General features: G+C 36.3%; 2 protein-coding genes across 5 annotated transcripts; both read left to right on the forward strand.

The window, feature by feature from the left end:
- Window positions 1–12,597: 12,597 nt before the first annotated feature.
- On the forward strand, window positions 12,598–72,161 carry LOC131051857 (RAP domain-containing protein, chloroplastic). 2 transcript variants are annotated; one of them, XR_009107212.2, is made up of 4 exons: window positions 12,598–15,360; window positions 15,523–15,605; window positions 36,154–36,228; window positions 71,793–72,161. XR_009107212.2 is itself a non-coding variant. In XM_057986460.2 (3 exons), exons 1-3 carry the CDS (start codon window positions 13,392–13,394, stop codon window positions 71,859–71,861), a joined length of 2,121 nt encoding a protein of 706 aa, XP_057842443.2. In that variant the 5' UTR covers window positions 12,599–13,391; the 3' UTR covers window positions 71,862–72,161. The 2 variants fall into 2 exon arrangements, 1 of the variants encoding a protein (XP_057842443.2); XM_057986460.2 differs by lacking the exon at window positions 36,154–36,228 and having other exon boundaries at window positions 12,599–15,360.
- A 25,798-nt stretch (window positions 72,162–97,959) lies between these two features.
- On the forward strand, window positions 97,960–105,597 carry LOC131051860 (uncharacterized). 3 transcript variants are annotated; one of them, XM_057986467.2, is made up of 12 exons: window positions 97,960–98,468; window positions 100,440–100,489; window positions 100,601–100,662; window positions 100,761–103,210; window positions 103,292–103,502; window positions 103,607–103,691; window positions 103,788–103,907; window positions 104,001–104,102; window positions 104,388–104,444; window positions 104,555–104,611; window positions 104,702–104,805; window positions 105,303–105,597. In XM_057986467.2, the coding sequence occupies exons 1-12, from the start codon at window positions 98,306–98,308 to the stop codon at window positions 105,364–105,366; spliced, it is 3,525 nt and encodes a 1,174-aa protein (XP_057842450.2). In that variant the 5' UTR covers window positions 97,960–98,305; the 3' UTR covers window positions 105,367–105,597. The 3 variants fall into 3 exon arrangements, with proteins under 3 accessions (XP_057842450.2, XP_057842448.2, XP_057842449.2); XM_057986465.2 differs by having other exon boundaries at window positions 100,761–103,502; XM_057986466.2 differs by having other exon boundaries at window positions 97,962–98,468; window positions 100,761–103,502; window positions 103,619–103,691.
- The last annotated feature ends 38,582 nt before the right edge of the window (window positions 105,598–144,179 follow it).

A 144,179-nucleotide genomic window follows, 5' to 3' on the forward strand; every position in this document is an offset into this window, starting at 1 on the left:
GATTTTCCAATTATAAATTGTAAGAGAATATGTCAAAAATAAAATTGTAACTCCCTTGACATAACAATACCATGAATAGAGACATTCTCATGTTATAAAATTACCATTAATAGAGATAGAATAAATTTGTAACTCCCATGTCATAGCATTTGCTAAAATAATATTTTTTCCTTATAAATAAATAAATATTGTAACTTCCACTTGTCATACAATATGCTTACAATAACTTTCCTCTTTTATTGTGTAAGTGTCTTGGTCTTTTCCTTTTCTCCTACACCAAGTGCTTAAATAAAAAATATATGCATTAAAATAAATATAAATAAGTATTTATCTATTGTTCAAATTTTGAAATTAATTACTTGCATCTATTTAATATTACAATGTAAAGAATATATATATATATTATTCTACTATTAAATTCAATCAGGTTTATTATTTAATTTAATGCATTTACTAATTTCGAGTTTGTTTGGTTTATTAGTTAATTTTTAATTTATTACAAATAAATAATTAATCAATTCCAACCTTACGTAAAATTAATTAATTTTTTTTTTTGAATATTCTAAGTTAGAGGGTTGTGACACTATGTATATATGTGTGTCTATGTATATATAAATAAACATTATTTCGATATTTATCCAAGATTTGCTAAATGTACATAGCTAAAAGGAAAAGCCTTTTTAACCATCTCAATCCTCAATCTATGAATGCAACCATCATCTCAAATCCACAAATAAACCATATACATTGAAAATTTTATAGTAACAAAAGGATTCCAACTGCATATTCAGTATAAAAAGTCGCCAATATCTATATTATACTAGCCAAATTCTTTCCAATTTTTAGCTATGAATTCTCACAATAGATCCAAACAAAATGCCACCAAACTCTCCAAAAATAATGATGCCTTGAGAGGTGATTTCTATACAAATCCCTTTTAAAGAATGCAAAATAAACTCCACATTTTTTGCACTTGTCACACCCTCATGGGCTTCATGACATAAAAGCTCATGATTTTCAAGTAGAATACTCACACTACTACGTTCTATTCTAATAAACACATAATGACATGAAAAAAATTGTGGTTCCTATAATGGGGTCAAACTTACTAGCCACCATAATCCCTTGAAAACTCCAACACCCATCCACAATTTTCTCAATATTCATTCCAAAATGTAAGAAGCCTACAAATTTTGAAATGAGATTTTATATATTTAAAATATCCTAAGGTTGGACCATATAGCTATAACTAAATCCTAAGGTTCTTTTATTACTAATAAGGAAATATCATATTTAAACTAAATTGCATATAGGATATATCATATTTCATATTAGAAAAACCTAATAAACACAATTTATAGATTGTTGGAGTAAGTAAAAACTATGACTCATTAATTCTCTTTCTTGAAAGATAATCCATATACCAAATATTTCACAAAAAATCATGTTAAAAAAATTACAATAACCTCATAATATATAATAAATTGCATGCACAACCATATGATGAAAATCAAATACTTCAGTACACAAATGTATAATGACACTCAAATAGACTCTTGCATGCCTACAATGCATTAATGTACAATCAATCTATGAATTCATGATTGTGTATGGGTTTTGGGAGTGTATAGTACAACTATTCCACTATCACAATCTACTTCCTTGTCCTTCATGATGCTCTCCCTCAACAAGTATGAGGGGAAAATCTAACTTGCATCCACCTCATGCCAATAGATAGTAGTTAGTTTGTGTCAATATCAAAATATCATAATCATGAACTAGTAATAAATTAAAATATCAATTGTATATGAATAAATCTCATCATATTATTCAATAATTATTCAAAAATATCAATATATGTGAAATATGTAGATCAAAAAGATATTAGTTCAAATCATGAATATTCTAGTAAACAAAAAATAATAACTATCATAAATGTAATGTGGGAAAGGCGATCCTAAAATAACATGTGCATTTTAACCTAGGTCAATCCTTCTCCCATCCGACATTTGGGATGCGAGTGAGCTTGGCTTCGAGTGAGCTTGGCTTCTTGTCCACAAGGAAGAGATAAGTTGTCCTAAACTCGCACTTCTACCAATTACATGTAATAGGGATTTGGTTGACCTAGGCTAAAGAAGACTAAATTAGACAAGTTTAACAAAATGCAAAAAATACATAACATAAGTACACAAGAGAGTAACATATTTGAAAAGGATGTGCAGGGAAGAATCCAATGTTTAAATTTAGATCTAAATGGGTAGGACTAAAATGTTAGGTGCTTATGTCTTGATGGTTGCTTTGGTAGAAGTTGATGTCGAGAATGGAGTAAAAAGGGATTTGGCTGGCTATCCTAAAAAATTGGGGAAAAAGTCTAAACATTAGTGCTCACCACTAGTGTCTTAGGGTTTTTTGCCATTTTAAGTTTGAGCATTCTAGCATAGTCTTCTATATTTTCCAGTGCCACTACATTGATTGAAAAACTTTAGATATGCACCTACACACATGAAAGAGAGAAAAAGGTTGTGTTATACATAGGGGCTTGCCTTAGTCAAACCTCATGTTGATGTTCCCACCACAACAATAACAATGGTGATAACAATAATGTGCTTGAATAGAAGGTATCAATTTTTTATAGTCCATTGAATATCAGATGAAATTTTTTGGGATTAAACTATGTAAATATTTTTTAATCAACATTTTGGATCACACATAGTGATCCATTTTTCTAGGTAGTGGATCACTATGCGTGATCTAAAAGATTGATTAAAAAAAGTTTACGTATTTTAATCCCCAAAATTTGCATTTGATAATCATGTGCTGCCTTAAGAGCATATGAAAGAAATAACATAAATAATAATGAATACCTTAGGCATTGACTTGCTCTCATGAAGTCCTCCAAAATGTTAGTGCAACATGAAAACAATGAATGATTCTTGATAAAAAGATATTAGTATGCTTAATAAATGATCTTGATATGATTGATGATAATCTTTAGATTTATCTACTTGACAGGTCTTAATTACTTGTAGATAGATTTGAATTGCTATATTAATCATTCAAATTCTTAGAGAGAATAGATAGCCTTTCACATGAAAAAGGGGGTCACATTTATATGTGTCTTGTAACTTTTCACAAAAACTATTGTGGAGAGGTCAACAATAAGATTACAATCATCAAGGGCTCAAATTTGACATCTAAACATTCAGATTTGGGGCTAAATTAGGGGATCACTATTGCTAGGCACTAGTGTCACGACCTATTTAGAAATTCAAAGGTCCAAATTGAGAGGATATTAACATTTGTTACTAGTGTCTTGCACAATTTGATTGTTGAAAGGACTAGGAATTATACGATGTTACCGAGTTTTCTAATCAGGTCTATAGAAAAACACACTTTCTCATGATCAATCACAAGCACCAAAATGAGTCATAAAAACCATGCGAAATTGTGAGGGGTAACTATTCATACTGCTATATTTAACCCCCACTTTAGTGTGGGTATTAGCTTATGCATATACACATGGTAAAGTATAGAGAAGCCAAGGTCAAGGCACTTATCAATCCATAATATCATTCACAATATGAAGCATACATATAATAAAATGCATACAAGAAGCATAAGTATAGAACAAGTACACATCGAACATACATGAAATAAACATAAAGTGAATATGTTGAAAAACACACATGAAGCAAACATGAAAGACATGTAGTAAACATGCTAGACATGAAGAAAACATGCAAGACACATAGTAGACATACTAGACATGAAGCAAACATATAAGACATGAAAGACACAAAGCATACATGAAAGGCACAAAGAAAACACATAAGACACACAAGGTAATTATGAAGCTTAAAATGACAATATAAGAAAACAAAGATTCCAAGTTGGTGAGGTAAGAGACCTTGGTTTAAAAGGGTTATCTCAATACCAAGTGTCATCCCTAAGATATAAAAACACGAAGAGAAAATCAATCAATACATATAACAAACATAAACAAGAACATAAACCTATGTAGGAACTTGATAAAATACACATGCGAGAACTCAGTTAGTGCAAATACACAAGGATACAACTTTGTCTCTAGCTTGTTTTGATGCAAGGTTTCACGCATGTTATAAAAGCCCACATGGGTCTAGAAAGTTTCATTATGATATATTACCATGGATGACCAATTCCATAAGGAGCATAATTAAAGGAAAATAAACTAGCAAGGTGTGTTATGCTAGGTGATCATAAGTTACATGGATTCACAAACTAGCATTTTGCGTTATGCTCGGTTAATGTGTATTACGAAGTCATATGAATTTCACTAACCAATAAGTTGTGCTATGCTAGGTGATTCATAGACCACCAACATTTCATGGAGTGTAAACAACATATCACAAAATAGCAAGTTGGGTTATCCTGGGTGATCAAAGTGAATCATGTAAATACAACTAACCAACAAGTTGCATTATGCTAGGTGATTCATAGACCACCAACATTCCAAGAGATAAGATTGATAACCATACCTTAGGGGACATTATGAAAGCAACACCACCACAAATGGGGTACATTAATAAGGTCAAGCTAAAGTGGCCATATGCCTCCATAAAATGTTAGCATATTGCTATGTTGATATTTTAAGGAATATTCAAGAGAGAAGAGAAGGGGACCCTCAAGAAAGATACAAGCCTCCAAAAACTAGTTATCCTTTTCCCCCATTGTATAGGTGAAGATAACGACACTAGAGGCTATCATGAAAATGATACCATCATTAATAAGTTGTTTCACTTTCCTCTTGAAGGCATTTAAATTTAATGGTGGCATGTCCAAGCATGTGATTATATGCACAAAAGATAAATTTGATTGATTAGGTTTGTGATATTTTTTAAGTTTTGGAGGAGGAAAAGTAATGAAGAGGGATTTAAGAAGCCTCACAAATATTTTAACTTCTCTATAGGATGAATATCTAGAGATAGTGGACAATGGAGGAGGGTATGTAGACGAAGGAGAAGGTTGGAAACCTAAACCTCTTTTATAAAGGTATGATGTAGGTTTCACAAGAGCCTTAATTTCTTGTTCCATACACCCAAAAATATTTACATTGTATCTAAGTTTAGAAATAATTTTGAATCGAGGTCCCTAATATGTCTTTGAAACTTGCATGGGAGAGGAGAGGCCACATTATTAACCTTGTCTAGATGAGAAGAAAAATAGCACCAGTATTAACACGAGAAGAGGGATCGATGCTTTTAGGATAATGTAGATCTTTATTGAGTGTTGAATGTCAGGATGAGAAGGATTAATCTTAGATTTAACTGGTCCAAAAGGGGTAAAATATAAAGAGCCCTAATCATCATCAACACATGCACTAGTAGAAGAAGGCACATCATTGTGGGATAATGGCATTTTTGGCATGACAAACTTAAGTTGTTTAAAATAAACAAAATCCAGCTTCAGGGTCTTTGGTTTGATTGCAAGACTTTATATTCTTCAATAAAGGAAGGTGTAAATTCTAATGAACCCTAATCATTGCCAAGGAGCACACTTGTAGCTGATTTACATTTTATATCTAGTATATTGTTATTAACAATAGGTAGTGGATCCACTTTGTTGAAGATATAATCAAATTGCTAAGATGTGTGGATATAAGAGGTTGACAACTAAGACCTACCTGTAAACAACTGCTTATACTATGATCAATCTCAATCGTATGAATCTTGTTATTATATATGGACTTTATCTTTCAATGAAGAGTAGATAGGGTTGCACTCATGACATGAATCCACAAACTACCAAGAAGAATATTGCATGAGAGAACATTGGGCATGACATGAAAGAGCATAAGAAATTTTTTGGGTCCTACCTCAATTGGTAGTGTGAATGTACCAAATTATTATCCACCCACAAATAGAAAGAGATTTAGGTTTAACGAGAGACATATCTACACTAGAATCTTAGGTAACATGGCTATGCTATGAGAATTAAGACCCAAGCCACCATCTATTATGGTATGCTTTATTCTAGTTCGATTAATGACAATTGTAATCATAAGAGGATAATATTATTCTTGAACTTATGGGGAAGGTAACTCACATTGTGAGAAGACAATACGTCCAAAATTTTCACATACATACAATCTAACAAAGCTACTACATTATTCGAGGTCTAGTAGAAGGTGGAACAACTACCCTTTTGTAAGGCCTCTTGGAGAATTTTGTGGTATCCATGTGAAGTTTGTATTAAGTCCCAAAGTGACATCTTAGCTATAGTAGCACAAAGCTTGTCAATAAGATCATACTCTTTACCCACACATTGAGAAGAGATGAGGGGGGAGATGAAGAAAAAGTTGAGAAGGAGGAAGAGCAATGGGTTCTTGTTTATTATTCCTTTTGTTACAAGTGTTGTATATGTGAGTTACTACAAGGTAATGAGGTGATTGCGACACATTTTGATCGAAGTTATTTCTTTGGGGACGTTATTTCACAAAGCTTAAAATGTAATCCCAAGGTCGAGGTGGATTTTTAACACCTCAAATAGTAATAAAACATTTAGCTTGTGGTTGGGAAAAGTTAGGACAAATGCGCACAACTATTGGAGGTTTTATAGGCTCTTTGTGAGAATAAAAAACACAAATTGTATTGAATAGACTTTAATTGGTCTCTTTATTCACTAATGCTTCACCTCTAAAGGGATTGAAAGAAAGTTAAGGTAGCAGACCGACTTTATACAATAACCTTGAGATGAGGGTTACACAAAACTTTACCAATCTTTACAATAGTTATAGAAACTTAACAAAAATAAATATAAATAACATGCATACCACAACACAATGATTTACATGGGGAAAACACTTTCAGCAGAAAAAACCCACTCTCTAAAAGTCACCCAATATATTATTTAGAAATCGACAATAAATTATAATATACTTGTAGAGAAATATTCTCACAAGAGTATCACCAATTGAGATCCAAAGACAACTCAATAGCTATGAGACTCTCAAATCACAAAACATAGTTGTAATACAATGCCATCATAAAATAGGGTTACCTTCTAGTGCCTTACACAAAATATCCACAATTAGATATGTGACCTCATGATAAACAATCAAGATTTGCAATGCTAATTATATATAAAATGTGGCTTTCAAGGGTATTTCTCTTGAACCCTCACCAAGGAATGCGGCTCCTAGATCTCTTGTTGGGTAGGGCATCTCCCTAGACCCCATAAGAGAGGTGCCCTCTCTTGCAACCCACCACACTCATTTATCAACAATAACCTTTTATTATTACAAGGTTGAGACACCATTTTCTTAATATGGAGAGCATTGAGAAGAGTGCCAATGATATCATCCTCTTGTGCCAAGATATCCTCATGAGTGGGAATTTTTTTGGGAGAGGGACAAGCACAAGTCATATCAAAGAAGAATACAGGTGATGACAAGACATATAGGACAATTAAGATTTTTTTATTTTAATATTTTAGTTTTCTAATCTAAAAGAAAATAATTTTTTTAAGATCTTTATGTTTTCTAAACTAATCGTACAACATATGCAATGGAAGTGTCTACTCAATAAATCAATACAAATATCTAATCAAATTATCAACTAATTAGACCTATGCAAAAAAAATTGAATGCAAATGCAAATGAATCAAATAATTACGAGTGTAAGCTATGTTGGGTTCAACAAAATGTAATGTGAGAAAATTGATTCTTGACTAACATGTGCATTAAAATAGGTCAATCCTTCTTCTATACAACATTAGAGATGTTAGTGATCTTGGCTTGTTGTCCATAAGGAAGAGCCAAGCTATCCCAAGCTCACACTTCTACTAATTGCATGTGATAGGGATTTGGTTGAGTGTGTGAAATGAACTAGGATAAAGAGGGAAAAATTAGATAAGTTTAACATAATGTAGAAAATAAAAAATAAAAGTACATAAGAAAGTAACAGATCTAGAAGGGAAATACAATGAGGAACTTGATGCTAAAATCTAGAGTTTGTTGGGCATGACTAAAATGCTAGGTTCTTGTGTCTTGAAGTTTCTTTGACAAAAGCTGATGCCGAAAATTGAGTCAACAAAGATTTGGGTTTTTGTCCTTAAAAATTGAGGAAAAAAGTGTCCAAACACTAGTTCCCAACACTTGTGTGCAAGGGTTTTTCATTGTTTCAAAGTCCAAGAATGTTTGTCATAGTTTTTTTTGTTCATCTGCATCATTATCACGATTGAAATCCTTCATATTTGTGCTTGACTACATGAAAGAGGGGAAAAAATTGTGTTGTATAGGAACATTATTTAGTCAAACCTCATGTTAGTGTTCCCACCTCTACAATAGAAATGATGATGATAATAATGACATTCTCCCTCAGGAGCAAAGGTAAAATAAATAACAAAAATGATAATAATTACCTTAGGCATGAAACCCTTGCTTGAATCTCATGTAAGTTGATGTAGAATTACTCTCATGAAATCCCCCAAGATGTTAGTGCAACATGATTACAACAAATGACGCTTGATAAAATATCTCAATATGCTAGATGATAATATTCAAATTTCTCTACTTGATAGGCCTTGATTGCTTGATAGACATTGGATTTCTAGATTGATCATTAAAATTCATTAAAGGGAATAGATAGGCTTTCAAATAAAAAGGGAGTCACCTTTATATATCCCTTGCACCTTTTCACAAAATCTATTTGGTGGAGGCTACCAATAAGATTACAATTGTTAAGGGCTCGAACCTAACATTTGAACATTTGAATTTGGGGACAAATTGGAAAGATACTAGTGTTGGGCACTAGTGTACTGTCCTATTTGGTAGTTCAAATATCCAAATTTAGAGGGCACTAGTGCTAGGTTCTAGTGTCATGCTCAGTTTGATAGTTCAAATGGCTAGGCATTGTAGATTGTTGCCAAATTTACTAATTGGGCCTTGGGATAAGTACATTTTTTCATGATCAGTCACAAGTGCCAAAATGAGTGCTAAACATCACATGAAATTATGAGGGGTTTAAAAATTTATGAAACTACAATAAGAACATACCGAGTAAAGTGCCATTAAATTTAATATATCATATCAAAAAATTGAATATAAACAATTAACTATTTATTTAAACATAATGTTTTTTGTTCATAATGAGTAAATAAAAATGGGATGCGACATAAATATTTGATTAAAGTATTAACCAACTTCTCAAAAGAAGTGATTGAAGCATCTCAAGGCAATGAATAAAACCATGCAAATGCATGACTACTGAATCTTATTGAAAACAATTTAGAAGATAATTTGTCCTTAAGAAAATAATTGAAGCATGTAGCTTTGAAAGTCTTTAGATAAAGTAATGGATCACACCTACCATCATACTTTAAAAGGTGCAATAAATCCATAGAGTGAAAGATATGTCAAAATGTTACGTATCAAAAGAATAATACAATGTCTCACTAATATTATTTTCTTGCTTAAATATTTTATCATAAGCATCGATATACTTTTCAGCTAGATAGGTAATCTTAATGACAAGGGAGCTCAAACAAGGTTAACTATAATTCTCAACATGTCCCATATCCATATGTGCATGCATTTCATGTTTAATAGTGTCCAAAAGAGGATGAGAAATATATATCATCAAATGAGTGGCACATTATCCTCACATATACCAAGTCAAAATTTTAAATAACTTTATGTTTTTCTTCATCCTTATGTATGTTTAAGAAATATGATTGTTCAATAGAAGGTATATGTGAATATACTCTATAAACACTCAAGAATAAATCATAAGAAATTTAAAAAGGATCCAAAGAAGGGTCTACATGGATAACATTGGTATATTCTCATGACACATAAAAAAATCTATAGGATACACTACATGTCACTAGAAGGGGAAGAATTAGGCCCATAAATAAACAATATGATCTAGCGAAAATTGTAAATTAATTTATAAATCACATGACAAATTATATAAGGATGATGATAAGTATGATACAAATTAAAGTATTGTGTATGTCTATCAACAAAGGTATCATCAAGTGTACATATCAAAGTAATCATCATGTATATAGTCATAGTATGGAGATAAGAATGATTCAATGTATAAATTTTCATCTTCACTACCATTACATCTTTATTGCATGTGCATTAAAATAATATACACCATAAATTAAATCATCAAAAAATAAAGAACCATCAACCTCATCATGAGAAGATAAAATCTATTAGTATTCTCGTCATTAAACATACCATCAAAATCCCATAGTCACATGGTAGAGAAGAAGGATTATAATGAGCTACTTGGGGTGCCAACCTCATGTGAGGGTGAACAAAAACATGTATCATACATATTTATATCACTAATGATAGAAGTATAATCATTATAAAACTCATCATTGGGATGATGATCATAGATAGGTAATCCCACATCAATAAGTACATCATTAGGCATGAGAAAAGGTGCATAACCATCATATGTAGCTAAAAATGAAATATGTATATCTATCAAGTGCGCAATATGAGACTTCAAAAGGAAGGATCATGAGAGGCATATAGAGGGGATCTATCATGAGGTGTATAAAGGATGTGCGTAGGAGGTGTAACAAAATCACATGAATCAATATCTTTATATGCATAAAATGAATGTAGGGATGAAACAATAGAGGAGAGCTATCATGAGATGTATAGAGGATGTGCTCAATAGGTATAACAAAACCGCATGATTCAATATCTTTATATGCATTAAATGAATATAGGGATGTAATGGTAGCTTTAAAGTCACTATCATAGGCCACAAAAGAGGCGTCACTATAAATATTGGTGATTCAAGAAGTGTGCTTGGTAAGAAAGGGGAAGAAAACATCCATAGTAAAGATCTAACAATGAAAATGCATAAAAGAGGGTGGGTGAAGTTATATTCAATGAGATAACAAGCAATACTATCCTAAATCCTAATCAAGATAAATCTATGAATCATAACTAAGGGGGAATCCAAATCCTAGTCAAGTATGAAATAAAAGGTATAGAATCAAATTAATCAAGTATGCAACCCTTATGTAGAAGAATAAATCGTAATGCCAAAACTGTAGGTTGTGCGAGAGAATAAATCACAAACTGTAGGTTGTGCGAGAGAATAAATCACACTTCCAAAAAATACAAATTGATGAAACAATTAAAGCATAATTAATATATAACCAACCTAGATATATAAGATGAGATTGATATTGAAATTAAATTTAGAGTTGTAATAAAGTACTACTTGGATTTTGAAGGGGAAATGATCTTGAAAATGTCAAGAATCAATTCATCACTATATTAAAAATTTTCAGGGTTTAATTAGGTATTTTCCTTGAATCTATAAATTGACTATGCTCGATGTTGGAATTCTAAGGCTTAATAGATCTATGGATGTACAACTAAACTAGTGCACAAACTTGAACTTATATTCATAAGAATAAACTAGTAGAAATCTGGTTGCTAGAAGTTGGTAATGTCACTTTGATATCTAAAATGCAATAAGGAGTTCTAGTGGCATTTACAAACATCTTTGGAGAATCTTTTAATTTGTAAGAGTCACTTCTACATAGTTAAACCCCTAGGTAAATTGAATCAATGACTATGAACCAAGATCAAAGGCAACAAGTGAGCATGTTGGGATGCCTATGATGACACATGCTTTGATAAATGTTGCTACTACGCTCTCATATGAATTTTGTTTGATTATTTGTCTATCTCTTGTACATCCCTAACAAAATTTCTAAATGAATGAATGAATGCCTTTAAATCCAACACTACAATACACAAATCAACATAAAGACATACTTGGTCAACTCATAATGACTACTAGGAGGGATTAAGCAATATTTGATTTGATTTTAAATTTTAAAACTTTAGGGTTTAGATATATGACTACATAAATAACTTAGATAGTTATGTTCCCTCAAATCTAATCCAAGATGGGGAATACTATATCTAGGGATTAAGATAAATTCATGAGGATGATTGATAATGATACCAATATATGATAATGCCATTAGCCAAATTCATGCAAGAATATACAACTTGTGAACTTTATAATGTATCAAAGATGAAGTGAGCCTAGATCTTTAAAAAAATGTATAGGTGGCCAAATTACACTGTTAAATATAAATGTTTCAAATTATCTTATTATAAATTGAAAAATTTACTTTATATGCTTCTCTATATATTAGTTTGGACTCTATGATTTTCCTTATTAATGCAAGCGACATTCTACGAGTGAAGTGTAATGGCATGTTAAAATAACTCTCATCTTTTATCTTGAAGTTGACACTCTTTACTATCAAAAGATTTAATTTATAATAAACGTAATATTTCCAAAACAAGCACATAAAATTTATCTCTCTATATAACAAGTAAAACATTTTGAAAGTAGAATAAAAACACTTTTAAGTAAATAAATGATTCCATTTTTTTATATAAATATTATTAAGATATCTATACCAGTTTTAATAATATATTACCAATATGATCTAAATTATTATTGAAAATTCTCTATATAATTATAAGAAAAACTCATATCCAATTATCACTGAAATTCTCAAATTTATTTACATAATTTTTTCGCAAAAGGCACGGGTTTGAATTTTCAAGACGAGGAATTTTTTGTGAATTTAACGGTGGATAGCTCACTGTGAGATGATTATGTTCTTCGAAATACATTAGAACTGATGTAAATATTTAATCTCCTTATCCGTTTTAAGAATCACATTCGTGTACAGGCTAAGCGCAAATAATGTCTGGTAATCGATATTCCATCGTATGGAGATATTTGGCAGATGTGCCACGAGAAGCTCTGAGTGTAGAAATTTACCCAGCATACTTTAAAGCAAATATTAGTTGGCTGAGGAAATTAAAGCTTATCATCTCCCAAACCGTTTTGCAGCAAGGAATTCAGGTCTCCTAATTTTTTAATTATTTCATTCAGTATCTCAGTTTAAACGTTATTTGAAATAATCTGTGCTACAATCTGTAAATTCAATTTACAGTAGGAGGAAAAACAAGGATTACAACACTACCCTTTTGTAGCAGTCGAAACAAGTATTCTAATTTTAGAATACTTGCCTTTGGTTCAAGGGTCCAAGAACTTATTTCAATGAGAGCGGGAGTGTTTGGTGATGTTAGTGTTTTTGTGTTGGTTGGGCTGTGGTCTAGCAGTAAACTGGTGGGAATTTATGTGGTCTAGGGGGTAAATTGGTGATATTTTATGTGGTCTAGCAGTGATTTGGCGGAAGTTTAGCACTTCTATTCCAATTTTAGTTTTGAAGGCTACCTGTGGTTTGGGAACCTTAGAGTGACTCCATTCTAGGAGTTCGATCCTCACAGCCGGGGAAAAAGGGCTTACCAACCAAATAGAAATAATTGTAGTTTTTTGATGGAGGCATTGGCAGTGCGGTGTGCATTCAAGTTTCATTCGCAAGGTAAGGGAAACGATGCATTTTATGTGAGAGCAAAGCCTTCTGATTTTGGTGGTAAAACACTGCCATTGAGATGGAAGGATAATGACAATGGCATTAGAATGAGAATGTCGGCAATTCATATTGGGAAGGAAAAGGAAAGGGAAAAGGAAGACGAAGTGGATTTTGATTGGCACATCGATCTTGAAACTGAGAAGGAAATGGAAGGGGAAGTGGATTCTGATTGGGAACGAGAAATTTTGAATGAGATTGACCCCTTAGGCTTTAAATCTCCATGGCAGAGATCAAAGTACAAGTCATCAGTAAGAGAAGAAGAAGAAGATATAGAAATTAGGGATTGGGTTACAAGAGCTAGGAATAAGGCTTTTAAAGCCATTGAGGCCAGAGGATTTAGCTCATCCTCTGTAGAAAAGTTGTTGCCTTCTAAGAAGAAGAAACGAAAAAGTCAAAAGAATAAGAAGAAGACGGTCAATAGAAAGAAAGATAAGTTTGAAGTAGATGACGACGATGATGATTTTGATTTTGATTCTGATTCTTATACTCAATTAGAAAGTGCTGCTATAGAAAAGATAAGTGAAAAACATGATAAAATGCAATTTGATTTCAGAGAAAAACTTGTAGCCATTTCAGGACCAACCAACAGGAAGAAAGAGGTTGCCTTGAATAATGCTTTGGTAGAGGCAGCGACTGCACAGGATGTTCTTATAGAAGTGACAGATGTGATTGAAGCTGTTAGCAAAGGTTTAAGTCCTTCTCCCTTGAATCCATTGAATATGGCAACTGCTCTTCACAGGATAGCCAAAAACATGGAAAAGGTTTGTATGAGCAAGAGTGATAGATTGGGGTTCGTAAGGCAGAGGGATATGGCTGTGCTTGTGAGTCTTGCAATGGGCTCCTTGCCTCATTGCTCTGCTCAAGGCATATCCAATATTGCTTGGGCATTGTCCAAAATTGGTGGAGAAACTATTTACTGGTCTGAGATGGATAGAATAGCAGAAGTGGCCATGACAAAAATGTCGGAGTTCAATACACAAAATGTTGCCAATCTAGCAGGTGCATTTGCATCCATGCAACATTCTGCTCCAGACCTGTTCACTGAATTGTCAAATAGGGCATCCTGCATGGCAAGTTCCTTTAGACCACAGGAACTTGCACAATTTCTATGGTCATTTTCTGTTCTGTACCATCCTGCAGATCCCTTTTTGGATTCACTTGACTCCATTTATGTTAGTGGGAAAACTAAAAATGCCAATTGCATGGACTCCAAAGTAAATGCTATGGACGTTACAAAAAGTGGTGAATCTGATCAAGATCATTTTGAACTAAATTGTGAGGCCAATATCCCACAGATGGATTTGAATGATCCGTTGCATAGTAAAGATGAAAATGATTTTCCAGAGACTATTGAAGACTTGGAACTTGATGATTGTTCTGAAACACTTGAGAGTAATTTGGATCTCCATGTTTCGATGGGCCCTCTGTTCGATGACTTCACAAGGGACCAGCTAGCAGTTGTTGCATGGTCATACATGGTTCTGAACCAAATGGGACGTTCTTTCTTTTCTTTTATCTGGAGCTCAATGATTGAGTTTGAATCCCAAAGAATTTCACCGCTTTACCATCAGGATGTGAAGTTTGCACAACAGCTGCACCAGATAAATCAATGTTTGAAGCTAGAATATCCTTATCTTGCACTATCAATTGGGACCGAGCTTGAGAAAAGAGTTGCAGAAGCTTGTAAATCAAAAAGGTTTAATAAGAAAGTAACTTCCTTGTTTCAGAAGGAAGTAGCACATCTCCTTGTGAGCACAGGTTTTGATTGGGTTCAAGAATACTGTGTAGATGGTTATATTCTGGATGCAGTAATAAGTAACAAAAAGGTTTGTTTGGAGATTGATGGTCCATCCCACTTTTCACGAAATACAGGTGTGTCCTTTATATGAGATAGACTGTTAAATATTAGCACAAGACTTTTTCTTTGAGATCAATTTTAGCATTACAAAATAAATTCATTTTTCAAAGCCTTGATTACGTCTTGGAATCTTTAAGATTGACATAATTGTATCATATTTGTTACATTTATATCAGTAACTCCTCTTGGTCATACCATGCTGAAGCGGCGCTACTTGGCTTCTGCTGGTTGGCATGTTGTGTCATTGCCCTGGCAAGATGTGAGTTTTATACTTTCTTCTCCTCTTGTGACAGAATTATATGCAAAAGCACATCTTTAGGGAATACAACTATTAATATTTTGAATACAACTGTACAAGAAACTCCTAACTAAAGAAGCTTCTGGTCCTCTGTATCAATCATGGCCATATCCAATCTGTATTGTGTTTTTTCTTTTTACATGTACAGTTTATGTGTCTGGATTTATGGTCTAGAAGCCTGCTACTAAACTTTTTCCTGTTTCTCTCTCCATATACAAGTCACTTAATATGCACAGATTTTATATTTTTATTTGGATAAATGTCACTGTTTATGTCATGGAAGGAAAATTTGCATGGTCAGCTATTGAAAAAGCTGAATTCACTGTCGTGATAACATCACAGTGTTACAGAAACATATCATACTATAGCTATTGAACTTGGCTCTTAAGGAAGCTATCTATACTTGAACAAAACTGCATAACTATAACTTTGTACACACCAAAGACCCATAATCATAAGATCATAATTCAACTGCTTTACATGTGCCATTCGTTATCTTCTCATTGTAAGGAGGGGAGGCTGCAGGTTCTAACTTGATGTCTACAGGCTAAACATGGATGCTATTGGATAAAATTCTAGAAATTGATACAGGTACTGTGATGTTGAGGGGAAGAAATACCAGGATTCCATCTCTGATCATTTGAAGCTGGAGATGATGTTGCATTACCGAATCTGATTCCATATTACAGAAGAAACTTAGAAAAACAAATTCTAATTACAAGCTTTGAAACGCAAGGGAACTGTTGAGCAAAATGAATTTATCTGATTTGTATTCCCCAAGAGTTGTAGAGACTTCAAGTACAGCTGGGAGGGTTCCAACTCTAATTAATTGTAATTTATTGACTTTTAGACACCATAAATGGATATTCCAGCCTGAAGTCTGTGCTCAATGAAAATATCCAGACTACCTTAAAATTGGAAATATATTGCCCATATGCCATATGAGTGTGAGGCTAACAATTTCCTTGCTTCAAAGTCTCTTACAATGATTGATAACTCACTCATGTCTGAATCATTCGATCTTTCAAAACCAAACCGAATGAGTGCATGCAGTCATTCACAAGCTATCAGGCTTGTTTTATTATAGTCAAATAAAATGAACAAAATAGTAAACATTGTGATATATCTCACGATCATGGCCTTCATATGGTATCACAAGCCATTATGAAACAATATATAATCAAAACATATCAGTCAGCTGTGTTTTGCTACATCTCATAATAGTGTGACTTCTCAAGTCACCTCAGAAATTCCTGAGGCTAAGCTGCGACTGGGTCTATAAGAGTCCAAATATATCCACTCACCAAAAGTCACTGCAACTCCTAGAGACTTGCCAAGATTTAGGAGTCTCATTGAGACTTGGGAATCTTGGTGCTGGGACTTAATGGTCTAAAAAGCAGCCAAACAACTCATCACTGTGAAAAATGACACTGTACAAAATCCTCTCTTTTACTGAAGGGCAGGGCTAATAAGAGATTTAAAGCAATGTTTGTTTTATTTTATGCATTATTAGTGGATTTCATATCATGTCCCCACTACAGGCAAGTGAGAACTGCAGTTGCGTGATGTCCATTTTTTGTGTGAAATGAATTTGCCAAGTCCAAGCCAGCCTTGGGAGTGGGCCTTAGGAGTCCAAGCCTTGCAACTGCAGCTTAATGGAAAGCAATTTTTCCTGCCCTTCAAAAAGCCATGGCTCGGGGATTTCATTCAGAGAGATGGGAATGTGTATGCATCATAATTCTACATGCTCATATGTGGCTGAATTAGTTCTATATTTGTCCCACCAGATTGATCTGATCTGTAGCTCTGTTCTGCATCTGCAAGGCTGGCACTCTAATATCTGCTAGCCTTTCCCTGAAAATTCTACTTGGAGACTCTTAAAAGAAGACTGATCACAAGAAATATAACAGTTTTTGTATCTGTTTTTCTCTAAACAGAAATGGATAAAGCATTATGTATATAAGATGAAAAATATATTTCTTTAGGCTACTGTTAAAATTTCCACCTTAACCTAACTGCAATAAGTCCAGGGGTCAATTCAGTTTCTTTACAAAGTATTTTTAAGAGTCTTTGTATGTTACACTCTTATAAAGCCCCTATCTGTCACCTGTAATTCTCTTTGGTTTTATGGACAGTGCACGTGCATAACTCTTTTAAAGATTCTGCACTTAAGGCAACTTGCTTTTCTATTTCTTCTTGACCAAAGCCAAGTCTATCCTCCAAGCTGTTCAATATCAAAGTAATCATATACTATTGTATAAGGCCTTAAATGATACCATTCCCAAGAATGAAGGTTTAACAAATGAGATAGCAAGCTAAGCAGGTCTAATTGTAGGTAAAACTCCATGGTTAAGTACACTTGAGCCTGAATCACACCGAGATGGGCAGCCTCCTAGAAAGTGTTGAATTTTTGCCATTGTGGGCATCTCACTTAGATGCAATGACTGCCAACTAGAATATTCAGAGGAATCCTAATGAATCAGTACTCATGAAACACAGTCATGAAGATTGATATGATATTAAGATGCTACTGATTCTCAAAATGCATAAGATTGAAAAGAACTAGAGAGCTCTTGATCGATTAGTTTATAAGGCACAATAACTGTTCAAGGTTTTTGCTAGTGGGGTAGCAAAAGCTAAAGAAGATTTATTGTGAGGGGAATCCATGCCTGAGTACACTTACGCATGAATTCATAGGGATGGCCCGGATGGGTGACCTCTTGGGAGGTCTTGGTGCTTCACCTTGGTGAGCAATGATGTGGATGTATTGAGTGTCAAGTGGGTTATTCAAGTTCATGATAGATGGGTTCTTGTAAACCGCTGCTTATGAAAAATTGATCATGAAGATTATTTTCCGAAAAAATGATATTACATGAAGGGAATTTTTATATGCCAACTCAACCAACGAAGGAAAATCTCCTTGTTTTCTTTATTGTTCCATCACTTCATCCTTAGCATGTCTTTAAAATTTTATTTACGCTATGTCATTGGTCATTTATCTTTAGATGATATGCCACATTACTTTTAGCTTTGTATCCATTGCTTCTTGGAAAACACCATATTATCATCTCAGCTACTTTGTGCAACTTAACTAAATCATTAATAAACAATTTATTAGTGCATATTCACATATCTTATAAGCCTTCCTTGTCTAGCTCTTAGCTCACCTGTTGTGGTTGTTTCTAGAAAGTTCTGCTACTGTATCTTGGGTGTGTTTTCGTGGACACAAAAATATTAAAGTTTTGTGTAGCTTGGGATTCATAATTTAATAGTGTTATTTTAAACCCTAGGTATGTTAACCAGATTTATATAATTGATTATGCCCTAGGTTGTATTCAGATTTGCAGTATTTTAGTAAACCAACATAGATTAAATTGTGCCCTAGATTGTAATCAGATTTGCAGTATTTTAGGAAACCAACATAGATTAAAATTGTGCCCTAGATTGTAATCAGATTTGCAGTATTTAGTAAGCCAACATAAATCAGAAATAGAACAGAAGACAAACAAGCATACCCTGGGAAAACCTCCAAGGAGGAAAAACCCAGCATGAAAGACCCACAGGTCAGATTATATATTCTCCTCTAAATATAAGTACAATACTTAGCTCAAATCTGATCTTCACATATCAGATCTGTCCTTGTATGCTTCAATGATTTGCATCAAGATCTACTATGTCCCCTTGGACAATTTTGCACCAAGCTGAATAAGTTCGCACTCTTCCTTAAGTTCGCACAGCAGAGCTAAATCGCCTTTTGATGTAATTGAACTTGATTGTGATTGACTTGCAAATTGTCATTTACTTATATGCATCTTTTATTCTTTGTAAGTCAGCCTCCTTGTTATTTTTGGCACTAATGTTTAGATGGTGTGTATTTAGCGTGGCATTGAATTAGGATAGGGTCACGTTATTTTAGTGTAGGACCCGGTCCTAAAGGGGGTTCGGATGTTGCCTTAAGGCAATCCAAACCCCTATACCCCTAGTTACAATCAACAAATAGTGCCTACATTATGGCATGAATGTAGGTCTACCTTTGTAATATTGTATTATAGAAGGATGACATTGAATGATCACCCAATGTTTGTGGCAATACACTTCCTAAAAATGGGAATATTGATCCTCTCTATCATTGACCATTCAAGTGGTAATGGATAATTTGGTGCACAGTGTGGACCATCCATACTAGCTCTCTATCTCTCTCAACAAAGTTACATGTTGCTTGCGATGTTAAGTAAATATTGATGATAGCATAATCTGTTCCAAAACTATCTTGCAATTTTAAGAGTACCATTTTAAAATATTTTATCTTTATTGGTAAACACGTTGCTTCTTTCTCTAAGGTAAACCACCAAGTCATCATTATTACCTAGCACATTTGCCTGGGATGTTGATACAACTTAGTGCCCAAATGCTTGTCCTTTGCTTTCTCTCTTAATTTTGTGCACAATGTGGACCATCGATACTTAGTTTTCTCTCTCTTTCTCTCAACAAAGTTACATGTTGCTTGTGATGTTAGTAAATCTTGATGATAGCATAATCTGTTCCACGTCTTGCAATTTTAAGGGCACCATTTGCTAATATATATATTTATTGTTTAAAACATTGCTTCTCTTTCTCTTAGGTAAACCACCAAGTGATCAATATAACGTAGCACATCTGCCTGGTATATATATATATATCTTACAACTTAGTGCCCAAATTCTTATGCTTTGCTTTGGCTCTTAGACATTCCAAGTACCTTTCCACAAATTTAGCTATATCATTCTTCATACCCGACCAAAAGAACTTCTTTTCTTCTGAATAAATTTGCTCAATATCTGGATGTGCCGCATATGTACCTAGGCATTTAAATGCAATTCCGAAATTCTAACAGTTTGTTTGCATCAGGATTATAACAATCACAATTAGCTCCGGGTTCTTTGAAAATCTTTATTTATGCTAATCATCTCTCTCCATCTTGTTCAACATGTGCTTCTTAGTTTTACTTGAAGGAAACATGTATTGTGTATGAATTAAAATATCAGCAGCCTTGTTATTATCTATTACAGGTAAAACCTCTATACCATATCTGGTGAAGAATTTTGTCCCTCTATTGTAAAGCATTCAACTTAGGATGAGAAAATTCGAACCTCAAAAACTGATGACCTAGTTTTAAAAACTTGCACCCAAGTAAGTATTGTGAGTGATATACATAATATATTATTACATCAACAAACTTCCACATTTTAAGTAGGAAGTTGGGATGGTTGTTAGTTGCACCAATACTTCTAAGTTTCTAACTAATGCATATGTGTCTACTCATCATTTTTGAAGCAAAAAATCATGAAATCGTCATGGAGCATGTTTCCTGCTCTACTATCTCTTGTGTGTCTATGTTGGAAACAAAAACATTCGTAATCCAAGCTCCATTTTGACCATACAGAGAGGAGAAAAAGATTGGTAGTTCAAGAAGGATACAATTTGAGAATGAGCTTTCAAAGGTTTGGGAGATGATTCAAAGTGTAATTCATGTCATAGAGACTTGGAAAAACACAAATTAAAGGTGTAATGAGATATTAATGATGTGAAGAAGACTATGACATAAGAGACATCTAAAAGGTGACAAGAATGATGATGTGTGCCCATGAATTTCTCATTGAAGAAACTTGTAGATAAACACTCATTGGGATAATTTGTGGACATCGATGGTAATCAATGCAAATTTTTTGAAGGATATCAACTTATTGCCCGTTGTTGATGTGAACATGGTATATTACCTAACGAGTTTCATAATAGGTCCTATTCACACTTGCATACTGTTGTGACCTTTTCACACATCGCCCCATTAAAATGGGGACCCTCTCTTTTTGCTCAGTTTTGCCTTGTTCTTCTCTCTACTTTTTAGGGTTTTGGATAAGTAAGTCAGTTGTCTGGACTAGGGTTAAGCCTTAGGGTTTTTTCTTCTGATGTTTTCAAGCCAGAATCCAGTCCAATTTTGAGTGATTGTTGAGCTTCCTCCCGTAGGATGCAATTTTGAAATAGGGTAAATCTGTCAGGGGGTCAAGTAAGTCTGTCTAGGTTCAGTCGGAATTTTGAAAGCAAGTCCAAATTTTGCCTAAGTGTTGATGATGGAATTTTGAAATTTTGTTTGAGTGATTTTGACCAAATTTTGGAAATTTTGATAATTGATCCCAGGCATTGGAAATAGCCTAATTATGCCTTGTGAAGTGACTGAGAGCCTAAATTCTTGATATTTTGGCCTATAGAGGTAAAATCGCTCCTGTCCCTCTGTCAGGGACCAGGGCGAAAATGATATTTTATACATCTTGGTCATTGACTTCTTTCATTTGTCTTGTGCAGGGTCGCCAGGAGATGCAGTTGAACACGAATTGGAGGTTTTGAAGATTTTGAGATTCAAAAATGGCAAGTTTTTTAGGGTTTAAGGTCAAATCGCTCCTGTCCCTCAGTCAGGGACCAGGGCGAAATGGCTTACTTAGACCATTTTGGACCTCATTTTGATCAAACTGAAGCATCAAGGATGCGATGGAAGGTGAAATCAACATGATAGAGCGCCAGGGTTTAGTCGTTTGCAATAAAAGGTTGAACATTTGCCCTCAAGGACAAAAATCGCTCCTGTCCCTCACTGAAGGACCGGAGCTTGTTTCTTAAAATTCAACTGTCCTTGCAGGACCAAGACGATTTTTGGATTGGAAGATATCAAGGAGGGCATCTTTTGTCCATTGAATATAATTTGAAGAAATTTGCAAACAAGGAAATGTGCCAGAAGGACAAAATCGCTCCTGTCCCTCATTGAAGGACCGGAGCTTGAAATCCAAGATTGCTTTATCCTTGCAAGATTTTAATGATTTCACGATTTGAGGAGAACAAAGAAAGTGTGTTTTATCAGTTGAATATAACTTGAAAGTGCCATCATGGAGAAAATCTACCCAAAAAGTCAGAATCGCTCCTGTCCCTCTGTCAGGGACCAGGGCGAATTTCAATGATAGCTCCTGTCCCTCTCTCAGGGACCAGAGCGATTTCCTTAAAAGACAAGTTTGTGGCGAAGGTGAAGAAAGTTTTAAGTTTGAGGCAAGCAAAGGAAAGCATAACGAATCTATTGAAGATAATTTTGAAGATTGCAAGACGCCAAGTAAGCCCATATTTGCCTAGGCGCTCCTGTCCCTCTCCCAGGGACCAGAGCGATTTCCTCCTAAGACAAATTTCCCACCAAGTTGAAGCGAGTTTCATGTCAAAGATGAGTGAAGGGGAGCATAATAAATCCATTGAAGACAAATTTGAAGGTTGGCAAAACACGAATGAGCTTACAAATGAAAGTTCGCTCCTGTCCTTCAGTCAAGGACCAGGGCGAAATATAGAATATCAAGTCTTTTCCTTCAAGATTGGTCGGGTCCAAGCCAAGACGCATGATGGAGATGATGTTTGGAACGCTTCGAAGAAGAGCAAAGTTGTAAAGACCATGAGAATTTGATGGAAATGGCCAAGTCGCTCCTGTCCCTCTCCCAGGGACCAGAGCGAAATGTCCAAGTATGCTCAATTTTGAGACGCCACTTCCGTTTCAAACGTTCAATAAGGAGTAAGAGACACTATTTTACGCTTTGAAGACAATTGGAGGTCGATATGATCAAGGATTAGCACAAGGAGCAAAAGTTCGCTCCTGTCCTTCAGACAAGGACCAGGGCGATATTCATTAAAACAATCATTTCCTTCAAAAAACTATATCAAGGCGAAGTCACGCAAGGTCCGAAATGTCACTAGAAAGGTGATGAACAAGGAGTTAATGTTAAAAGTTGACAAATTTGAGCTAAAATACAAAGTTCGCTCCTGTCCCTCAGTCAAGGACCAGGGCGAAAATCTCCAAAAATCAAGTTCGCTTTGCGAAGGACAAAATTGGCATGCTTAGAACAAACAAGGCGATCATTGCCTACCTCGCAAGTTGATTTGGCAATTTAAAGAGACAAGGATGAAGAAGAAAAGCAATGTTCGCTCCTGTCCCTCACCGAGGGACCAGGGCGAAAATGGTCTAGGAGGCATTCATTTCAAAAAATTGAATCGATCAAGCTCCAAGTTACGAATGAAGATCCCAGTTTGGACGTAAGCGAAGTAACTTTGAACGTGAAAATTAATCCAAAGTGGCTAAGGCGCTCCTGTCCCTCTCCCAGGGACCAGAGCGATGTGGTTTGTATCCCTTACATCTCCCATGTTTTGGCGCCAATAAATTTTGAAATACATTAAATGTTAAAATTCGATAAAAAACTTTGAATTATTTGATTAAAATGGCATTTGAAAATAGCGCACAAGGCATTTAATAATTAATTTTGCCTTTTAAACAATCGAAAACAATTAATCACAAAGGTATTTTAATTAATTAATTAAAATTAAAAGGTGGAGCGCTTAGGGATACTATTTTAATGTTTTTGCAAGGTCGGCCCCCCTCTTTTATTAAATTTTACTTGTTTTTTTTGGGGCCTATTTTCAAAGTCGGCCTATGGGCAATTATAAAGAGGTAAGCGCCTATATAGTGGAGGTGTGTTGAGCGATTCTAATCCATCATTCATCCACTCACACAAGTGCGATTTGGAGAAGAACAACAAGGTGCGAAATCTGGTCTAAGGAGGAGCGAATTTAGTTGAAGACTAAAGAAGGAGCGAATTTTCCTCAAAGCGTTGAAGGCTAGAGGTGGTGAAGTTGATAGAAGAAGCACATTTTGAAGACTTCGATCCACATTTTGCCTAGCACACTTGCTTAATTTTGCATCTTTTCTTAGATTTAGTTCTCAAGTGGAGGTATGGCGAGATTCTCCTAGTCTCAATTTTGAATTTTGAATTTTGAATTTCAAGTGGCTTAGTTAAATTTAGGAAATGATAATTCAAAGATTTATCATGAGGTTTCCTAATTTAAAACTTAAATCCTCTTTCTAGTCTATATTTCCACGTTGCAAAACATGTTACTAATTTTGAAATGTTGTGTAGGTATCAAGATGGCGACTCCCGAGCTCGAAGGATCTACAAGTCGGAAGGCTCTCATCAAGGACAATCAAGCCAGATCAAGGACGGTCAAGCAAGGACAAGGACGACCTTCTTCGATCCAGCCTAGCAAGGACAAGGGCGACCTCCTCCAGCCAATCATCGACAAGGACGGCCTTCTTTGGACTAACGTTATCAAGGGCGACCTCTTCCAATCCAGCATTCCAAGGCGAGGTACATCAATCATCCTGCACATCAAGGACACAAGAAGTTAGAACAAGGGTTCGTTGAAGAAGCAAATAGTACCGGATGAATTAATTAAAGCTAGCTTCTCAACAACATCAAGTTGAATATTTACCAAGATACAAGTGTCAGACGAGGTGGCATCCTAGTCATCACTTCTCCAATCAGTGTGGTCCACCTCAGCATTTCCAGATTCAATGTACCTAACTCATGGAAGGTGGCACAAACTCCGATGTACCTACCCCAGCTATCCATTGGTCGATTTTTCCAGAGAGGACATGTGTCCAAGCAATACAATTATTTCATTGGTCAAGCATTAAATGTTATGTAATGGTTGTAACAAACCCTAATTAGGGTTTTCATTGTAAAATCTTGGCCATTGATCTCGAATTGATCTAAGCCATCGAATTGTATTGAGGGCACTATATAAGCCCTGACATTTCATTTTGTAAAGGCAATTAGATAGTAAGAAAATAGTTGGAAGCAGTTAGAAGACAGATAGAGAGTAGTTAGAAGGTGATTAGCTAGTAGATAGAATAGCAATTAGAGTAGAGTAGAGAGAGAAGGCAAAGATTGTTGCCAAGATGTTGTTGTAAGATACTTGTAAAACTTCATTGAAGAAATGGTGAAATTTATGGGTCGATTCGACAATTTGCATGGTCTTTATACTTCTCATATTTGATTTCATGTTATTAGATGAGTGGAAGAAATGTGCTTGATTGATGGTGAAATTCGTATATCCATACTACTAGCAGTTTGTTGATTGCAGACTTGCCTTGCGTAGTCAACTGGAATCATTCAGCTTAAGCTTAACTTCAATTGTCGCTTCTTCATTGATATGCATCAACCTGATGGTGTCTATGACTGCAGTGATGATTTGAACATCATAAAGCTTTCCTTCGAAGATCGCACTAACCTTGTGGAGATGTTCCTGTGATGTCAAAACAAGACTTAGTTAGAATTCCATCAAAGATCATTCATTGCTCTTACATTCTTAGTGTTAGGATTAGATCCTTTCCTCGCCCTCATCTTTTTTTCTTTTTTTCAAGTCAAAGTTAGTAAGAGCCTGTGTTCCAGCAATATTCAAAGCAGATCAGACGTTCAATCATCGAATGTAAGTCCCCTTGTGATTCCAGCAAATCACATCGTACCACAGAGAGCTTATCCACACGTAGAGACCCTACATACAAGAACATTGGAGTCACCCTGATTGATCCTTTCTTGCGATATCTTCAGCAATCAGAGACTTTATTCAAGAGAGGATAAGGTACCCTTAGGTATTTTATTCTGTGTTTGATAGTGTACAAAATACACGTCAACACATACTTAGGTCATTTACTTTTGTCATCATATCATAGGATTAGGACACTTGTCATGAGCTCAGTATGTTCCAAGATTTCATTGTTGCCTTAATAACAAGTGTTTATTCATTGTATATTGTACTGATTTCATTTTGTATCTAATGAATTCGTTGGCTTCATAGCATTTCCATTGTTTCTCTCATGTGGAAGGTTGCTTTGGTTGCAAGTGATCCTTGGACTACTGTGGGGTTGTTCAATAGCTTTTACACCATGTTACCTTGAGTTTCTAGGACAGGGATGATAGGGGATGTGAGGACGTGTTTCCGAGACCCCAAGTTTTTGGGCCATTTTCGGGGATGGCCATGTGATGGCAAAGGGGATGACTATATAACAATTAGGGAAAATTTAAAATATATAGGGAAATTTTAAATATTCATATGATACCATTGATCAAGAATTCATATATACATTATAATACCTTAATACATAACATTTGTGTCAAATTGAGAATTCACATGAGAGTCAAAGTCAAACAAATTAGCAAATGTGACAATGTCAAAACATAATTCAAATTGCTGTTATAGTTCATTGTCAATATGCATATGATATTAAAAAATGGTATACAAGTTACAAACTATCATACTTGCTACAAGATTGTTAATGGAACATAATAGATCACTCTAAGTTTTCTTATGTACCTAGAACTGATCCTTTAACAAATGAAGCAAAAACTCTTCCTTTAGTTGAAACTTGCTGCCTATTACTTCCTAAAACTTTGACATCATAAGATGAACTACCATGATAGGGTACATTAAATAAGCTTTTCAATGATATATAAAGCACCCAAGCTTAGTGGCAAATACCTTGCAAACCCAATAAGTGAGGATATTATCACACAGCCAAAATTCAAACTCTCAAATAGAATTATACATTTTTTATAAACACAAAATATAACCAACAGATGAGAATTTTACCCAGAATTTACATTGCAAGAACTTCCCAATGATACGGGATACGGCTAAAATAGTAAACTTAGAAAAATAAGCAGAGAAAGCACACTGCATGCAAAAAGATGAGTAGAAATACTAGAATGGACATGTCCAAGAGGGTGAGTAAAAATTCACTAAATGAATATAGACCATTTTCATAATTTTTCAACAATAGCTCCCTTGACATATTTTACCACATTCCTAGAAAATGAGGAACTGCAGTTCATGGTTTCACAGAATAAAAAAATAGCCATAATTCTGCCATCTATATGCATGTCTGTCATGCCCCTGATCCTGTCACAATGAATTTAGTCAAATAAAATATAATAATAATATTCCTTAACGTATCAATGAAATCATAAATAAATAAAGTAATAAATAATTTTGGTGGAGGGGGAAACTACTGCTGAGTCTTGGCACAGTGTTTTCTGTGGCAATTCTTGATCAGATCTTCTGTGGTGTGAAGAATTTGTAAGAGAGGTCGGGATTTCCACTTCATCACACAGCTTTCGCATGAACAGACTGGAATTTATTTGCAGGCATAGCAGTCATTTCTCCTGGCGTGAGTGGATTCTTCAGTCTGGTGCGTAGTGGGAGTCTTCTTTCCAAGGCTATCCCAAATAAGAGACTGCAGTCCCTGAATCAAGTTGTGTTTGATTAATTTCCTGCAAGGTCGATTTGGTCTGAGATAGGGTCTTTAATGCCTAGCGACTCTAAACGCAAGCATTATAATCTCTAATCAATCCATTACTGTTGTTGCTGTGCAAATACAATAGTTTGTATTTTGGTCCATGCATTGGAGAGAGCTGCTGAGTCTGGAGAGCATAAGGTGCAACCTACCGTTTCTTGTTGAGCAAAATTCTCCTATTATGTATTGCTGTAATTGATTGGGGAACTATATTGCTAGCTTCGGCCTGTCTTTTTCAGAAAGAAAGGTCAATAAATTATTTACTTCTGCTGTTAATTTCATTGGCATGAAAATTACAATTTGAGCCTTGTTTCTGTCAACTTTTTAATTACTGCATTCTTCATATGAAATCATTCAATTAGAAAATATGGCAAAAGAGCATATCTAAAACTGTTCACTTAACACCACAAAGGATATAATTAAGCAGTTGAGTTATAGTTTTGGATGGAAATATAAGGTCAGATTGAGCAGGTTTATTACAGGCGAATTTTTGAATGTTAAAAAATTGTTCAAGTCTAGATCAGAATGCACCAAATAGAGGAAGAATAGAAATTTTCAAGTTCAAAGTTTGCAATCATAGAGTTGGGTGTGCATCACAAAGAAAGGAGGGGGGTAGTTTTTGTTGAAAGTTTGCCCTTCCACATATTAGCATGTTTGGAAGTTTTCAAGGGTGATTGTTTCACATTGTGTAGGTATGCACAATATAATATGAAGACACAAAGTTTCAAACACTTAAGATATGCACATGCATTGGATAGCGCATGTGAATGAAGGGGAAGACAAAATTTGCTAGATGTTTTGCACTTGTTTTAGTGTTTTGCTTTCACGTGTGTTTTAATCGGTTTATTAATCCCTTGTTCAACCTTGGTCCATTCTTTTCCCTTTCTAATGTGTGTTGTCTCTTCCCATTGTAGAACACAAACTACTACTGAGAGGGGGGGGGGGGGGGGGGTTGTGGGGGGTGAATCAGTAGTTTATCAACTTAACCCGGGGACGCGTCCCCGGGTTAAAATCCCCCGTCCCTGTACCGGGGACTTGGGGACGGCCCCCCGCCGTCCCCAAAATTGCAAACTTTGTGGGAAACGTCCCAGAAACTTGGGGACGGCAGTGACTCTCAAAGGGGACGTCCCCCTGTCCCGGGGACGGCCAACCGTCCCCCTTTTCCCAGCACATTTAAAAAACAAAAAAAGACTCAAATGCTCAAAAAAACATTTTTTTATTTTATTATAGGTCTATAAAATTGGATTTTCATTAATATGATGGGTAAACATGTCTGAATCACTTCCAAAAGCACTGAGAAATAATGAGCAGCAACCCGGTAATAAATTTCACAGACACTTAGAACGCGGTAGTGCGTAAAAAAGTGGTTGTAGGTCTGCAATATTGGACTTTTCACAATTATGAAAGGTAAACAGGTCTGAATCATAGCCAAAAGCACTCAAAAATATGAATAACAGCTTGGTATAGAATTTCACAAACATCCAAAACTTTGTAGTGCATAAAGAAGCGGTTGTAGGTCATAATAGAAATGGAAGACTATCAAAATATCCTTCAACCAGAAATAAACAGTGAACTACATGCAAACAAGTGTTGGCATATTGACAATGTATTTCAATTATGAATGCATATTGAGTATTGACAATGATCTGAACACAAATGTGGTATGTTAAGGTTCTATAATGTACATATACTTGCTTTATCCATGTTTTCATATGAATATAATATTATAATGTATATATACATGCTTTATCTATTTTTCATATGAACATTTAAAATTTCACTATATATTTAAAATTTTCCCTATATTTTATATAGCCATCCCCTTTGCCATCCCCCCGCCATCCCCAAAATTGGCAAAAAAATTTGCCATCCCGGAAACTCGTCCCGCCATCCCCTGCCGTCCCCGTCCCTGTCCCGGAAACTCGGGGTAACATAGTAGTTTATACAATCCTTTTTAAGTTCAATAACTTTTAAACTTGTTAACCTTTAGTTTGCAGTCTGGAAGAAAACGATAAGGAAAACAATATCAACTCAACCACACAAGAGAGAATGGACCGGATTTTATGTGGAAACCCAATTTGGGAAAACCGCGGTGAAATGCTGCTAGGATCTACCATCCTAATCCACGCTCACAGTTAAATCACTTACAATCTTTGAGCACCAACTCAATCAAAGTTCTAATGAGAGCACCAACCCTCCAAGTACACAATACAATGACTTGAGCACCAACTCAAGAAACTTAGAGCAGCAACTCCAGAAACTTAGAGCGCTAACTCCAGAAACAACTCAGTCACAAGGTATGTTTATTTTCAGATCAATTATACAAGTCAACTCCAACAATCTGAAGCTTTAAGACAGAAAAAAAATGTACTACATATAACAAGTCTTAATGTCAATAGTCTTTGTATAACTGCAAGATAATGTGCTGAAATCAATACTGAAAATTAGTGTGTTTCTGTATATCTGAAAACAAATAAGGATCTGCAAATAACTTCTCTCAGCACTGCTGTTTCTCACATGCTATGATCTGAAAGTTAAACTCAGAAAACAACTGTCACTGTTACAATATCAGATAATATTTTGAAGATATTGATAATAAAACCAAGTCTGAAAACAAAACTGCTATTGTTTTATGGTATGTGAATATCTGAAATAAAATATAATCAACAATATCCAGACGTATATGCCACAGTCTTTATCAACAACCTTTTGTCGTGCAGAATTCTTTAATCCGAACCACTGATGAAGTACAAAACATTCTTTGAAATCTTCTATAGTGCTGAACACCAATGAAACTTTTCACAGCAAAACAATACCTTCTAATTCATGACAGCATTAAGTTTCTTCTGAAAGCATATTCATCACGCAGAAAATTAACTCTCTTTCCCAAAACTTCTTGAGTATAAAAATATTGCTTGTTATATTTCAGCACTTCACTCACCAAATTTCCAATCAAAAGGCAAGTGAATATATAGAAGTTGCCAATATAACTATCATAAGTTTGGGACGTTATAACTATCAAAAATAACTGACAGCTCACCGCCCAACCACTTGCCACCGTGTCTTGTTAGCTAAACCGACAAATTCTATTCCAAGGTTTATAAATACATTGACAGTGATAGAGAATAATTTTCAAAACAATACTCTTCCACGTTGTCTCATTAAAAGAATGCGATCTGAATATAGCATGATTTCAATGTTTTGCATTAAACAAAAACATTCCGCCTGTACCGATGACTGTTGATAAGAACCCATCTACCATATAAAACTGATTGAGTGAAGAAACCAAGCATAGACTATTCGAAATACACTTACGATATGGCTAGGAGATTTGATATATATTTCAATCATCAGGTAACACAGTCATCTTGTCTTCTAACAGTGACTTCTGATCTTTCAAATAGTTTATTTTATTCCAATACAATTGTGATTCAACCATCTGAACATTTCATCCTGATATAACAGAAATGTGTACATAATTTGACATCAATGACAAATAGACTAAAAATTTCCCATAGTTATCCTTGCCATGTAGTTAATAACTCCGAAGTTTTGACAGGAAAAGGAGGTGAAGGTGGGGAGAAAGGTATGCACAGATTGGAAAGTCCAATATCTTGACAAGGACAAAGGAAAAAGGCAGACTTGTGAGGAAAGGCATACTAGGAAGTGAAACTCCGAAACATTGACATGAGCACTATCCTTGAAAATTGAACAAAACCTACACAATTAGAACCTTTGAGATCTTGTAACTTATGACTCGGGTAGGCACATGGGGGATTAAGAGGGAGGACACTTGTGCAAACTTAAACCAAGGGAGACCTACTATGAATCATCTTAGATCAGTTATCTATGATGGAGATAACAAACCCAAAAATGTTTAAGGGGGTTAGGATTCAAGCATAATTGGACACAATAAATTTGGGTGCCAACTGTTAAATTTGTGACCTAGTTCAGTAATCAGATTTGTAGCATTTAATTATTTGCTAACATTAAGTAACCTTAATCAAGTAAATGCAAGAATGAAAACAAGAGAGCAAGAGACCAACACAAATACCCTGGGAAAACCTCCAAGGAGGAAAAACCCAGCACTAAAGACCCACAGGTCAGATTATGTATTTAATCTTAATTGCATCAATACAATACTTAGCTTGACTCTTCAGATCTGCTCCCTTTTAACATATCAGATCTGCCCTTCTAATTACACCAAGTCTGCATCAAGGAATACCAAATGCCTTCTATCTTCTTGAACTAATTCGCACAGTCCTCTTCTATATTTTGCACAGTCCTCTTCTATATTTCGCACCTTTAGTTGCAGAGCTATTTCGCTGATCGCATGATGAATTGAAAATGAATGATTTGAGTTTGCATTTGATCTTTATTTATATGAGCTTTTAACCCATATAACTCCAAGTCGGCCTTAATGCATTTTGGCGCCAATTTGATTTATTGTGGTGTGGTACATATTTAGTGTGGTGTGGAGATATGGGGCTGGTCCTGTCTTTGGGGACACGTTACCCTTTTAGGATAGGACCCAGTCCTATATGGGTTCGGATGTTGCCTTAAGGCAATCCGAACCCTCTTACCTAGTTATAAACAACACCAACATATTCCTCATTAGCCAATGTCTTTCTTGGGGAGCCTTATTTCCATGCTCTAGTGCTTAAATATGGTTATGAAGAAGCCATTTCTAAGGAATGTAATTTATACACTTCTTTAATTTTTTCTCTATCTATATACACAATTCTTCCATAAAAGTCTATAACCTATGAAATATTACCTCAAGTTTTATTAAATCCATTGGAGCTTGCTCATTTTTACCATGTTCCACATTTTTCTTAGAGCCTTTCATTTCCTATCATGCCTTCTTAGTCTTAAAAATAGCATCCCATTCCATTGTTACCCATTCATGGAAAAGAAGTTTGACATGAATTTATCTAGTAGAGGAAAATAATTTTGGTATCCTCCTTTGGAAGGGTATGCCAAATAAAACTTTGATGCAATGGTGAGATGGAACCTTGGTATAGCAAGATTTGGGTTTGTGATTTGAAATTCAAAAGAAGATCTGATGTATGGGGGATCTTTCTTCTATTGTTTTTGAATGAATAGTGAAACATAATGGGAAACTTTGAATCAAGCTTAAGAGTAGTGTCTTATCTCAAGTTCTTTATGTTGATAGTGGTAGGTGATTCCTTACTAGTGATCAATGTGATAATTAAGGGTAAGAACTTGAGCTAGAGAATGGATAGGTATGAGCAAGAGGTAAAAATGTTAACTCAGTTTGATGTGATCAAACATGAACATTGTAAATGATATCTTGCTGTTGTTTCTTATTGCTTAGCCAACAAAGGGGTTAATTAGGCCTTGAGTCATATTTCATACATGGAATGATCTTGAAGCACCATTAGTGGATAAACCACATGATCATTGTTAAGTCATAAATATGCGAAGCAAGGATATTTGAATCATGCCATATTGGCATCATTAGAACATAGGGAATTGGTTGCAACAATGCGTATCTATGAATTCTCAATATTGTGGTGTACACACAGTTTAGAGTTTTGATTGGGCTTTGCACAAAGCCTTAATGACATTGTGTAAGGAGATAGTTGGGTTTTATAGTGTTATTAAGGATGACAACAATAGTTTCTTCCTATCACTGGAAAGGAGGTTGTTGGAGGGTTGTGGCTTTGTTTATTTGTTCATAGCTTAGTTGGGAGCTTGATGTGTAATGGAAAGTCAGCTATTGATGCATTGTAAGGGGGTGCAATTGTTGTGGATGCATCATGGATTGCCATTTGCAATGTATTTTTGCTTGCCATGGTCTAGCCTTGCTATGTTTTGTTAAAGTCAACTTGGGTGAATAGGCTTTAGTGGATGGTTGTTTCTCAAAAGCAGCGATTTGTGGAGATTTAATCTCTGATCTAGCTTGCTATCTCTTGAATGTAGAAGTTTGTCTATGGATTCTTCAACTCTTTCTGTTTGATTAGTTCAAGTATGGAGGTGGTTCAAGATGCATGAGCCTTAGCAGTTGAGGGAGTTGGCTTAGCTTCATCCTCTTTTTAGCATTTAGAGAATGTCATTGAATAGTTGTAGAGTGAGTTTAGTATCCTATGAGCTTATTTTGGAGATTTTGGTAGTGTATTAGCTAGTTTGCAAGTTACTTTCAGGGGTGTCTTCAATTGGTAGTGATTACACTATTCCATTTTCTTGTGGATCTTGTTTTCACAAATCTTGGCAATGATTGGAAATTAGCCAGGGAGTGCATTTTCCATCATTGGAAAGAAATCTTAGGGGTTTGTTTGGTAATAATAATGTGCTTTAGGTTGAGGAGGTGGTTGCCATAGGGCATATCTTTCCATGACAAAAGGAGCGGTGGGGCGTGGTGTAGTATTTCTAGCCTTTGGGTTTCATTCTATGTTTCATTTACTTGTATTGTAGTATGTGTATACTACAAGCACAAATTGTATGAAATATTTGTTATATACATAGTTCACAATCGTTTTTCTTACACGCCACTTGCAGTTATTCGGGTTACATTTTGTTTCCACAATCATCATATTGTTTTCTGCTGCTAAAGGTCAATTGACATCCAAATCCAATGATAGGGAGCAATGTTTGAAGATCACTAGATCATCCCCTTTAACACATAGCAAGTAGATGAGATCAACTATTAGTGCATGGTAGTCTGACAAGAGCAAGAGCAAGAAGGATAAGGTTGATAACTTAACCTAATCTTGAAAGGTGTACATTGGCTATTTCTACTTTGGTACATAGTGACTAGCTGTGAGTTCCAAAGGTGGTGGAAAACGCATATGGGTGCGTATGTTTGTGTTCTATTGTGAATGTTGTGAATTAGATGATGTTGTACTTGGACCAAATGATAAACTATGATAATGTTCAAATTTGTTCTTTTGGTACAAAATTGAAAGACATCATCTTAGGTAGAACCTCTCTTCAAATTGTTAGAGTAAGCTCCCTCAATCTAAAAATGTCCCAATGTACAAACATGACAGATTCGCAACTTCTTATTCTTGTTTTTAGTTGTGCAATGAAAAATTAGAGCATGCAACCTAATGCTTTTTATGTTACAATGTTAATTTCTTAAACCGATAATTACAATAGAGACGAAAGACTCTATTTATAACAAATTACTAGACGATGTTTCTATATGAAACAATCGTTAGCTGAAGATGAAAATAGAATCTAATTAAACTAAACAAGATGACCATTATAGAGCATTACATTATTTTAATACCCTTCCTTAATGGTCATCGTATGAACTACCCTACAAAAGACAATCTGCAGGTCTTTGATCACAAACGGAAAGAAGGCTGCCGCCCCTAAAATGGTTTATGGTAGGGCTTGACTGCCCTTCATTAATTAACCTGCTCAGATTACTTTGCTGCTGCAAAATGTTAATGACCAAGAACCAAAATCCGTCCAACCTGATGTTGAGAAACAAAATTGTCCCTCCTTGTAGCCAGGGATACTGAGAACAACTTCTCAAACTGAAACCACGATTTTGAGGAAAAATCGGCAAACCCTCCAAAGAGCAACATACATGATTTTAGCAAAAACTGCAAAAACTTTTGCATCTAGCAACTCCAAAATAGATTGCAAGATACCATGTTTGCAGATGTTCACCCCAACATCTCCAGGCACGACCCAAAACAAATTGCAAGATACCACATATTTTTGGAAAAAATTATAAACCCAAAATTACAAAATCCCACGCGAACAACCAACTTCGCAAATTACAAAATATAAAAAAACCAAAAATAACATTTTAAGGGGAAAAAATTATAAACCCAACAAATAATTTTTTTTAAAGACAAAAAATTATAAAAACCCAGAAATAATTTTTTTTGGAAAAAATTATAAAACCATACAAATATTTTTTTGAGGAAAAAAATATAAAACCCAAAATAATTTTTTTTCTTTTTTGGATTCTCCTATCCAGAGCCGAGTTCGATTCTTGTTCGGAGCAGAGCTTGGTCCGACCTTGGGTTCACCTCGGGTGTGACCTAGATAGCTGGGTCTTGTGTGGGTCCAACCGCCTGGATCGCACCTGGGGTGAACCCAAGGTGGATTCGGGCAGACCCAGATGGACCAAGGCCCGTAGGTTCCCAAAAACAGGCCCACAGGTCAAAAAGTGCCCATTTTTAATAAAAAACACTTTTTTTAATAATTTTTCCAGTAAACCCTAATTTCACCCCTATGATGCATTTCATTCATCTAAACAATCATTCAACTCATTTTATTTGCATCTTTGAAGTTTTTTTCTCTACAAGCAGGTTTTGAAGCTTTTTGCATTTTTCTTCGAAGGTGAAGGCTACAGAGGTGTGAGACATGCATCATAGGTGTAGGAATCATTGGAGAAGGAAGATTTAGCCATCAAAGGTGAGTGAATGTGAATTTTTTTTCAAGTTTTTTAATTTTTTTTTTAAAGAAGTCATATATTTTTAACACTTTATATCCATAGTATGGGGTTATGATGCCAATTTTTTTCAATAATGTTGTGTTTTCTCTTTTTATTTTAGGTGCATTATTCATATAATCATACATAATGGCTAGAAGTGCAAATGCAAACTCTAGTTCAGTTGCCTAGGTCCGAACTCAAAATAACCCCTTTAAAATTGATCTAGATTCACCACTTTGGCATTATACAACAATGATCAAACAAATATTTGGTGGTGGGAGTTTTCTTCGATTGTGTAACCATTGTGGTACTGAGTATACCAGCTCATACTATCGAGTGAAAGGTCACCTTTGCTTCATCCCCAGACGTGGAATAAAATTTTGTTTGGGATCAGATGGCAAGGGGCTGTCAAAAGCTCTAGTTTTGGAATATATTAGAGAACAAGAGGAAGCTGATAGGAGAAGTGGCAAAGCAAAGACTGATCATCCTCTTGCCAAGTCAAGTTTGAAGAGGCCTTCTAGTAGTACTGACTCCACAAGACCGGCTGGCCCACATCCTTTCATGCCAATACCTCCACCTGCTACACTAGAGAATGTTGTGGTTTCACGAAAAAGAGGCTCATTGGATATTGTCTTGAAAAATGAAATGAGAGAGATTGCCAATCATAGCATTGGGCGTTGCATTTATGGCAATGGGCTTCCTTTCAACATTGTTAGATCGCCTTACTCTCGAGACATGGTGCATACCCTTTGCAATACACCTTTTGATTATGTTTGTCCAGGGTATGAAAAGGTGTGAACCACCTTATTGGTAAAGGAGAAAGCATCCGTAGAGTCACAGGTGAGAGTCATCAAAGATACATGGCCGGAAACAATGTGTCCATCGCTTTTGATGGATGGAAAGATTGTAAAAATAGGCCATTGATCAATGTTATAGCAGTGTTCCTTAAAGGGACAATGTTTTTGAAAGGGGTGGATTGTGAGGGGCAAGTGAAAGATGCAAGTTTCATTGCCAATATCCTCATAGAATGCATTGACATGGTGGGGCCTGAAAATATTGTCCAAGTCATAACGGACAATGCTAAAAATTGTAGAGCAGCTGGGACTATAGTGGAGGCTAGATATGGTCACATCTTCTGGACACCATGTGCACTCCACTCACTCAACTTAATCATGTAAAAGATTGGCACACAAATTGATTGGGTGAAACAAGTGTACATGGAGGGCGAGAAGATTCAAATGTTTGTGAGTAATAATCATTTGTCACAAGCCATTTTTAGGACCTTCTCCAAGCTGGAGTTGTTGAAGGTAATTACTAATTTAAATTTTATTTCTTAATTTTTTATTTTTTATTTTTTATAGTTGATATATGATGTGTATTTTCTATGTCATGTTAGGTTGCTGAAACATGATTTGCATCTCACACGCTCGTCTTAAGATGACTTGTGAAGGTGTGAGAGGCCTTGAGTTCTATGGTCATCAACAGATTGTGGAGTGTATGGAAGCAGTCCAACACATGAAGAGCTCAAAAAGTAAGAGCATTGATCCTTGATGAAAAATGGTGGGATAATGTGGAATATGTTTTGAATTTCACCGAGCCCATCATGAGCATTTTTAGGTACGCTGATATTGATCACCCATGTTTGGGTGAATGAGCATGATTAGGTATGCTGATACTGATTGCCCATGTTTAGGTGAAATTTATGATTGCATGGTGGAGAAAACAAGATAAGTAATACAAAGAGAAGTAAATGACCCAACAAAAATATTTTTCAAAGTTGTGCAAAAAATTTTGTTGACCTTTGGAACAAAATGACCACCCCCTCACATCTATTAGCATTTGCCTTGACGCCAAAGTTTTATAGTGCAGAGATGCTTGCAAGACCGAGGAGCATACCATCATACAAAGATGTAGAGGTTGCTTTTGGCTATAGGGCTTCTTTTAAAAAGATATATCAAGATTAGGAGACGAGAAATGTTGTCTTGAGGGAGTTTGGCCAATTTGTATGCACAAAATATCATGATATTGTAGCTCTTCATGCTAGATATGTGATGGATGCTGATGAGTGGTGGTATGTACATGGTCAAGGCTCCGTTCACTTGCAACCTCTTCCAATTAAACTTCTCTCACAAGTATGTATCTTTTTTATTTTTTATTTTTTATTTTTTATTTTTATAGTATTCCAATTCCATTTGATGCTATCATATTTTTATTGTAGAATTTATAAATATCTAATTATGTTTTAACTTTTAATAGGTTGCAAGCTCTTCTTCATTTGAGCGGAATTGGAGTACATACTCCATCTACTCAGTCAAACGTAATCGTTTGGGTGTAAAGAAAGCTGAGGATTTGGTCTACATACACTCCAACCTTTGTTTGTTGTCACATAACAAACCTGAATATAATGCGGGTGCAACAAGGAATTGGGATCTAGCCGTTGAGTGTGCTGATTTAGATGCTATAGTTGCACAACTTACCCAAGTCTCTATAGACGAGGCAACTATGGAACTTGAGGGAGACATAGCTAGTGGGAGTGGCATTCCATTCAATAGTGGTTCAATTGATGCCTAATTTGAACCAAATGATGACCTTGGGCTTGGGTTGGATGCTTCAAATGAAGATGAATATGGAGATTAAATCCCATAGATGGTTTGTAATTTGAATTTTCATTGTGTCATGACATTTTGAAACTTGAATATAATCATTTTTGCAAATTATGAATATGATATTACATTTATGATATACGGGTGATAAGTGGATTCGCTAGGCCCAGTTTGGCAATTATGGATTTATCATTTATGTATGGGAAAGTTACATTGTATGGATTGTATGAGTATCACTGTAATAATCAATAATGGTAGTGATAGTTTATATTTTATAATTTTAATGTCTGAACATATATATATATGTGCGGATGCACTCGTACTGTACCCAAGGAATAGTTTGTTTGCTGATGCCATACCCGATTTCGTACCCGTACCCAAATCAGTAACTTAGGAAAAAAGTTATAAAAAAACCCACCACTAATTTTTTTTGGAGAAAAAATTAGAAAAAATCATCACTAATTTTTTATGGACAAAAATTAGAAAACCCAAAAACCCATGATATGTCGAGTAGAGAAACACCACTCTACACCAAAAAAGCAATTCCATAAAAAATGAACGACACCACCTCCTTCATTGAAGCAAGGATAGAAACCCTAGTTGTAGAAAAGCACGGAGAAAAAACGTGAATTTAAAAAAATCCGCCAAGCATCCTAGTCACTATAGAAACCACACCAAGATCGACAGCTCCCACACTGCATAAACCCTAACCATGGGTTGTAGAAGACAAAGGGTGCATGGGCTGAAAGAGAAAAAACGCCTCAGAAAATCGCAATTTGTTTGCAGGTTGGGGGCTGAAAACTCACGAACTCCGCACCCATGCAGAAAACAGTAGCAAACCTAGAAAACATGTCGAAAAACAAAGAAAAAAAATGCGTCGCATGTGCTATCGTTGCTCGCAGGGGAAAAATGTGGGCTGTTGCAAAAATCGCCAAATATGTTGTGGAAAGGAGTCATTGATTACAGAAGTCGTCACACGAAAAGAACAGCCAACGCAAAACAACAAACAATGAACCAGACAAACAAACTAGGTCGTGGGAGAAGAAAAACTTAGACGTATTAAGAAAAAACTTTAATCCTTCGAATTTTGGCTTCACAAAATACCCATGAAAAATTTCTAGACATGAAAAATTGCCTTCACGAAACACCAACAAATGATCGAGTAAAAAATTTCTAGAAAAAAATTCCAGGTAAGGAGTCTCGACTTTTTATTAAAAAATTCGCCAAACTCTAAAAAATCCCATGGACCCGCTTTGATGCCATGTTACAATGGTAATTGCTTAAATCGATAATTACAATAGAGACGAAAGACTATTTATAACAAATTACAAGACAATGTTTCTATATGAAACAATTGTTAACTGAAGACGAAAATAGAAACTAACTAAACTAAACAAGATGACCATTATAAAACATTGCATTATTTTAATATTTTACTCATTGCATAGATATAAGCTAGACAACATTTAAACTCATATGCAAGGATATTTTATGATCTTCTAGAAGTGAAAACTACACATCCATTTATTTTTTATTAGATTTCAGAGATTAGAAATTAAATGCAAATAAACATTGATCGTTGAAAATAGATAACAAATTTCTACAAGTGTAGCATTGTAAATTGTACACCCTTAATTGGGTGGTATAATTCCACACTTAGGTTAGCACCCGCCTTAGTGTGTTTGCATCTTGCATCTCAATTTCCCTTTAAGCATTTAATGAATTAATTTAATTAAATCTAAAGTCTTCTTTCATCCCTCTACACATCATAAAATTGGGCCCTTTACCCTAAGTGTGCCCCTTTTTATTTTATTCTTCCAATTAATCATATACCCTAATTATGTCTTATTTCGACCTTCAAGGCCCAATTTCGCATATCTAAACATCGCAAATTCCCACATACTCTTGGAATTCGCTCTAAAACCACAATATCTTGCTTCCCCGAAAATTTGGCAAAAAGTTTGTTAGACTGTGTGTTCGAATCATGTTGGTACCAACATGGTCCCGACTTTTTTTCCTCGAATTTCAGGAGCATGTTTTGGCGGTATTTTAATATTCAAATCCAAGAGATTGGCGAAAAATATTATTTCTAGGTCGGCTTATGACTCAAAACAAAGTTAGGGTCTCCTACATAAATCCAAGTGATTCTTGCACACACATTTTCAATACATTATTGGCTATTTGTGGAGGTGGAAATCACCAAAACAAGGGGTTTGACTAAGGCAAAACCCTATATAGCCACCTAGACACCATTTTTTTAGTTGCAGGTGCAGGTACAGGAATCCGGTGCACACACGATTTTCGGGACAGACAAAGCGCATAGATAAAGATCCAGCCTCAGCATTTGACCTCAGTCTTCAAGGACTAGGGTGTGGCACCCTAGTCCTCCCCGTTTTCTGTATTTTTTGGCAGTTTGGCAGTACAAAGTCTCAGACAGCAGTTTCCAGAAGTTCAGCTCTCTGTGTGATATTCGGGGACCAGGGCGTGGCACCCTGGTCTTGCTTAGTCAGCCCCTAATTTCAGTGCCAGGTACACATCAAAATTCCCCTCCCTGCTCTGTGCTCAGTATCTCAGTTTCAGATTTGCAAGTTTTTGTGTTTTCAGTTTATATTTGCATCTTTGTTCATCTCCTAGCATAGTTGATCATTGAATTGCATTTTGCACATTTCCTCTTCATTATAGCAAAGGAATAGAAACCCTAAGAGATATTCTGTGGCTCTCTCTTCCTCACAAGAAGTAGCCAAAGTGAACTATCTCCCTAGGCTCTTTCGTATTCCACTGTGTGTACATGAGAGTGGGATTAGGTCTTAGTCACCCGATACTATTTTTATGCTTCACAACAAGATAACACAAATTGAACAATGAATGGCAGAATGGACATGTCAAGTACAAAGTCTTAATTCATTGCCAATTCTTATTTAGCTTGCAGAACCTTAATGTAAAAAGCCCAAAACAAACTTAAAATGATGGAAAATTGCGTATAGCCTAACAAATTATCACCGCTTACAAAAAATCATACATGAACTAAGTGTAACAAACTTCACCATTAGCCTTCTTAGTGCCAATGGACCAATTTATCAATTTTTTACAAGTAATGCATGTACATGCAATTTATTTCACTACAATTATTCCATGGTATGCAATTAATTGGAAGATAAAAATTAGATAACTGAAAAATGACTTCAGTTTGTATTAAAAAACATCTCTCCAAAAAATTGCTTATTCAGATAAGTAGTTCGGCTTTTCTGCTGGCACTTTTGCTTTTAAAAGTTTTTATATATTTTTTAACCTCCACATCATCTGGCAGCTGTAATGAATTGATTCTTATTACATGGATGCTCAAAATATCTTCAGTTTCAGCAATTAATTTCCCACACATGATTTGCTCCTTTTTTTCCATGCTGATACAGTGATTCTTTCATGTTACCATGATAATATGAGCACAATTGACATGATAAACATACTAGTTTCATGCTTAGCATCAAATATTTGGCTTTTTTGCTGCCTCAGAATTTTCATGTATTCTTCTAGGAGTTTGATAGCAAATTTGAACATTTCAATCCATTCAAAAATATGATCCTTGTTTGATCTTTGAAAACATTTAATTTAATCAATTCCTTGGTGTCCATAGTTGACATGTTATGAAGATCAGATATAAGTTCATTATCAACAGTGATATCATCCAGCATTTGACATTTTAGTACATCAACTGAGTGACTTACTATTCTCAATTTTCTTAAAATTTTGTTTGCTTCGTCAGTAGTACACAACCCTTACTCGTACTGTTGATCAATCCAAGCTTATGTGACCTTTGCATACATATCTGATCCTACTGTTTGCTCCATACTCCACTTTTGTCAGTTTGCTTAATGGAGCTACCTTTGAAGGAGTTGTTCCTGATAATTGCTTCTCCAGATATTCAATATATCTTTGGATTTCTCTGATTTGAGCCTTTGACACTACTTTGTCCTCACCATCTTTTTTGACTTGTTATTCTGTATGAGGCAAATTACATGTGTAAGTTTCCTTTACTGGTACTAGTTCCAAGATCCACCTCAGATACTTGGAGGTCAGCTGCCTCAACATTCTGTTCATCCTTGTCAGTAGGAGGAACAACTATCTCTGTGATTATGTGGAACTGTATATCATTTTTAAGCTTTTTGGTTGTGGGCTTCTTGAAAACTGAAGGGATCAAATTCAGATTTAGAGGAGTAGAAACCACAATCTTCCTCTTCTTAGTCATTGCTTTTCAACTCATCCTGGCACTGTGTTAACCTGATATTAGTGAATTGCCTGTGCTTGTTGCAACTGTTGACTGTGTTTGTGAAGAGGAGGAGATAAAGGTGGTGGAGGTATGGGAAATGGGTGAGAAGGAAGTGGAAGTGACAGGAGATGGACGAGGAGTGTTAATGCATTAGTAGCTTCTGCAAGATAAGATTTTCCTAACTCGTTAATCTCCTCTATTCTGTTTTGGTTTACTCATCTATGCTATTAGATTATCTGATTTATGCTTTCCAAACTGAATATGTTTATCAGACTGTAACTTTGATCTTGATTATGATATTGATATTGGATAAAGATGGATTAGATCGATGACCTGCTTAACATAGTTAAGCGTTGATCTAAATGCTATCGGGCTAGTAACCCGATAGCATATTAATGTCGATTCATTTATGAATCGGCATTAATATACTATCGGGGTATTAACCCGATAGCATATAATGCTATTAGTTATTGTCATTGTTTGCTTTGACACCAATTCATTATCGGGTGTGTTTATATCGATCTATTATCATTTGCTTTGACACCGATTCATTATCGGGTATGTTTATATCGATCTGTTAACATTTACAAATGGCACCGATTAGTTATCATAAACACCGAAGTGAATCGGTAGATAGTCACGACCAAGTGACATCTTGGTCGGACATGTCTAAAAGACATGTCCGATCAAGGTGCCACTTGGTCGTGACTGCTTTACTATATATACATCATTCAAAAGAAAAGGAATGACATTGAAATTGATACATGTTCATTCTTCAGACCTGCAGAAAAGAAAGACGATAATATTATTGTCATAGCAGAGAAACGAGACTCGCCCGAAATCGCCCAAACTCGGCGAGTCCGAGTCCGAGTCAGGCCAAACGAGTCCTAGGGGCTCGGACTCGGACTCAGCCGAGTCTGGAGAGTAAACTCGCCAGACTCGCCGAGTCTGGAGAGTAAACTCGCTAGACTCGCCGAGTTGGCGATTTTGGCTCAAAATCGCCAGACTCGGCGAGTCCTGAGCCCCAGACTCGGCTACTGGCTGGGTTAATAAAATGACAAAAAAAAAACATTTTAAAAAGTTTTTTTAAAAAGTAATAAATTTTTTTGGAAGGCCGAAATTTGACATTTTGGTCTCTCCGTCAGGATTATTTTATGGAATATAACATTTAAGTATAAGTGACATTTCCTTATATCTTTCTTCTTCTTCTTTCTTATACTTTAAGTTATATTCCATATATACTGTCAGGATGTTTGAGAGTGGTTTCGGGCCTCCAGGAGTTATATTGCAAAATCTAGTTTTTGGAGGATTCTTCAGTTTTCCAGACTTAGTCAAATTTCAGGATCAGGACATTCCAGACTTAGCCAAATTTCAGGGCATTTGAAGATCAGGATGACATTCCAGACTTTATCACTCACCAACTTGACCTAGCTTGGACCTTCAAGAATGATACTCACTCACCAAGCAAGACCCAATTAGCAACAAGAGCAAAACCAAGCCCTAAGGAAGACTCTCAAAGAAACCCTAATTCAGACTTGTAATAAGTTTTTTTGGCCTCGCGGGGCGCTGCCCCTCGACCTCGCCCTGTATCGTGACAGGGAGCGCGCAAGGGGCGCTGCCCCTTGACCCCACCTTGGGGGCGCTGCCCCCAAACCGCCGTCAAAAAATATGGGGGAAACTGCATCGATAGAAGTAGAGAAAATTTAACCTCCGAGTCTGACATTGATTGGATTGACCAGGTAGATATAGAGGTTGAGACTGTAGCCATGGCAGAGGAGGAGTGGAGAGCACGAGCACAGACAGGAGATTCAAAGGCAGATAGTGACACGGATGTTCCTGATGTTGGTGAGCATGGCATGGTGTCACGGGGAGCGGCTATGGCAGTTGAATCATCCAGGACCTACCTGTTGACGTGTATTTCATACACAATCATACACAGAATAAAATACCGACAGGCATCTTATCCTCTCTTGAGAAAATAGTCTCTAACTGCTGAAGATCTGCAAAAAGGATCAGTTAGATAGACTCCAAGGTTCTTTTAGTGGGGTCTCCACGTGTGGACAAGCTTTTTAGTGGTATGATGTGATTTACTGTTTCCTTCAAGGCTTCTTACGGATTCAATGGTTCGAAGATTTCACTAATCTAAAAGGAACTTTCAAAAAATGGAAAAAGGACAGGGTTTAAGTAAGTCTAATCTAGTCTAACCCTATGAACGACTTAGCATGAATGAGATTTGGCAAGACTCAACCAATTTCAATTTTGCCATAAGATAACAACTCAACTGAAATTAGTGCGATCTTCTAAGGTAATGATGGTGTTCAATGCATCAAAGACCAAGGACACTACTACGAAGGTACATATCCTAGATGCGAAAATGCTTGAAGGTTAAGGACTCAAAGTGTTTTCTAGTCGACCACGCAAGGCGTTCCTACAATCAGCAAGAAGCTAGTGGTTTGGATTGCGAATCCTACCAAATATCAAATCTCACACTTAGTCTTTCAAATTAACAAACTACTTTGATTGAGCGTGATTCAAGTACATCCAACAACCATGAAGATAACTCAAGAAACTTGCAACAAACACCATAACTTCAATATTTTATTGATTTCCAAGTCATCATATACAACAATTGCTTGAACTTCTCTCTTCAAGACTCAATCTTGCTACAAAATAAAATTGCTTACACTTCTAATCTCTCTATTTCACTATTTTTCTATTCTTCTCTTACTCTATTACATCTATCTATTGAAATGAAAAATGGGGGTATAAATAGCATCCCCAGTTACAATGAAAGGTCCAGATTGAAAGTAAATCAATGGACAAGATCATGACACCTAAACCCTAATTAGGGTTTGTTACAAATGACCTTTTTACTGAACAACATTAAATACATAGCCAAATATTAAATTTGGCACAAAAATCTAGGAGGTATCAACTAATGAGAAATAAGATGTCATGTCATCTGTAACAACCTTTCATCTAGAATCTTATTCCCTTTCCAATTCTCTTTCTTAGCATATGCAATGAATTTTGCTACGATTCCTTCGATTTCTGTGCTTGGAATCTCGGGAAGATTCTTGATACTCTCTTCTAAGTGGATGACCTGATCAAATGCATCTAGAAGAGCTGCGTCCCAAGTGGGTTCAAGTTCCTTTGTTCTATCAATCAAGAGCATGGTGGCATACATCTGATCATACTGCTCATCTCTAACATCTGCGTCCTTGCGAAAGATGATCGATATTCTATCCTCAAACTCTTGTAAATCCACATCTGTCTCGACCTCGATCCTTCTGCCAAGAATGGTACGAAGTACCTCAAATACTCTGTCCTGGATCGGATTGATCACCTCCTCAACTTGACCACATCTAACACTGATGTCCTCAAAGAGAACACTCTTTATATGGAGTAAGGTTGACCACTGAAACAAACTGTGAGAATCACCTTCCAAGATCCTCTCTTGTGCTAAAATTCTTCTGGATGTGTGTTTTATAACTTTCAAGACAGGGATGACAACGTCCTTGGTATGGGCAAATGCAGCTACTGTTGCCATCAATCTGTGGATTATCTCAAGAACTTGGATAGCCTGATGGGTGATCTTCGACATCCTTGTAATAAATTCAATGGCCACCGTGTGAGATCTATCCATCCAACCACATGTACGCTGGACCAGGTTCCTGAATCTTTCTGCCTCATTGATTGATTGAAGGGGCAATGCCTGCAATGGTGATCTAACTGGATCCTGACGTCCCAAAGGTTCATTGATGTGACTGAAATATGTCCTCCACGCACCGACCTCTCTCTCAAGCTTTCTATTCTTTTCTACTTCTTCTCTAAGCTTGTCCTTCAATGCCTCAAATGTGTCGGTGGCATCATCTAGAGTCTGCTCTGCTGTGGATGGTCCCAACTCAATAGTCTGTATATGATAGTCTTCTGCTAGGATCTCACCCTCATATTTGTCTGCCGCCGGTGTAGCTATCTGCAGTTTTCTAGATCCAGTCTCATCTCGAATCATCTTGGACATCTTTGTAGCCTTCTTCTTCTCTGTTGTCATATGTGAGCGTCCAACAAGGCTCTCTAGATCAATTGCACTGTCCTCGTCCTCAATTACGATCACCTTAGTCAATCTTTCCTTCAACCAATCTGGGATATTTGATCTTGTCTCTTGAACTTGAATTTCTTTGTGTACTACTTCTTCTTGTCTGGGAGGAGATGTTACTTCGTTATCATTATCTAAATCATAGTCTTGGAGGGATCCATCGGATGAAACATGCTGTGCCTGTTCTTCCTCCTGTCTGTCATTCTGTACCATCGATTCCATGGACTCTTCCACTCGAACTGTTCTATCCTCTGGTCTGGAAGAAGTACCTGGAGTCTGATCTTTGCCGGCACCTAGCTTTTTCTTGGAAGGCTCTTTCTTTTCTGATCTTTCCTTTCTCTTCGAACCCCTCGAATGGAGATTGCCCTCACTGGCACATCGAAGGTTACCTTCACCTGAATTCCTAGGATTAGGATTGCCTTCACTAACACTGGCTCCACCTTCAGCTGGCTTTTCTTCCAAAGTAAAAGACATAGCTATGCCTTGTTCTCTCAACTTCTGATGTTGAATGTCTACCCATCTGCGAGTACAAGACAAGACTGGTGCCATCAAATCATCCAAATCCACGGCCTCGGGCTCATTCCAATTCAAACTTATTGTTTTGCTTTCTCTATCATATGAAGATTGGATGTGCCTGCCGTTGTCCTGAGCTTGGTCGGCCACTCTGTAAATCTTACATTTTCTGATGAAATCCAAAGGCAATCTAGAATGTATCTTTCGTTTCACTTCGAGATCATCTAGGAGGTTCATCATAAAATCTTCAATCTGGTACTCATGTCTAAATCTTCTACCGACCGTCTCCTCTAAATGTCCATGAGGGTCAAAACTATTCCTCCAAGCAAAAGATGAAAAAGGATACAAGGCTAACTCCCTCTCTGCGTCATCCATGGCTGAGACATTGGGACATACCTCAACTGAATTACCCAAAATAATAGGTACCTGAACTCCATTCTGATGTCTGTGTCTGAATGCCTTCACATATGCTGCCAACTGCCTTGTTACTTCAAGTAACACAATTCTATCTGTAGGGTACCTCGGCAACATGTATGGAGGTAAAGGACATCCATACACTCTAATGTAAGTGAACTTGGGAAACTGAATGAACCAAGCACCGTACCTCTTGATGAGCTCCTGGGCATCCTGAGATAATCTGTTGTGAATCCCTCCTTGCAACGTCCTGGTGATGTTCATCGTGAAAGTATCATTGATTAACTTGTAGTTCTTCCCTGGCGGATGATGCAAGTAGGTATAGGATTCACAAACTCTGACCTCGCCGGGTCCTCTTCCAATCACTCCTCTGTGAGGTAGTCCTGCGTACTCAACGCTCCTGATTAAGGCATAGATGACGTATGAACTCATGTGGAAGGACTTAGTAGCCCTGAGTCTTCTCAACTGTACGTCTAAGCAATGGCTAATTATCCTAGCCCAATGTATTGTACCCTTTCCTTGAACAATCACCTGGATAAAATAAAACATCCATTTCTCAAAATAGAAGGCATGAGGTGCTCCTGTAACTCTGTTGAGCATGGTAATCAAATCTCTGTACTCCTCTTGGAAATCAATCCGGTGTGGTGTGTTCGGTACTTTGCTCAGACGGGGATGACTCTTGAGTAGCCAGTTCTTGTTGATTATGCTTAGACAAGCATCTGGATCATCATCGTACACTGATCTGGCTCCTTCAATGCTCTTGTATATCATGTCCCTGTGCTCTGGAAGATGGAAGGCTTCACTTATGGCTTCCTCTGAAAGGTACGCCAAAGTGTTTCCCTCATTGGACACAATTGTCCTGGACTGTGGATTGTAATGACGGGCACACTCGATCATCAACTCGTGGCACTGAATAGCTGGAGGAAAACCGGCCGCCTTGATAATGCCACTCTCTATTATTCTCCGGGCGACAGGTGATGGCTTGCCGATGTAAGGGACCTCTCGGAACTTCTTCGTGCTAAAGTTTCCCAAGTTTGTATCTCCAACGCTGCTCCACTTGGACACGATCTTGGTCTCCACTTCTTCGGTCTTCTGATCTTCTTTCATGAGAGCCGAGCGACTGGTGGATGCTCCCGCCTTTGGGGTCGCCATACCTACACAACATTTCATTATAAGAAATAGATTTTGCAATAAATAACGTAGATAAGAGAGATAGATTTTAGGAAACCTCATGATAAGTCCCTAGAGTTATCATTTCCTAAAATACAACGATTGAGCTAAGAGATTTAAAATTCAAAATTTGAAATATGACGATGAATGAATAAAACAATAATAATTAAATCGCCATACCTCGATATAGAGCTAACTCTAGAATGCAAAAACAAAATTTGCCTAGGCAAAATTGAGGTATAAAGATAATCTTCAATATGATCCCCTCAAATTTGATTTCGCCACCTCTGGAGAGAATGTGATCTTCAAATTCGCACAAATAAATCTCCAAGTCTTTAGCAAATTCGCCTTAGGCGTGGTCTTGGATGGATCTTCAAATTCGCTCCACCTTTGATCTTCAATGCAATTCGCACCTCTTCAAACACACTTTGCACGCCTCACACCACCTTGGGAATGTCTACGCCACCTTTGGTTTGAAATCGCACCACCTTTGGAATGTCTAAGCGCGCCACCCTTGGTCTTCAATGCAATTCGCACCACCTTTGGAGTGTCTTCGCCACCTTGGATAAAGGAAACTCGCACTATATTCGCCTCTTGTCAACTCGCATGAAGGAAGGTAAAATAATGATGTAGAAAATGATAATTCTACCCCCCTTATATAGCGCTTGCATCCTTTACCCCTTAGGCCGACTTAATAAAAATAAAACCATTTTTTAAATGATTTGCAATGACATAACAAGGCCGACCTCCATATATGAGCGCTCAAATCGATTTTTTATTAATTAAATAATTAACTATTAATGCCTTGCGTTTTTAAATTGCAAATTTCGATTTTTAAATAAGGCAAAAATAATTAATAAATGTTAACGCCATATTAAATGCCAATAAAAAATGGATTTTTAATTTTTTAAATTGATTTAGCATTTAAAGAAAATTTGAATTGTTTAATTTGGCGCCAAAAATATGAAAATAAAGGGACGTACCTCATCGCTCTGGTCCCTTGAAGAGGGACAGGAGCGATCCATGATTTTGGTCTAGATCTTTGCGTTTTCAACGTTCAACTCCTTCATTTCCACGTCCCAAATCGATCATCTGGTGGTCCTTCGAACTTGGATTTCTTTTCTTGTGCGAGCAAATGCATCCCATGACCATTATCGCCCTGGTCCCTTGGAGAGGGACAGGAGCGATCCTAAGTTCTTTGCTTGAAATTCTCCACTTTGGTACGATCCTTTCCTTGTATTATCTTCCAGATGCCATTTAGAACCTTGTGCGTCCTTGTCTTAACGTGATTTTCAAAAATATCATGTGTTCTATCTAACATCGCCCTTGTCCCTTGGAGAGGGACAGGAGCGATCTCCATGTCTTCATGTTCATCTTGTATCTTTGACCTTCGAAATATCATTGCTTGTGTCCTTTGCGCTTATTTCCATTTGCTTTCATTATGTGTTTGGATGTATTAAAGGGACCATCGCCCTTGTCCCTTGGAGAGGGACAGGAGCGATCCATTATTTCTCCTTGATCTTGGCGACTTTTAAACTTCGATCCTCTTTGCAATGTCCTCCAAATGTCGTCCTTCGCACTCCCTAACCTCATTTTGCCTTGATCTTCGAAGGAACGTGAGTGTTTTGATAGTATCGCCTTGGTCCTTGTCCAAAGGACAGGAGCGATCTGGGGCCTTTACACCATTTGGCGATGTTTGGACGTTCAAAACTCTTGTTTATCACCTTGTTGTCATACCATGGACCCTCCAGAACATTGCAATATATTGTCCTTACGTGAATTTTGCATGAAATGATCAATACATCCAACATCGCTCTGGTCCCTTCCTGAGGGACAGGAGCGAAGTTCATCATTATGTGCTTGTTCTTGTTTGCACCAACTTGCAATTATCTTCATTGCGTGGAATGATGTCCTTTCGACCCTCTTGGTAACTTGAAACTTGTTTGCCTTTTGAAATCTACGCCATTATGTAGATATCGCTCTGGTCCCTTGGAGAGGGACAGGAGCGATCTAGGTCTTTAGAGTGCAAATCCTTCCATGTGATGACCTTTGGAACGTTGCGCTTGATGGAAATGCCTTGAAATGTCCTCGCCACCCTTCGTCCTGACTTGGATCGGCCTTGAACCTTGGAGGGACGACCTTGAACTTTGGAGGGACGTATCATCACCATTGTATCGCCCTGGTCCCTTGGAGAGGGACAGGAGCGATCCTTCCCTTGTGGCTTTCATCTCACTTTGCCATGCTCTAAGTTTATATTCAACGGATTCGTCCTTCTTCCCTCTATCCGCCCATGCCTTGACATTGTTTGTAATTTTGCAAAAAAGGCAATTATATCAAAAATCGCTCTGGTTCCTTCCTGAGGGACAGGAGCGAACTAGGCATTTAACACTGGTATGGACGTCCCAAAAATCTTCAATTTATATTCAATGCGTTCATCTCATGTTTTCCCTTGTTTTTGAACGTAAACTTGCCCCGACCTTTGTCTGGATTTTGCAAAATGAAGGAAATCGCTCTGGTCCCTGGGAGAGGGACGAGAGCTACAAGGTACCTCGCCCTGGTCCCTTGGAGAGGGACAGGAGCGATTTAGTCAATATAGGTCATTTTCCTTCGTTTTTTGCATCTCAAATTATATTCATTTGGCAAAGTATCTTCCTTCGGACGTCCTCAAATCATTAAGTTTTCGAAATCTTGCAAGGACAAGGCGAAATTTGAACTGTAGCTCCGGTCCTTCACTGAGGGACAGGGGCGATTTTCCTCCTGGAGGCATTTCTGTGCTCATAAAAATCTTCAATTTATATTCAAATGAAAGATCTTGTCGTTCTCTACCACTTCAAACGTAAAATTTGTCCGGACTCTGCAAGGATGATGAGATATTTGAAAATGAGCTCCCGTCCTTCACTGAGGGACAGGAGCGATTTTGCTCCTACAGGCCAAAATAACGAGATTTTTCACATTTTAACACTTCACGAGGCGAAAACAAATCAATTCCAATACCTAGGATCAAAATTCAAAAAAGTCAAAATTTGGTCAAAATATTCAATTAGACAAAAATTCACATTGACGGTCAACACTTAGACAAGTTTAAGCTCTGCATGAACATTCCAATTGGAAATTAGACCATTTTGGCGAAATCATTGCATTCAAAATTTGCATTCTAGAAAAGAAAGCTCAAAAGCTCTCAAAAATAACTGGATTTTGGCTTGAAAAGGCAAAATTTAAAACCCTAAGGCTTAGCCCTAAATCCAGACAACTAACTGACTAACAAAACCCTAAAAACGAAAGCGAAAACAAGCGAAAAACAAGCAAAAAGAGGGGGTCCCCATTTGCGATGGGGCGATGTGTGAAATGGTCACAACATCTGGCGACACCACTGAGAAATGTTGCAAAACATTTGGGAATCAATCCTTCTAAAGGAAGACTCAGAAAACCTCCCTCAACAAAACCGGGAGTTAAGAAACACTTACAAGAAGAGACCATCATATTGAGACAAAGTATCAATTCCACAGTTACCCATGTGTGTGCAAATGCGTTAATTCCCCTCAACAAGACAATCATGATCTTCAGGTTCCCCTGTGATAAGCTACGTAGTTTGTCTAAACTCCAAAAGCATCCTGGATAGAGCCTCGCTGCCAGTCAGACGTCCATAGTCCCGACGAGGTTATCGCCGCAAGCTCACGAACATTGCTCCATTGCCAGTCAGGCGTCTATAGCCCCGATGGAGTTATTCGAAAATTCCCTTTAGCCAATTTGATATTTGCTTTTAGCTTATTTCTTTCCTTTTTTTTTTTTTTTTTTTTTTTTTTGATTTTCTCATTTTTTCATTTTTTCACTGCTTTTCAGTTCTGTCAATTCTTTGGCTCGTGAGTAGTGAAACTCACTAAGGTTTGAGGATTGCGGTGGCGCTGAAGCTAGACTTTAGATTTTTCACTGATCACAGCTTCGCCTGTAAACCATAATGACTCGGAGATTATAAGTGTGTGAAAATATAATAACTGGAGGACAAAAATACGTGAGTTCAATAAGCTAATCAACTTCAATGCAAATACGTCCTGACTCAAAGCTTCATTAAAAGAAACTCCCTTTGTAATTCCAAAAGACCTCATGATTTTCCAAATGCATCCAACAATCCGGCAGGAAGTCAGAGCGTTACATAACAAAATCACCCACTGCCAAATGGATACCCCTCAGGACAAAACAACTAACCTAAAAACAAAACACCTAAACTAAAACCAAACGGAAACAAAACAAAACCAAAAAACAACGAAAGCAAACTAAACTAACTATGTACAAGGGAAGGCCTTGGCATTTTAGGATTGGAAATAATGTTTGAGATATCTCCCGTTGACAGGCAACGGGATGTCCTCTCCAGTTAAAGTCTGCAACCTAAATGCATTTTCTCCTAATATCTCTGAAATTTGATAAGGGCCTTTCCAAAGCCTATCAAACTTATCATGTTCTCCTCTTTTCTCATGTGCTTTGTCCCAATACAGGACGAGATCTGAAATTCGGAACGCCTTGACTCTTGCTTGTCGATCAAACCATCTCTTCACCACTCCTTGGTGTTTAGCAAAGGTTTCTAGTGCTTGATCTCGTTTCTCTTCTAAATTCATCAACTGTGTCAACCTGGCCTGCACTGCATCAGTGTCCTCCATGTACTCCTGAATGAATCTCAAGGTTGGAATCCTGAGTTGCATGGGGAAGACTGGGTCTTGGCCATAAACTAGAAAATAGGGCGAAATGCCTAATGCGTTCTTTGTTCTGATTCTGTCTGCCCATAAAGCAAATCTCAACTGAGTGTGCCATTCTCTTGGACTTCTCTCTAATAATTTCTTGATTACGCTGAGCAAATTTTTGTTGGTGGATTCTGCTAATCCATTACCCTGAGGATAATAATTCGATGAAAACTTGAGGGTTATCCCGTACTCAAAAGCCCAATTTGAGAATCTCAATGATGTGAATGCCGATCCATTGTCGCAAACCAACGCATAGGGACACCCAAACCTTGTGATTATGTTCTCCTCTAGAAACTTGATTACAACTTCAGTAGAACAAACCTTAAGTGCCTGTGCCTCTGACCATCTGGTACAATAATCTGTAGCTGTAATGATGTACTTGTGTTGTGCTGAGGATGCGGGGTTAATGACACCAATAAAGTCCATTCCCCATTTAGCAAATGGTCTGGCTTCAATTACGGGATTCAGTGGCATGGCAGGATTTCTCTCTCTAATAGCTGCGACTTGACATGTGTGGCAAGTCTTAATGTGATTGAATGTATCTTTAAAAAGCGTAGGCCAGTAATATCCTGCTCTTAGGATCTGGTGAGCTGTGGCGAGGTTGGCTCCATGTCCGGTTCCAAACTTGGAATGGAAATGTTCAATTATCTGGTTTGCTTCATCTTTGCCAACACATCTCAGGTATACTCCTTCATAGTTTTTACGGTACAAAACCGATCCTTGAAGCATGTAATGTTGACACTTTAATCTTAATGCTCTCTTTTGTGTAGGTGTCATATGAGCAGGACATCTGTGATTAAGCAAATATGTCACAATGTCTTTGTACCATTCATCAGGCGTGACATCCTCTAATTCATAAATTTGTTGGACTAATCCTGGCCCATCTATTGCCAATGTCTGCGCCAAAGCTTGCCCTCGGACAAGTTTCATGGGCTGTATCTCAATATCAAATTCTTGGATAATGGCGACCCACTTTCCTCTTCTTTCTCCTAATTCATTTTGCATGAGAAGAGTCTTGACTGCCGCATCAGGCACTATTGCATAAATCTTGGCTCTCAGGAGGTAATGTCTGAATTTCTTCACTGCCTTTACTAATGCGTATGCTTGTTTTTCAACGTTTGGATATCTCAATTCTGCATCTTTTAACGGGGTGCTCATGAAAGCAATCGGGTTTTCATCCCTCTCTTCACTTCTTTGGGTGAGAATGGCGGCACAAGTGTATTCGGAAGCGAAGGAATATAAATAAAATGGTTTGAGATAATCTGGACTAATCAAAACTGGCGCTTCCATGATTGCGGTCTTTATTTCTTCAAATGCCCTTCTGGCTTGTGGAGTCCATTCAACCTTTGCATCTTTCTTTAACATTTCATTTAACGGTCTGACAATCTCGGCAAATCCGGTAATGAACTTTCGGACGAAGTTGATCTTGCCAAAAAATGACTTGAGCTCTTTCTTGCTTGCTGGCAAATTGATAGTAGATATGGCCTTCACCCTTTCAGGATCAATAGATATTCCTTTCTCTGAAATGACATGTCCTAAAAGCTTTCCTTCTGTGACTCCAAATATGCATTTCTTTGGATTAAGGGAGACACCGTATCTTCTACATCTTTGGAAGACTCTTCTCAAATCGTCCACATGATCTTCTCTCTGCCTAGAGAAAACTGTGATATCGTCCATATATATAATAATGCTTTTACCAATTAAATCTCTGAAAGCGATATCCATAGCTCTCTGGAACGTGGCCCCGGCGTTTATGAGTCCAAAAGGCATTCTCTTATAGGCAAATGTTCCCCATTTGGTAGTGAAAGCAGTCTTTAGTCGATCTTCAGGTTCGACTAGGACTTGATTGTATCCTGAATATCCGTCTAGGAAGGACATCATCTGTGATCCATTGACGATCTGCAATACTTCATCTAACGATGGGAGCGGATAGTTATCTTTCTCTGATGCTCTGTTAAGATTTCTAAAATCAACACACAATCTGATCTCTCCATTTTTCTTTCTAACAGGTACCAGGTTGGCGACCCACGTCGAGTGTCTTACTGGGAAGATGATTTTAGCTGTGAGTAATTTTTTCACTTCTTGGTATATCAGCGGTTCTAACAAAGGATTGACGGGTCTTTGTCTTTGCCTAAATGGCTTGCTTCCTGGCTTCAACGGGATTGTATGAGTGATGATAGCAGTGTCGTAGGTCTTGAGATCTTCATAGCTCCATGCAATGACATCTGGGAAGTCCCTCATGTTTTTCAGGATTCTGTCCTTTTCAGTCGCTGTGCAGGACTTTCCAATGAAAACATTTTTAACTTGTGTCTCATCACCTAGATTGATCGCGTCACACATACTGCCCTCTACGCTGTGATTCTTCTTTTCTTTCAATTTATCAGGATCAAAAATCCTTTCTAATTCAACCATTCCTTTCGGAATAGTGTTTGTCTTTAAGTTCAGGACTCCTTCGGCATCGAACTCAGCTTCACCTACTTCATCTTCATCTATGATCTGTGTTAAGAAGACGTCCGTGCTGGTTAGGAAGTCTAGAATGTGCTTGTCGTCTTCGAAAACTTGGAAATTGGTAATGTTGTCTGGGACCGAAGGAACTGATATTAACTCGATTGTAAACCTCTTTAATCCTTCCATTGCTAACGGAATCAATGAGCTCGCGGCCTGTGCAAGTGAATTGGCCACTTGATTCTGATGTCTATAAATTGAATTGATATTGAAAGCTTCGAAACTTTCAATTAAATCCCAGACTCGATTCCTATACTTAGTTAGCCTTTTGTCATGGCAAACATATTGCTTCCTGATTTGCCTTACCGCGATTTCTGAATCTCCATATACTTGCAGTATCTTTGCCCCCTTTTGGATGGCTAGCAGTAATCCATGAACCAAGGATTCATATTCCGCTACGTTGTTGGTGCAAGGGAACTGTAATCTGTGAGCGGCAAGGTATGTTTCTCCCTTAGGACCGATTAATTCATATCCGGCTCCGGATCCTTGTTTGGACTTAGATCCGTCGAATCTTAATGTCCATATTTGACTTTCTTGATTGTTTGCTTCTGGACTTTCATGACTTTCAATTGTTGTATCGGACGAAACTTCATCTTCTACAGAACTCTCGGTGTCTGTAGAGTTTTCATTCTCTGAATCTTGAGCTTCCTCTATAATTAGTGTCTGCGGGATTCTTTTGTTTACTTGCTCCAATGCGGTCTGGCATAAAGCACAAGATAATTCTGAGTGGACGGCATTGTGAATTCTACACCAATTCGGAAGGAGCAAATCTCGGACAGATGTTAGATTGCCAAGTTGCACACTTTGCTGGATGTTTCTTTGTACGAATCTCCTGAAATTTTCAAACATGCCTTCGTCCTCTTGATCGGATCCTTGGTCACTTTCAATGACGATCTCCGTCGATTCCATGACCTCCTGCTGGGTATTTTCATCTCGCACATCTTGTATCATCAAGATCTCCTCCACTTTTGGCTTGTATGTTCCTAAGTCGGACTCTAAAAATAGAACTTCGTTGTCCTCTCCATATTCAGTTATCATCAACCTCAACCTTGGGGTGCTATCAATTTTAATCTGGTTCGGGACTCCTCTCCATGGTAGCCACATGTGTGCGAAATCGGTCGATACATATCCATTCAATTTTCGGGACCAATCTCGACTCAGGAGCATTCCATATGAGTCTGGAATATCCACTACTGATATATCTATAAAATTCTGGACTCTTGGATCTGCGGCCAATTGCATGTGAATGTTGTTCAATTCTCCCATGACTGGAACTTCTGTCTTGTCAAGCTGAGTGACCTTTCTCTTGGTAGGTGCGGGAGTTATTCCAAGCCTTTGACAAACGGCTAAAGGCATGACATTGCTTGAGGCTCCGGAATCATAAAGGCAATTGTGTAATAGCTTTCCAAATATTCTGACTGATAACAGGAACGGGGCCGGTTCGTCCTTTCCTTGAGAAGGCACTGAATTTCCTTCACTTGATTCTTGATGTTTAACTTGATTAATCTTTGAGTGATCTTCCTTCGCTGGGCTCTCCTCTTTCGAGTGACTGGCTTTGCTTGTAGATTTATCTTTTTTAACCACATCTTTCTTGATTGCGACTTCCTTTTCGGGAAGAACCAAGTTAGTAGTGAGGTTCTCTTTGACTGTAGGCTGGGCTTTCTTTGTTTCGCCTCTTTTGAGTAATACTTTTCCTTCCAACATATCTTCCTTTTTAGCTGGGAAGGTTATAGTTTGAACCATGCACTCGTTTTGTTCGGGTTGTTCTTGAGAATCGGCCTCCCCTTGAGTCATATTGATAGTGGCTTGAACACTTGACCTCGCTGTACTAGGTTCACTTAAACTATTGATCACTGCCTCTTTAATTTCAGACACTTTGAGCAACTCATAGAGTGGTAAACTTACCTTGACTTTCTTGAGTTCATCTAACACCAAGGCGGCCAATCTTTTCATTTCATTTCCCGCGGGAGGTGAAATATTTCTTTGTCTGTATTCTTGAGTGTTTTGTGGATATTCAGGGACGTTGCTGGCTTGGGGATCTGGCGGAGTTGAAAAATTGTTTGGAGGAATCGATGTTGTTAAAGGTTCAGGATTCCTCTGATTCCTGTAGTAAACTCTTTGGTTTGCACCTCCTGACGCTTGGTGGAACACTTCCTTGATTCCCTCTACTAAGACACTGTCGTTCAATGGTGGGAAATAATATTCTGAATCCTCTACAGGTCCATTTGCAGATGCTGGCGGAAACTGAGATCCTGGTGGCACCATCGGTCCATTGGCCGATTCTGGGGGAAATCTCCCATTTTGTACTTGACTAATTTCTTCTTGTGAATTCCTGCAGGTTTCAACGATCATAGCTTGACCATACTGCGTGGTTGGAACAATTTCGTACCCTGTGGTGGGAGGATTTTCAGGCGGATTGGTAGTACGCATCTCTTGTTGGAAAATGTCGGCCGCAATTTTGAACTCAGGACACTGCAACTCGGAATGTTGGTTCGTGTTGTGGAGTCTGCACCAACTGGACAAGGCTGCCTCGGCTAAAAACACTTTGCTCGAAGAGGGGTTCTCTTGACTTTGCGCATTTGGTGGATTGTCCAAGGGCGTCACCACATTTCCATTGTTTGGAGCTGTATTCCATGGTCTTCTCTGGAAACCTTGATTATTATTTCCTTGATAATTGTTTCTGAATCCTTGATTATTATTCCCTTGGAAATTCTGATTGTTTGTGTGTTGGCCATGGTTGGCCCTCTGCATGCTCTGGAGTTGATTATTCTGGTTCCTCAAATGAGTTACCTCGGTTGATAGCCTCTTGACTTGTTCAATTAGCTCTTTCATTTCGTCTTTCTCTTCTTGTGTCCTTGACGAATTTGTAGCGTTTTGCAAGTACACAGGTTGAGCGGGTGGGGCTTGAGAAATTGGAGTTCCTGGGTGAAGGACCAACTGATTTGCCGGCTGTACGTTGGGATATGCCGCTTGCGGAATTGGATTCATGACTGGAGTTTGGTTGGCTAAAGCCGTGCCAACTGCCTGCATCTGGTTAGGTGCTGCGACGGGTCCCATATGTAGTAGTGGTCCAGTGATGTTTTGTCCCATGTGCTTACTCACTTCAATGGCCTTTGCATAAGCCGCATTTAGATCATTCGGAGTTGGATGTGTCCTTACGAACATAGCTGTGAGATGATCTAAGGCTCCATAGTAAATTTCCCTTGGATCTGCAATAAGATAAGGAGGACGTAGCATTGTGTAGGCTCGGTGAAATCTGTCGTTGAAGGAAGTAATAGGTTCATGTTCCCTCCTTCAAACCTCAACAAACTGTCTATATAACTCCGCTGGCGTAGTTGGAATGCCAAATTTGGCAATGAATGCGTCTTTCATCGCGTCCCAAGTCCTGATGGACCCTGTAGGCAAATGAATAAACCAAAAGTATGCCTCTTCTCCCAATGAGTAGGGAAAAAGCCTACATGCCACATCTCCATATTCAATTTGTCTGTTACGAAGAAGGTCCTCGAACATCTTGATGTGATCTTCTGCCGTGCGATGGAAATCACTGACATTGAACTTGGAACAAAAGTGTTCTGGATTCTTCGGCATATCATGGTAAACTGCAAATTCCAACGGTGATGGATTGTTGACTAGCCACGTCGCACCATTAAGTACATGAGGAGGAGGAGGTGGAGGTGGAGCACGATGAGCCATTGTATTCCTTGAAACTGAACTTGATGAACTAGCTTGGCTCTTTGTTTGTGAAATTACTTGGATACTAGATTGGATCGCCGCTTGTACTTGTTCTTGAAGAACTTGTGATGACTCAGGAGATCCTTCCAATCTTAGTTCGAACTCGTTGGGAGTGTCCTCTCTCTTAACTCGCTTTGCTTTGGAAGTAAATTGAAGTTCACCTAGATCTTTGATGCCTGGTGTGGACCTCAACAACCTTTGATGTTTCTCGGGCGAGAATGAACCAATGTGATCCAGCGTGAAGTCTTGCAAGGATTATTGTGGGTTCCTTTGATTGCGAAGATCTCTAGCTATGACCCTTTGATGTTCTTCGGCTATATCTTCCTCTTGCTCTAAGATGATTCTGACTTTGTTATATTCGACTTGACTTCTCCTTGCGTTCCAAGCTACTTGATTCAATTGGGAAATGATGTCTTCTTGGGTATTGCCTACTTGCAAATTGGGTTGCACCACTTGATTCAGTCCTTCATTCGGCAACACCATCGTACTTCATGATCATATTTGCAATGTTTTTCTCTTTTCAAAATCTTCGGACTTCGAACTTTGAAACGAAAGAGAGCCCTCCTTGTAGCGCCAATTCTGTTGACGTGTATTTCATACACAATCATACACAGAATAAAATACCGACAGGCATCTTATCCTCTCTTGAGAAAATAGTCTCTAACTGCTGAAGATCTGCAAAAAGGATCAGTTAGATAGACTCCAAGGTTCTTTTAGTGGGGTCTCCACGTGTGGACAAGCTTTTTAGTGGTATGATGTGATTTACTGTTTCCTTCAAGGCTTCTTACGGATTCAATGGTTCGAAGATTTCACTAATCTAAAAGGAACTTTCAAAAAATGGAAAAAGGACAGGGTTTAAGTAAGTCTAATCTAGTCTAACCCTATGAACGACTTAGCATGAATGAGATTTGGCAAGACTCAACCAATTTCAATTTTGCCATAAGATAACAACTCAACTGAAATTAGTGCGATCTTCTAAGGTAATGATGGTGTTCAATGCATCAAAGACCAAGGACACTACTACGAAGGTACATATCCTAGATGCGAAAATGCTTGAAGGTTAAGGACTCAAAGTGTTTTCCAGTCGACCACGCAAGGCGTTCCTACAATCAGCAAGAAGCTAGTGGTTTGGATTGCGAATCCTACCAAATATCAAATCTCACACTTAGTCTTTCAAATTAACAAACTACTTTGATTGAGCGTGATTCAAGTACATCCAACAACCATGAAGATAACTCAAGAAACTTGCAACAAACACCATAACTTCAATATTTTATTGATTTCCAAGTCATCATATACAACAATTGCTTGAACTTCTCTCTTCAAGACTCAATCTTGCTACAAAATAAAATTGCTTACACTTCTAATCTCTCTATTTCACTATTTTTCTATTCTTCTCTTACTCTATTACATCTATCTATTGAAATGAAAAATGGGGGTATAAATAGCATCCCCAGTTACAATGAAAGGTCCAGATTGAAAGTAAATCAATGGACAAGATCATGACACCTAAACCCTAATTAGGGTTTGTTACAAATGACCTCCTTTTTACTGAACAACATTAAATACATAGCCAAATATTAAATTTGGCACAAAAATCTAGGAGGTATCAACTAATGAGAAATAAGATGTCATGTCATCTGTAACAACCTTTCATCTAGAATCTTATTCCCTTTCCAATTCTCTTTCTTAGCATATGCAATGAATTTTGCTACGATTCCTTCGATTTCTGTGCTTGGAATCTCGGGAAGATTCTTGATACTCTCTTCTAAGTGGATGACCTGATCAAATGCATCTAGAAGAGCTGCGTCCCAAGTGGGTTCAAGTTCCTTTGTTCTATCAATCAAGAGCATGGTGGCATACATCTGATCATACTGCTCATCTCTAACATCTGCGTCCTTGCGAAAGATGATCGATATTCTATCCTCAAACTCTTGTAAATCCACATCTGTCTCGACCTCGATCCTTCTGCCAAGAATGGTACGAAGTACCTCAAATACTCTGTCCTGGATCGGATTGATCACCTCCTCAACTTGACCACATCTAACACTGATGTCCTCAAAGAGAACACTCTTTATATGGAGTAAGGTTGACCACTGAAACAAACTGTGAGAATCACCTTCCAAGATCCTCTCTTGTGCTAAAATTCTTCTGGATGTGTGTCTTATAACTTTCAAGACAGGGATGACAACGTCCTTGGTATGGGCAAATGCAGCTACTGTTGCCATCAATCTGTGGATTATCTCAAGAACTTGGATAGCCTGATGGGTGATCTTCGACATCCTTGTAATAAATTCAATGGCCACCGTGTGAGATCTATCCATCCAACCACATGTACGCTGGACCAGGTTCCTGAATCTTTCTGCCTCATTGATTGATTGAAGGGGCAATGCCTGCAATGGTGATCTAACTGGATCCTGACGTCCCAAAGGTTCATTGATGTGACTGAAATATGTCCTCCACGCACCGACCTCTCTCTCAAGCTTTCTATTCTTTTCTACTTCTTCTCTAAGCTTGTCCTTCAATGCCTCAAATGTGTCGGTGGCATCATCTAGAGTCTGCTCTGCTGTGGATGGTCCCAACTCAATAGTCTGTATATGATAGTCTTCTGCTAGGATCTCACCCTCATATTTGTCTGCCGCCGGTGTAGCTATCTGCAGTTTTCTAGATCCAGTCTCATCTCGAATCATCTTGGACATCTTTGTAGCCTTCTTCTTCTCTGTTGTCATATGTGAGCGTCCAACAAGGCTCTCTAGATCAATTGCACTGTCCTCGTCCTCAATTACGATCACCTTAGTCAATCTTTCCTTCAACCAATCTGGGATATTTGATCTTGTCTCTTGAACTTGAATTTCTTTGTGTACTACTTCTTGTCTGGGAGGAGATGTTACTTCGTTATCATTATCTAAATCATAGTCTTGGAGGGATCCATCGGATGAAACATGCTGTGCCTGTTCTTCCTCCTGTCTGTCATTCTGTACCATCGATTCCATGGACTCTTCCACTCGAACTGTTCTATCCTCTGGTCTGGAAGAAGTACCTGGAGTCTGATCTTTGCCGGCACCTAGCTTTTTCTTGGAAGGCTCTTTCTTTTCTGATCTTTCCTTTCTCTTCGAACCCCTCGAATGGAGATTGCCCTCACTGGCACATCGAAGGTTACCTTCACCTGAATTCCTAGGATTAGGATTGCCTTCACTAACACTGGCTCCACCTTCAGCTGGCTTTTCTTCCAAAGTAAAAGACATAGCTATGCCTTGTTCTCTCAACTTCTGATGTTGAATGTCTACCCATCTGCGAGTACAAGACAAGACTGGTGCCATCAAATCATCCAAATCCACGGCCTCGGGCTCATTCCAATTCAAACTTATTGTTTTGCTTTCTCTATCATATGAAGATTGGATGTGCCTGCCGTTGTCCTGAGCTTGGTCGGCCACTCTGTAAATCTTACATTTTCTGATGAAATCCAAAGGCAATCTAGAATGTATCTTTCGTTTCACTTCGAGATCATCTAGGAGGTTCATCATAAAATCTTCAATCTGGTACTCATGTCTAAATCTTCTACCGACCGTCTCCTCTAAATGTCCATGAGGGTCAAAACTATTCCTCCAAGCAAAAGATGAAAAAGGATACAAGGCTAACTCCCTCTCTGCGTCATCCATGGCTGAGACATTGGGACATACCTCAACTGAATTACCCAAAATAATAGGTACCTGAACTCCATTCTGATGTCTGTGTCTGAATGCCTTCACATATGCTGCCAACTGCCTTGTTACTTCAAGTAACACAATTCTATCTGTAGGGTACCTCGGCAACATGTATGGAGGTAAAGGACATCCATACACTCTAATGTAAGTGAACTTGGGAAACTGAATGAACCAAGCACCGTACCTCTTGATGAGCTCCTGGGCATCCTGAGATAATCTGTTGTGAATCCCTCCTTGCAACGTCCTGGTGATGTTCATCGTGAAAGTATCATTGATTAACTTGTAGTTCTTCCCTGGCGGATGATGCAAGTAGGTATAGGATTCACAAACTCTGACCTCGCCGGGTCCTCTTCCAATCACTCCTCTGTGAGGTAGTCCTGCGTACTCAACGCTCCTGATTAAGGCATAGATGACGTATGAACTCATGTGGAAGGACTTAGTAGCCCTGAGTCTTCTCAACTGTACGTCTAAGCAATGGCTAATTATCCTAGCCCAATGTATTGTACCCTTTCCTTGAACAATCACCTGGATAAAATAAAACATCCATTTCTCAAAATAGAAGGCATGAGGTGCTCCTGTAACTCTGTTGAGCATGGTAATCAAATCTCTGTACTCCTCTTGGAAATCAATCCGGTGTGGTGTGTTCGGTACTTTGCTCAGACGGGGACGACTCTTGAGTAGCCAGTTCTTGTTGATTATGCTTAGACAAGCATCTGGATCATCATCGTACACTGATCTGGCTCCTTCAATGCTCTTGTATATCATGTCCCTGTGCTCTGGAAGATGGAAGGCTTCACTTATGGCTTCCTCTGAAAGGTACGCCAAAGTGTTTCCCTCATTGGACACAATTGTCCTGGACTGTGGATTGTAATGACGGGCACACTCGATCATCAACTCGTGGCACTGAATAGCTGGAGGAAAACCGGCCGCCTTGATAATGCCACTCTCTATTATTCTCCGGGCGACAGGTGATGGCTTGCCGATGTAAGGGACCTCTCGGAACTTCTTCGTGCTAAAGTTTCCCAAGTTTGTATCTCCAACGCTGCTCCACTTGGACACGATCTTGGTCTCCACTTCTTCGGTCTTCTGATCTTCTTTCATGAGAGCCGAGCGACTGGTGGATGCTCCCGCCTTTGGGGTCGCCATACCTACACAACATTTCATTATAAGAAATAGATTTTGCAATAAATAACGTAGATAAGAGAGATAGATTTTAGGAAACCTCATGATAAGTCCCTAGAGTTATCATTTCCTAAAATACAACGATTGAGCTAAGAGATTTAAAATTCAAAATTTGAAATATGACGATGAATGAATAAAACAATAATAATTAAATCGCCATACCTCGATATAGAGCTAACTCTAGAATGCAAAAACAAAATTTGCCTAGGCAAAATTGAGGTATAAAGATAATCTTCAATATGATCCCCTCAAATTTGATTTCGCCACCTCTGGAGAGAATGTGATCTTCAAATTCGCACAAATAAATCTCCAAGTCTTTAGCAAATTCGCCTTAGGCGTGGTCTTGGATGGATCTTCAAATTCGCTCCACCTTTGATCTTCAATGCAATTCGCACCTCTTCAAACACACTTTGCACGCCTCACACCACCTTGGGAATGTCTACGCCACCTTTGGTTTGAAATCGCACCACCTTTGGAATGTCTAAGCGCGCCACCCTTGGTCTTCAATGCAATTCGCACCACCTTTGGAGTGTCTTCGCCACCTTGGATAAAGGAAACTCGCACTATATTCGCCTCTTGTCAACTCGCATGAAGGAAGGTAAAATAATGATGTAGAAAATGATAATTCTACCCCCCTTATATAGCGCTTGCATCCTTTACCCCTTAGGCCGACTTAATAAAAATAAAACCATTTTTTAAATGATTTGCAATGACATAACAAGGCCGACCTCCATATATGAGCGCTCAAATCGATTTTTTATTAATTAAATAATTAACTATTAATGCCTTGCGTTTTTAAATTGCAAATTTCGATTTTTAAATAAGGCAAAAATAATTAATAAATGTTAACGCCATATTAAATGCCAATAAAAAATGGATTTTTAATTTTTTAAATTGATTTAGCATTTAAAGAAAATTTGAATTGTTTAATTTGGCGCCAAAAATATGAAAATAAAGGGACGTACCTCATCGCTCTGGTCCCTTGAAGAGGGACAGGAGCGATCCATGATTTTGGTCTAGATCTTTGCGTTTTCAACGTTCAACTCCTTCATTTCCACGTCCCAAATCGATCATCTGGTGGTCCTTCGAACTTGGATTTCTTTTCTTGTGCGAGCAAATGCATCCCATGACCATTATCGCCCTGGTCCCTTGGAGAGGGACAGGAGCGATCCTAAGTTCTTTGCTTGAAATTCTCCACTTTGGTACGATCCTTTCCTTGTATTATCTTCCAGATGCCATTTAGAACCTTGTGCGTCCTTGTCTTAACGTGATTTTCAAAAATATCATGTGTTCTATCTAACATCGCCCTTGTCCCTTGGAGAGGGACAGGAGCGATCTCCATGTCTTCATGTTCATCTTGTATCTTTGACCTTCGAAATATCATTGCTTGTGTCCTTTGCGCTTATTTCCATTTGCTTTCATTATGTGTTTGGATGTATTAAAGGGACCATCGCCCTTGTCCCTTGGAGAGGGACAGGAGCGATCCATTATTTCTCCTTGATCTTGGCGACTTTTAAACTTCGATCCTCTTTGCAATGTCCTCCAAATGTCGTCCTTCGCACTCCCTAACCTCATTTTGCCTTGATCTTCGAAGGAACGTGAGTGTTTTGATAGTATCGCCTTGGTCCTTGTCCAAAGGACAGGAGCGATCTGGGGCCTTTACACCATTTGGCGATGTTTGGACGTTCAAAACTCTTGTTTATCACCTTGTTGTCATACCATGGACCCTCCAGAACATTGCAATATATTGTCCTTACGTGAATTTTGCATGAAATGATCAATACATCCAACATCGCTCTGGTCCCTTCCTGAGGGACAGGAGCGAAGTTCATCATTATGTGCTTGTTCTTGTTTGCACCAACTTGCAATTATCTTCATTGCGTGGAATGATGTCCTTTCGACCCTCTTGGTAACTTGAAACTTGTTTGCCTTTTGAAATCTACGCCATTATGTAGATATCGCTCTGGTCCCTTGGAGAGGGACAGGAGCAATCTAGGTCTTTAGAGTGCAAATCCTTCCATGTGATGACCTTTGCAACGTTGCGCTTGATGGAAATGCCTTGAAATGTCCTCGCCACCCTTCGTCCTGACTTGGATCGGCCTTGAACCTTGGAGGGACGACCTTGAACTTTGGAGGGACGTATCATCACCATTGTATCGCCCTGGTCCCTTGGAGAGGGACAGGAGCGATCCTTCCCTTGTGGCTTTCATCTCACTTTGCCATGCTCTAAGTTTATATTCAACGGATTCGTCCTTCTTCCCTCTATCCGCCCATGCCTTGACATTGTTTGTAATTTTGCAAAAAAGGCAATTATATCAAAAATCGCTCTGGTTCCTTCCTGAGGGACAGGAGCGAACTAGGCATTTAACACTGGTATGGACGTCCCAAAAATCTTCAATTTATATTCAATGCGTTCATCTCATGTTTTCCCTTGTTTTTGAACGTAAACTTGCCCCGACCTTTGTTTGGATTTTGCAAAATGAAGGAAATCGCTCTGGTCCCTGGGAGAGGGACGAGAGCTACAAGGTACCTCGCCCTGGTCCCTTGGAGAGGGACAGGAGCGATTTAGTCAATATAGGTCATTTTCCTTCGTTTTTTGCATCTCAAATTATATTCATTTGGCAAAGTATCTTCCTTCGGACGTCCTCAAATCATTAAGTTTTCGAAATCTTGCAAGGACAAGGCGAAATTTGAACTGTAGCTCCGGTCCTTCACTGAGGGACAGGGGCGATTTTCCTCCTGGAGGCATTTCTGTGCTCATAAAAATCTTCAATTTATATTCAAATGAAAGATCTTGTCGTTCTCTACCACTTCAAACGTAAAATTTGTCCGGACTCTGCAAGGATGATGAGATATTTGAAAATGAGCTCCCGTCCTTCACTGAGGGACAGGAGCGATTTTGCTCCTACAGGCCAAAATAACGAGATTTTTCACATTTTAACACTTCACGAGGCGAAAACAAATCAATTCCAATACCTAGGATCAAAATTCAAAAAAGTCAAAATTTGGTCAAAATATTCAATCAGACAAAAATTCACATTGACGGTCAACACTTAGACAAGTTTAAGCTCTGCATGAACATTCCAATTGGAAATTAGACCATTTTGGCGAAATCATTGCATTCAAAATTTGCATTCTAGAAAAGAAAGCTCAAAAGCTCTCAAAAATAACTGGATTTTGGCTTGAAAAGGCAAAATTTAAAACCCTAAGGCTTAGCCCTAAATCCAGACAACTAACTGACTAACAAAACCCTAAAAACAAAAGCGAAAACAAGCGAAAAACAAGCAAAAAGAGGGGGTCCCCATTTGCGATGGGGCGATGTGTGAAATGGTCACAACACTACCTTAGACGCCTTCGCCGGGGGCTGGGGCCGGAGGGTGCAGCTCCTCTGAGCCATAGACTTGTAGTTGTATTTACCTTTGGTATTTGTATGAAACATTTGATGATGATCATATGATGACATGGATTTTTTATTCCATGAGTTTTGTAATATTGTATACATTTGACAATATTTATATATCTATGTTTGTTATTTTCTTCAGCTACAATTTGCGTTTATGCTTATGTGATTGATGTATACTTGTGTATGTAATCAAATGAGCCGAGTTTGATGATGTTATTGTGTCTTTAAGGTGTATTCAATAAAGGGTGTCTGAAACAAGTTTTAAATATTTAAAAATCTCTAAATTTCTTGAGTTTTTCACTATCCCGAGTCCAGCCGAGTCTGGAGCCAAGTTTGACGCCGAGTCCCGAGTCCGAGTCCGAGTTGGCCTTGCCGAGTCCGAGCCGAGTCCGAGTCCTGTTTCTTTGTGTCATAGTAATAATACCAAAATTTAAATACACCATCTAGCATATAACTTGTTCATTAAATTGGAAATTGCAATAACATTTACAAGGAGGAGGTGAAATTGGTTGATGAATGTTTGTATAAGGACTATTCTGTACAGTTGTTTAAACCTTGAAACAGAGGATATGAAGGATACAGTGGTTTGATTAGTTTGGATGGATGGATAGAAGGGCTTCTTGATGCAGTGGAAGATGAAGTGATGGGATGGGGAGGTAATGGAAGGGAAACAGAAGTAGGTGTGGTAGCTTTGGAGGATTCACAGGTAGATTCAGGATTTAATGGACTAGTAGGAGGAGATTTCACCTTTTCCTTGATTTTAATATTCTCCTCTTTGGCACATCTGCAGCACAAGACAAGGCTAACTACATTTTCCTTTCTTCTGCATGATCTCCTGCACTTCATCCAGCACACTTCTTATTTCCAGAACTTTGGTTTATGGTGTGATTATTTGGTTTCTAGCAGGTTTGTGGTCCGTTTGCTTGTTCCTTACCAGCTCTAGATCCTCTTATTGTATCTTCTTCTTCTTGTATGATTTTCTCCTCAAGTCTTTCTTTTGTCCTGCAGATTCAGTGTCAATATTGCCACCTTAATATCACTTGTAATGATTTTCTATATTACGCAAGTGAAGTAACAAACATTTAATAAAAGCACCAATATTTTTCTACACATAAAGAAGAAAATAGAGCAGAAAATAATAAATAGATCTGAATTAAGGAATTGAAGTTGAAATGTCAAAATATGATGGCTAAGGCATTTTGAGAGGGTGATCTCCATATACAATAATCCATGAGAAGGCTTCCACATTAATGAGCTTAATGACTCCTAACTCCTATTTATATAGTTATTAAGTTTGGACAATTCCCAAGCCCCGAATAGAGGAAAGTCCCAGAGGCCACCAGAAACTGTGCTAAAGTAATGTGCTGCACATGTTGACAACTCTGTAACAATTTAAAACAATGGAGATAAGAACATGGGTAACTTTTTAGGGGAATAGCATTTCTTTTGGAGTGAGGAGTGCAGGAGTTGGATAGGTGTATGGCTGGCCATCTTATCTCATAAGTGGCAGCATCTTGTGCTGGATTCCTTCATGATCACTCCGTCCACATTGGGTGCCTGTTTACCAACATTGCTGAGTTTTTTCACTGTCGATGCTATCTTGTGTCAATTTTGTTATCTTTTTACTGCATCTGTGGTTACAAGAACCTCAGTGCTAGAGAAGATTACCCCTAAAAAGGTAATCACAAGGGCAATCATTATTTGCAACATCAAAGAGATTAGCGGTTATTAAGGTTTCTGTTGGTAATTTTGAATTTCAGCTTGTTGGTCTGTGTTAGCAATTACTATAATGGGAAATCTTATATTTAAAGGGAAGAATTTAAATTTGAGTTTTGACCTTTCTGACAGTGTGTTAAACTTTATCTTGAAATATCCATTTATGATGGTGCAATTTCTAGGCTTTAGTTCAGAATGTTAATAAAACCTCTCTCTCTCTCTCTCACACACACACACACACACACACCTGCACTGCCCCCGGTCCTCAGGACCTCAATACATCCACCCTCTTTCTAACCCCCTCACTCTCCTGACACACAAATACAGTATGACTTAAGATCTTTTGATCAATGTGCACTTAGCATGATGGGTGGAAGTTGGTAACTAATACTATTGGAATGATAATCAGCATGCAAGAATTCAAATGAATTTTGTAAACTTGGTATCAAAGTACATTTTCATGTTGGATATAATTGTAGAAGGCTCCTTCAGAAAAATGACCATTTTGAACATGTTTCCTACTTTGGTGAAGCGAGAACCAGAAAAAATAAAAAACATATAATTTCTATTTTAAGTTTTACATTATCGTGGAGTAACAATGTAAAAAGTATTCAACAGAATCCATTTGTTCCTTTGGTTTGAGCTGAGTTTGAGCAACTGAAGCTTGCAATATTGGATTAAAGCATAATCATTCAGCTCTTAGTAGCACTTAAATTTTATATGAGGCCACCGTTGCTTGGCATGTCTGAATTCCATCATTACGCTATTATTCAATAGGAAATACCATCATATGAATTTGCATTTTGAAGGTGTGCCAATTGAAATAGGGCATTCTGTGAGATTTTTTTCACTTACTGAGTTGAAATCTCATTTTATCTGTTCAGATAACTCCACCATTTGAAATAAATTAGTTCATGATAAGACAGAAACCTTTCAATATTATGACTCTCATTTATACATTTATATTTCTAGATAATAAAATTCAATCTGTTATAAAATCAGAATGCTCTTTTTAGTTTTATCTTAAGATTTTAATTCTACACATACAATTAACCTATATAGCTTTTCAGTTGTTAACAAAAGTTTTTACATATCTCTTGATTGAGATGAGGTCAAAGTCTGAACTCTGAAGTGAACAGGAGAATAACTCGATAGTTTCTGGTTCGAGTACCAAGAGAGACTGATAAGGAGTAAAACACATATCAATGTTGGTACACCATGAATTTGTTAGTTGTCCAATTTGAATACAGAGTCCATGTTTTTGCATGCATTACACTTGTAGAAAATAATTGAAATGGATATTTTAGGGGCTCACATATTGGTACATAGTACTTCAGAAGCTATTATTAGAAAATCAACAATGCATAACATGGACAAGTTATTTTTTTATTTGACACTAAACTCTTATTGCAATCCCTAAGCACTAATGGGAATATTCTCCAGATCTTACTTCTGTCTTTTATGTAAGATTCATTTAGAGGTCCTTTTGACAAGCTTTGATTTTGTGCAGTGGAAAGAACTTTCTGGTGAATCTGAGCAGATGGAGTACTTAAAGACACTTCTCAACAATGTTTTGTGAAAATGACTGGGAGTCAACTAGCAAAACAATCTGAACTAATCCTGCACATGTATGGTTACTGGAATTCTGTCTTTGAATTCTACAAGGGTAATGCTTTTATTGGCTTCCTTGCTAGCTTGTAGTTCATTGCGTTATTTGTATTTGAAAATTGATACAAGAAGTTGCTTGTTGAACAAGTTTTGAAGTCTTGGTCAAATGTATTACAATATTGCATGATTTATATCCTTGTAAAAGAGTGAACATCAACATATTGTATTCTGAGACTCTTCTTTTCAACAATGGAAGCAACCTTTATTTTTCTGCACTGATTTTGTGGGTTAGTCAACATTGTTTGTTTTCATTAAAACCTTTTAAGGATACTCCAGTTGATGATTGTTTACTAATAGGATTCTTTTAGCTAATTTGAGAATTGAACTTGAGATAACTAATTTATAGTAAGGATTCAGCCTATGAAAATAGCCCAACAAAGATGCCCTTCCTTTATCATGCCTAGACTGCTAATAATCCCACGTTGATTTGGTGATATGTGTGCGTGCATGTATAACCACCCACATGGTCACACATGCATATGCGCACAAAGTTACCCATGCATGCATACATATTAATGCACATGCACATGTGCATATAATCAAGTCACCACCTCTTCACAAGTTTAATGTTGATCTGTTAAATTACTTGTAATAGAATGGTATCTAAAGAATTAATGCATTGTATCCTATTATCTACTTTAATTTGTTGTATATGTAATTTATTTTTTGATAATTGAAGAGTAGGTGTTCCCTTTTTTATCCTTTGCTAGTTTATTGAAAGTATTTGGAGGCTAAACGTCATTATAGTTTTTCTTCACTAGAAAAATATTTAATGCATTTTAATTTATGTAAATAATATAACGTAGATCTTTAACTAATGTCTAAAGCTAAACAAAGAGTGACATCAAAAGTCTCAATATGCACAACTAGAGCAACTAAGGGTTTGGATTCAAACTTCAACTATAAAATGAAGAGAAAAGTAGATACCAACTACTATTAAGAGGGCTAGCATGCAAGATTCTAGATAAGAACCCAATTGACATTTTTATTGATTTCTATGTTCTTTCAAGCACCATTTTGAATGGGGAGGTGGCGGCATGAGCAGATAGTGGGGAAAGTAGGGGAATGAGAAAACATGGGTGCAAAATGGGGATGCCTATTAATAACCCAAAAATATTAGGAATGATGTTTGAACTTAAAAATATCATTGTACAAGACTCTTGAGTGTAGGTGTGGACATGTCACCAAATCACTTTTGTTTTTGAATTTTCTTTTGTCAAGAAAAAGTGTGTTGTACACCTTGCAAAACAAAATAAATATTTTAACTAAACATGTGGAATTTTGAAATGTCGTCTCCCGCTCTCGCAGGTTCAACCGTTTCTACCTCTTCTCTCTCGTCTACCAAGGAGGCCTTTTCTCACGTAGGTCCAACCGCTTTGGCCTCTCTTGTGGTCCCTGTGCTCGACCCCTTTGCCTCTAGTTGGGTTTTGAATGGCGGCCTTGCTCCTATGTTGGTCTATAGTGCCCTTGTGTCTTCCCTTGCGGCCCTAGGACCTTCCTACATGACCCTATTTGCTACTGCGACTCAACTCACAACCTTTATTGCCTTAGGTTGCAAGCCTTTCTTTGTAGGGTTTTTTGCTCTTGTTGGTATGTTTGAGCCTAAGATTCTTGTTCCTATGTTGGGGGCTCCTACTTGCAATAAGGGCCCAAAGGTTTCTTTTGGTGGTAGACTTGTTGTCCTAGGTGGATCTTCTGCTGGGACTCGTAGTTTTGCCCAAGCTACCAGGTCCGGTTTGGCTCACACTCAACGTGTGCTTCAACCTCTCCCCTGTGCTAAGTCCTCTCTCATGATAGTTGGGGCAAAGATGTAGCTAATAATGAGGACTTCTACCAACCAAGAGACTCGGTGTGTTGTTTCTCTAGCCTCTAGCCCTCTCTTCCTGATCTGCACAACCGAGTCACTACTTCTTGGAAGCCTATTGTATCTGGGAAGATTGAGCTTTTCCCTTATTCTAAAGGTTTCTTCACTGCTTTGTTTGCTTCATATGAGGATCGAAATTTAGTGTTGGATCAGCTTTGGGTTTGGAGAGAGCACACTCTTCATTAAACTCTAGTCAAATTCGTTCAATCCCCTCACCAAACCACTTCATGTGTGCTTAGTTTGGGTTAGATTGTCAAAACTTCCCCTCTAGTTTTGGGAGGAGTCTTGTTTTTTATTAAAAAGCAACGTTAACTAGGGCATTGACCCTTTACATAGCCAAAGACTATTAATTTTAAACAGACCAAGCAGGGGTGCAAACCCCAAAAGAACAAAGTTGGATAGGCCAAACAAACCTGTCAAACTAGCAACAACCCAACCCAACTCAAGAGTGGGGAGAAATACCCAAAACTTGACAATGGGGGAGTTGGGAAAGGGGTGTAGATTTTCCCTTTCGCCTATGACAAACAATCGTCCAGACAACACTATTTTTAGGAACTTTCAAAGAAAAATTAGGCGGGGAAGACCTCGCAGAGTCACTGCCAGACTGCTGCTGCAGAACAACAACAAGCTGTTGCTGTAGAATAGTAACAAGAGTAGAATCGCCAGGAGAAGAGCGAAGGTGTGGAGCAGGAGCAACATAAGTAGGAGCCAAGGGGGCGGGAGAGTCCACAACAATAGTAACATCAGCAAAAGCTTCATCAACAATAAGGGGCACCTCATCTTGAGAGGATTCAACCGAAACATAGTCTGAAGCATTAATTGTCAAGTGATTTTCTGTAGCATCCTTCCACCAAGTAGCAGCACCTCTGCGAGGAGAGAGAGAATAGTTTGAAGCAAGGTGACCCATTGAGAAGCACCTTCGACAGCGAAAGGGGAGGCCCTCATAATCCAACGGTTTAGTCCAAGGCCTATCCCCAACCATTAGAACCACATCCCTGGGGAGGGTCAGAGATATGTCGAAATCAATTAATAGGCGAGAAAAGGTAGAATGACCCATGGAGACATGGCATCATCAACCTTCAAGAAGTTGCCAATGGAGTTACCGATGGCCTCAAAACAAGAGGGCTCCAAGAAATGGAGAGGGGGATTGGGGAGGCTAACCCAAACCGGATGAACAAAGAGAGATTCAGTAAGGGGGTTGAAGGAAGGACTCCAGGGCTTAATAGAGAGAGAGTGATCCCCTCAAGTCCACAACTTTCCCAAAATCATATCACGATCATGAGTAGAGGTAAAGGAAGCAATGAAAAAGCCTTTAGCACAAGGGAAAAACTCAATGCCATGAGCAACAAGAGGCTTCAAAGAATCACTCACCCAACGATGAAGGTTCGAAAGAGAAGGCCAAAACCCAGCAAATCTACAGACCAAAGCGCTGCGTTGATCGAAATCAATATTCTCGACAACCTCCTAGCCACAAACCACAACAGGAGAGGTCTTGGCACAAGGAAGAGGACGAACCCCCTTAGAAGGCTGGGCAGCAGATCTAGCCACACGGGCAAAGCTACGCTTCCCAACAAAGGGTCTGGGCAGAGCATTATTACTCGTAGGAAGATCATCAACAACACCAGCAACAGTCACAGCCGTAGCCGCAAGGGCATCCAAATCTAGAACTGGATTAGACACGAGGTTTGGGAGGAACAAAATCACCAACAGGGATCTTGGCATCCAAACCCTCGACTTCAGTACCCAAAACCGTAGGAGGACCTTCCATAGTAGCAGAATCACCCAATGCAACAGGCAGAGAAGCCACAACACCAGCACTGGTAGCAGCAACCACGAGTGGGGGAAACTCATCGTCATCTTGAGAACCTCCATCGACCCCACCAACAGCAAACCAAGGCACCAGCTCTGCATAGGAACATAGAGCAGCAGACGCAAGGGAGGAGTCGTTGGGTAGAGCGGGAGAAACGACCATTTGAAATTTACAATCTAATTGGCTCTATAGGTCGGTGGGAGGTGTCTTGTTATGAGGCTATTGGTAATTCAATTGGGCGCTTCTTGAAGGTTGATGAGTCCACTTCTCAGATGGGTCGTTCCACCTTTACTCATATTTTAGCTGACATTTACATCTCCAAACCCCTTCCTGGGATGTGGCACGAATGTGGTTTTGATGGTTGGGGCTCGGCTTTGGACACAACTGTTGGACTATGAGGGGCTCCACTTCCATTGCCATTCTTGTTTTGTGACTAGTCACTTAGCTTTGGACTGATCTCTTTCGTGATGAAAATGATTTGCTACTTGGTGGAAGAATGCCAAGGAAGACCACTTGACCATTGAGGTTCCTCCTTTTGAGGCCCGCACTTCCCAAGATCTTAATGAGTTTGTTGCTCTAAATGTGGCTTTGCTGTGCCTAATAGTCCCTACTATGGTTCCTCATACTTCATTTGACTCAAATCGCTTTGGGTGTTTCACAACTTTTGCCTCCTCTTGCTTCATGCTTGACTCAACTCGCTTCAGGTGCCTCCTCACAACTTCTGCCTCCTACTAAGGCCAATGACTGCCTCCTGCCCCTTGACCCCCCTTTTGTTGTTGTTGATCCCCTAGTGGGGTGATCACCTCTTGTTTCCCATTGTAATAGGGACTTGGGTCCAATAATATTGCTTGGACAATTTTTCGTTGGAGGAGGAAAGGTCCTTCTCCTTCATCCTTACACTTTCGAGTGTTTTGAAAGAGGATTTTGTTGCTTAGGGTTGGGACCCTTGTTTCCCACCATTTTCTTGCTCTTGTCAAAATCTTCTTTTTTCCCCAATTTCACTTCTCGTGAGATTCTCTCTATTTGCCTTGATGGCTAAGATGTAATGGGTTCGAGCCCTTCCCGTACTTGTTTAATCAAAACAAAATAATATTTTAATTATTTAAAATAAATATTTATTTGTGGTGCACCATTAGAGATGTGTTTAGCCACATTATGTATTTATTTGGCTTGAATTGTAAAGTTTTTTATTAATGTAAAAGAAGGTTTTGAAGGGGCTCCGAAACCCTTTACAAAATGTCCTTACAAGATAAAAGCATTAAGAAACTAGAAGGAACATACATAAGAAAAACCAACAAAACAACTAGAAAAAACCAGCTAAAAGCCCCAAAAAGCCAGTGATAACCAGCCAGACCAGACAAAGCACATAAAAGGTTCTAATTTATGTGTTTCAGGGCATTAGCCAAGTTACTGCTAATCCCATACAAATCTTTTATATTATCCCTAAGATTAGGGATTTCCTTAGCAGACGCAGCATCAACTTTCTTAACACTCGCCCTAGTTCTCTTTGCTGCTCCACCAAGTGTAGCTTCCCCGCTTCCAATCTCGATTGCATCTTCATCAATGTCAAGGTCCACCACCGGTTTGGGAGAGCTGGAGTTTTCGAGGACCTTAGAAATATCCTCTAGGTTCTTTGTAACAACAGACAAGATATTCGGGATCATACCCAACAAGTTTTTCATTGCCACTTTCCCTTCTTCCAGATAGTCAATCTGAGCTGCCATTTTTTTAACTTTTTCCTCCATGTCCTGCTTCCATTGCTTCTGATTCTTGTCGTCTTCCTTCCTTTTCTCATCCATCTGTTTCCCATTTTTTTCCAAGTTCTTCAAAAGTTCATATGTCCATCTGTCATAACCCAATCTAGCCTCAGTAAGTTTTTTGAGGTTATCCAGGAATAACCCTTCTTCGACACTCTCCTTATCCTTACTCAGACTATCCTTGGCCGTTTCCTTCTTGGGTTCCTTGTTTTTCTCCCTCTCAGAATCCATATTCTTTTCCTCATTATCCTTATCATCCTTATCCACCATAGGTTGGCCGTTATCGTTGCCTAAACTAGCTTGAATTGTAAAGTTGTATTGTAAACATTGGTTAGATATTTTAAGTGTGGGTTCCCAATCAAAGAAACATTTTATACTGGGAAACTTAGTACCAAAAAGTAAATGTTGGGGTCAATGGTTTTGTGTGCCTAAAATGTCCCTTCTATTAACCTAATTGGTACAATTATTTCTATGAGTTCAAATTCCATTTCTATTTCTTTAGTTAAGAAGTCAATGATGAATGTTCAATAGGGAAATCAACAAATCATAAGCATTGAGCCAAGTCAGAGAGCAAACATATACAATTTTGATGCCACAACGAATTTCAAGTTTGATTCCATTATAAAAATGACAATTTTGAAAACAATCCTAAGAGTTTGTGGGTTTGTGATGTCAAATTTACATTTACCAATAATTTGTACTCAAATCAAAACTAAACCTACGCACACGAAGATTGATTCTTATTCATAAATTTGCCTCTTAGGGGTTACAAGGACTGCTGATTTTTGAATATGGAAGATTATCAACCTCAATGTAATGCCTAGATCTGAAATAAGTAGCTTTAGGATTTAGTGCCTATGTCCTGATTTTGGGTAACAAACACACACATATACATAACAACTACTAAAGTCTCCTTTACCCACATAATGTTGTAGATGGTGAATTCTCTATGTGAGTTATAAATCTTATGCAAACCTTTTGTCTATGGTAAATTGTAGATAAAGAAACTAAATCTTGTTTCTTACTGAACTAGGAGACCGATTTGTCCCCTAAAAACAATGCACCACCACTAGTATTCTTTTGGTCAACATTTCCAACCCAATCTACATCAGTATAAGCTTTTAACATAAAATCTCCACCCTTTCTATACCAAAGTCCAAAGTCCACAGTACCTTTCAAATATTTGAATTTTTTTTTTACAACTTGCTCATGTGCCACCTTCAGATTCGCTTCAAATCTAGCTACCAGACAAACAACATGTATGATATCTAGTATGGACGCAACCAAATACAACAATCCGCCAATCATTGATCCATACTTCTTCTGTTCAACTTTCAGAGACTCATCATCTTTGTTTAACTTGCATCCAACAGTTAAAGGAATAGTTTTCATTCATCAAAACCAAATTTCTTCAACATTTGCATCACATACTTTCCTTGAGAGATAAAATTTTCATTTTTTGATTGAATAACTTGCAACCCAAGAAAGAAAGACAACTCACTAATTATTGACATCTCAAATTCATTCTACATCTCCTTAGCAAATTCTTTACATAAACTATCATTTCCTCCAAATATAATTTCATCAACATAAAGTATAACAATCAACACTTTATCTCCATCAATTTTGAAATAAAGATTATTGTCTGTTGTATCTTTCCTAAAATTCTATTGAGACAAATACGTATCTAATCTTGCATACTAGGCTCTCGGTGCTTGTTTAAGTCCTCAAAATGCCTTTTTCAATCTGCACATTATATCTGGATCTTCTGTCAATCTAAATCCATTCGGTTGCTCAATGTAAAGTTCTTCTAGATCTCCATTCAAAAATATTGATTTGACATCCATCTGATAAACTCTAATGTTCTTGTAAGCATAAAATGTAAGAAACATGCAAATAGATTCCATCCTTGCTATTGGAGCAAAAGTTTATTCAAAGTTTATACCTTCCACTTGAGAATATCTTTTACATACTAGCCTTGCTTTATTCCTTCTCGCTTGTCCTTGCTCATTCAACGTATTTCTGAATATCCACTTAGTTCCTATTACATTCTTATCCATTGGTCTGGGTACCAGCATCCAAGTCTTGTTCTTTTGAATCTGATTTAGTTCTTCTTCCATTGCCTTTACCCAACTTTCATTTTTACTTGCATCCTCATAAGTCTTTGGCTCAGTCATTGATAGAAAACAATAATTGGCTTGATCTTGAGCTTCTACAATCTTCCTTCTTGTCCAAATACCTTTTGTTTTATCTCCAATTATTTGATTTTCTAATTGATGCTTCTGAACATACTTGGCAAGAGCTTTCACCGAATCTTCTTCTTCTTCTTCTTCTTCTTCTTCTTCATTTGATTCCTCCTCTTTGCTCTCTTCCGGATCACTTGTCTTCTCTAGAATTGCTGGAACAATCTCAACCTTTTTGCGCCAGAAAACATTTACTCTCTTTTTTGTCCTTAATGTAGTATACATTTCCACCTATTCTAACTCCTTTTGCAACTCTTTTACCATTCTTTTCCTTTTTTATCACACATCTGATGCTACTAAACAAAACTTCATAGCCTTTTTTACACATCTGACTAACACTTAATAAACTATGTCTTTATCCTTCAACATGATAAACATCATTAGTTTTATGCTTACCATCAATAGAGACACTTCCAATACCTCAAATAGTTGCACCATCTTCTCTAGCAAACTTCACAGATCCTCCGTCATACTTCTTAAGATTAATAAACTTGTCTTTATCACCGGTCATATGATTTGAACACCTGGAGTCTATAATCCATGTATTCAGTTCTATCTTAGTACGCAATGCAATCTTAATTGTTCTTTCCTCTTCCATTTTTTCTAGAGCATCCTCTTTATCTTCAATTGCCAGAAACAAGGATTCCTCATTCGAGTCATCATCAACTTCATCTTTAGATGTATGTTCCTCAATAGAACATAAGCCCTTCTTTTCCTTTATGTTGAAATTGCGTCTTCTAAACTTATTCTCCTTCTCATCATTATTCGATCTCTTATAGTCTCCTATGTAAGTGCAATTTGAAACATAATGCCTAATTCTACCACAAGAAAAACATTTTAGAGGTAACTTACCTTTGTATTTTCTAGTGCCTCCTTGTAATCTCCTCACAAAATTTGTTTCAACTTCATCTAGATCTCCACTGTATTTCGGATCATCAAGTCTTGAAACATTAAATTTTGCTTCTTTCTTTTCTCTTTTCTCTTCTTCCATTTCTGAAATCTCAAAGGTTGCTAAGGTACCAATAAGTTGATCAATGGTATACTTACTCAAATCATTGCTCTCTTGTATAGCACATCTCGGTGGCTTGTAGGATTTAGGCAAAGTCAGCAAGATCTTATGCACAACATTACATTCCTCCAAATGTCCACTTATATCTCTAATGTCAGATTATCAAGATCAATCACTCTATGAATCTAGTTCTCAACACTTTCATTTCAAGCATTCTCAAGTACTCATACTTCTACTTTAGATTCATTAGCTTAGCCTGCTTTGTCTTCGGATCTCCTTCATATGCCAAGCGTAGCTTGTTCCACACAACTTTAGCTTCGTTCAATCCTTTTACCCTTTGAAACACTTAATCACTTATACAATTGAGGATTATAGCTCTAGCCTTTGCATTAGTCTCTTTCAACTTTATTTCATTCGGAGTTTGAGCACCACCTTGTAGAGTTGTATATCCAGTTTGAATGATTTCCCAAATTTCATTTTGCAATGTCTCCAAATGCGACTCCATTCTCTCCTCCCACTATGGAAAGTTTGTACCATCAAAGATTGGAACTTTGTAATGCATGTCCTACGCCATATTGGATCTACCTCAAGCGGTTAAGCTTACTCAAGTGGAGCCTTGCTCTTATACCAATTTTTGAATCCAAGGCAGGACAGATATGGGGGTGAATTAGTCCAAACAAACAATTAGTGCAACATATAAACAATTACACAACAACACACATCCAATACATGAACACCAAGATTTTCTACATGTTAACCAATTAGGGAAAAACCATGATGAGCACTTGCCCACAAAATAAATCCACTATGTATATTGGATTACAAAGAAAAGAGCCCACTGCTTCAGACTAGTACACCAAGGCTAACTGCTCATGGGGCAAAATACAAAGGACTTGCAAAACTTGAAGCTAACTGCAACAGGGCACGGTACAAAAATGGTATGAAAAGAAGGATCTCTTGATCATGAAACTGCCCTTGAACTCTACATTAAGTGACCAATATCAGCACACACACAACTCAGATCTCAATTGCCAACACTCTGTCTCATATCTATGCCACATTCTCAGCTTAGTTTGCATATCATTTGAACACAACTCTTCGTCTTTGCTCATCACCGAACCTCACTGATTATATTTGCATCATACATCTACATTCCACACCTTACCACATACTTAACTCAATCACATTCATCCTTATATACAAGATAGATCATCAAAGCTTGAACCAAAATGACCTGCACCAAAATATACCTTTTAAACAAAAAACACACACACTAATCCACTCCAGGAGAAAGAGGAGACCAAATCACATCTTCCAAAGATCAATTCACCGATCCGCAATCCCCAGAACATAACCAACAACATATCCACATGCTACACATCCATATAAGAAATTAACAATCAAAACATACTCTCCAATGCAAATAACTCAAATCCAGATCTCCAAACGCTACGATAAGACCCATAACACATCAAACAATCTTCCACAAATCATATCCGGACCCAAGGATAGGTCTATAGAGTCTCACAACTAGCAACGATCAATGCCACAACACCCAGAGAATACAAAGCTGTTTCCAGACCACAAAACTATCATATCCATGATACCAAAACTATATCTAATAAAGATAACAATAATAATCAATATCACCAACACTTTCCAGACCCGAACACTTTTGGAACAACCAATAGAATAACTGCAACATCAACACAACAAGATAACTCTACACCACAGACATTTCAGATCAAATCGGAACAGTAAGTTTGACATCAATGACAACCACAACAACACATCAACACATACTTCCAACAAGATTAAGGTGTCTCAACCTTTGAGTCCTAACAATGATAATTAATTTAATTAATTGTTTTGGTGAATGTTTATTTGTCCTAAGTTGATTATTTCTTAAGTTTTTCATTCACTTTGTAGGTCTTCTTAGAGAGATGCCCCCCTACATGGTAGGTGATGTGTTTGGTATGTTTTATATAGTGTTAGATAGTAGATATGGAGTAATCCATATCTTTAAGGAAATGGGCACCCACTTTGGAGGTAATATGATTTAGGGGATTGAAGTCAATTTTTTTCATGTTAGAGATATTTTTTTGTTTTTTACAATCTCTTATATTTAGAAGACTGACTTGTGAAATTTTATTCCAAAACAAAAAAGTTTTTGTCTTTTATCTTTTCTTGGTGCCTAAGAAATGAATGTGAATGCTTTTCTTGAAGGTGGATGCCCAAGGATGAGGATTGTTGTGTTTCTACTTGTGGGATTTGAAGCTGGAGCCATAAATTATGAGCTTTTCTATGCTTATTGCTTTGTTAAATTTGGAGTTTTTTTTGGGGCACCAAGCTTGTATATCATTGAATAGTTGCTGTATTATTCATTGTGGAAGGATAGGATGATAATTTCATAGCTAGTATTTATGTTGTATGTGTTTCTCCAAAGACGAGCAATATGTAATCTTCATATTAAGATTATGAGCCTACGAGTGTATTGTAACTTATTTGTTGTAGATTAATATATTGATTTGATGCTTTAGAGTAGTGTTTTTTACTTGAAAATGTTTTCCCCACATATATTGTTGTTTCTTCTCGTGTCTTATTCTTCTTCGTTCACATTCTTAAAGTGTTAATTTACAAGTCGTTATGTTTCTGAAATTTACATAGATTTATGAGATGAATTATCTTTCCTCTACTTGGACTAATCCAATGGGAAATTAACTATGTCTTTTTGCACTTTAAAGGCATAGTAGTTGTATACGGGAAAAGTGGGCTGATAAAACTTAATATGTGAAAATATTGCTAAATGACTTGTCCACACACACACACATAGGACTTCTTGGTGCAAGCTATGGAGTAATAACGTATTACTCAACTTCCCAAGGAGGGTCCCATGGTTCTCTATCTCACAATGTCCCTCAAACCAATGTTTTGCTCTCAGATTACTGAGCAAAATGGTTCAGGGATGGCAAATGCAAGAACGAGGGATGCTCTGATAGATTTTTAGTATGAGATGTATTCTAAGCTATGTCTGATTCTAGAAATGCAATAAACTAGATGATAAGATGACAAGATTAGTATGAATACTATCCTAGTATACTATATTTAATCTATGATTGAGCTAAATGATAAAGAAATTATTCTAAACATGCATATTTAGTCTAATTTCTGATTTAAAAGAGAGGCTAAATGATGAGCATATATGAAATGAAAAAGCTTGAATGTATTTGAGCATAAGTATGATGCTACAAATTTGAAAGATGATTGTTGAAAATGGAGGAATGAGAGCTCTATTTATAGCAAAAACAGGGCAATGGATGGTCAAGATTGAATGGTTTAATCAAGGGTTGAGTTTGAAAGTTGGGGATCCATGTTGGTAATTGGCATCAATAAAATGGTGACAAGTGTCAACATAGGGTTGGGTTGAGAGAAGGGGTTGGAGGCATTAAATGCCTGAGAAGACCTCATGGTTATCTAGAGGCTAAGGGTCAAGTCTAAATTAAGATTACCCACTGGATTAAGAGTTAATCCAAGGATAAACCTTTGTGCAAATGTTTAAGAGATAATCATGGTCAAAGCATTAAAGGCCTGATGAGACCCTTGGGTTGGATGAAGGTTGAGTCAAAACAAATGTTTTAACCATATAGGAGGGTTTGAGTTAACCATTAATGGTTATTGGAGACTTTGGGGATTAAGTGGTTGAAGGTTGAAAGCCTTCAATGGTTATCAAAGATTTTGAGGAATTTAGTGGTTGAAGACTTGAAGCCTTTAATGGTTATCAAAGACTTTGAGGTTTTGAGAAGTGACTTCCCTTTGCTTAGGGATGTGACAAAGTTTAGAGGAAGGGTTAGGTTAATTAGAAGCGATTAGAAGATTCTAGAAGGGATTAGAAATAGGATTTAAGATGCAAGTGGGAGATGTAGGATTTTGCAAGTGGATGAAAGGATAATAGGATTTAATTGAAATAAAGAATTTCATTCAATTTGGTTGCAATTTGGGAAAATTAAATAAATTAGATTTATTCAATTTAGGATAACTATTTAATTAAATTTGAATTTAATTAAAAGTGGATAGGGGGAATTTAATTGAATAAAATGATTTATTCATTAAATGGGTATAGTGAATTTTATTTAAATAAATTGAGTAATTTACTTAATAAAATAGAAGAATGTGGATAATTTAATTAAATTGGATTTAATTAAATAGAGAAATGAATATAAAATATTCATTTAGGAATATGGTCATTTTTATACGTCTACATTTTGCCCCTCTTTGAAGTGACGTGTGTGCACATGTTATTTCAAAGAAAATTTGTCGGATATGCTGTCAAAATTTGATCGATATGATGTTGTGGATATGAAAAATTGATTTGATATGAAAAGTCGATATGATGCCCCAGATTTGATGAATAATATTGATGATGCCCCAGATATGAAGAATTGATTTGATATGAAAATTTGATATGAAACTGATATGAAGAATTGATTTGATATGATAATGCCCCCTCGGGAGATGAATCAATTTTTTTGAAGATTTTTGATTTGATTTGATGAGTTGCGTACCTTGTTTCAAGTTCAATGTGTGAAGCCTGATTTGTGTTACAAGCTGATATGGGTTGGAAACTTGAGTTGTGTTACAAGCTGATATGGGTGGGAAACTTGAGTTGTTTTACAAGTTTATGTGATTGTGGAGACTTGAGTTGTATTACAAGTTTTGATATGGTTTTTGATAACTTGAGTTGTTTTACAAGTTGATATGAAATGATAGGATTTTGAACTTGATGTAGATGAGCAAATTGTTTCATGTTGTTGATGTGAGTTTGATTTTGATATCTTTGTTGTGATGTGGAAACTGATATTGGATTTGATGTTGAGATTTGATATGATAATGCGCTCTCGAGAGATCGTTCGTGCACACAAGGCATGAATGATCTCTCGAAAGAAGAAGAATGTTGTTTGAAAGATAGAAGAGTAGATAGTGATGGCATGCATGGGTTTGATAAGATTGATTAGATTGATTGGATTGAGATTAAGATTGATTTCAGGTATGACACCTCCTGTATAAGACATGGATGATCGAGCATCTGGTTTCAGGAATGATAACGCCTATATAAGATATGGATGATTGAGCGTCTGGTTTCAAGAATGATACTGCCTATATAAGACATGGATGATCGAGTGTCTGGTTTCAGGAACGATATATCCTGTATAAGACCGATCAAAACGTCTAGTTTCAGGAACAATATATCCTGTATAAGAGCTGATCAAAACATCTGGTTTCAGGAACGATATATCCTGTATAAGAGCTGATCAAAACATCTGGTTGCAGGAACGATATATCCTGTATAAGACATGATAGAAGATAGTTTGGAAGAATGATAGAAGATAGTTTAGAAGAATGATGAAGATAGTTTAGAAGAATGATTGAAGATAGTTTAGAAGAATGATAGAGATATGAAAGTGAAGAAAGATTCCATGATGATGTGATAGATATGCATGCGAGGGATGCAATGATGAATGATATTTTGAAAATGAGATGTATGATATGATATGCAACTAATCGTAAAATGATATGCAACTATGTGTAAAATGATATGCAACTATGTTTTTGGTAGCATCCTCATTCTGCATTTGCCATCCGATATAGCCATTTGTTTGCTTTCTTTGTGGCTATCATCATTGAACATTGATTTGTTTAGGATATGTTGAAAATTTATACAAGCATAATGGTATAATTGAACCATAATGACCTGAGAAAAATTTACATGATATTTGATTTTGCAAGATAGCACAAGCGTCAAGGTATAATTGAACCAGGACGACCTGAGTGCGTATTGCGTAAACATACAAGAGTTAACCTTTGTCCCATACAAATTCGAAATGTCCTCAGCCATATGCCACCTGATTTCTTCATAGGACAAATTTGCATGGTAAAAGACTTCACTCACAGATAGAAGACAAATAAAACATCACATTCCTTCCTTGTTTCTCTAGTCGTAAGACATCCTTGAGTCACTTAGGAGATATGATAAGCAAAAATTAACAACCATAAGTAAGCATGCATGCTATTTGGAATGTATTCTTGTCAATTAAAACATCTTGCAAATAGATCTTTGTTTAGTTGAAATCAGTTCAAGTCTGTGATGTTTAGCCTTCTCGCATTGTCGTTTGGCATTTGTTGGTTGTTTTGATCCTTGTTGTCTTGCTACGTTTTTGGTCTAATGTTGAAAATATTGAAGGCGAAATGCCCCTAGCGAGGTCAGGATTTTGCCCCTTGCTGTTGATACTAATTTGATATGGATATGTACACTGATCACCAAGCCATGGTGGGATATTATTTGGATAATTGTTTCAGATAAACCAAGGACAGTGACTACACTAAGTATGTCCAAGATTGATAAGCATTTGTGAATTTTTGGTGATGCTTTAGATGGGTGGATATGATATGTACAATATGATTTGTGAAACATGTATTTCCATCAATTGATAAAGATAAGGCTAACGATAATAAAATCCAGCAGTCATACTGATTGATGTCATTGTTATGATTTGGTTGATGATTGATAAGAATGTCTGGTTTCAAAGAGTGAGTACCCCGTATAAGACCGATCTGTCTGGTTTCGAGTGTACCTATCTTTGTATAAGACATGTTGATGTTGATGTTGATAGATGGATTGATTATCAAGACTTGATGATTGATAGAAATGTCTGGTTTCAAAGAGTGAGTACCCCGTATAAGACCGATCTGTCTGGTTTCGAGTGTACCTATCCTTGTATAAGACATGTTTGATGTTGATGTTGATTTCAAGTAATGAATTGATTAACAAGACATGTGATAAATTTGATTGCAGGCTTTGAGAGTTTTCCTATTGTTGATCTGATTTGATGGAGGGTCCATGTGTTCATGCTTTGATTTTTTTTGATTTTGTTGATTTTTAGTTTTTGGATATTTTGATTTTTTTGAGTTTTTGGATATTTTGATTGTTTTGAGTTTTTGGATATTTTGATTTTTTTGAGTTTTTGAATATTTTGATTTTTTTGAGTTTTTGGATTAGAAGAAAGATGTATTTGGTTGCCCCAATGTATATCAAGACAAGGAATGGATGAATGGATGACTGAACCATTGAGGTGGAAATAGATTTGTTGTCCATAGTTTTGATCAAGATCAAGGTTGAAAAAGGGGATATGGATAGAGATAGGATATAGATAGCACTGGATGATGGAAGCAATGAATAGATAGGATAGATAGATATGAATTAGAGTGAAGCAAGATTGTAGAAAGAATTGGATGATAGAAGAAATGAATAGATAGAATAAGGGATATGGATTAAAGTGAAGCAAGATTGTAGAAATAATTGGATGATAGAAGATATGAATAGATAGGATAAGGGATATGGATTAGAGTGAAGCAAGATTGTAGAAAGAATTGGATGATAGAAGAAATGAATAGATAGGATAAGGGATATGGATTAGAGGACATGGGAGATATGGTAGGAAGAATAGAGTGGATGAACTTTGCCCCCAATCATAGAGGTTTCCATTTGCAAAAAGGTGATATGTAAGATTGTCATAGTATTTAGCACCATCTGAATAAGTGTTCTCGAACTTTTCAAAGATAGAGACCCAACCCACACTTAGAACCTTTGGAAATTTGAATTGAACATTTCTAGCAACTGGGAAGCAGACTCAAAAGGGAAGAAGAATCCCAAACTGGATCAAGGTACTTAGTCTTTGATTACCCATGTGTGTGCAAGTGGGTTCATTCTGGCTCATATGATCATTGTAATCTTCAGAATCCAGCATGGCTAGCTATATGAGTTATCTTGTCTTCAAAAACATCCTGGATAGAGCCTCGCTGCCAGCAAGCGTCCATAGCCCCGACGAGGTTATCGCTGTAATCTCACAAATATTGCTCCATTGCCAGCCAGGCGTCCATAGCCCCGATGGAGTTACTTGCATGTTCCCATAGCCAAGCATTTTGATATTGCATTTCATTGCATTTTGTTTTTCTTGATATTCATTTTCTTGCTCATGCTTTTGATATTTCTTTTTTTTTTTCTCTTTATTTTTCTTGCATTGGCTTGTAAGTGATGAAACTTACATGGGTCTGATAATTACAGTGGCACTGAAGCAAGATTTTAGATTTTTCACTAGCCATGTCTTCAATTTAAGAGATCACAATGATTTAGAGCAATCGATTAAGTGTATGAGATATAGTAATCAAAAGATGTCGGTACCAAGATACGATAAGTGGTTCTTTTCTGGATTGAGTGTGTATCCCAACCAAAAGAAAATGTTAAAGAGGAACAACCTCAGATTCTGAAGCATTTCATGAATAGATATCTAAGAAAAGGACTAAACATGAGATTCGAGCATGGGCAAGTATGTGACAAAATGACACAAACACCTATTTCACAAATGAAGGATTTATGCAAAGGATTGAATGAAAGGGATGGAAGGATAGAAAAGAGGTGTTGGATAATAGATAGAATGTTCGAAGATTTGTGCGAGGATAGATAGAAATGTTTTCAGGATGAGTGTTGGTACTTGAGAAGTGATGAAGAGATGGAGGAAAATTGAATTTTGGGACAGAAGGACCCGAAATAGATAGAGGAAATGATAGAAGAATAGTTTTGGAAAGATATTTAGATAGAGGGTTGAAAGAATTTCAAAGATGTGTGCCTTTGTTGATCTTGCTTATGGATCATTTGAGGTGATGGATTGGTGGATGGAGGGAGGTAAGGACCCAAGATGGATGAAAGGGATGGAGAGTTTGATTGTGGAATGAAAGGACCTAAGATAGATTTAGAAGAAGAAGAGTTTGACTTTGGATTGAAAGGACCTAAGATAGATTTGGAGGATGAAGAGATTGACTTTGGAATGAAAGGACCTAATATGGATTTGGAGGATGAAGAGATTACTTGATCTTGATCTTGACTTGGAGTAGGATCATTTGAGTTTGTGCTTTTCTCTTGATTTTGAATTAGAATAGTGGAAGAGATGGAAGGGATATCATGATTTTGCTTAGGAGATGGATGTTGAATGGGACTCTGCTCTTGAGATGAAAGAGGGTCATCATGGATGGAATACCAAAATTTTAGGGGATCATCATAAGATTCTTGATAGGTGGGATCTTGATAAAAAATGGGATTAGATTGGAGAGCCATGATATCGTGATCTTGATTTATGCTAGGACTCATTTCCTTTGACTAGGTTTCCCTTTTTTTTTTTTTTTAGTTTGATGATGAATGATCAAAGTTGATGCTTTTGATAGGTTGACGCAGAGAAATTTACTCCTTTTGATAAGGGCCCTAGGACTAGGTTGTCTCTTCTTTAACTTAGTTTTTTTGATAAAGACTTGTTCGTCTCAAAATATGAGGAGTGGTCATACACAAATGATCAATGGTTTACTTCGATGTTTGGATTGAGATACTTTGTTTGAAAACTTCAGTCTACTTTTATCAAATGAAGGTTTAGATGCCCCCTCATGATAAAGTGTGTCAAATGATATGGATAAAGTCTCCCGATATGGAAACTTGATTTGACAACTTAAGGTTTAAACTTGGTAAGTTGTTTGATAGAACCCTCTAGATGATGGACCTTTTGATCAAGGTGATGACAATACCTGATTTTGATAGGATAAAGTCTTATCTTTAGCTAGTTTTGGATTTGACAACTTTTGTTCTAAGACTGACTTGTTTGATTTGGAAATGATTTCTCTGGTGTTTTGATTTGATTAAAAGAAGACTTTTGACAGTATGCTCTTGTCTTCAAGGGTTCTTTGTCAAATGCGCTGGATTTGTTTTGGATATAACATTTGACGTGATGAAGGAATACCCGATGAGATTTGAATAGTTGACGATTGATGTATAAGAACTTGTTTCTCTTGATGAATTTGGAAAAACTAGGTTGTTGTTTCTTCAACGTGATGTTACGATAGAGGTTCTTTCTTCTCAGAATAAGGGGATTAGTCATGCATGAGTGATCAATGGCTTCCTTTGATTGGTTTGGATTCAGTTGATCTTGTTTGAAAAATTTCAAATCTTACTCTATCAGAGTGAAGGCTTTTAGATGCCCCTTCACGACAAAGCGTGTCAAATGATATGGATAAAAGTCTCCCGATCTGGAAACTCGATTTGATAATTTGAAAGTTTTAAACAAGTGTTTTGAGATAAAAATCCTTAAGATGGTAAAGGATTCTGTTGATACTGATGATGAGGTTTCCAGATTATGATAGGAGAGACATCCTCTATCGCGCAATTCGTTTTAGGATTCTGACAACGTTCATTTTGACACAAATTTAGCTCAAGAAATAGTTTTAACGGTTTGTTTTTGCTATTCTTGTTTGATGAAAATGATGCTGATGAAAAAAAGTTTCTGAAAATTTTAAATTTTTTCTCGGTTTTGCTCTCTATTTTTCTGTTTTAATCATGCGCTAAGCCAGAGACTAGATGCGCTAAAAAAAATTCTCAACGCGCTTGAGAAAAGACTCCACGTGCTACACTACCCCCTGATACGCGCTAACTGGTTTATTTTTCTTTTGTCTTGGTTCAAAAAGGTCATGCACCAATATGGGCCACCAATGCGCTAACTGTTAAACCATACGCGCTAAAGTTTGGCTTCCACGCGCTAAGATGATGCTTCAACGCGCTAAACTGTTTTCAAAACGCGCTACTTGAAACTGCTAGAATTGGATTTCTATGAAGCGCTAATGTTAAGACTTAATGCGCTAAGGTGAAGGTTTAATGTGCTAAAAGATGGTCCCCACGCGCTAAGAAGTTGCTCTCACGCGCTAAAATGCTCTGATATATTTTGACTTGGCTGTTTTTCTGTGATTTTTGAAATTTTTAACACTTGTGATTTTGAATGATGATTTCTTTTTGGATACTCAAACTTACTAAGTCGAATAGATAAAATCTTGATCACTTGGTTTGATATTCCCCTAATCTTGTTGGATGAAAGTATTTCCTAAAGATAGTTGAAATGTTGATAACCATCTCAAAAGATATTTTGTTGTAGTTGGAAATTTTCTCCACTTTATGATTCTTCCTTGTTTGAACTGACTTTTGAGTTTGATTGTTGCATACTTTGCAAGATATTTTAACATTTGTGACAAGAATACATAGCACACATGAAGACAATGATCATCCTAATGCTAAACATTGAGTGTATATTCTTTTGAGGATGTGTTCAAATCCCCAATGTTATCACTGGTTTGATCTACAACAAAAGACACATCAGATAGACTCTTTATTCAAAGGTCATTGACAATATCATAGCCCACTAGTCTCGATACTCCGTTAGCTCAAACAGCCTTGTCACCCCCTAGAGGGCGCCCATTTTTTTGCCTTTTGCCAGAAATTAACTCAAAGTGAATTGCTTCACAATTGAGTAGTTATCTTGGGAGATATATGGTGAGTGATCTTGGGGGCGGATTCTTCCCCACCCTTGCACTATGATATTGCCAATGTTTGGCGACTGACTCGGTTCAAAGTTTCTAATGCTATGGTTTGTAATCAGGCTTCCTGTTCGGCCGTCAGTGATAAACTCCCTCAGGAGGCTTCCCAACCTTTAGAACAAAGGCTTTACGTATCACAAGGATACTGGGGGAAGGCTAATCGCTGTGCGTAACTGTTGAAAGGGACTTTCGTCACCCTCCACTTTTGATTATAGTGGGTTGGAATTCTTGATGTCAAAGCCGTTCCCCACTTAGGTCGTTCCCTTCACACCGGCCAAAGAATGGCTTTAAGAGTTTTTCAACCCCTCGGGAAAGCTAGCCTACTAAAGGATGTAAATGCTTGAAGTACATAAAGCTTAAGAGTGGTTGGGCTTTTTGGTCACCCAGTTATGGGAAGAGCATATACCTTCCACTTTCGAGACAAGGCAATCAAGTTGTTCTTTTTAGCCTTTAAGATAATGATTTGCTAACTTCTATTTGGAGATGTTGCTCCAACAAGCATGATGTTCTTTTTAACCTTTCATAGCAAAGTGTGTATTTCAAAAACTTTTGTAAAACAAGCCTGGTCAACAAAGTAAATCGTGATGTTTGGTCAACAAAATTAAAGTCGATAGGGGAAAACTTTCCCTCTTTGCCTTGCACAAAATGAAGATGTGGTTCTTTTACTTTGCAAAATGAAGTGAATCCTTTTAAACACCAAAGGATGGTGAGGTTCTTTTTAAAACTTTTGCCAAAGTAAAGATTGTTGGTTCTTTTTATAGCTTTCAAAATGAAGTGTTTTTCCTCTAATCTTGCAAGAAAGCAAATATGAATTTGTTGTTCTTTTTACCTTGCAATAAAGAAAAGATGAAGTTTTATTTTAAAACACCAAAAAAGAAGGCATGAAGTTCATTTTACTTAATAAAATAGAAGAATGTGGATAATTTAATTAAATTGGATTTAATTAAATAGAGAAATGAACATAAAATATTCATTTAGGAATATGGTCATTTTTATACGTCTACAATAGTATGTTCTTATATCCAGATATTAAACATCTAATTAAAAGAAACAAATGATATTGAAGGTTCATATCAATTCTTAGAGGTCATTCTAGAATGCCCTTTTCCTTTCAAATATGCTCTAATTTTATCTCATCAAATCCTAAACCTATCTCTTATAGCTCATGAGACACTTTTCACATGACTACAACTTTAATCGAAGTCCTAATCTTCAATCAATCCTAGCCACCCATTAACCATTGCATATTGGCCCTTGATTTCCCTCTTGGAAATTCTATAAATAATAGGTCTTCCCATTTGATGATCTTCCATTATCATATTGTTATGTTGTCCATTTTTCTATTGAATCATCTTTATCCTACTATCATGTTGTTGGATTCATAAGCAACCAATTTCAATATATCGACACATCACTTTATCATTTTGAGGTTTGCATATATTTGGTTTAAAGTATGTCTAGATTTGATTTATATTATTTGCATGCACACAATATAGTAACATGTCGCTCTCACAATGTCAACATCCCTCTAAGCCCTCTATAATTGCAAGACTCCTCACACACTTGCAATAAATCTCTAGAGCCTTTGGGATAGTTATTGCTTCCGACTCTCTATTCGTCTACAAATCCTCCTAGCAAGAAAAAACCTACTTTGATACCATATGATATAGTTAAATAGACCCGAGGGTCTTATCAGACTACCAAATCTAGCAACCAACCATAAGAATTGTCAAAACACTAGTAATATTTTAAAATAATTTAAGATTAAAACTATTACACAACAATTACTAAGAGTATAATTAGTTTTATTTACATTTAAATCATCTTCAAAATTACCTCCCAACTCAAAAAAAATCCCTCGTAAAATCCCCCTAAAAGATTTCTACATTTTTTTTATAATACTTTAGGCTCTTAGGAAGTTAAATCATTCCAAGATTTTGTGCTTAGGAGAATTATTTCATCATTCAATGAAGAAAATTCCACACATCTAGATGACTGATAAGATTCTACAAATATCTAGTTCCATGGGAAAAAATTTCATGGTTTGGTTCACTATTGAGATCTCACAAATAACCAATTCACTTAAAACTTTACATGACCAATTCATTAGAAAAATCTTGTAATCCATATAGGTCTACTTCAATTGAGAAATATTGCACTTTTTACATTTCTAATACCATCACTACATCAACTAATGGAAGTCTGATAGCCATTTGAATGGGTATATTAGAATTGATTTAGTTGGCAAGTTCAATTTCTAAAACCCACACTCAATACTTAATTGATGTCACCATTTGGTCATCCTTGTCTTTTTTTTGAAAGTTTCACTACTTATTTGGTTCACTCATTTGGTTTAGAAGAATTTGTTAAAAAATAATACAATGTTTGCATCATCAATACATTATGCTTGACCCAAAAAGACTTTTTTGTTCATCTTATGTGGCCTTCTTCTATTGTGCTTGTAGTTCCACTACATTTGTGGGATGAGGTCAATTCAAAATAATTATATTGATGTATATGATTTATCTTACGTGCATATTCACCGCTTGTTATTATATTTATGTATGCTACCTTAAAGCAATTACACCTGGTTGGCATATTCAATCATTTGGATGTGGTGGCATGCACTTTTCCATACATTTAACTTTGTGCACACACCATGAAATTTGTTTGTTCACTTTGATCACACACCATGAAGATTGGATATGATTTGATATGAAGATGGAAGAACAATCAATTATGATGTTCCCACCTCCTCAACAATGACAACAATGATAAAGCATATGTTCTCACAATGGGCAAAGACAAAGTAAATGATAATAATGATGAATAAACACAAAGATAGATCTTACCACATAAGCGCGAAGTCCTTGCTAGATCTATGTCGCCACAACAACTATACATAAAGAAAAGGAAGGGGGTTTCCTTGAGATAATGCAAGTGTTAGTGCATACACTAAAAAAGACAACAATCATAAACAAAGAAATTTAAATAATATTTGAGCAATGTTTCACTACAATAGAAGAACTTAAAAACTCGCAGATCATAGATAGTAGATTGTTTCTCTTGTTATGTGCTTGTATTGTATCTTGTCCATACATATTGATCTCGTTTTCTTTTTTCTTTTTTTGTGAGGGAGTGAGAAGGCTACTTATATATGAAACTAAGCTTACCCCTTCAAATAACTATTTAGGTGACACCAACAAGGAAGGTTACATCCTTTAATGCCACAAAATCAATATTTGAATTCAAATCTTTTGTTTCAACTTTATTTTCTATTTTCTTATTTTTCTTTGTGCAAATAACCTAAAATGCCTACACCATTTTACCCTTTTCGAAGGCAAATTGAGTAATTTGAATTACTTCTTTTTCAAGAAATTTAGAAAATTCCAATTAACTTTTCCAAACAACAAATATTTTCAAATCACAATTAAACTAATTGTAACAAATGAAATAGACTTTTTAATGCATTTAACTTAGCATTTTTTTTTAAATTTTTTTTTTTTCACAAATACATCCCATACCATTAAAATACAAGATTTAACCTTCAAACTATAATTGAATGTAGATGGGGAAATAAATAACCACAATTACAATAACACATATATTGATTTTCTATAACACATTAATTCCTAAATCACCATTGGTTTAGATCTAAAATTTTTAGAGAGAAAATGGATGATGTGTTCAAAATGAGTACAATAGAGTCTAGTAAATACACTAACTCAAAGTGACATCTTCAATATAACCACCATTGGGGAAATAAATCAAACCTACATATTCAAGCGGAGAAATAACCTTGTACTTACACACTCAAATCACATATTAAGTGTACTTGCACCATATATATAATAGTCAAAGCAAAATGGAGTACAACACTACATAAATCTTACAACCATCCTATCTATATACCTCAATGCCAATGTACATCATCTAAGCATGGAAATATGATAATGAACTAAGATATAGGATGCTAAAGTCATTCAATAAACACGCACGCACGCACGCACACACACACACACACACACACACACACACACACACACAAACACACAAATCTTACAACCATCCTATCTATATACCTCAATGCCAATGTACATCATCTAAGCATGGAAATATCACACACACACACAAACACACACACACAAATATCTTACAACCATCCTATCTATATACCTCAATGCCAATGTACATCATCTAAGCATGGAAATATGATAATGAACTAAGATACGCACACACACATGCACACGCACACGCACACGCACACGCACACGCACACACACACACACACACACACACACACACACACACACACACCAACCATCCTATCTATATACCTCAATGCCAATGTACATCATCTAAGCATGGAAATATGATAATGAACTAAGATATAGGATGCTAAAGTCATTCAATAATCACATTCATATCACACTCACTCACTCACACACACACACACACACACACACACACACACACACACACTCTCTCTCTCTCTCTCTCTCTCTCTCTCTCTCTCTCTCTCTCTCTTACAACCATCCTATCTATATACCTCAATGCCAATGTACATCATCTAAGCATGGAAATATGATAATGAACTAAGATATAGGATGCTAAAGTCATTCAATAATCACATTCATAATCAACACACACACACACACACACACACACACACACACACACACACACGCGCGCGCGTGCGCGCGCGAACACACGAACAAAACACTTCTATTACAATTGTGGAAACATAAAACAAGCATCTTAAGGTATACAACATGACCTTGAGGCCAAACATGACATCAATGCATTCAAGTTATCACACCTTTACTGTAACAACCAACACATAAGGTTACCATAGGGAATTTGTCACATTCCCATACACATATCACAATGCAACCAATACACCCACAACTAACATGCAAAAAAGAAAACACCAGTTTTAAACATGTAGGTAGTCTAAACACACGTCATAATATGCATACAACAACTCATATGGTAAGCACATTAATTAATACATCATGCATCACATCATGAAACAAATCATAACATTTTCTACAACTCATTTATGACTACACATGATATCAAATTCATGATCAACCATCATAGCCAAATCTATTAATAAAAGTGTTGAAGCTAAACATCAATAAGCTCTCAAAGTAACATTCCCAAGCATAACCTATGCATTTCATGACACATAGTCAAAAACATAATACTGATAATGCCAACCCAAGGCACAAACATGTAGGCGTTACACTTATCACTTATTATATTCAAGTGATGTCACACATTGAATAACAAGGGCTTTTCAATATGTTGCTCATCTCTCATGAGCATAAATGGTCAACTTATCACTTATTGCATCTATATATGATGAATACGAATTTGGTACCTAATACATTTGAACCTCTAAATACAATGAGTATAAGGGAATCATATATATTATTTAGGAATAATTTTTTTATTATCCTAGTTAAAATATCTTGATTTTTTTGACATACCCAATACAAGTTACATAGAATTATTGAAGAGAATGTGTCCCAATTGTAACTATGATGTTGTGTCACATTACCCACCAAAATATATATCTTGAGAGTATCATATTCAATTTTTGAATGACTTAAAAAAAAAAGATTTTGAAGAAAATAGATTTTCCTTTATTAAAAAAAAGACTTAAAGATCAAATTATAATCAGCTTTTTTGAAAAATTGATTCTCCTAATCCTAACAGTTTACCTGAAAGAGACTTAATATATTGATATCTTAATGGACTACTTAAATACATAGATATCAGTATTGTAATCAGCTATTTATTGGCAGGCACACTGTATCTGTTATATTCGTTTGTATTCATTTAGTATCCATTTAAACGGAAAAATGTAGCAATTAATGTGTCCAATGACACCATACCGTTGTCTCAACGGCCATGATTTTGAGTGTTACAAGAGGGATTCTGATTCTCTGTACGTTTGACCGCGCCTCCAACGGCTATCTACATGGTACAGCTGTTTTCTTCCCGCCCGGTCCCATCCCTATTCTAAATACTACAACAACAATTATTACAAAAATGAGTAACAGCGGCTCGTTTGGACAATCAACATGGAAATGGTGGATTTTTAGCATTCTTTGTCACACATGGCGAGAAAGAAGTGAAGCGTCCGCCAGGCCTGCGTTTATATGGGTTCGGAGAGGAGTTGAGATTGAGAGGCAGAGGTGAACACCATGGAAGTGGAGGCTTTTCAAGAATGTTGGAAGGAAGAATCTCTCACCTTTGTCAAGGAGGAGTTTTATGAGAGCATTCAAGCTCCCAGATGGATTGATTTCACCCTTCCTGTCCCTCAGGAACCGCTAATTGACGACAATGCCTGGTTTTGTGTTCGAGCTGGTATGTTCCATTCCATCCCCTCATTGTGATTTCATAGGATTTTGTTCCTGTCATTGTTTCAGTAGCTTGCAAGAGATGTCCACCATACCCACTCTGAATTTCCTTATCTCTGCCTATCTTTGATGGCTTTTAAGGCTTTTAGGTCTAGGTTATTAAGGCATTCCACAGGCTTACGGCGATCTGAGGGGTTTGAGCAAACTCACTCTCTGCCGCAACCTACTGGATTAATGTTCCTCCATGTCTTTTGGGGAGAGAAGTTGAGTGCCGACAGGCCTTTCTCCTGATTGATAATCTGTGAAGATTTTTTCACAAGTTGGCCTTTCTCCTTATTGATCATGTGTGAAGATTTTTTCACTATTAAAAACAACTCTAAGACACACAAGCTAAAGTTAATCTTATTGGTCAAGTTTATCACTGGAAGAGTGAGTACACGATCTCATGGTGGAGGATGCATGAGAGTTTATTTATCAAGGACCTACCTTCTAGATGAAAATTTAGTAGATTTGAAATTACTGCACTGAGTTTAGACACTCGGATGATCTTTTTCCTTGACAATGGGGCCACTAGAAAGACCCCAGATGTCAGAAACTTATCAAACTAGGCAGCTTATTCCAGAATAGCATTATAATTTGTCACACAAAATACTCTTAAATGTGAGAAAAACAGGCATTAAGGTGGTTATTCTGTAAAGGTCATACTTCAAACACAGAGGTACCTCGTCACATAGAGACGCAGAGCATACATAAAGGGGTTTTTCAAAGGTGGGACGATGGACACCCTCAGAGATCAGATTATACAAGGAGCACAACAAATCTCTAATGTCAGATAGGAATTTTACTCTTATCCACGGAAGCCCAAGAGGAAAGCAGAGGGAATCGACCGTGGTTTGGAAAATCCTTTTTGGAAGTTCTCCCTAGAGTAGTCATTGGTATAACAAATAACATTGGGGATTGTTTATAGGTTTTATATGCTTTTTCAATTTGCATTATTTCACTCCTCAATGGATTGATAAATAAGCAATCGATTTTTGTCCCCAATCAAGCTGATTGGATTTGCATTTTTGCACCAATGGAAACCATAATTTTCACCCCATGAAAACTTTGAGTTCTGTATGTTTCTCGAGCAAAAGAATTCTTCGTCCTCCACCTGGGGTAGAAGGGTGCTTATGAGATTGTGTAAGAGAGGAAAAAAAAGCCATTCTACTCCTATTGTAGGATATAGGTAGATATGCATTTCAAAGAGAAAAAAGCCATTCTACTCCTATTGTAGGGTATAGTTACGTATTTTAAAGAGATTCAGGGCAATATTCACTATGGGAATCATAAAGTGAGCAAGGACTACGGATTGAACATATCCGATTTTATTCGCATCGCTTGATTAAACAATGACAGGGTTCAAGCTTGGCATACCCCACGTGATCACTGTAGCTTGTGTAAAGGCCGATTGAGGTCTCTTAGCTTCAGAATTAAAATATAGAAATTAAAGTTTGTAGAATTCAATGCCATGGTCTAGTTGGTCTGATTTTATATTCAAGAGCATCCTGTAGATTGAATTAGGAACTTCATGTGATGGGTTTAATAATAAAATTCCAATTTACCAGAGATGTTCTGATTTCTCCTCATTGTCTCTTCTTTAGCGAATTAGTGTAGTTTATCTGGATCTGTAATTTGTAATGAATGTTATGTTATTCATGGGGCTAAACTGTGGGTCACAAATTCTTGACTAGAAAATTTCTGAAATTTAAATGCGCATTGCGCCAAACTGAGTTTATTTGATTTCTCAAGTCCACAATGACTAATATTATTTGTGTATGAGATATCTATTTTTTGTTTCGAATTCATTTATTAGGTCAAAAAGTAATTTGCTTGTGATTGATTTCAATTGTCTAATTTAAATCATTCAATTTTATGTTATGAAGTTATGTGTAGAACGGAAACTTTTGATGTCAAATGTTTTTTGGTTGTGATTCAGGATGCGATCAGAAACACGGCACGCTCTTGGATCATTCTTACTCGCTGAAGGTTGGGATTATTTTTTTCCTTGCGGTATACAATATCTTAATAGTTATCTGTACTTGTTATTTGATGATTTTTACTAGAAGGATGACTGCTGATTTTCTACTTTATATGCAGTCTCAAGCATCCAAATCTGTTGGTTTTATTTCCAAGTCGCCAACAATGGAGGGCAAATCTAGGTGAGATCTATCATCATTTCATATACTAATTCTCTGGAGGCAGTAACCATGTAACCATTAGTTCCCTTGCTAACTTTGGCCTTGCATGCTGTTATCAGCGTCAAACCAAGACTAAGAGCTCAGCTATCTACCCCAACATCAAAGGGCAAAGACAGAACACCAGGGAAAGCAAAACCTCCTCTTATGTCTTCTAGTAAACTTAGACAGAAACAATGCGAGGAGAATGAGGATCCAAACTCAGCAAATATTGGAACCTTTAATTTCAAAATGGATGTCAGTGGTGCTGAAGGCTTTTCATCTCCAAAACCATCATCCAATGCAGATGGGCTGGATAATTTAGAAAAGAATCCACCAGATATCTTGACTGGAAAGCAGGCAGTTGCAGCATCTGATATCAATTTAACTCCACAAAATCAATCTATAAAAGTCACTACTGCCTTTTCCACTCCTCGGATTAAAAAAAATCACTCAGTCAAACGAGAACCCTTCAGAAGTAACCCAGCTTTGTCAAAGGGGATGAATACTGCAGCTAGAAGCAAAGCAGTTGCACCAAGGCGCATATTGTTTGAAACTCCAACTAAATCTGTAAAGAAGACTCCATCAAAAGCCCTTACACCTGTAACAAAACACTTTTCTAACCCTAAGAAACATGTACAGTTTGCTGCAATTGATAACAAATACTCTTCACCTGCAAAGGTAACTCCTAGGGTGTGTTTTACTCCTTGTAGTCTCCAGCCTAGTGAGTCTTCTCTTTCGAGGGTTCATAATTTCCCAAGTTCTTCAAGACCAAAGGATTCTAGAAAAGTGACAAATCACCCTCCCTCGCATAGAAAAGTCCTTGTCTCCGAACAAAGTAATGAGAAAGAAAGTTTAATAAGGGCAAATATACAGGAAATGGATTTGGTACAGGGGAATGTTGGAAGCACTTGTAAGGATGGGGTGTGGAGTGAGAATCTATCATCAATTAAACAGTCACACACTGGCAATGATGATGAACAGAATCCTCCTACATATCCTGGAGAAACTAGCAAAGAGAAAAATTCCAAAGAAACCATGAAGCGTGAATCTGGAATGGAAGAACAATATGCGGCACGGCATGCTTCTATAATTTCTGGTAAGCGATTAACCTATGGCATTAGTGAGATAGAAAGCCACAAAGAATCTGAGAGTTATGGTGCAGAGGCATCTACTTCTAATCAAGATAAAGCAAATGGGGTGGAGCAAATCTTCAAAGGTTTGAGAAAGGACAGAGAAAATGAGAAGCAAAATCATTCCGATGGGAAAATTGAGATAGCAATTCTTGAAGTTGGAGAAAATGACGATCAGAATAAATTTGATGTGAAAGCTGATGATAGTAATCTAGAAAGGAGAGACAATGAAGCTGAGATGAGTTCTACCGCTGATAACAGAGCAGCTAGAGAAATGACGCTGATAAAAAATCGGTTTCCTTCTGAATTAGAGTGCAACCTTCAAAATGATTCCGATGGGAAAACTGAGATGGAAATTCTTAGAGACAGAAAGAATGATGATGAGATTATTCAACATGTGAAACCTATTGATGGAAGTCTACAGGAGACAGAAAACAATGATGGTTCTGCTTCCGAGTCAGTGTTAAGTGGTAGAAATATGAGAGTAACAGAAACTACTGTTCTGAAAAGTGAATTTGATGTGAAGCATAATGAACAAAATTTAGAAGGGAAAGATAATAAATTTGTTATGTATTCAGCTGCTGAAAACAAAGGATCTGATGCTGAAAATACAATCATAATTTCGATGGGGTCTGAATCTGAGTCTAAACTTGAAGTTGATTCTGATGGGAGAGCTGAGACAACAATTCTTGAAGATGGAAAACATGATGGTCAGGATGCATTGGTTGTCAGACATAATGACAACAATCTAAAAGAGGGAGAAACTAAAATTGTGATGAATTCTGGTCCTGAAAACGAGAAAGTGGGTGAAGTTCTGACAATTTCTGATTGTGTGAATACAAGAGCCGTACTAGAAACTGGAATTGAAGTTGAGCCTTCCAAGGTTGTGTCCCAGGATAGAAATGTGGGAAAACAGGATGATTTTTATCCGAAGAACAAGCAAAATTCAAAGGAGAATGAAGATCATGTTATATTTGATCAGCATGTGATCAGAGGAGCAAAAGAAGGGAATGCAGGGGAAGTCATTCAGTTGGAATCTGATTTGGAATTTCAGAGCAAGATACTCCAGAAAGACATAAGTTCAGATTCGGGGGAGCGTTTGGAGGTTACTGTGAATGTTGCAGTTAAATATGTGAAAGAAGATAATAGAGATTCAATGCAAAAGATAAATGCATATAGCTTAGCAACTGAAAATGGTGAATTAAAGCAGTGCAACGAGCTAAAAGACCATACTATTGAGGTTGGTAGTTCTGATTCCAGGACTAGCCTTTCAGAGGTTAATCGCCAGTCTCATCTTGCAGAAAATGAGATGATTAAATCTGATGTTTGGGGCCACGCACACTGTTTAGAAACTTTTGAGGAGCACCACCATGGAGGATTAAATCGTCTTCAATTGAAAGGTATAGATGGTGGACTGGATTGTGATGAATACTCCATTATCCCTCAATCAAAATCTGATAGTTCTCTATTATTTGTGTCAGAGTCCTTAAGTAGCGAAGTTGTTTGTCAGCTACCAAGGGACTGTGATGAAATCCCTCCACTTGTTGAACTCAAAAAAAATGAGGAGATTAGGTTGCCTGACAGGGATTGTTTGCCACATTCGAAATCTGATGGAGCTGTGGAAGTTTTAGCTGTTGCAGGTTGCAATGTAAAGAAAGAGATTCTCTCCACTCCATCAAAAGGAGAGAAGAGGTGAGCTACCTTTCTTTTATGATTTTATCTATTTCTTTGCATAAATGATTTTGTATTTTGATCTAGAAACTCCAATTCCCTACAAAATTGATATAATTTCTTAGGACCTTCAACAGGACTAGTGGGGAGATGAACTCAAAGATAAATTGTTCCAATGGTGAAGTCTGTCAAGATGAGAGTTGCTGCATGGTTGGTTTCTCAATTCTTTCATTTATTGCTATATCATTATATTTTTAGCAAGAAGAAATATACATAGCATGTTATTAATATTTTTTCTGTTGGCAGGCATTCTCCACCTGCCAGTCAGCACTGCCAACTAAAGTTAATGGCACATCTATACCACGCGCATTTAACCATAAGAAGATTAAACCTACATTGCCTAGACCTTTTCGACTGAGAACTGCGGTATGCAAAACTTCTTTTTGGAAGAGAGACAATTTTGGAATCTTCCTATTCCTCGGCTTATAAATCCTAAAATTCATGTGGCCTTTCTTGTAGGAAAGAGGAGAGCGTAAGGAGATGGGCCTCAACAAAAAAACACAACTTGCAGAGGAAAATGAAACCTCGCCTATGAGGGAAATAAGGGCAAACAAAGCACAGGTTAGCCCTTTTCCTTGGTAGTTTAAATTCACATGGTAGGTAGCTTAAATTTCGTGCAGCTTCGAGAAGATAGATGTGATCAAATTTTTGAAAACATTGATGTTTTGGATCAAAATAAAGTTCCTTATATAGATAAGTCTGCATGGTAGATAAGATGCTGAGAGTGTCTGGCCAAATGAGACTAATAAGAGGTCTTTCCCGGTGCTGTTTTCTTATAATTATGAGCTGTGGAAACTTTAACATTCTGTAATCTTGATTGCTTTTTATTATTTTTTTCCATAACAGGGGACCCATTCACATATTGATCCATCAAAGCGTGGGAAATCTGAAACACCTAAACCTGTGAGTGTTTTGTGTGAAGCAACGTTTGAGGGCTTCATTATTTAGGGTTTCTCCTTATATCTATCTCTAACACACCTCTTTTTTATTTGAATGTTTTTCTGATATGGTAGCATGAAGGGAAACCCAAATCCAGACCTAGGCATATTGAAGATGTCATGCCAAAAATGGTAAATTGATTCTTATACTCTACGTTCACTTATTGAATAATTAACATGCTGAAAATGAAGATTGAAATGCTGATATACTTCAATCTCCAGTTGGAAGACAAAGGAGAAGAAATAAAAAGTACTCCAGAGGAACCACTAAATCATCGGCCTGTTAAGATGCCAAACTTTTCGAAACCACCTTTTAAACCTATGAGGTCTTGCTCTCTCTCATTCTTTTCTTTTCAAAACTTATAGAACATCCTTTCCTGTACTAAAATGGGTAGTGATTTTGGAGTCTTGCTCTTGCTCATTCTATTGAAAACTTGTGGAATCTATATCAATTTTCTGACATCGATCTTTGTTTTTTAATTACATACCCCTCCTCTCTTAAAAGCATCTCTAGGTTGTGGTTGTTATCATGTGAAATGTAATATGCATCTAATTTGCATGCAGGACACTAACATTGTGGCATATCCTCCTAGTTAATGATTTTGTTTCATTTTAATCTCTGATTCAAATGTTGCTTCTATCTAAATACATTATCTAGACTTTGTGTTGGGTTATTTCTAAAGTAGCTGGTTTGGATTTTGCTCATTATTATCTATGTAACTTCTCTAATAGAATGAGAAAGATTTGGAATGATCCAATGCGATCCATGGAAGCTTACGAGTTCTATAAACTTACTTCACTGATCTGGTTGTTGATATTACAGATCAACTAAAAAGCTGACAACACCCAAGGAGCCAAATTTTCACCCCATGCACTCCAAAAAGTAGTGTACGAAAGGAGTGGAATCATCGGACAGAGCTATAGTTTGAATTTCAATGTGGTGTTTGTTCAATCAATGTTGAAATCCCAATAATTCTACGATTCTTTATTTATTCTTATCAAGTGTGTAAAATAACAGGCTTTTATATATGCGGATATTGTAACTATGCGGATATTGTAACTTATATGATTTTGTATGTTCCTTGTATTTTATTATTAGAGAAGGCTTTTTACAGCAAGCGAGCAGTGTCAAACTCTGCTGATGCAAAAGAGTCTATAAAATTATGTAAAATAATCAATATTTTTAAATGAGAATAATGACAATTCATAGATAATAATTAGCCCATGGAAGTATATAGAAGAATTATAAAATTATTTATAAAATTTTGATATATTTTAGTATTATTAAAAAATGATATATTGAAAAATTTATTATTGTATTAAAGGAATTGAATATTAGCATATATTAGGTTTTTATTGTCCATTAAAATGATAATAAGAGTGTTCTAAAAAATTTGGCATGTTAGTTTGGATTATGCGGTGACGTTGATGTTGGAAGTAGAATTTATAGTAGGCACAAATAGAGCCAAGGGATGAATTGAATGAGTCTTTACATTAGGATATTTTTGTATCTTACCACGTTGTAGTTAGCATCAGGTTTACACATCATTTCTGTATTTTGCCCTAAGAGCAATTAGCCTTGGTTTGCAAGTCTAGATTCAACATTTGACACTATCTCCTCCACATGTAATGCACACCATATATGCATTACTTGTGTCAACACATTGATGGCTTAGTTTATATACATAGCGCATATACTTTGTGGGCAAGTGGTCACTGTGGTTTTTCCTTGTTTGGGTTTTCCACGTGTAAATCTTGGTGTTGATGTGTTGATTGTGTGTTGCTTTTTAATTTGTTATTTGTTGTATTAATTTAATCAGATCTGATTCCCTCTCCCTCCCCTTCTTAGTCCTTCTTTTGGTTCAACAATTAGTATTAGAACAAGGCTCCTCTTGAGTAAGCTTAACCACTTGAGGTAGATCCAGTATGGTGTAGGACATGCATTACAAGGTTCCAATATTCGATGACTTTTCGTACTAGAAGGATAGAATGGAAGCACATTTGGAGACATTGCAGAATGGAATATGGGATATCACTCAAACCAAATATACACCCTTGAAGGATGGTCCCTTGAAGGATGGTCCTAAGACTTCAGATTAAAAAAAGTTACAAGAGACTAATGCAAAAACTAGAGCCGTAATTCTTAGTTGTATAAGTGATTCCGTGTTTGGAAGAGTAAGAGGATTGAAAGATGCTAAAGTTGTATGGAAAAAGCTATGTTTGGGATTTGAAGGAGATCCGAAGATGAAACAAGCTAGGCCGATGATTCTAAAATATAAGTATGGATATGTGAGAATGCTTGAAGATGAAGGTGTTGAGAACTATATATATAAAGTGACTAAACTTGTTGATGGTATTAGAGCTGCCAGAGGACATTTGGACGAAGGTGATGTTCAAAAGATCTTGCTGACCGTACCAAAATCCTACAAAGCAATGAGGTGTGCCATATAAGAAAGCAATGATTTAAGGAAGTATACCATTGATCAGCTTACCGGTACCTTAATAACCTTTAAAATTTTAGAAATGGAGGAAGAAAAAAGAAAAAAGAATGAAGCAACATTTAATGTTTTAAGACACGAGGATTCGAAATGCAGTAGAGATATATGGATGAAACTAAAGCAAATTTTGTGAAGAGATTGCAGCGAGGCACTGTAAGATATAAAGGTAAAGTTACCTCTAAAATGTTTTTCTTGTAGTAGAATTGGACATTATGCTTCACATTGCATTTAGAGAGAAGATTGTAAGAGACTAGATAATGATGGGAAGAAAAATAAAACTAGAAGACACAACTTTAATAGAAGAGAGAAAAGGGCTATAAGAGACTAGATAATGATGGGAAGAAAAATGAAACTAAAAGACACAACTTTAATAGAAGAGAGAAAAGGGCTTATGTTCTATAGAGGAACATACATATGAAGAATCCTTATTTTTAGCAATTGAAGAAAAGAAGAATGCATCTGAAAAACCGGAAGAAGAAAAATCAATCAAGACTACATTGCATGCAAAGATAGAACCAAATACTTGGATCATTGACTTCGGATGTTCAAATCATATGACTGATGACAAAGACAAATTTATTAATCTCAAGAGATATAATGGCGGATAAGTGATATTTATCAAAGAAGAAGGTGTGACTATTCAAGGTATTGGAAGTGTTTCTATTGATGGTAGGCATAAAATTGATGTTGTTTATTGTGTTGAAGGATTAATACATAGTCTATTGAATGTTAGTCAGATGTGTAGAAAAGGCTATGAAGTTTTGTTCAGTAGTACCGGATGTGTGATTAGAAAAGAGAAGACTGGTAAAAAGGTAGCAAAAGGGGTTAGAACAGGTGGAAATGTATACTACATCAAGGATAAAAGAGAGTAAATGTTTTCTAGCACAAATGGTTGAGATTGTTCCAACAGTTCCAGAGAAGACAAGTGATCTAGAAGAGAACAAGGAGAAGGAAACAAATGAAAAAGAAGAAGAGGAAGACTCAACAAGTTCCTGCTAAGTATGTTCAGAAGCATCATTTAGAAAATTAGATAATTGGAGACAAGACAAAAGGTGTTTATACAAGAAGGAAGATTGCAGAAGCTCAAGAACAAGCCAACTACTGTATTGTATCAATAACTGAGTCGAAGACTTTGGAGGAAGCAAGTAAAGATGAAAGTTGGGTAAAATCAATAAAAGAAGAACTTAATCAGATTAGAAAAACAAGACTTGGGAGATGGTACTTAGACCAGTGGACAAAATGTGATATGAATTAAATGGGTTTCCAGGAACAAACTAAACGAGCAAGGATAGGTAACAAGGAATAAAGAAAGACTAGTATGTAAAGGATATTCTCAAGTGGAAGGCATAGATTTTGAAGAAATTTTTGCTCCTCATGTAGCAAGGATGGAAGCTATATGTATGTTTCTTACATTTTCGGCTTACAAGAACTTTAGAGTTTATCAAAAGGATGTCAAGTATACATTGAGAAACCAAATGGGTTCAGACTGACTGAAGATCCAGATATGGTGTGTAGACTGAAAAAAATATTATATGAACTTAAACATGCACCTAGGGCTTGTTATGCAAGATTGGACAAGTATTTGCTATGACATAATTTCAGAAAAGGTACAATAGATATTAATCTTTATTTCAAGATTGATGGAGATATGTTGTTAATTGTTATAGTTTATGTTGATGATATTATATTCGAAGGGAATGATAGTTTATGCAAAGAATTTGCTAAAAAGATATAGAAGGAATTTGAAATGTCAATGATTGGCGAGTTATCTTTCTTTCTTGGGTTGCAATTCATTCAATCTGAAAAATGGAATCTTTATCTCACAAAGCAAATATGTGAAAAAGATGATGAAGTTTGATTAGAAGAAGTACATATCAATGATAAGTGGATTGCTATATTTGATTGCGTCCAGACCAGATATCATGCAGGTTATGTGTTTTGTGGCTAGATTTTAGGCTAATCTGAAGGTGACACATGAACAAGCCGTGAAAATAATTTTTAGATACTTGAAAGGTACTATAGATTTTGGACTCTGGTACAAAAATGGTGGAGATTTAATGTTGAAAGCTTACACTAATGCAGATTGGGCTAGAAGTGTTGATATCAGAACAATACTAGTGGTGGTGTTTTCTTTTTAGGAGACAAATTGGTCTCTTGGTTCAGTAAGAAACTTGATCCAGTTTCCCTATCTATTGCCGAAGTAGAGTATATTGCAGCAACATCTTGTTGTACTCAAATAATGTGGATGAGACAATCTCTTAAGGATATCAAATTAACATATGACATGAAGTAATTCCTATTATGTGTGACAATACAAGTGCAATAAATATTTCAAAAAATTCAGTTATGCATTCAAGAACAAAACACATTTAAATCAGATGTCACTACTTAAAGGAGAAGGTTGCTGAGAAGGAAGTTTGATTGGAATATATTTATATAAAAGACTGGTTGTAGATATTTTCACTAAGGCATTAACAAAGGATACATTTGAATTTCTTCGGGAGAAGCTTGGGGTTATTACCCTCCTTTTACCTAAGTGAATTATAGAGGTGCATCTTTCCAAGGGGAGCTTTCATGCCTATTTCTTTTCCTAGATTGATGTTGTGGTTTCTCTCAGGGGGAGCAATGGAGTGTGATTGGTGTTGTGGCCTTTTTATTTGATGACAAAGGGGGATAGAAAGAGTAGTTTGGGAGAGAAAGAGCCGGTTAGGGAGAGAAAGAATAGTTTGGGAGAGAATTTAGCTTTTCTAATACAACAGTTGTTTTGCAGATTGGTCAAGTGTTCAGATTGGTCAAGTGTTACTATCAATGACAAAGGTGGAGGTTGTTGGAATTATGTGTTGTTGTGGTTGTCATTGAGACATCTTGTTGTATTGACGTTGTAGTTATTCTATTGCTTATTCCTAAAGTGTTCGGGTCTAGTATATTTCGTACCCAATTGTGATACTTTGTTATTCAGGTATCTTTTGGTTTGGATATGATTTGTGGAAGGTAATTTGATGTGTTATGGGTCTCATTGAAGCATGTAGAGATCCGGATGAATAAATTATATTGGAGAGTATGTTTTTTTCCATTAATTGTTTATATGGACACGTTTCGTGTTGGAATGTTGTGAGTTATATTCTGGTGATTGTGGGTTGGTGGATTGATCTTAGGAGGATGTGTTTTGATCCCCTATTTCTCCTAGAGTAGATCAACATGTGTGTTTTTGGTACGAAAGTTGTATTTTGGTTTAGGCTAACTTGGTTTGAGTTTTGATGATCTATCTTGTATATAACAAATTTATGTGACTAGGTTGAGTGAGGAAAGAGAAAGAGTGAGAGGGAGTGTGTGATGTGAAGATAGTCAGTGAAATTCGGTGAAGAGAAGAGAAAAAAAGTTGTGTTCAAATGATATGCAAGCAATTTGAGACTATGAAAGAAGTATGAGACAAAGTGTTGACATATGAGGTTTGATTTTTGTGTGTGATATTGGTCGCTTGATGCAGAGTTCAAGGACAAATTCATGATTAGGAGATCCTTCTTTTCAAATCATTTTTGTATCTTGCCCTGTTGTAGTTAGCATAAGGTTTGCAAGTCATTTATGTATCTTGCCCCAAGAAAAGTTAGCCTTGTTTTGCAAGTCTAGAGCAATGAGCTCTTTTCATTGTAATTTTATATACATAGTACATATACTTTGTCGGCAAGTTCTCACTGTGGTTTTTTCTTGTTTGGGTTTTCCACGTATAAATCTTGGTGTTGATGTGTTGAATGTGTGTTGCTATTTAATTTATTATGTGTTGTATTAATTTTAATTAGAACTGATCCCCCCGCCTTTAGTCCTACCTTTGGTTCGACAATTGGTATTAGAGAAAGGTTCCTCTCGAGTAAGCTTAACCACTTGAGGTAGATCTGGTATGATGCAGGTGTGTATTACAAGATTGCGATATTCGATGGTACAAACTTTCTATATTGGAAGGAGAGAATAGAAGCGCATTTGGAGATATTACATAATGGTATATGGGAGATCATTCAAATCAGATATACACCTCCGCATGGTGGTCTTCAAACTTCAAATAAGAAAAAGTTACAAGAGACTAATGCACAAACTAGAGTCGTAATTTTTCAGTTGTATAAGTGATTCTGTGTTTGGAAGAGTAAAAGGATTGAAAGAAGCTAAAGCTGTCAGGAACAAACTATGTTAACATTTAAAGGAGATTTGAAGGCAAAACAGGCTAGGTTGATGAATCTAAAACAAAAGTATGAATATTTGAGAATGGTTGAAGATGAAGGTGTTGAGAACTATATACATAGAGTGATTGAGCTTGTTGATGGTATTAGAGCTCCCAGAGGACATTTAGATGAAGGTGATGTTGTTCAAAAGATCATGCCGACCCTACCAAAATCCTACAAAGCAATGAGGTGTGCCATACAAGTTTGCAATGATTTAAGCAAGTATACCATTGATTAACTTACTGGTACCTTAGCAACCTTTGACATTTAAAAACGAAGGAAGAAAAAGGAGAAAATGAAGAAGCAACATTTAATGTTTCTAGACACGAGGATCCAAAATGTAGTGGAGATATGGATGAAGCTAGAGAAAACTTTGTGAAGAAATTGCAACGAGGCACTGGAAGATATAAAGGTAAGTTACTTCTAGAATTTTTTTGTTGTGCTAAAATTGGACATTATGCTTCATACTGCACCTATAGGGATGACTATAAGAGACTGGATGATGATGAGAAGAAAAATAAATCTAGGTGACACAACTTTAATAGAAGAGAGAAAAAGGGCTTATGTTTTATAGAGGAACATAAATACAAAGATGAACTTGATGATGAATCAAATGAAGAATCCTTGTTTTTAGCAATTGAAGAAAAGAAGAATGCATCTGAGAAACCAGAAGAAGAGAAATCAGTCAACACTACATTGCTTGCTAAGATAGAACCAAATACTTGGATCATTGACTTTGGATGTTCAAATCACATGACTAGTGACAAGGATAGATTTATTAATGTCAAGAGATATGGTGGTGGATCAGTGAGTTTTTTCGAAGAAGATGGTGTGGCTATTCAAGGTATTGGAAGTGTGTCTATTGATAGTAAGCATAAAACTAATGATGTTTATTATGTTGAAGGATTAAGACATAGTTTGTCAAGTGTTAGTTTCATGTGTAAAAAATGCCATGAATTTTTCTTTAGTAGTATCAGATGTGTGACCATAAAAGAAAAGACTGGTAAAAAGGTTGTTGAAGGGGTTAGAACAGGTGGAAATGTATACTGCATCAAGGATAAAAGAGAAAGTAAATGTTTTCTAGCACAAAAGTTTGAGATTGTTCCAGCACTTTCAGAGAAGACGAGTGATTTAGAAGAGAACGAGGAGAAGGAAATAGATGAAGAAGAAGAAGAGGAAGATTCAACAAAAGTTTCTACTAAGTATGTTCAAAAGAATCATTCAGAAAATTAGATAATTGGAGACAAGAAAAAAGGTGTTCAGACAAGAAAGAAGATTGCAGAAGCTCAAGAACAAGACAACTACATTTTTTATCGATAACTAAGCCGAATACTTATGAGGAACAAGTAAAGATGAAAGTTGGATAAAAGCAATGGAAGAACTTAATTATATTTAGAAGAACAAGACTTCAGAGCTGGTACCTAGACTAGTGGATAAAAATGTGATAGAAACTAAATGGGTTTTTAGGAACAAAGTAAACGAGAAAGGATAGGTAACAAGGAATAAAGCAAGTTTTGTATGTAAAAAATATTCTCAAGCAAATGACATAGATTTTGAAAAAACTTTTGATCCTGTAGCAAGGATAAAAGCTATACGTATGTTTCTTGTATTTTCTACTTACAAGAACTTTAGAGTTTATAAGATGTATGTCAAGTCAGTATTTGTGAATGGAGATCTAGAAGAAGAAGTATACATTGAGAAACTAGATGGGTTCAGACTGATTGAAGATCCAGATATGGTGTGCAGATTGAAGAAAACATTATATGGACTTAAATAGATAACTAGTTCTTGGTATGCAAAACTCGACAAGTATTTGCTACGACATAATTTCAGAAAAATTACAATAGACAATAATCTTTATTTTAAGATTGATGGAGATAAGTTGTTAATTGTTATAGTTTATGTTGATGACATTATATTCAAAGGGAATGATAGTTCATGCAAAGAGCTTGCTAAAGGGATGCAGAAAGAATTTGAAATGTCAATGATTGGTGAGTTATCTTTCCTTCTTGGGTTGCAAGTCATTCAATATGAAAATGTTCTCTTTATCTCACAAAGCAAATATGTGAAAGAGATGTTGAAGAAGTTTTGTTTTGATGATTGTAAACCTGTTACAATGCCTTTGACCGTTTGATGCAAGCTAAGAAAAGATGATGATTCTCTAGAGTATGATCAAAAGAAGTACAAATCAATGATTGGTGGATTGTTGTATTTGACTGTGTCCATACTAGATATCATGTAGGCTGTGTGTTTGGTGGCTAAATTTTAGGCAAATCTGAAGGTGACACATGAGCAAGCTGTGAAAAGAGTTTTTTAGATATTTGAAAGGTACTATAGATTTTGGACTTTGCTACAAAAAAGATGGGTATTTTATGTTGAAAGATTACACTAGAATGCAGATTGGGCTAGAAGTGTTGACGACTCGAAGAGTACTAGTGGTGGTGCTTTATTTTTAAGAGACAGATTGGTCTCTTGTTTTAGTAAGAAACACGATTCAATTTCCCTATCTACTGTTGAAGTAGAGTTTATTGTAGCAATATCTTGTTGTACTTAGTTAATGTGGATAAGATAGACTTTTAAGGATATTGAAGTAATATATGCTGAAGCAATTCCTATTATGTGTGACAATACAAGTGCAATAAATATTTCAAAAAATCCAATTACGCATTTAAGAACAAATCACATTTCAATCAGATATCACTACTTAAGGGAGAAGGTTGCTGAGAAGGAATTTTTATTGGAATATTATTTCTAGAAAAGAACATGTTGTAGATATTTTCACTAAGTCATTGGGAAAGGATACATTTGAATTTCTTCAGGAGAAGCTTGGGGTTATTGCTCCTCCTTCTTCAAGCTGAGTGCTTTATGGAGGTGCATATTTCCAGAGGGAGATTTCATGCCTATTTATTTTCCTAGATTGGTGTTGTGATTACTCTTAGGGGGAGTAGTGGAGTGTGTATTGGTGTTGTGGCCTTTGTCTTTGATGGCAAAGTGGGAGAGAAAGAGTAGTCTAGGAGAGAAAGAGTAGTTGGGGAGAGAATAGTTTGAGAGATAATGTAACTTTTCTGATAGAGCATTATTGTTTTTTAGGTTGGTCGAGTGTTCAGATTGGTCAAATGTTACCATCAATGACAAAGCGGGAGATTGTTGGAAGTATGTGTTGTTCTGGTTCTCATTGATGTCAAATTTGTTGTTATAGATAGTTGTTGGTCTGAAAATTCTGCGGTGCAAAGACATCTGTTGTATTGATGTTGTAGTTATTCAATTGGTTGTTGTAGAAGTGTTTGGGTCTAGGAAGTGTTGTTGATGTTGTTTGGTATTGTTATCTTTGATGGTTATGTTTCTGGAATTATAGATATGATTGTCTTGAGGTCTAGAAATATATCTGTGTTCTTCAGATGTTGTGGTATATTTCATACTCATTTGTGAAACTCTATGTTAATCCTATCTTTTGGTCCGGATATGATTTGTGAAAGGTAATTTGATGTTTTATGAGTCTCATCGAAGCATGTGTAGATCCGAATAAGAGTAATTTGTATTGGAGAGTATGTTTTGGTTGTTAATTATTTATATGGATATGTTTCATGTTGGAATGATGTGAGTTATATTCCAGTGATTGTGGATTGGAGGATTGATCTTATGCAGATGTATTTTGGTCTCCTCTTTCTCTTGGAGTAGATCAACATGTATGTTTTTGGTTTGGAAGGTGTGTTTTGGTTCATGCCGACTTGGTTTGGGTTTTGATGATCTATCTTGTATATAATGAATGAATGTGACTGAGTTGATTGAGGAAAGAGAAAGAGTGAGAGGGGGTGTGTGATGTCAGTGAAATTTAGTGAAGAGAAGAGAAGAAGAGTTGTGTTCAAATGATATGCGAGTTGTTTGGGATTGTGGTAGATGTATGAGACAAAGTGTTGACCGATGAGGTCTAAGTTTTGTGTGTGATGTTGGTCGTTTGATGTAAAGTTCAAGAATAACTTTATTATCAGGAGATCATTCTTTTGAAATTATTTTTGTATATTGTCCTATTGTAGTTAGCATCACATTTGCAAGTCATTTTTGTATCTTGCCCCAAGAGAAGTTAACCTTTGTTTGCAAGTCCGAAGTAGTGAGCTCTTTTCATTGTAATCTTATAAACATAGTGCATATACTTTGTGGGCAAGTGCTCACTATGGTTTTTCCCTGTTTGGGGTTTCCACATATACATCTTGGTGTTGATGTGTTGATTGTGTGTTGCACTTTAATTTATTATGTGTTGTATTAAATTTAATGAGAAATGATTCCTCTCCATCTTCGTCCTTCCTTTGGTTCAATAATTAGTATTAGAGCAAGGTTTCTCTTGAGTAACCTTAACCACTTGAGGTAGATCCAGTATGGCATAGGACATGCATTAGAAGGTTTTGATATTCAATGGTATACACTTTCTGCATTGGAAGGAGAGAATGGAAGTGCATTTGGAGACATTGCAAAATGGAACATGGGAGATCATTCAAACCGGATATACACCCCCGCAGGGTGGTCCTCACACTTCAGATGAGAAAGTTACAAGAGACTAATATAAAAGCTAGAGTCATAATTTTTAGTTGTATAAGTGATTTAGTGTTTGGAAGATAAGAGGATTGAAAGAAGCTAAAGCTATATGTAACAAGCTATGCATGGCATTTGAAGGAGATTCGAAGATATAATAGGTTAGGATGATGAATCTAAAATATAAATATGAATATTCGAGAATGCTTGAAGAAGGTGGTGTTGCGAACTATATACATACAGTGACTAAACTTTGTGATGGTATTAGAGTTGTCGAAGGAAATTTGGATGAAGGTGATGTTGTTTAGAAGATATTGCTTACCCTACCAAAATCTTACAAAGCAATGAGGTGTGCCATATAAGAAAGTATACCATTGATTAGCTTACCAGTACCTTTGCAACCTTTGAAATTTTAGAAACAAAGGAAGAGAAAAGAGAAAGAGAAAAAAAGAAGCAACATTTAATGTCAATGATTGGTGATTTATCTTTCTTTCTTGGGTTGCAAGTCATTCAATCTGAAAATGGAATTTTATTTCACAAAGTAAATATGTGAAAGACATGTTGAAGAAGTTTGGTTTTGATGATTGTAAACATGTTACAACACCTTTGACCATTGGATGCAAGCTAAGAAAAGATGATGAGTCTCTAGAGGTTGATCAGAAGAAGTACAAATCGATGATTGGTGGATTGCTCCATTTGACTACATCCAGACTAGATATCATGTAGGTTGTGTGTTTTGTGGCTAGATTTCAGGAAAATCCAAAGGTGACACATGAGAAAGTTGTGAAAAGAATTTTCAGATACTTGAAAGTTACTATAGATTTTGGAGTCTAGTACAAAAAAGGTGGAGATTTTATGTTGAAAGCTTACACTAATGTAGATTGGGCTAGAAGTGTTGATGATTGGAAGAGTACTAGTGGTTGTGATTTATTTTTAGGAGATAGATTGGTCTCTTGGTTCAGTAAGAAATATGATTCAATTTCCCTATCTACTGCTGAAGTAGAGTATATTGCAACAACATCTTGTTGTACTTAGGTAATGTGGATGCGACAGACTCTTAAGGATATCAAAGTAACATATGATGAAGCAATTCCTATTATGTATGATATCTAGTTATGCACTCAAGAAAAAAACACATTTCAATTAGATATCACTACTTAAGGGAGAAGGTTTCTAAGAAGGAAGTTCAATTGGAATATATTTTTACAAAAGAACAGGTTGCAGACATTTTAACTAAGGCATTGGAAAAAGATACATTTAAATTTCTTTGGGAGAAGCTTGGGGTTATTGCCCCTCCTTCTACTAGTTAGGTGCATTATGGAGGTGCAACTTTTCAAGGAGAGCTTTCATGCCTATTTATTTTCTTGGATTGATGATGTGGCTACTCTCAGAGGGAGCAGTGGAGTCTGTATTGGTGTTGTGGCCTTTGCCTTTGATGGCAAAGGGGGAGAGAAAGAGTAGTTTGGGAGATAATGCAACTTTTCTAATAGAGAAATATTGTTTTATAGATTGGTCAAGTGTTGGCTGAGTGTTCAGATTGGTCAATTATTGCCATCAATGACAAAGAGAGAGATTGTTGGAAGCATGTGTTGTTGTGGTTGCCATTGATGTCAAACTTGTTGCTTTGGATAGTTGTTGGTCTAGAAAGTCTATTGTGTGTAAACATCTTGTTGTATTGATGTTGTAGTTATTCTATTGGTTGTTTCAAAAGCGTTCAGGTTTGGGAAGTGTTGCTGATGTTGTTTGGTATTGTTATCTTAATTGGTTATGTTTTTTTCATTATGGATATGATACTCTTGAGGTCCAAAAATATCTTTGTGTTCTCCAAATCTTGTGGTATATTTCAAACCTGGTTGTGATACTCTATGTTAATCCTATCTTTTGGTTTGGATATGATTTGTGGAAGGTAATTTGATGTTATGGGTCTCACCAGAGCATGTGGAGATCCAAATAAGAGTAATTTATATTGGAGAGTATGTTTTGGCCACTAATTATTTATATGGACATGTTTCATATTGGAATTTTGTTATATTCTAGTGATTGCAGATTAGTGGATTGATCTTAGGAAAATGTGTTTTCGTCCCCTCTTTCTCATCGAGTGGATCAACGTGTGTGTTTTTGGTTTAGGACAAATTGGTTTGGGTTTTGATGATCTATCTTGTATATAATGAATGTATGTGACTGAGTTGAGTGAGGAAAGAGAAAGAGGGAGAGGGAGTGTGTATTGTGAAGATAGTCAATAAAATTTGGTGAAGAATAGAGAAGAAGAGTTGTGCTTAAATGATATGAAAGTTGTTTGAGACTGTGGCAAAAGTATAAGATAGAGTGTTGATAGATGAGGTTTGAGTTGTGTGTACAATGTTGATTGCTTGATGCAAAGTTCAAGGACAACTTCATGATCAGGTGATCCTTCTTTTCAAATCATTTTTGTATCTTGCCCTATTGTAGTTAGCATCAGGTTTGCAAGTCATTTATGTATCTTTCCTTAAGAGAAGTTAGCCTTGGTTTGCAAGTCTAAAGCAGTGAGATCTTTTCATTGTAATATGATATACTTTGTGGGCAAGTGCTCATTGTGGTTTTTCCCTGTTTAGGTTTTCCACGTATAATTCTTGGTGTTGATGTGTTAATTTTATGTTGCTATTTAATTTTTTATGTGTTGTATGAATTCTAATCAGAACTAATTCCCATCCCTCTCAGTCTTGCCTTTGGTTCAACAAAATTTATGTGTGAAAGTTGATATTTTTACTTTTTAAGCCTTGAAAATAAGCTTGACTCTTCATTTAAAGGACTTGGATTTGACCTTCATCCTCTTAATTTTTGTGTTGGGTCAAACTCACATTTGCAATCATGAACTTGTTTTCAAACAACACATGTATATTTGACACTCAAATTTCAAATAATTAATGCTAGTGTTAAGTTGGTTCAGTCTCAACTAGTTGTTACTTGTCAATTTGTGTGTGAAATATTCAAAATTACATGCTAGGGTGCGTATAAATAGATAAAGCCCTAGTTGTATGAAAGGATAAAGCCCTTTGCCATTTGATCATCCAAGAATCATCAAGATAATACATGCATCTTAATTACAAGAGCACTTAGAACATTATAACACCAACCTCTACACTCATAAGAACAAATATTTGTATTACATTTTGTTTCATGTGCTTTTCATTTGATCCATATCATTTAATTAATTGGTTAAGGGTTTGGTTGTGGTAAGGGTGAGAAAAAAATATTCTTTCTCTCTTAACAAAATATATGTAGTACTTTTTATCACCACATTGTCAAGATTATTGTAGGCAAATACTTTGATTATGCAAAAACATAGACAACACACTCAAGGCTATAAATTTTGCATTCAAAATTGCACAAAAGGTTCTAATCCATCGTGAGATAAGATTTAAGCTATTGTTTAACTTATATTATAATTAATTGAGCTAGGAAATAAAAGAAAAGAAACAACATAGCATAAAGAGCTATTGAATTAAAAACATTATTCGAAATGAAATTAAAAAATAATGATAATTTTTGAAAATGGATTGGGAGGGTTGTTAGCCAAGATGATATGACTACATCCAATTTTCACATTTTTGTGGAACTTTCACTTTGTCATTCACAATTGATATAAAACTCAAACATTCATCTAGAATCTATATGGTTTTGTACACATTAATATAAAGAGAAAAACAATAAACTATAAGATATACTAGAAATGCACAAGAAGCTATAAAATTATTAGCAATAATAGATGTACATAAGAAATTTGAGGTTAAGCTGCTTAAATGTTGTATTTATACCTCGATGTTAAGGAAATGAAGATGATCATAGCTTACACATTAAGTTATAGAAGATTGTGGTAGGAAAGGATATCTAAAGTTAACAAAAATATATCCATTGACATACACAACAATAACATAACATAATACATATAAGCCAAATTGGCTTGCGATAGATTATATAATGTATAACTTTGTTACATCAAATATCCTGCTCTATCTTTTGATACAATCTTTTGTATTGCATAATACCCATTCATTTATTCTCATTATATTTTCTACATGTACCTAAGTGTATCTTTTTATGTCCTATACAACTATTATATATGTATCTCTTAACTTTGTATGTCTATATCTTTTTATCTTTGTCCCTTTCTCTTTGCCCATATTACATATTTTGAGCTTATAATTATATCAAGGATAAGTATCTCAAGGAGTATGTTTCTTGTATACTATGTCCCTTGGATGTTTTAATATATATCTTTTGTGGTGGATGTATATTGTTGCAAAGTCAACCCTATTTGGCAAACAAAATCAATTTAAACTAATGATTTTAAGCAAGATATTCAATGACTAATAGAAAGAGAAATACTACAAAACCATTGAGCATTTGAGAAGACTTTAGTGAACGTGAGTGGAGACAAGGAGAAAGTAGGATGGATTCTTATAAAGTCAAGCCCCTAATTTGATCTTTTGACATCCATGGGAAATTGATAAATTGATGAGAGATTGAAATTTTTGTTCTCTTAAACTATATGCATTTAGGGATAAGAACAATGATATTAAAAAAATAAATCTATTGATGCTAAATCCTTAGTCTATGGGGATAAGCACTCTAGTGTGTATGTGATTGGACAAGAGGTGGTAATGATTCCCAAGAGACCTACCATGAGAAATAGATAAGTTCAAAAATAAAAAAAAGTAGTTCCAATACAAGAAAATTGAAATATACAACAAGCTTATTAGAGTGATATTGATAGAAAGAGAGAAGAGATGAATCATTATTTGAGGATATCATATAAGTATACTAGCATCTACCCATGAGAAGCTTCAATAATGGGCGTGTAATTGACAAAGTGCAACCAAGAGAAAGAGAATGTTGCATGTGTTGCCAAACTAATAATTACTTTTTAAAGAGGCTCATGAGGAAGTTGAAAAGTCACGTGGATAAATGAAATATGTTTTGAACATATGGGCCTTACAACAAATAGGAGTAGGATGCTATGCAAGAAGCCAATGGTATTGTCATCTTGGAGGAATACCCAAAACTTAGATAAACAACTTTTAATTAGTGAGAAATATTCAAAATTGATAAAAAATGGTCAATTGGTAAAGGAAAAGGCTACAATTGGGCTAAAAAGATCTTAGAATATGCTATGGGGGAAGGACACTAAATTGAACTTAAAACATAATGTGATAATTGTAGGTTATGCTATTTTTAACATTACATTTTTCTATACTTTATTAGGATAATTCCACTAAGTGATGAGCTATAGTAAATTACAAATATTAAAGTACTCTATATAAATAATATTTCAAGGATAGAAAATGCATACACAACAACCCTCTTGCTCAAGAACACTCAAGTCACCAACCAAGATTCTCTAAAACCATATGTTAGACAATAATAAATTATAACTCAAATAGTGTTATAGAAGATTACTTACAAAATAATGTATTATATAATTACAAACATGCTTATAGAAAAGAAACTTAGATGAAATATTTAAAACAAAAAGAATCTATGGAATAGAGAATTTGACTTGGAAAGAACAAACTAATGTACCCAAAGAAAAAGGAAGCTTATCGATATGAAGAAAAAATACATTATTCAAGTGCTAGCTTGTTTTATGACTTGGAATCATGAGAATTAGGAGGCAAGCCCATTCACTTGTACTAGCATACTTTCTTTTCTAGTTGATTAAATTTTTTTGATGGACTTCACAATCACTTAAAATAGCATGCTCTATTTCTAGGTGATTCATGCATAAATACAATGCTAGATTGCATGTGTCGGTGTACTCAATTTTTAGGAAATCCTAATAATGGTGGCCATGTCCAAGCATACTCTATAATTTGGACCAAAAATTGTGGATGCTAGGAAAGAATGCTAGAATGGATAAATGGTAGATGTATTCTCACCCTTAAAAATAATTACATGGAAGAAATGTATGTAATCATTTTAAGGTGGATGAATGGGCATATGAAGAGGTAAAGGTCTTGAAGAAGGTCATATATAAGATGTCTACTCCTAGAACAAGTTGTTCATGTCCCCTAAAATTTATGAGAGGAAAATAAAAATTAATATGATTCTATAGTGACTCAAAAGAAGATAAGATGGTTGAACCCAAATTGTGTTGTCATTGAGTGACAACAAGTAAAATAAGAAAGCTATGTGTGTCACGTAATATGTAGCCACATAATTGAGAGAATAATTGTATGATTTTAATAAACCAAACACAAAAGGGAAAATAATCTAATGACTTTTTGAAGAACGCCTTACAAGGAGACTAAAGAAGAGGGTTCTAAAGGTGTATTGAGAGTGAATTCTAAAATTATAGAAGGAACACAAGCAATGGATTAAAAATAAATTTTTAGGAGAAAGAAAATTTATATTAGTTATGATAGAAATAGGGGACATGGAATATACTGGAGAGGAATCATAAGTGTTATCATGATTGAACTCATATAAAAATGGAGCGGTGTCGTCAAGAGAAGATGAGATAGGTATTTTATAAGAAAGATTGACACCTCCCTCATTAAGATCTTAATATTTAGATTTTAGATCATGATAATGATTTGTTATAACGCATAAGAATGATTATTTATAGAGTATAATAATGATTGGTGATGACCAAACATGCTATGGTGTGAACATGAAAGAAGGGATGGGGGCCATTCTTAGGAGATGTTCGAATCATCTAGGTGGGAGAGTTACTAGCTTGGGTTCTAAGAGAATGCTTAGGAGAGTAAAAAAAAGGTGTTTAGGATCTAGGTTTAGCTTTGGATGGATAAAAGAAATGGCAGGTAGGTGAAGAAATGTTAAAATAGGTATATATGGGTGCAAGGGTAGAAGAGGGTTCATCATATTTGAGGTGAGGATGGTCTAGGAATGTTTTATCAAATTTAATATATTGAAGAAATAATTCAAAAAAAGAACCAAATTGTTTTAAAAGTAGACCCTATTGGATATGTAGTAGTAAGTCACCATGGAAAAGAGGTAGAATAAGGCCATCAAGAAGGTGGCAACCCCATCAAACTATTGAGACATGCACCAGCTAGGACTCGAACCTAGGACCTTCCATACACTGCTCGAGTGCTCTACCACTGAGATACTAGCCCCTGTTTGACCAGTACATTGTCGTTCTAAGTGTGGCTTATTTCCAACACAAACATCCCCCCCTTAAGCCACACCTCTCGTGTGCTTGGGGCTCCTAGCCTGGACCTGGCTGTGATACCATGTTCAGACATGGAACAAATAGGACTCGAACCTAGGACCTTCCATACACTGCTAGAGTTCTCTACCACTGAGCTACTAGCCCCTCTTGGACCAGTCCATTGTTGGTCCGGGTGTGGCTTATTTCCAACACCAACACAAACAAGCAAGGAAAATGAATGAGAAGAAAACCCTCGGACACTATCATCAACATCTCATTTTTATTGAATCAAGTGTCTTAGAGAGACTTTAGGTTCCATGTTATATTAAGAATTAGAGATAAAGGCATGAGGAACATTATTAAAGGAATGCATGAAACTGGTAAGTAAGACAAAAGAGCATGTCTCATGTATATCATGTCCTTTGAATGTGTTGATATCAATCTCTTTTGTAGTGGATGTGTGTTGTTGCAAAGTTGGCTCTTTCCTACCAACAAGATTAATTTGAACTAACAATTTTAGGCAAGCTATTGAAGAAATAATAGAAAGAGAAATAATAAAAAACCTTTAAGCATTTGAGAGGTTTCCAGTACATGCAAGTACAAATAGGGAGAAAGGAAGTGGCTGTAATAGGAGCTTGACTTTAGGTCAAGCCCCTAATTTTATCTTTTTACCTCCATAGGAAACTAATGAATAAAGAAGAGATTGGAATGATTACTCTCTTAAACTATATGTGTGTTTAGGTATTTAAGAATAATATTAAAACACCTAGTAATGTTAAATCCTAGGTCTATGGGGATAAACACCCCAGTGTATATTATGGTGCATCAAATTTGATTTAACAAAATAAATGCTTATTCTTTTGTTAAATGATCCCACTAAATATGACACTAGGATAAACTATTTCTTCCAACAAAAAAACTAATTTGAACATTCCTATTCTAACAAAAAGAGAGAACTAATCTATCTAACCCTAACATGTTTTATCCTTGAGAAAAATGATATTTTATAACAGGTGAAAACACAAAAGAATTAGAATTACCAACTTATAAATTATAGGATGTTAAAATAAGTGTGAAAAGTAGAATTTGAAAAAAATAGGGACTTCCAAAAATTACGTTTTTATCTAATTCGTTAGCAAATATCAAATAAATTATCCTTTTGCACATGCACGTAACTCAAAGTCCAAATCGAAGTTCTAGTTCCTTTAATCCCATAGACATATTTTTTTCAATGGTAGTTACTTACTAAGAAACATGCAGATGCAAGCTTTTTCGTAGCATTTAGAAGGCTCAAGAAATTTAGATTTGGCTTTTATTTCACCAAAAAAAATGTAGAAAAAAATTAGATGCAAGATTGAAGGCATTTTTATTTTTACATCATATTTGTATCTTTTGCAAGTCAAATATAAATTTTTTTTTAGAGGTTTTATTTTCAACAATAAAAAACCATCTAGGTATTTCTTATATTTTGCAATACTAAAAAGATCTTGCGAAAATTGCTATCCAAAAATAAATCACACATCCATTTCTCTATAGGTTCAAGGTTAAATTTGCATCATTTTTTCACTTTTGCTTGTTGGAAAGAAAAATGCTTTATGAGTTTTGTTTGTAGCATCCAAATATTTTTAGGTTTTGTTTATGTTTTGTATTACTTAGATAGATTTTATATAAATTAAATTAGAAATAAAGTGTTTTTGCTAGAAAGACGGTTCTTACAAGACAAATTCAATTTTTTTTCAAAAAATCATATCTTTTGCTCTAGTGTCAAAGTTTATTGAACAAGATATCTTTGAAAATTTGGATACAAGCACTTTCCTTCCATGTTAGTCTTGATCGTTTTTTTCCTTTCATTTTCTAGATATTGCAGATAAAAGCTATTTTTAATTTTTTTTTTTATCATGTTATTTTTGTGTCTTGAGTTGTACTTTAGGCCATTGTGGACCTTGAGACTTTTAATTTGGCAAAATCTTTGTAATGACACTCAAATATAAAGTGTCAACATTGTAATAGTTGGGGGGATGGAGGGTGGAGGCGGGTGCTTTATGAGACTAGTGAAAATGGGTGGGGGTGTATTCGTGTTCTTCTATTCTCTTTCTTTCAATATTTTTTTTTTGTGTTTCTGCATCATGGGTCAAACAACACTTCTTCTTCCAACTTGTTACAACTATTTTAGGTATAAATCATGTATCGTAATCTTCATAAGAAAATCTAATTTGCATATGATAACAATGGAATTGGAAACTAAAGTCGCTCTAGACACAAAAAAACCTAAGTGGTTTAATAGATGTGATGAAGCATGTGGAACTTTGTGTTTTTTTGTTTCTCCTGATTTACTCTTTGTGTTTATTTATGAGACTAGTGAAAAGGGGTATGGGTGTTCTATTCTCTTTCTTTTAATAATTTTTTTCTACGTTTCTGCATCATGGGTCAAACAACACTTCCTCTTTCAACTCCTTACAACTATTTTGGGTATAAATATTGCATGGTAATCTACATAAGAAAATATAGTTTGCATATGATAACGATGGAATTGGAAACTAAAGTTACTCTAGACACAAGAAATCCTAAGTGCTTTAGTAGATGTTGTTGTCAAGAGACACTGTTCCAGTGAAGATTGGTGCATGATAGATGTTTAGGGGTTGTCATTGATGGCAACTTAGTTTGCAAACCACATCTAGTGTACATAAATCTTGTTTACCAGAAGTCATTTTTCTCATAGGCATAAGTATGGAAGGTGGAACTTAGTAACCGGTAGAGCATGAGATCATGGTGCACATCTTGGTGTTGTAATTTTGGTTGTGGCGATCTAGGTAGTTGATTCAAGGTTTGAGACAGATTATCTCATGATCCTGATATTCGGTAATTTAGTTAGAACATAGCCATCTTTGTGTAACGTATGTTGCGGATTCGATGGGTTGAAATCAATGACCAGTTTCCTATTTGAGGTGATTGGGCCGACTTATGGAAAGCCTATTATCTTTTTGTTTTGGTCTGCATTTGGATTTGTGGATAGCTTAAGTCGACTTTGTGATACACATTTCATGTTGCGTGTTTGCGGTTTTTTGAAGTTGACTTGGTTAATGATTTTTTGTTGTTTGTACGGATATATAAGATTGATTTGGTTGATCATTTTGGAAGTGTAATGAGCGAAGGAAGTCCGTGTGAGCAAATTTGTAAGTTTCGTGAGGTGATTGAAGATTTTGGTACTCTGGTGTGTGACAAAGCAAAATAACAGGTTAGTTGCAGAAGATAATCAAAGCCTAACCGAAATTGCATTTTGCCATAGTTAGATGCTATAATTCAGTTCACTCATTATTTTAATCAATTATATTATTTTGTAAGGCAGTGAGCCTTCCTCTGAGTTATAGCCCTTTTGTAATTAAGCAGTGAGCTCTAGGCATTGTGCCTGAATGCAAGTGCATTCCCCTCATGTAATATTATCATTCTTCCAGCCATAGTATAATAATATTGTGGGTTCTAATCCCACTGTGGCTTTTCCCTTTTCGGGTTTCCACGTTAAAAAATTTTGGTGTTATGGTTGCATGGTTAATTGTTTTGTGTTTCTGCATTTTGCCTTCTTTCTTGTGCATCTGGTGGTTTAGGAATCAACTTAATACATTTGCAAATTATAAAACACTGATTCACACCCCCCTCTCAGTGTTCATTGATTCTAACAATTGGTATCAGAGCCTTGTGCCTTAGAAGAAGCCTAACAACTTGAGGAAGATCTAGAAGATTGAATCAATGGACTCCAGTTTGCAGAGACAATTTAATGTGGCACTTGAAGATCTTGATGCAACAAGAAATGAATTAAGTTCCCTGAAAAGAAACCTGAATGCAACTAAAGATTTCATTGAAACCTTGAAAGATCAAGTAAGCACATAAAGAGAGAAGAGAAAGGAATTGATGGATAAACTGAAGGAGAAAGAAGGACAAAGTATTGACAATCAATCTATACAAGACAAGACAGATGAATGTGAGAAGTTGGCTAGGGAGAATGCAGTCTTGAAGAATGAGATGCAATCCATTGTGATGAAGCTGACAAAGGAGATTGAAGACCGGAAGAAGAGTGAAGATAACCCGACTTGGTTGTTGAAGGACAGATCTAATGAATGTTGCAAATTGACATATGAGAATGATCAGTTGAAGCTTGAATTGGTGCAATGCAAGAATGATGGAAAAGAACTTGAAAGGTAGATCAGGCTCCGACAATAGTATCAAGAGACTCTAGTGTTGTTAAAGGGAAATAAATTTCTACTGATTCAGATGATTTTGGTCAAGGGCTGATTGACCTGAGCTCATTATTGATCTCCCGTTCAATCATTAAAATTAGCAACATATGTGATGCAACACATGTAACTTTGTGTTTATTTGTTTCTCCTAATTTACTCTTTCTTATTGAATCAGTGAGTACTCCTAATGAAATCTAGACAAATCTATAAGCTCTATTTGGAACTCAATATTCAATGAGGGGTCACACATTGGAAAATGAACTCATAAGTATGTATGTTTAGGAAATTTTAGCACAATCTAAGCTTTCTTCAAAAAATTAAAATCAGCAAGGTTGCAATTAAAACAATGTGGAACTGACAAGAAAGATGGAGAACTAATTCCAATTATTCTCTTTAAGTAAATTTCTGAATATTCAGTGTTTTTTTCTACCTTTTGTGCTACCAAGGGTACACTTACAACTTGATTTACCATGCTATGCTTGGATGATTTTTCTCTCTCACATGCAAGCAAGATAAGCTAATCTAGATGGGCAATCTTAAATCATCTATGTGGAATACCTTGGATACCACCCAAGGAACAAAAAAACATAAAGGACAAAGTAGTAACAATAAGGATAAGAATCAAAAGAAAAATAATGAGAAGGATAAGAAACTAGCTGCCCCAAAAGCAACTAATGAGACCCAATCTTGTAATGGTGACAAGCCTAAGAAAGAGAAGGTCAAATGTGCCTATTGTAAAAGACTTGATCATGATGAGCATAAATTTGTGAAGAAGCAAATTGATCACTTGACACACATTTTGAAAAGAATAATATTAGTGTTGGTAAATCAATAAAATAGAGTTCAAGTGAGGGGTCTAACAAGGATAAGGAAAAAATCAAGGGGAAAGGAAAGGGAAAGGCCCTTGTAGTAGTTGCTTCACTAGCATCCACTTGGGTTCTTGTTTTATGTGCCTCACACCACATGAATTCATCAAATGATGAACTTGCATATTTGGAGCCATGTTCAATGCCTTTTATTTTGATGAATGATGACACTCTTGTTGAGGCATTTGGGAGACGGTCTATTGATGTGGGCGATATCATATTCCATGATTTTATTTTTGTGCCATCACTATTAACTAATATCCTAACAATATATCAAATTACTCACATAGTTCAAGATAGTGGGTTGAGTTCTCTCTTTATTTAGTGGTAATTGATGAGTTGTAAAATGATTTCGTAGATGCATTTGGTAGAGTAGATCATTAGTCATGGATATATCTATTTTTTGATTTTGTTTCTAATCCTCCTTCATCCACTTTCTCACTCATTCTAATAAAGTGAGTAACTTGTGGCAGATCAATAGTTTGGCCACTCAAACTACCACTACATGCAACAACTTAATCAACATGACATGGTTATAAGATTCCCTCTAGTTCAAGTTTTCGGTGGTGTTTGTTAATGATTCATTCTTAGCAAGCATCTAGAAGAGTAATTTTGACAAAGAATGTTTTTTGGAGACCTTCACAACTTTTGGAGTTGGTATAGAGTGATTTTGTTGAACTGTTTCCACATTCATCTTTCATCAGAGTCCTATATATTTTATAATTTATTGATGAATTTATTAGATACACTTTTGTAGATTTTCTGAAACAAAAGTCTAAAGTCTTTGATCCATTTTTTATACTTCAAAAAATAATGTACAGAAACAATATGATAAATCTATCAAAGTCATGAATATAGATAATGTGGGGAATGCGTCATTTACAAGTTTGAGCAGTTTTGTGCTTTAGAGGGAATTGAACCACAACATACACGTTCCCTATAGTCCTTCGCAAAATGAAAAAAAAAAAAGCCCTTGAAAGTAATAGCTAACTACATATGATACACTCCAAATATTTGGCACCACCATACTAGGTGAAAGCCATTAAGTGTGTGTATTATATCTTGAATTGAATCCCTCACAAAGATGTGAAAAGAGTGATTCCCTCTATAGCTTGGAATGGTCAAAAAACCTTTTTTAAAAACTTGTGAGTGTTTGGTTCTCATGCATAGGCCCATATTCTAGTAGTAAAATACAAGTTCATAAATCCGTAGAGTAAGCCTTGCATATTTGGTGGATACCTAGATGATACATCAAAGGCTACAAGATTATAGATCTTACCAGTAATGAGTTGTTAGTTGAAAGGAGTATTTTTTTTTAGGAGAGTCATTATATCTCTTCTTCTATCACTTCTCCATATACTATCACATTGGAGACATTGCATCATGATGATAGTATTCTTTCTATATTTTATATGGTGATAGTGATGATGAGGATTTATATTCATCTCATAGTCATCATTCAAGGGATGATGATTCTCCTCTAGATTATCTAATACCAAGACCTCTCTAGGCTTGTTAGACACTAGAGTTGGTAGGTGATTGGATTTGTGATCATTTAGATGCTAGAAAAACAAGGTCATAATTTCACTAGGCTCCACATCTCTTCATTGCTTCAACTTATGATCCACAATTTTTTTGGGAAGCTCGAGGTATCCCTGAGTGGGATACAACTATGCAAGAAGAAAAATCATTTGATGCAAGTGGATCTATCAGAAAAAAATTTCTTCAAATGGGTGGGTTGATAAATATAAGACTCACTTGGTTGCCAAAGGATTCTCCCAAGTTCCTAAAATTGACCACTTTGAGACTTCCACACCAATTGCCAAAATGAATTCCATCTAGCTTGTTCATGTTATTGTTGCACATTATATATGAGAAGTTCATTAGATAGATTGGAAGAATTGTTTTCTTCATAGTGACCTTCAAGAGGATATATACATGGAGTAGCCACATGTTAGGGAAATAGTGACTCAACCTCACAATTACATAAGGTTACTATTTATCATATATTTAACTATGAGCATAAATTGGTTTAAAATTTTCCCCAAAACTATGGATTGGATAATGGTGCAGGAGCACCTACAGTCCAATTACCATGTCAATTAGGTGTTTGAGTCTTAGGAGTTAGGGATCATGTCATTTTGATTCAATAAGGTCTATTGAGACCATTCATAATGTTATTTCATGTTTTTAGGTGGGAATGTCAAATTTGGAGTCATGAATTTAAAGTTTGTAAAGTTCTAAGGTTGTCATTGTTGTCATCGGGATAGTTAACCCGATAAAGTGTCCTTGTTGTAAAAAGTTGTCAATGTTGTCATCGAGATAGTTTACTCTATCGGGATTGGAAAATATTGTTTAGCTAACTTTTTATGGCTATGCCAATAGACATCCAAATGCCTTGTTCGGTATAGCTATACCAAAATTTAGGGACATTGGGGTAAGTTTACTCTATCAGAATTGCATAGAATGGTTACTCCACCTTTATTAGTTATTCTGATGGGTGATCAAGATCTCACTTTGGTATTGTTATTCCAACATCGGTGTCCAGCATTTATTTGTCAGTTCGGGATTGTTATTTTGATGTCAGTGTCTAAATTTGATTTTTCAAGATTTGGGAGTTGAACATTCATGCAACCCAAAGGTTTGTTGTGATCGTGGGAAAGTGCAAATTTTGGTATAAATTGTATAAGCCAATGGTTGGAAACAAATTCTGCGATGTGAATTTTGAAAATTTGAATTTCTGAAATCTGATTCTACAACATATTTTTAAAATTTTGAAATCATTGGCATCGTTTTGGAAGTCCAATTTATGCAAATTACCCAATTTTATGTACTTATATATTGTTGTATGGATTCTAGATGTTTGGGTGAACATTTGGGTATAGAGTAGTGTAATATCTCCATTTATCGGTGATTTAAAGTTTTGAACTGTTAGAAGGAGAAAGATACTACATATCTTCTCAGGGTTATCCAGTTAGTTAGGGTAACTAGGGTTTTAACAATAATTCGACCAATTCTCCCTCTCTATCTTGCATCAAGTGGTATCAAAGCTTAGGTTCTGATTGGGAGTTTTGTGTGTGTGAACTTTGAGTGGAAATAGTGATTGCATAGAAGGAGAAGGGAAAGATGCCTCCCATGGGAAGTGCAGTCCTCACAAAAGAGGTGAGGCCAGTCAAGGAGAACCAAGATGGTATGTTGGTTAGGATAGCAACACTGGAAGCATCTTCGAGGAGAGTTGGGGTTGATAAAGTGGATAGTGACCCCGAGGAATAATAAGTAGGTGAGGAGGGGAATGAAGCTCCCCAAAATGTACCCCAAGAGGAACAATTGGGGCCAGAAGAGAGAAAGTTTCTGAAGGTGCTCAAGGATATCAAAGGAGACAATTCTGACATGACATTAGACATGCCAATGTATGGTGGAAAGATGGACAATGAGGAGGTGCTTTATTGTAGATTCCCTTGATAGCTATTTTGACTTTAGGGAGGTTCCAAAGGACCCAAAGGTGAAGATGGCCAAGACTAAGTTGAAGGGTTTAGCACTGACTTGGTGGAATTACAACTAGTCAGATAGGATGAGAAGAGGAAAGCCCAAGATTAACACTTGGGACATAATGGTAGCAAAGGTGAAGGTCCAATTTTTACCAGGTGATTATGAGGGTGGAGAACTTAAAGCAAAAAGAAAAGGATGTGATGACATATGCAAAGGAGTTCCATAAATTGAGCCTGAGAGTAGGGCACCATGAAGATGAAGTGGAGAAAATAGCAAGGTATGTAAATAGGTTGAGACATAGCATACAAGATGAGTTAAGCCTAACTACCCCTAGGAGTGTAGATGAATGTTTTTAGTTAGCCACAAGAGAAGAAGAGAAGGTTAAAAGGAGGCAAGAGCAATAGGCCATAGGTAGAGGTAAGAATAATAGAGGAAGAGGAAGCTTTGGGGGAGGCAGAACACAATTCAAAAAGCATCAAGGGGAGACTAATGGTCAGCAAGAACAAACCAATGCAAAAAGAGGTGGATTCAGTGGTAGGATATCTAACACAAGTGACAGATTTGGAAACTAAGGAAGGGGATCAAACAAATTCTTAGGTAAGTGGTTTCAATGTGGCCAAGTTGGTCACTGTAATTGGAGATGTCCGGACAAAGTGAGTACAAGCTCATATGGAGGAGAAAGGAGGACACAAATTATTGATGAGGAAGAGATAGAAAGTGTGAATTCACCTTCATTCCAAGCAACACCTGAGACTGGAGAAACTTTTCTTATGAGGAGGACACTGATCAAAGTCCCAATCATCAAGGAACGACCATAAAGAAAATTTTTGTTTAGAACCACATGTAAGGCATAAGGAAAGGTATGTAAGGTGGTAATTGATTCTAGTTCCATTGATAATCTTGTTTCCTTAGAGATGGTAGAAAATTAAGATTAAAGAGGATCCTTCATACCACACCATATAAGGTGTCTTGGATAAATAAAGGTCAACAAGTACTTGTCAGTGAGAAGTCTTCAGTAGAGTTCAAAATTGGTGCTTATGAGGATAAAATTTTGTGTGATATCATTCCCATGGATGTGTGTCACATTCTACTTGGCACACCTTGGCAATATGACAGAGAGGCACAACATGATGGGAAGAAGAATGTCTATGTCATCAAGAAAGGACGAGTATCATTTACAATTACCCCATTAAAGGAAGATGAGAGTGCATTACATGAAGGACCTAGTGTGATGGTGGTGAAGGAGAAAGAGTTCATGAAGGGTCCTTAGGAAAAGGAGTGTGGATATGCCATTGTGGGGAAGCTAATTTTAAAAGTAGTAGATAAAGACAGTAAGGAAGTCCCTAAAGAGAAGCAAACCCTACTTGATAAGTATGAATGTATTGTAGTGAAGGAATTACCTCATTCCTTGCCCCCCATCTGTGATGTGAGTCATCATATTGACCTCGTTCTTGGTGAAAGCCTACCAAACAAGGAAACATACAAGATGACACCTCAACAAAATGAGGAGATTAAGAAGTAGGTTCAAGAGTTTCTTGATAAGGGCTTGGTGAGAAAAAAGTGAGTTACTTTTGTGTTGTGGGGTTTTTCTCCTCAAAAGGTTTTCCTAGTGTAAATAACTATTTTGTGGTATGCATGTTATTTATATTTATTATTGTTAACTTTTTGCAACTACTATTAATATCTATTTTTTTTTTTGTATTACCCTCATCTCAAGATTAATGTAGGAAGTTGTTCTATTACCTTGACTTCATTACAAGTGATATCAGAGCTTGATCACCTTTGGTTTTAGTTGTAGGTTGTTGGATTTTTTAAACTAATCTAAATTTGATTGGGGGATTGTGTAGAAGATACTTTGTGATCTTGTTGGGAGAATAGAGGTGGAGAATTGTTTTGGAAATAATTTTAAGATGTGGAAGCTGAAAATGGAGGACCTATTAATAGATCATGATCGGGTAAAAGTATGGACCTGTGTTCCCCTTTTGGCTAAGTGGGACACCAAAAAATGAGTACCACTTGATCGAGGGGTACCTGGCCAAATTTGCATGGCTCCATGTGGAGGGCAGGTGGCGGGGGGGGGGGGGGGGAGCTCGACCAACTCCTACTCAACCAAGTACCACTTGGTCGTGCCCCCCCTTCATATATGCCCCCCGCGATCTCCTAGCCCCTCATTTCCATAGTCTGAAAAACTTGGAGTAGTGAGGGGCTAGGACAACCTTTAGCCGAGTAAGGTAGGGCCGAGTACCCCATTTTTAAAAAAGTTTTAAATGTTTTTTTTTATATATATGTGTAAAATATTTTTTTTTTTCATTTTTTTAATATATATGTGTAAAATATAAAGTTGTTTTCATGTTTTGTCAATTTTTTAAATTCTATACAATCATATAAGTTAAAATTTATTTTTATTTTGAATATTAGGAATAATCCAAAACTTCTTGAAAACTTAAAACTTCTGCAACAACTTTCCCATGGTCGAATTATGCAAAACATAACTTGGATAGAACATGCATTTAAACCCCTTAATCTACCCCTTTGACCCCTAATAGGACCTACTATGATATTAAGATCCCTTAATCTACCCCTTTGACCCCTAATGAGACCTATTATCACATAATAGGTCGTATTACGACATAATAGGTCCTATTATGTGATAATAGGTCCTATCAAGACATAATATGACCTATTATCATATAATAGGCCCTATTGTGTCGTAATACATCCTAGTATCACATAATAGGCCCTATTATGTCATAATACATCCTAGTATCACATAATAGGCCCTATTATGTCATAATAGGACCTATTATGATATTAAGACCCAGGTTTGACCCCTTAAGACTACTAAGACCTCTTTGAACCCTCAAGACCACTATGACACCTTAAGACCCCTATGACCGAGCTTAAGACCACTAAGATCTCTTTGACCCCAAGTAAGACCCCTTAAGACCCCTAATACGACCTATTATGTGATAATAGGTCCTATTATGACATAATAGGACCTATTATCACATAATAGGTCTTATTACGACATAATAGGCCCTATTATCACATAATAGGACCTATTATGACATAATAGGGCCTATTATGTGATAATAGGTCCTATTATGACATAATAAGGCCTATTATGTGATACTAGGACCTATTATGTCGTAATAGGACCTATTATCACATAATAGGCCCTATTATGTCGTAATAGGACCTAGTATCACATAATAGGCCCTATTATGTGATAATAGGTCCTATTACAACATAATAGGACCTATTGTCACATAATAGGCCCTATTATGTCGTAATAGGCCCTATTATGTCGTAATAGGTCCTAGTATCACATAATAGGCCCCATTATGTCGTAATAGGGCCTATTGTGTGTAATAGGACCTATTATGTCATAAAGGAATTATTATCACATAATAGGTCCTATTACGACATAATGGGGCCTATTATGTGATAATAGGTCCTATTTTGACATTATAGGACCTATTATCATATAATAGGCCCATTACGACCTATTATCACATAATAGACCCCATTATATCGTAAGACTCCTTAAGACCCCTATGACCCCTTAAGACCATTATGACCCCTTAAGACCACTAAGACCTCTTTGAACCCTTAAGACCAAGTTATGACCCCTTAATACCACTAAGACCTCTTTGACCCCTTAAGACCTTGCTATGACCCCTTAAGACCCCTATGATAAGGCTTAAGACCACTATGACCCCTTAAGACCAAGTTATGACCCCTTAAGACCCCTAATAGGATCCCTTAAGACCCCTTAAGACCCCTTTGACCACTTAAGACCCCTTTGACCCCTTAGGATAGAGTTGTTTAGAATGTTTACATGTATGAATGCAATTTTTTCATTGTTTATATAACACATGATTTGTCTCAAGTTTAGAATGTTAAATAAACATGTGTATATGAAAATTGTAATTTTTTTTAATGTTTAGAATGTTTATATGTACAAATGTAATCTTTTCAATGTTTATTTAACAACATTTGTTTTGTTTAAATGTTTAGAATATATATTTAAAGAATATTTATATAATGATTCATCTTGTTTGTAACATATGTATATGAGTTCTTATTTTTTGAATTTTATTTAATGTACACACACATGCAGATTCATATATATATTCATACATTTGACATCATGGCTTCTAGTGGTTTTGATCATCATTCTTCCAAGCAGAGTGTGCATCTTGATCCTAAGAAGACCCCACATAGGTCTGCAACTCCTGGCAGTACTCTCGAGGATAGAGAGAGTGTTCGTGCACATACTATTGTTAGATTGTAGGCCGCTCTAACGAAGCTAGAGCGGACTTTGCAAAACACTCCTGTCCTTCCCAATAGGGAAAAGTTAGTTTATGTTCGAGATGAGCTTATGTGTATGATTGGCCTTGCCCAATTGTACAACCCATATGCTGACCATCATATTGATCACTTTTATGCCTCTTCATCCCACATTGTCTCTGACACTGTTAAATGGAGACAAGTAGATAGGGATGTATCCTCTACGAATGTCAAATCCATGTTTCCCTTTTACATAGATATGCAATTCATTAGAGGTTATCGAGTCACTAGGTGCAAGGATGATCTTGTCGCACCATTCATATAGCCAAGATGGTTGGCGACACATCATATGTGGTCACAAAAGGATGAGCTGCCACAGTATTTCTACAAACAATTGTTTGCATAATTTCACCTAGGTCATGATGTTGACTACACTGATTATCCACAACATGTTGGCCAGGGTAAGGGGAGATTCAAAGACAAATTCAGACACCCTGATCTACCATAGCCCCCTAGTAAGAGGGCAATGACCTTTGGGTTCTTCCAAAAGGTTTGGATTTTTTCACAGGTGGCGTAGAAGATATGGCAGCTGAGGACACACGAGTAAACATGTATTATAGAATAGCCACCATTGTGACTTAGGTTGACGAGATGACCTCTGATTGCGTTGGTAGATATATGATGCGTTCTCATACCACACTTACTGTTGATCCTTCAGATCCATTTTTTAATCCTTATATTTGTCATAAGCTACCATCATTTGTAGAGATTGCACAATTACCTGAGGATCGTCTGTGAGAGATGAGCTCCATTTTAGTGAGTGATCTTGTTGATTCATATCAGGCTTTTTCTACAGTACTTGGTATCCCTCCCCAAGAGATTCCAAAGTTCATTAGACGAGCACTCCAGAGACCCTCCACTAGTAGCATCCATGGAGGTGGAGATGCAGGGCCAAGTGGTAGTTTGAGGCAAAAGGATATTCTGATACCTTCTACAGCTCCTCCATAGTAGACATGTGTAGATCCTACACCTCCTAAGACTACATTTGATCCTACACCACAGACACCAGAAGTTTGAAGAGGATGTTTTTCATCTCTTCTTATGGATGAGGGTATTGATCCAGATGCAGTGTCATTACACTCTTTTGAGATATCTGGTATTGAGCGTGCATTCAAGGAGAGGAATAAGGTAAGAAACTAAATTTAGAATTTGATTTAATTGTATATATATTACAATTTAGAATGACATATTTTTTGAATTTTCAATATATTACAGGATATTATGATGGCCGCAAGCTATGGATATTTGCAGGCACTTGGTGATCCTATTCATCAAGAGACACAGGTAAATTTATATAAATATATTTAAATTTAAATTCATGTGTGACTTATTTTTTTTCTTTTATATATATATTTAGTAAATAACTGTATATGTACACACATTTTTGTACACTATAATTTTTTAACATGGAAATTGTGTACAATGTAGGCACCTCGAGCAGGCGATGGATTAGATCAGGGATCGGGCCAGGGCACGAGATAGAGATATATTGTTGTACATGCTCGCTTGATATATTCCATATACATTTCTAGATCTGACATTTCTATTACACATGTTGTGGACATTTCTCTAGATACATTGTGGACATTTCAGTCATTTTTAAGGACTTTTGTAGACTTATTTTAGACATCATATCTAGACATTTCATGTGTTACATGTTTATATAGATACATTTCATTTGTTACACACATTTATTTCATGTTTATAAATAATTTTTTACGTAGAGTTTAAATTATACCAATGATATCATCTCAAAAGCTTATGTAAATTTGTTTGTACTTTCTATTACATATGCATGCATGATGTGTGTTCTTAATAATCTTTCTTTTTCACCAATATATTAAGAATTTTTGACATAAAACTCTATTTTTTAACATGGTGTAGTATTTTAATGAAAATAGTTTTCCTTGAGATTCAATATAATGACAAAGAGAGTTTATATGTAATGTTTTAATACATTGGAAACTAGACACAATTATTATTTAGCATTACAATTTTTTTAACATTATATTACTAATCTAACAATGTACAGAAAAACATACTTCTAGAGGAAATGTTCACTTGAAAAAACACACTTGACAAAGATCCAATACTTAACATTCTTGAAATGTCAATGAAAACTCAAAATGTATTTTCTAAATCAAGTAATATAAATAATCCTTAATAAATATGAATAATGCAATTATGACTAGTGCCTTGTTCTTAATCAAGAAAAAGTCTTGAGTTTAAAACTACAAAAAATATGTACATAATTTCTTAATCAAACAATATAAATAATTACTAATAATCTAATTTAAGTAATATAAATAATCACTAATAATCTAATGTAACAAAGAAAGGAATTTGCATGTGTGTGAACTCATGAAAAATCAAATAACAATGTATATATAATTTAACATGTGTACTTAACATAAGGGGATCTAAAGTTAGGACCTATTAGGATGTCTTAAGGGTATGTATAACATAAAAGAATACATATAAAAGCTTTTCAACCAAGCATGCATAACAATTTATATAATTTAGCATACTTAACATAAGGGGATCTAAAATTAGGACCTATTAGGATGTCTTAAGGGGATGTCCAAAGAGGATGTCTTAAGGGGATAACCAAAGAGGATGTCTTAAGGGGATGTATAACATAAAAGAATACATTTAAAAACTTTGCAACCAAGCATGCATAACAATTTATATAATTTAGTATACTTAACATAAGGGGATCTAAAGTTAGGACCTATTAGGATGTCTTAAGGGGATGTCCAAAGCACATGTCTAAAGGGGATGCATAACATGTAAAAGCATGTACATGTAATTGAATAATACATAAAATCATACATAAAAGCATTTCAACCAAGCATGAATAACAATATATGAAAACTGTTGTTCACCATGTCAAACAAAAAAAACTAGATATGATCCAATATTAAATGATCATCTCTAAGTTTTAATATGGTCCAAATATTATATATATATATATATATATATATATATATATATATATATATATATATATATATATATATATATATATATATATATATATATATATATATATATATATATATATATATATATATATATATATATATATATATATATATATCCGGTTCAAACTCTAGTTTAAATATAAAAGTATGAGCTACAAAAACAAGTTAGATAGCCTAGGTTAGCTCTTGATAGATATAGTCTGCATCCTCTCTATCTTTTATTATCTCCAAAAAAATTTCATGTTCTTCAAAAGGTAACCTCCATTTTTGGTTGCCACGTCCTTTTTTTGGCAATGTCTCAAATTGCAACTTTGTTGCTATAACCAAGTGACTGTAATGTAGAACTGCTTTTCCAGGCATGTATTCAATAAATTGAACACCATTTTTGTCTATCTTAGTTTGCTGATAATAGGGGCCTTCTATAACAATTGAACTCGTTGGATATGACTATCCATCATCGTCTACAGTTACTTCTGGCAATTTGAATAGATAATAATCTACACCTTCCACATTGTCAGGATCCGCAACCACAACAAAAATATCACCTATGTATGTACATCCAAATGAAACCATTTAAATTTAAAACAAAAGTAAGATGTAGATAAAATTTGGACATCACTGTGATCTAAATTAAAACTAAATAAAAGAACATGTATGCACACACGCACCTATAATGACTAAATTAGAAACACGTTCATAATCAACTGAATATAGAGGATCATGAATGTCTATGTTATTTTCATCATCTTCATAAGGAGGCATTCTGATTAACTCTTTCATATCCCATTGTGAGACATATCCATTTGCAATATTCTCACATTGAATCATTGGATTTTCCTCAACACAGTCAGCACAAAAACATGATTTTTCTCTTACTTGAATCAATGGAGGCTTTTGGTGTCCTGCAGTCATCACTTGATGTAAATTTCTAATACCAACAATTGTTTGACAATTGTAGGGATTAGATCGATCAATACCTGTTACAAATATGAAATGAATTTTTCACATTTTTAGATCAACAACTTTAGGATAAAAGTGAAATGCAGTTGATGAAATTTTTTAAGAATTCTTGAGAACAAAAATATTTTACCTTTCACTTCCCAAAAATAACGTTTGTTGTATGGTGTGTCCCGACTAACAAAATTACTTCCACACCATTCAACTATTTTGTTTGAATTCTCTATGCTATTACCTACATAAAAGAACTTAGAGATGTTGTTATGTGCACTTGTTTTTAAATAAAATTATATTAAGAAATATATACAAATAAATTGAAAACAAAATTAACAGTACCAACAAGTTCATGTTGGCGAAGTGCACGCTTCACACATGCTCCTACTCCATCGTGCTCTCCTTTTCCATGTCCACTTTCAAAGAAGTTCCACAAAAACTTAACATTGTGTCTAGCATGTTACATGGGTAGCCAATTAAAGGCTTTTGCATATTTAAATTGTCCTACTCCATAATGTTGTATGTCATGTACATGTACAATTGAAAATTTAAAATAAAATATCGAATTGAAATCAAAAACAAATTTACATATAAATGAAAATGAATTGAAACTTATGTACGCACCTGCACAACCATCCAACCAAATCTAGTGTTGTGAAACATTTATTCTGTGATTCACAAGATCTTCAAAAAACATTGCAAAACAATGAGCTACATAGATCCTATCATGAACCTTATCATCACTGATATAGAAATGAACCTCCTTGATGATAATGCGTTCATTTGGATCAGTACAATTTTCTACTCCATCCAGATCAAATTGTGCATGTCTATAGGTCACTTGCACAAATATTGCAACTTGATTAGAATGATAATATTGAGCTTGAATCTGCGATTGAGGGACAAGTGTATAGTTCTCAGAGAAATCTACAATTCAAAGAATACAACCTGGTGGAAAACAATTTTTGGAATCATGAAAATGTTTAGCTTGCCATCGTGCACCATGACAATGTTGGATATGTGGATAAATCATAGTACGCAATCTGTTCATAAAATCAAGGTAGGGCAATTCACTCTCCTTCAATGCAATCTTTTTGGATTCATCTCATGTCTTAGTTCGATATGTCTCATATTGAAATCTCTTCCACAAAACTCGCATTGAAACATCAATATTCTCAATTTGTAATGGAAATTTTTGCAAATCTCCACAATCAATGCATGTAATTTTTATACACTGTACATTGAAGTCATCTAAATCTTTTGATTTATCACATAAAATTGATTTCATAAATTGTGTCGTACTTCCAGGGATGACCATATCTAGATTAAGTACTGTCATAGCTTTTTTATGATTCTAAGTATAATGAAACTCAACATGATTTCGACAGTAACAAGTTTCATGTACCTTATTTATGTGTACAAAGCAAGGGCACAACCTCTCAAACATTCTCTGACATATTTTCACATCTGAAAATTCTTCCTTGAATGTTTCAAAAAGTTCACTTTGTGTTGTATCTACAAAATGTTTAGGATGTGAAATTTTCATACTGATCTCTTCATCTTTCATTTGTATAGTGTCCCTTCTATTGGAAGAAACACGGGAGTGGTTGGTCCAATATTCAATGACCAGTCTTCTTACATCTTCATAAATTTTGTCTTTTCGAGGAAGTCTACAAATATTTACCCAATTCATTTCAATGTTTTCATCTAACATATTTCTCCTCCTAATATATCTTTGAATAGTTTTTCTAGATATATTTAGTAATTCAGAAATTGCTTTAACTTGTCTTTTATGTGACAACCTCTTACTAGAAATCATAGTCATCAATGCTTTACGTGCAACACTTAATCAAATCCTTGACTTGTGGTATTAATAAGGTTCAATGTATCTTGCAAATTTTCAACTATTGTTTCTTTTACATGACCTCCTAAGCTTTTCCTATTATCAACACCCAACAACTCCAAAACATGAGTCATTTCTCTTTTCCTAAATAACTTGGCAAATAGTTGTGCTCTCCCAACCACAAATTTATTTTCAAAATATTCATCCCACATGTTTTTGCAATGCAATTTAATTGTGCTTTTAGGTACCATGTGTTCAAATGGAATTTTAGTGAAAAGAGAATCCTCATTCATCTCCATCAAATTTCTCATGACAAAAGAAATATTTGTCCCTTGACTACTACCAATTTCTTCCCGTACTTGAGTTGCATCTTCTTCAACATCAACATGTAGCTCTTGATTACGTTTGTATGGCCTTTCATTGTGTCATCCCTTATACGTTGATACTTTTTTGCTCTATTCCTTTTATTCCCCATTACACAAATTACTAAAATTTTCTCTCCAAAAATCGCTTCAATACTCCTTAAGAAAAAAAAAAATCACCTCCTTCGAAAAAAAATCGCTTTTGTACTCCTTTAACTTCAATAAAACTTGATTTAAAACAATTAAAATATAATGTTTTTTATTTTTTGTATTTTAAAAATTAAAAAAACCACCTCAAATAAATATGAGGCTAAGGTGAGTGGTTGCTCACCCACGCGACCGCTCATGGGGTGTCCCACCACTTGGGGGGCTCAGCCGAGTCTTCCTATGTGGCATGCCAACTGACTGCCTACTCATAAAAAAATAAACTTTTTCAGAGCTTTCAACTTCTGCAATGAATTTCTCAGTCAAAAATAAACAATCTGAGAAAACCGAAAATACCCTTTTGTAGAGCTTGGAGCTAGGAATATTGTCATATAATTTTTAAAGTATTTCAATTAGAATTAGTATATTAAAATTACAAAATACTGCGAGTAGGTATACTAACATTCGAGAAGACTTTGATTAAAAAAAAAAAACAAAAAAAAATAGTAAATCATATCAAAAAAATTTAAAAATTATATATAACACTAGAGGAGAGAGTCGTCTTCAAGAATATATAATTTTTTTGGGATTGGTATAGATTTGATAGGGGAAATATGGTGGGAGACGAAAATTGCTGATTTTGGGTAAGTTTGACTTTGAATTTTTTTTTTTTTTTTTGGCAAAAGTGGACTAGCCACTAATATATATTATATAATAATAGATTGGTTCAAGAGCTCCTGGAGGAAAGAACCAACTAAGAAAACCTCCATTCCTCGCTCAAGATTACAATACATAGAAGGAGGCCATCACTAAGGGTGAAAACTACATACCTAGCTATATAGAAATATGCTACATCCGAAGAAACCTAGATGATGACCAAAGTTTTACCCGAGTAACACCAAAAACATCAGTATATCCAAGGACTAACACAATCCAAACATTACAATTCAATAGTGGTCATGAGTTAATCACCCTAAATAGGCCATTCCGATACTTAGCAATTCTTCATATTGTATATTTACAAATATCAGATCCCTTCTTCATACTTAGCAAAATTGGGCTACTGAACAAAGTTGGGAATAGGCATAAAATGTACACCCAAAAATCTGTATTAAAAACCAAGTTTACTCCTCCATAGGCCGTGAGCCTGAGAATGAGCCTTCTCCAACACTTAATGCAGCAAAGGAATTTATCAGGCCTTCAATTGAAGATCAATGAAGCTCGTTAACTTGGTTGAGCGTGTGCCTCTGAGGTGGAGAGACTCAGTTAACCTGCATTGGGACCTCATTACCCATTTGCAATGGCGGACAGAGAATAGAGGACCTCGTTTGACCATGTTCATGGCCTAAAATTGCTAATATGGCAAGTATCTTCGAGAAAATTCGCCACTTTAAATTTGAACTTAAACCTCTACCAACATTACAGAAAACAATCTGGAAAGGTCTTACATTTTGCAGAGAAAGTGACCGCTTTATACTATCAAAAATTAGGGGAAATTCACCATGGTTGAGCAAGAACTATCTGGGAAATAAACCTCCAACTTTTGCTTGACCGTTCCAAAGTTCATACTGGTGAATGGCTTCTAGAAGTTGGTTATCATTCAAAATATCTGCCCTAACCGTTTTATGGATGATGTTTTTTAAGGGAACCCATGACTGCAATATATCAACTACATTGGAAAGGAAAATAGAAACTAGTTGGGAGGGAAAAATAAACCTTCTCTCCTGCGGATAAAGGATTTCCTCATCTATAATCCTTTGAATGCTATGTTTGCAATGTTGACAGGAGATGTTGAAGGCGATTCCCAATTGGTCCTCTATGATATGATCCTCAAACGATATATCCCAAGAAACAACTTTCAAGGGCACTCTGTAATTTTGTGGAGAGAACTCCATTGTGCATCAAAATAGAGTAAGCTACAGAAGAAAAATGCAACTGAAGTATCGACACTCGGCAATAAACAGTGACTCTTGAAAATAAAATTCCCTGATAGAATTGTTACAAATTCTCCATATGATGTGAAATGATTAACCAGTCTGAATTACATGCATGAAGCTGGGTTTTGTAATTATATTAAAAAATAATAGGTG

This window comes from Cryptomeria japonica, chromosome 3 (genome assembly GCF_030272615.1).
Source record: "Cryptomeria japonica chromosome 3, Sugi_1.0, whole genome shotgun sequence".
Lineage (NCBI taxonomy): Eukaryota > Viridiplantae > Streptophyta > Pinopsida > Cupressales > Cupressaceae > Cryptomeria > Cryptomeria japonica.

What these genes read in the sequence shown, in the direction of transcription:
- LOC131051860 (XM_057986465.2), top strand. Translation starts at nt 98,306, where the DNA reads ATGGAAGTGGAGGCTTTTCAAGAATGTTGGAAGGAAGAATCTCTCACC. An exon ending in CTGGTTTTGTGTTCGAGCTG is followed by an intron (nt 98,469 to 100,439) that starts GTATGTTCCATT and finishes GTTGTGATTCAG; the next exon opens with GATGCGATCAGAAACACGGC. An exon ending in AATCTGAAACACCTAAACCT is followed by an intron (nt 104,445 to 104,554) that starts GTGAGTGTTTTG and finishes CTGATATGGTAG; the next exon opens with CATGAAGGGAAACCCAAATC.
- LOC131051857 (XM_057986460.2), top strand. Translation starts at nt 13,392, where the DNA reads ATGGAGGCATTGGCAGTGCGGTGTGCATTCAAGTTTCATTCGCAAGGT. An exon ending in CCACTTTTCACGAAATACAG is followed by an intron (nt 15,361 to 15,522) that starts GTGTGTCCTTTA and finishes CATTTATATCAG; the next exon opens with TAACTCCTCTTGGTCATACC. An exon ending in TGTCATTGCCCTGGCAAGAT is followed by an intron (nt 15,606 to 71,792) that starts GTGAGTTTTATA and finishes GATTTTGTGCAG; the next exon opens with TGGAAAGAACTTTCTGGTGA.